Here is a 144,179-nt window from a genome sequence, read left to right on the forward strand (position 1 = left end):
CCTTCGGGGAAAGAGGAAACCAAAGGAGACCACCCTTTACTTTAGATTCTCACAGCAAAACCCCCTCCCTCCGTGCTTTCCATCACTCTCCTTCTCCACCTCCCCCAACTGGTGTGAAGTGTTCGTCCTCAACAATAAGATCACTACAGCGTGGCACAACAACAAATAGTGCGTCACTAACGAGTCACAGCAAACATTCCTGGCTGTCTGAGTTGGCCTGCCGTCCACTTGGGCCCGCCACTTTGTTCTGGACTTAAAATGTGCTTAGAAACACATATTATGTTATGGTAGGGGCTGTCTGTGTCTGTGTGTTTAGCACTGATTTGTTATCCAAACAGTGTGGAGAGTGTGCTGACTGCAAGTTATCAGAGGATTCCCCAGACTTTTTCCGCCGTTTGACTCTAAAAATGTAGGTTTAGCCACCTTTCTGTGCTATTACGATAAAACAATAAGTACATGTGTAGTTCAGTTGCATAATCCTCTGAAGTAACTGGTAAAACAGTTTGTTGGTCCTGAAGTGGTGGTTTTATAATAGTCACATATCATCCAAGTCTGGTGAAACGTAGCAGCCTTAATTCCAGTCAGGCTGTTAGGCCGTTCTGAGTTCATCCAACTTGATTTGACAGTGTTTCATTAGATTACAGGTGGCCTCGGTTCAGATATGAGACTTGAATCTTTTAGTTGGATTTAGACACTTTCACATAAATCTGTGCACAAAGTAGCTTAAGGTTTTCATATGACAACAACAATTTGTGACTAGGATCTGTGCCACCAACGGCTCCATAAACACCAGCACCAAAAGAGAAGAAAGTGTTGATTTTAGAGCGAATCACAACCTATCACGGTGGGGATTAATTTCTGTGGCTAAACTGAGAGTGAGAGAAAAGAACAGGGAAACAGAACAGAGAGGGTGGGAGCAGGAAAAAAAATAAACAAGTAATAACTAAATATACTTTCCACCAGGTATTTCAGAGGTGAGGCAGAGAAATTACATAAGAGCAGTATTTGTTCTAACCATTATAAAAGAATTGTATTTATATGGAAGCATTTTAACATCATAACTGTGAATTATTTTGCAATATCGCAAGTGTAGTTTGCATCTTCATTGAAGATTAGTTTAAAATAAAAGAAATGGAAGCTTTTTGAAGACTATGATGATGCAATTCCCAGCAGTGATTACTGAGTCACAGATCAGATGTTTCAGGTCTCAGATCCTACTGATAAAGCAACTTTTAGACAATTTTAGCTTACAGTTTTGGGCAGCCTCTCTCTGGTTGAGCCAAAATAGCTCTCACTAATTTCCCTGTATGAAAAAACTAAACACCATGAACAGACATGAGTGACATAAAAAAGTCAGTAGTCTAGCAAACCCAATAAACAACAGCAAAACACTCAAATTTGACAAACTACAGCTAAAATGTGTGTTTTGGTGACTTTGGAGATGAGAAAACATTGTACTAAAGCCATGCTTGTGTTCCACTATGTCTTTGTAATCTGTCACAGGTCTACAATAGTAATAGTACTGTAGTAGGTCCAAATAGTAACACTTTAACAGACCACTGGGCTCTAGCAACAAGTGCAGCGAGAAGTGCAGCAAGTTTCAAGCATGAGCATTGTTCCTGGGGTTAAGTTCATGTCCTGAATGATTTTCGTACTTGAGAGAATAATTATAAACTCCCAAACATTTGCAAACAATAGCCGATTCATACCTAACTTAATTGGGATGCAGTTTGATCTTCTGACCCCAATTTTTGCCTGCGACTCTCACTTGTGGCCTCCTAACTAGTTCATCTTCACAACCGGTTCTTTCACATACTGGTCAGACCCTGCCTGTCTCGTCAAGCTGTTGCTTTTTAAAAAGACAAGACAGTAAGGCGCTGTTGAACTCGTCGTGCTAGTACAACAGGACTAAGGAAGAATCTCTGAAATTCACATGTAAAACGTGTGAAGGGTGGAGTTCGTCTTAACACAAAAACAGATGGGACTGTTAGGACTCAATAGGTGTCACTTTTTAAACAGGATATCTTCGCATACTGGTTATTAACTGTGAAGTGGTGACCCGTAGTCAGTGATTACTTCAGTGTTTGGTTTAAACAGTATCACTGCATCCCAACATAATCTCCATTTAGTTTGTTTTCCAGCAACCCACAGTCTTTTAAATTCTGTTTCTAATTATTTCATTTCTGGATCATGGTCATATTTAGCATGCTGGGACACACCCCACAGAAATACCTCTTGCACTCAATCCTACTACCGTAAATAATCCACTTAAAATTACCGTATAAGATCACATGGGAAGCTTTGAGACCAGATATTAGCTTTGGTTACAACATTTGTCATCTAATGTAGTTCCTGTTTTGAAACTCACAAACAAGTCCTGTCTACTTTCTCACCTTCTGGAGAGAACACAGGGCTCAAAAGTCTGCCGCAAAATGGCAACAGCATTTTGTTGACTACTGCTCCACTGATCGCAACAACACTTTGTTCACATTAACTGCTGAAGTGACCCAAATCTGATGCTTTCGCTTCCAAGTGACTCATACAAGTTGTGAACAAACCAAATCAGATGTTTTGTGATTTGTGTGTGATTCATATCTAGTGTCTACATGACAATGTGACTGCTATTGGAACAGTCAGATCAGAATTTACATGTGACTTCAAGGTCACATAGAGTGTCCGCATCTCACAGTTTGTTAAAAATAAAAACATGAGCACAAGAACAGTGCCAGAAGTAAATATACAAATGAGAAATTTTCAGATCTGTTGGACATTTAGTAGCTTTTCAGTAGCTCTTCAAGCTGTCAAGATCAGTTTAGGATTGCTATGGTGTATGACTGGAATTGAGCACTAAGGACCAAGTCCAGCTTCATGTGAGTGACATGATAAAATTACTGTTATCTCTTTTTCATAGTTTGAGCTTGTGCTGTTGTGACTAAACTAGAGGCTCTGGACTCAGATAATGTCTGTAATGATGTTCGATAAGCTGCGGAGTCAGATGATTTGTCTGTGAGTCAGACCAGCAGCTGCAGGCGACCATTGTCTTTGGAGACTGACCTTTGTCACAATAATGGAGACGAACAGTTAAAATGAGAGCAAAACAATCTTCAGCTGAAAGCGTGATATTGTCTCAGGAGAGAAAGACGTGTGTGTGTGTGTGTGTGTGTGTGTGTGTGTGAGGGAGAGATAGGGCAAAATGGTACGTGCAACGTGTAAAGACTTCACGTTTGCATGTGTTTGAATGTGTGTCTAGGGCTTGGAAAATGTAAATCACTTCAAGAACGAGATGTGATTTCCTCGTGCAATTTTTTTTTTTTTTGGCAAAGAAAAGACTTCCTGGTTTCTTCCATTTCTTCAATTTTTCTTTTAGCATTTTGAAAAAAAAAAACCAAAACAATAATAAAGTTGTTTCCTCTCATCCCTTCCCATCCTTCCTTCTCTGCATTTTCCCTTCCCGTCACTCCTTATTGAGAGTGATTGCTGATGTTGCACTTTTGCTGTCTTTGTTTTTTCAGATGTGATGTTTTCTCAGGCATTTTATTGGTTTTTAAGGAGGAGGAAGAGCGTGAAGAGAGGAATATTATTGCAACCAAAAGAGGACAATGAGCCAATGGACCTAATATTGTGCAAGAGTGTCCATAAATACAATACACTAGAAAAACATATTTTACTGTGAAACACATTTTATTTTCATAAAGCTCTTCTTTTTGAAGTAGATATTAGATAGATTTAGCTAATAACGTTGTTGGGAGCGTTCCATTTAGTTTTAGCTGTTACTGTGTACTCACTAGGACACTTCAGTGGAACTGAGCCCCTGTTAATGTTACTACTTCCTTTTATGCCTTTTCTGCAACGACAAGTCAAAATGTTATTATGATCTGAATTTATTATGATATGAAGAAGAATGAAGCTTGAAAAGAATAAATTTTACATGACTAATCCAAAAAAAACTATATATAAAAATAAATAAAGCCATGCTTTGTGTTTACTTCTAATTGGCAAATAGCTAACATGCTACACTAATATGTTAAAACACGGTAAACTTTCTACCAAACGAGTGGGAATTAGTGCTTGTTGTCATGGTAACATTTGCATCTACCTTAAACCACCACCGTGCCTGAGAACAGACTCATGGAGCTCCTTGGCTCTGGAGTGTGGTTTTCCAAAGTGTGTGAAAGCCTGCACCACTTGAAAACAAGCGAAAACAAGATTGAATTTGAGTTTGGCATGCAGGAGAGGATCATGAGTGTCGCCCTCTGCAGCTTTTTCACAGCATTTGTCCATTGTTTGAAAAATACAGTAGCTTAATTATAAAGTTACATGTTACTTTAGATTTCTTGTGCTGTCTGTGTGATGATCACTTGTTCAGTTCACGTCTCCTTTTTCAACAAATGGGCTAATTATAAAGTAGCTATGAATCAAAGTGACTCACACCTCAGTCACTTTCCTGTTAATGTGGGCAGACGCATATGGGCACACACACACACACACACACACACACACACACACACACACACACACACACACACAAAGGCACTGAGGTGTCCCCCAGCAAAGGTAGCAGCTGTTCCCAGCATCACGTTGCATGTTTTAAGAGAGAAATATCAAATATCTGAAAATTTCCCCCGAAACATGTGAAGTGTCTCTGGAGATACATGCACACACACATGCGCGCGCACGCACGCACTCATGCACACACACACACACACACACACACACACACACACACACACACACACACACACAGAACAAAGTAGACCGACTGTGAATAGTATGGTGTTTCTTACGACTTAATGTGACTTGTAGTTGCCAGGGATGGAAATAGTACACCTAATGAATGATGACTGATCAAGCTCTGGCCTCCCACATACACTCACACACACACACACACATACACACACACACACACACACATGCACTCACTGAGTAGATAGGATCGAATGTCTTGCGCTGCTCTTTGTTGAGCTTCATTAAAAATGTCATGATATTTAAGTTAAATGCACAAAATGCCCAAAACAGATAAAACTAAAACAGTCGCTTCTTACTTATCCACACATTATTACAAAACAATTATGTTCTTTCTGATTGCACGTCCATCTATGCATCTCAGCCCGCTAAATCTCTCTCTGACAGCCTCTTTCTACACTTAGTTCTGCAGCTCTCTTCCCTCTGTCTGAAACTCTGGCCTTTCTCAACAGCCCCTTTTCTCTCCTTCTCTGTTCTTATGCAACCAGCTCATAAATAGAAAATGGATGTGTCACTCAATTACTGTATTTATACTGAAATGGACTAAAGGCTCGGGCCAAGGTTTATACCGGAGCCCACACAGGGTTTAAAACCTTCTTCCATTAACTTTATTTTTACTTTTGTATCAAATAACAGTGAGTGATTCATCTCAGCTGCACAGGTGGATTATGTGGTGGGTTTTTATGTTGTTTTGTGCAGCAAGTTAAAAATCCATAGATCTGCACAAACCCCTCATAAAAACTGGAACTGAGAAGTGTGCAAACATGAACGAATGTACCAAAACATGTAGGATCCAAAAATGAACAAAGAAGGATGCAAAGCAAATGTTTCTGTCTCGTTATTCATGTTCAACACACAGCAGTGTTGGTGACAGGGTACGAGCCAGGACCCACGAAGGCTTGCCCATCCAGCTGTGTGATGTGTTTTTGTTGTTTTAGCTGCTGCTGGAGTTAAATAAGTCCCAAACCTTGCATCTCTTCCTGGTGTACGCAGTTTGCCACATCCCCAGCCAGGTGGTTCCTGTCCTCTACATTGCATTAAGTCAGATTCATAGTTGTGAACATTGTACTCAGAAAGCCACTGGCAGATTTCAGGACCCATCAACTGTTTCCTTCCTAGTTTTTTGAATAGTCTGCCACCTGTTGTAACAGATTCAACAATTTCCCGATTTTTTTCTAAATGACAGTCTTGCAACTTATTTACATAGGTGATTTTTTAAATAGAAGTCCACAATTACATGCAGCTGTTCACACTAAAAATGTTTTTTAGGTTTGGCAATCATGCTGTCAGTTATAAGAACTAATTTGTCTTACTGAATTAAAGGAAAGCAAGAAAGAAATGAAGCAATTAGACAGTTTACAGTACCATAAATAGCCAGTGTTCCCACTGATGTAAACCCTTTATGTGCAAGTGAAAGCCAAAGCCTATTATATAATCACTGACTGCAAAATAAAACTGCATGCACACATGGAGTAACAACGCCAACCAAAAATACCTATGGAAGGCAAAAATCCATTATGCACTGGAGCAGGAGACTAGAGTTTTGAGTTGATGCAACACTGCAGCAAAAGCAAATAAAAAATCTGGAGTTTACAGGGTTGCTGGCAATAGCAAATAGTTCACAATCCTTTATGTACTAGAAGTAAATAAAGATAATAGTTTCCATTATCGAGTACCAAGTGGAACCTGTTAAAGACAAAAGATAAATAAGTGTGAAATGCATAAACTAGAATTTAATACAAACATTGTTTCATGCTGCAGGTTTAGCTTTAAAGACCTTTCCACACTAAAAGACAAGACGGTAATCCTCTCAGCGTGGGATCCAGGCTCATTAAAAACATACCACCACTCTCATCAAGAGAGGACCCTTCACTAGCTGAACTGTGACCTATTTTGGGTGTGACACCCCGAGTTTAAGAAACCAGGCTGCAGAGTCTATTATTCAACATCCTGGGAACTAAACCTCAGCACAGTAGTTTGAATCACTGGCTTGAACAAAAGCCCTCATGTGTTCTTTTATTTTAATGTACTAAACTCCCCCGGGCTGCAGTTAGCAGTGTGTGTGTGTGTGTGTGTGTGTGTGTGTAGAGGTGGTAGGTTGGAGGGTGGAGGGCTTCAGGATACAGCCTAGGGAATGTGTTCTGCAGTTTGAACAATCACACCCAAACTTCCACTTTACCTCAATCAGCCACCAGCTATTTCCCCCTTTTTAACCTGTCGTTCTTTTCTACTTCCTCTCTCTCTCTCCTCTCTGTTTTCCTTCTCTTTCTTCACAGGAATGTTTTCTTTTTCTGTTTTTCTTTCCCTCATCTCTGTGGGCACTTTACACTTTGCAGCAGTGGCAGAAAGTAATACTACAGTTTCTTTTGCAACCATTTTCATGTGCTTCTACGTTTTTTTGACCCAGTGTGTTTACAATTGAATGTTTCAGGCTTTGGAGTTTTCCAGTGTAGGTGCACAAAAATACACAGTGATGGGCAGCAGTGCTTATCAATGCACCCTGTGCAATTGCATTTCCACCAATCTATGAATCCATTATCTACAGTATATGGACCTATCCTTTTCAACAGTCACAGGGATTAGAGCTTTTTCTTCAGTTTGATCTTTAATTCGATTGATCTATGTTCTAGTCTAGTGGCCAGTTTTATTAAATATTGCCTGTAAAAACATCAAAACAAAGAAAGAACAGCTATGGGCCATAAACAGGAACCATAATAAAGTTAAAATGGGTAAAAAAAAAAAAAGGCTTCCCCTGCGTGTCCATGTGATGTGGTTGCGTTGTTATACCTTGAAATTGCAACATAGCTAGTTCAGTTCTGCCTGGAAAACTCATCCCATCTCATCACATCTCTGACATGTTTCCTGTCTCTCTTTTAGTGTGGGGAAAGGGCCATAAAGAAACACAAAAAATCTTGTTTGAAATGATCTTGGAATAAATAAGGGATGGGTCAAATTCAGAATACACTATCATACCTCTTTTTTTAAAAGTAAATCTCATGTCTATTTTCAATAGTGTATGAAAATCTGATTTTTAGTTGTTGTCATCAGAAACACACACACACACACACACACACACACACACACACACACACTCACTCACTTACTCTGGCACCTTTATCTTGCCCTTTATTTTTCTATGTGTGTTGCAACATCACCCTCTGGTGTCCACGTTCAGGACTGAGCACAGCAAAAGCTGAGGGGAGGATCAGGAGGTGGAGCTCCTCCTTACTGTTCTCAGCTCACAGGCACAGGTACCTTTTTTTTTTTTTTAAAGCTGTAATCCAAAGCAAAGCAAGCAGAGGTTGTCAGTAAATTCAGAATTGGTACTGTGTGATAAAGACTATGGACGGCAAAGTCAAACAACCAGATGTTTAATTTACCTGAATGCGAGTTAGAATATACAGCTCTAACTCACAATGGGAAGTTTTGTGACTGATCTGTTTCTGCTCCTGCTGATTTCCACAGGACACGTTTATGCAGGTAAGTTGCTTCTGAAGAGAAAACGTTGAGACTGTTATTGTTTAAGAAGTACTTGCTTTGCCATATTTTATATATATATATATATATATGTTAAAAAAACATTAGTGTACATTTATTAAAGTTAATATTTGGGTATATACACAAGTTGTGGTATTTCTAAATGTATGCCCATTTTACATAGATAATGGTAATGCACATGTAATAGCAATATACTTGTTTGTGCAAAGATGATGAAGTTAAAATGTGTCTGTGACAGCTCAGTGTTTAATCCAGTCTAATATTATCAGTAGACAAATGGCAGCATGGAATATTAACACTTCCAAGCATCTGTTAGCCATGCACGTGCATCAAAAGTTTTTATTTTGACATCAGTAATTCTTCAGATACTTGTTATTATACCGACTTTATACCTGTTTATAACAGCGCATTAAAGCACTGCTTTCACATTCGAGGTGTGTCTGATGATGCAGTGAGATTACTAATAATCCAGTGTTCACTTGTCTGACAAAGATAGATTAGAGATAGATGGGCAGTGAGCTTATAGGCTTTATGCACAGTTACATGCTGGGCCAGACTGCTGACCGAGTCTTATAACACATAATAACAGCCTTGATAACAAAGTTAAGTTTTTGCAGGGAGTGCGTTTTCTGACCAGATTTGATTATTTAAAGCCATTAAAATTCTCAACTAAATAAATAAAGAAATAAAATTAACAAGCAAACAAACAAACAAACAAACAAACAAGAAGCTTATTTGTTATATGATGTGGCAACATTTTAGTAAGTAATAATCAGTTAATGAAGTTTAGTTAATTAGTTTTCACTTCATAGTGCTGTACTTTCTGCACAAAACACAACTGCTGACCTGCATCCACTGTGTATGGTCTCCACAAATGGACACTGTCATTTTGACAGAGTGCTGCTTTGTAGGTCAAATCAATTTAAATAAAGGCAACTTTTATTTTTACTTAACCAATGTTAGTGGAGGACACACTGGCATCACAACTAAATACAAGTCTGCTGTAAATACATATAGACACAACACGGAGGTTTTGATATGTATAGATTGTAGAGACCTGGAAGTGAAAATATATCATGGATAAATAGAAATGGACTGCTAGAGTCTGATGTGCAGCCACTTAATGCACTGCATTCAGCCAGCCATTGAGAAAATGTTTGTACAATTAAATGCACAATTTGCGTCATCTGGGTCAACAGTGAAGTCTAATTAGTACCAGAACTGTTCAGAGTGACCCACTCCAGAATGCATTAGTTGTCATTAATTGACTTCAGATAGCAGGTATAACGAGCAGAGTAGACACCACATTGACAAGCTAATCAATACAGATTAGTGGAATAGAGAGTGTGCCGGGAAAAGACGTTTGTTCACTAAATGTTTGTTTCAATAGTCAGATTTAATTGAATATAACTGATATCTTTGCAGAAGGTAAATATGTGTTAGAAATGTTTAAGAAAGAATGTCACCATTGACCAAATTTTCAGCGGTATCTTTCCCTACTTGCCAACTGACATATTGTTATACTGGTACATATTTAAAGCTGAAAATGAAATACTAAATAGGAATATAATATGGTGTTCATCATCCACATCCACATTATATCTAGGTAAAACTTTGTGACAAACTTTATTTTATTTTATTTTTTAATTGTTGCAGTGTCTTTTTACGGTGATGGCCACATACACCTGCGAACAGTGGAGGCATCTATTCAGACATTGCTCCACATCCGATTTCGAACCTCCAGTCGGGCAGGCTTGTTATTTTTGGCAGCAGGACGCAGAGATTTTTTGGTGTTGGAGCTGATCTCTGGGCACCTGCAGGTAGGCTATAGCACATACAGTAGAAAATTGCTGAGATTGCTACAGGAATTTATTCATGGATAGAATAAAAACAGGAGCATAACTTGTAATTTGTTCTTTTCAAAGAATATGAAATTCTTGTGTGGTCAAGGGAACCAGCATGTGGATTTAGCTAATATGGCAGATTAGCCACAGTGAAACATGTCTAGAGGTTCTCACATAAATATTGCCTCACAACTTCAAAACAAAAAGAAAATATTTCCCTTTGGGCTATTTCAACTTATTTATAGGCATTTACTGTCCTGAGGAAAGCCAAAGAGAAGATTGAATGCTCACAGCTTGGTGTCAGATTGCTTGTAGAGGGAGAAAAATAAACCCTTTGGCACAGGCCTCATTTTTTAGAACAAGTTCATTCATGACCAAGGGTTAAGAGAGAATGCCATGATAGTTTAACAAAAACTCCCAAGTACATGGCAGATGAACTGCTCAGGAAAGAGGTTGCATTAATCTTTTTGGAATCTTTTCTCCTTTTTTCATGTATGTGGGGTTAACCTGCCTATTTTTGTTTTTCAAATGTCTCATCATGTCACATCACCTGCTTACTAATTAAAGGTTGTGTTTGGCAATAGAAACATAAAAGACATTGATTTCTTGTGTCAATACTTTTAATCCCTATATGTTATCTGTTACTTTCCTTCTTTTCACCTTTCACCCTGGCTTTCTTCTCTTGCCTCCACCCTCACCCCTCAGGTACGTCTGGATTTAGGCTCAGGTGAGCGTTCATTACTTTCAGAAAACGGTATTTATCTTAGTGACCTTGCATGGCACTCTATTGCGCTCACCCACAACCACGATAATGTCACCATGACTGTTGACCGAAACTCCTGCACTAGCATTCATGTACCTGGACCAGATCTGGAGCTCAGTGTTGAGGATGGGCTTTTTGTTGGTGGGGCAGCTGGGCTGAACCACCCCTACCTTTTCAACATCTCCACTGGGTTTAGAGGTTGTATAGATGAAGTTGTCTTCAATGAACATAATTTGTTGTCCAGCCTAAAGCCATATTCTGGATACAAGACTGTCCATGAGGTAGCTCTGGGCTGTAGTCCACAGTTTTCTGCAACAGAAGAAGATCCTGTTAGTTTTTTCAGTTCCAAAGCCTTCATTACACTGACACCATGGGAGGTACAACAGGAGGGGGTGTTTGAGTGTGAATTGCTCCCATCTGCAAAAGAAGACGGCATGGTGCTTTACAGCTCCAACTACCAGAGTGGGTTTGTTGCTTTGGAAATTAAAGCAGGTCACATAGTGGCTACTGTAGAAAGCGGAGAAGGGATTAAAACTGAACTGCATTCTATAACCAATGTTCAGAGCAGCCACATGTGGTACTCCATCCAGCTGCACTTGCTGCCTCGTAGTGTCCAGCTCAAGGTGGGCAAGGAGCTAATCAAGGCCAACCTGAGTCCAGAGCTCCAGGTCATCCAGCTCAAAGGGCCACTCTTCCTAGGAGGGCTGAATGAACAAACATGGGCACAGCTAAGGAGAGCTGGTTTACTCCCTACCTCATCAAAAGGGGGGAGCTCCTTCAAAGGCTGCCTCAGAGAAATAAGAGTGAACTCTCAAAGAATGGGCTTACCTCATGCCACCGTCACCAAGGACATCACTGTAGGCTGTAAGACAGAACGAGCTCCAGAGATGGTGACCACCACCAGCCCGACAGATCATTCTGCATTTGTTACAACTACACAAGCAATTAGCAACAGGAAAAAGAATCCTAACCTTTTGTTGCTAAGAAAGCTGGAGGTAGCAGAGGGAGGCCGGGCACCACTGGAGCCCAAACACATCAAGGTAGGACGGGTTGTCCCCTGCTTATCCTTTCTTAGTACCAAGTGTTTCTAATACATTATGTGTCAATAAAAATACTGTAGCTCATTTAGTTCTCCTACAATAGTACCCATAAACGTATGAGTCTGTTCTTGCTTGCACTCCTGGCCAGGTGAATCTTGATTTCCGGAAACTGGGCATCCATCCATCCCAGTTGATGTTCCACATAGAGGAGCAGCCTGTCCATGGCCAGCTCCGGCTGGATCTCAGTCCGAACCCTGATGGGATGCTAGCTGAGGGGCAGGAGAGGAGTATCACTATAGGGGCAGAGGAAAAAGATCGGACTTTCAGTATGCTCGACTTGTGGCACGGTCGAGTGATGTATGTTCACAGTGGGTCAGAGGACCAGAATGACTTCTTCATGTTTTCAGTCTTCACCAGTAATAAGAAGGAGCTTCCTTTGTCTCTGAAGGGCAACCGCCTGCACCGATTTGATATCAGCATCAGTCCTGTTAATGATGCACCTGTGCTTAGCCTTCCTGAGGGAAACCTTTTCACTCTTCTAGAGAAGTCCAAACGACAGGTAGGCAAAGCAGAATGTCATGTGATGTGATCTGTCAATAAGGCATACCAATACGGACTTAATACTGTATATACACTATGTTATATAAATCTTATTAATGTACCCTCAATGTCCACAGATGACAACAGATATGCTGAGAGTTTCAGACCCTGACAGCAGTCCTACAGAGCTGGTGTTCAGCTCCCTTGGAAACCCCAACAATGAGGCTGGACACCTTGAGCACCAGGATTACCCTGGCAGGTAGGTGCTGTGACTAGTGAGGTTTTAATGTGCTTCACAGTTCTTTTTTATTGAGGTCTTTATGTCCAAAAATGTTTTGACCGAGATTTAATAAAATTGACATTATTAAATGTTAGTGTCTTTATCAAGATGAAATGATTTATGATTTTCAACCAATATGGTTGCTGTTGTTTAAACTAGGTCAGGTATGATTATCACAACTTTTACATTTCGTGGCTGGGTTTTAGTAGATTATCAGTCTTAGTCTTTATACCATATCAAACTAAGCACAGTGGGAAAGAAAAAGGCAACAGGAATACATTTATCTTCCAGGGCCATTAACTTGTTCTCTCTACATGATCTGGAGGAGGGTAAGATCAGCTTTGTCCACAGTGGGGTCTTAACCTCCAGGCTGGCACTCAGAGTCAGCGATGGCCAAAAAGTAAGTGGAAAAAGTAGCTGGATAGATTGCAATGAAATTTGGCATTAGTGGTTCTCAGAGAATGAATCCTAAGAGCTTTGGGGATCCGCTGACTTTTAATAAAGTCAGTTAATGAATGCCAATAAAATAACTGACTATCTAATATAAGGATGACACTTGTACTTCAAACATATTTCATTTTTCTTATCTTCACCTCTGGTGTTTTCTTCCTACCTTGCACAGTTGAGCAACACAGTAGTTTTGAGGATTATGGCAGTGGCACTCGAACACAAACTGGCAAATAATACCGGATTGGAGGTGAATCAAGGCGAGGCTTCTGTCATCACCACGAATCATCTGGCTGTACAAGTTAATGTGCATAATCAGGCAGTGGAGATCCGCTACAACGTGACAGAGTTACCACGATATGGTGAGCTCCAACGGTTGCACTCAAGCGGTGAATGGAAAGCAACAAGTTTGTTCTCTCAGAAACTTCTGGAAAAAGAGAGGATCAGATATCTTAGCACTCACTATGGTCTTCAGACTCAGACCAATATCACTGATCAATTCCAATGTAAAATCAGCATCGGTTCTAGGGCCACGGAGGAGGTTATTTTTCCCATTGTGGTGCACTGGATCCACTTTAAGGTTGCACGCAGCAAGATGGACGTCAATGGTGTTCAGATGGCTGTTGTCACTGCAGAGGACCTCCGTGTGATTTCTAAAGGGGTTAAACTCAATGAGAGCCACATCTATGTGAGGCTCCTAACAGTACCGAAGAAAGGTCGGCTAATCCTCAACAACAGAGTTCTACAAATAAACTCAACGTTCAGCCAGAAGAATATAACAGATGGTTTAGTAAAGTACGAGCTGCTCAACAAGCTGAATGATGACACAAGAGACACCTTCAGCTTCCAGGTGTTTTCAACACATGCCAACTCATCAAGTTACGACTTCAGAATCAACATCAAAGCAGAGTCACCAGCCATCTCCATTGTGAGCAAAGGTCTTTCAGTCCCGGAAGGAGGGAGTAGAGTCATCAGCAAAGATGTTCTGTTCACTCACACAGCAAGCAACCGGGAGGTCCAGTACAGCATCACAGTGAGGCCCAGACACGGACAGATAAGAAGAATTAATCTGTCCAACTCAACTTCCATCAACGACAACATTGTAACCTTCACAAACCAGGATATCATAAAGGAGAGGATCATGTATGTTCATGATGACAGCGAGACCAAGCAAGACTATTTTAAATTTCAAATCACGGTTTATAAACTGCACAGACACAGCAACAAGAAGGAGGATAGCAACACAGCGGAGCACACCTTTAATATCTCTGTTCAGCTTGTAAATGACCAGAGACCTGTCAGGGTTGTTGATAAAGTCTTCCACGTGGCTCGCAGTGGCCAGAGGTTGATGACATTGAATGACCTTCGATATCGTGATGACGACTCTGACTTTGAGGACAACTGGTTGGTGTACACACGGAGAGGGATTCCCATGGGAGATTTGGTGCTGGCCAGTGATCCCACTCACAAGTTATATGAGTTCACCCAGCGGGATCTGGAGCAGGTTAGCACAATTTATTCCAGGTGGTAGAAGATTTACAAGAACTAAGTTAAAGGTATTTGGATTTAATGTTTCACTCTTCAGCTGTTCTGGGTGTGCAGTGTCTGACCAATCTGAAAATACGTTTGAAAGACCTCCCAGCAGAACTAGTGAATGCAGAACTGGGTTACAGTTTTAGCATTTAGTTTTCTGTATTTAAAAACCAAACAGTTTTTCCATTGTGACAAGAACTTTCTTTGTTGCCCTAAAATTTGATCAAAATAAAGAAAATGTTTGGGCAACATACAGTCAGGTACATAAATATTAGAATAATTCAATCCAATGAATTAAAAAAATTGTAATACATAAATAAAAATACAGGAATGTTTCTTATGTTGTAATCTCATCTTTTCTTCTCTCCTCTTAGAAAAAGGTGCTGTTTGTCCACAAAGGAGTCAGTTTTGGCCGTTTTGTGCTTTTTGTATCAGATGGGAAACATTACGTTTCAACACTGCTGGAGGTGATTACAATGCCTTCACACTCAATGTATTTTATTTTATTTATTGATTTATTTTATGTTCTTTGGTGAAAACCTAGTCACCCTCACTTTTAATTATTATTCTTATTAGCAGTTTAAATTGTGTTGGTGAGATTATTTGCTGTTAATTGAAAATGAAATTACCAGCAATGAAAATAAGTAAGCACATAATGACAATTCTCTGATTGTTCCTGTTGTTTAATTGGCTGATACAGGTGATAGCCCAGGATCCTTACCTCCAGGTGGAGAACAACACGGGCCTCATGGTCCAGCGAGGTGGGATTACAACATTGACCTCCACTAACCTCAGCGTCATCAGCAACCTTGACATCCGAGACCCACAGGAAGTGACTTTTGAGGTCTTCCTTTCCCCTAAACATGGCGTCCTCTGCTTTAATGATGGAGACCATGACAGTGTGACAAAAGCAGATGCAATCTTAATGTTTACCCAGCGGGATCTGGTTGCAGGACGCTTGGTTTATCACCATGATGGCAGCCATAAATTGTCTGATGGGTTTAATGTGACGGCAAGAGCGAGCGAGAAGAGCACAGAGAGTCGACTGGACAGAGGGAGAAGGGAGGTGCATCTGGACATCGGCGTGCCAATAAAAATCTACCTGGAGAGCCATCAGAGGCCACCGACGGTCATCAGCAACCAGCCAGTGGTAGTGGCGGAAGGACAGAATGTCTCCATAAGCAGGGGACATTTAGAGGTTAATCAATACCCATACCATAGCATAAGACTCTCTTATTGATTCATTTTTGTCCAGGCAATCTATCGTGTGATCGAAAACACATAATGTCACATTTGATACTGTTGTTATAGAGAATGGTAAACTATCTACTTTTGTTTTCTTTTCACCAGGTGGTCCACGAGGACAGCCAGCCTTCAGAGGTAGTTTTTTCTGTCCAAAGACCTCCCACCCTGGGCTTTCTTCAGAGGCACTTCCCCATCGGCAATCATAAGAACAACAATGCAGAGCAGCTCCTCCATCAGGTATCGCCAACTTTAAAACTAAGTGTGGATTTATCTGAGAGGTTTTGTTGCCAACATGCTGGAAGCAGATTAAAGAGCAGAAACTGTGGGTTCCAATACCGAAAAGATTAAGTACAGAACAAATGGTTGGGTGATAATTGTTGTATTTTTAACTACAAGTGATTCCGTCTATGATTAACTGTGAAATTTTAAAATAATTATAAATAAATGATTTGTGGACATTATATTAAATAAATTATAGTGTGACAAGTTTGAAGTGTGGGGGGTTTAAGGTACTGACCATGAAGATCCAGCCAGGAATATTTATGTTGTTAAGGTGTTTTTTTTTATTTTTTTTTATTATGACATAAATTAGTTCTTATTTTAAAAAAGAAAGCTTGACAATCACTATTGTTTAGTCTAATTCTTTATAATTTGTCTGTATTACTGCGCCAAAGAATTCACTGAAAAACAGCACTTGTTTGTCTGCTTTGTTCTTCCCTGAAGGGCATCAGAGAGGACCAGATAACCTCTTTCACTCAGGAAGAGCTCAATCAGGGATTGATTATTTACCGTCAACAGGCCACAGGAAGCACCAATGATTCTGTTCTGTTGGAGGCAACTAACGGCGTCACAAAGGTCGGCCCTATCAGACTGGACATTGACATCATTCCCATCCTGCTCCCTCTACAGGTACCCAGTGTGTGTCTAGATATTAGACGAGCCTCAAAATATGTTCCCTGTGTGAAAGTTTTACATAAGTTAGCAGTTAGTGAGTTTATCAAAGTATGAAACAAACCAGTAAATGAATTAGTCTGTTGGTTGTGTAGGTATCTGACTTGACTCTCGATGAGGGGTCATCCCTGCCACTGACCACTGACGTCATCAAGGTTGCTAATCATCACTTCTCAGACATGAACTTCCTGTACCAGGTCATCGTTCCACCACGACATGGACACTTGGAGCACAGTCGGATCCCAGGAATGCCCATCACTGCTTTCACACACACTGAGGTGTGATTGATCACACTCATACATACATGTAAACCACACACTGTTTATGCAAGTTCATTTTACAAGCAGTATTTTGGTTGACTGGTCCCTTTTGTGGCACAATGTACTGTATGTTATTACCAGTTTGTAGCATTTTCATGATGAAATGTTGTGGCATCATAGTTTAGATAATATCTGACTTTTTTAGTAAAATTAACTGGGGACATTCATCTCTATATGATGATATAAAGGGTCATAGTAGAAACAATCTATACTTGAGTCTTTTCCAACTAGCATTTTTTTGCAGGTGGAACGTAAGTACATATCATATATCCATGATGGCAGTGAGACACAGAGAGACAACTTCACCATCGTAGCCAATCAGACAGAAATCACAAAGCACAGCCTGCCATGCACGGTTAAAGTCAACATCACTCCAATCAATGACGAGACGCCTGTAGTTACAGCCAACCAGGGTTTGAAGGTAAGAAGTAATAATAAACCGTGCACCCAATTGATGCCGAAACATTATATACTGTACACATCTAATTGTGAAATATTGTAGTAATTATTTTGTATTATTATAGTAAACAAAGAAAAAAGTCAGTTACATAAATGTTAAAGATAAAAGTGTGTAAGTGGTGTCTTTGTCCTTTAATTTAAAGCCTTCCTATCATTTCTTTTCTTCTCCTTTCTCTCGTTTCCTCAGGTGTGGGTGGGTTCAGTGACAGAAATAACAGCAAGTGAGCTTAGTGCAGACGACTCTGACACTCCACCTGAGGGGCTGGAGTTCATTGTCACGCCGCCCAGCAATGGCCACCTGGCTCTAAAGACTGCCCCCTCCAGGCACATCCTAAACTTCACTCAGCATCACATACAAAGCGGACAACTAGTGTTTGTGCACAGTGGTGAGCAAAGGAGAAAGCTTATTTTTAATTGAGTAGTTCTGCTTATTAGCACCTTTGGACTCTAGGGTAAAAGGTGAGTCTGGAATGGATGAATGAAATAATGACTTGACCTTTGCTTTCTTCATGTGTAGGCGCGTTGTCTGGTGGTTTTCACTTTCAGGTGAATGATGGCATTAACTTTGCCCCTCGTCAAATCTTCAGTACAACTGCCCAGTCTCTGCTTCTCACCCTGCAAAGAAACCATCCCTTGGAGGTCTGCCCAGGTACAAGAACTCCATAAAACATTCAGAAATTTTATGACAAACTTTTGAGGATGAGGATTTTATGAGGATGTTGCTGAACTCCACTCCTCCTCATTATTTATCATATGGAGACTAAAAAAAGAAAAGCTTTCCAAATGTAGTGCAGTTACATAACAATGGCATTGGGTGGCATCACTAGTCTCAGCATCAGCTCACAGCATTATGTTTCCGCCTCCACACACTGATCACAGTTCCTCTGTGCCCAGTCGGTGCCAGGCTGATAGTGTCACGTTATACAACAGTAAAGTGCCTCCAACCTGTGAACACACAAACTTATCAGAGCCTTTTCTGATCAAGGTTAAGTAAGTGAGGGAGTTATTGTGCTAGATGTCCTCTGCTTGTGGTGATAGACGCAAACATCAAATGACCTTGTGACCTTGTGCTATACTTTACTAGTATAACAAAAGATAATTTGTTATATACATACAATGAAATGAATTCAGATAACCTGCATTCACTCTAGTTGATGGTGGAGATCAGGTGAGATCGGTATCTCATATGTCCTTAGAAAAGATAGATTTAGTTGACCTATTGCTTTTGAGAGTTATCTTATCATTAAGGATATTTATGGTAACAATGATATTTGTTCACAGCAGTTTAAACAAAGAGCACAGATGCAGCTCCATAAAAATTACACTAATCTTTTCCAACAGGGCTATAAAATGCACAATAACTTATTTAATTGCCAATATTTGCCTGGAAACCCGTTTGCCTCTCTGCTCTTTTGTTGCAGTTTTAAAACATACAGATAATCAGGCACATTCACTGCCTCCTCTGTATTATTGTATATAGCTTTTAGTGTCTCTCATTGACTCTTTGTTCCCTTTAAAGGTTCTGTAAAACCAATTTCTGAGCAGGAGCTTCAGGTTGTAGCCAATAATGTCAGCAATATCAGAAGAAACCACTCAGTGGTGTTTACAGTGACCGCTCCACCTAAACTTGGCCTCCTGGTCCAGCGTATGCCTGACAACACAACAAAAAATATTTCCACATTTACACAAAGCATGGTAAGAGACTTCTACTGTATAATGTGTGAATATGCAAGTTAGTGATGTTAGTGTGTCGTTCTGTCCACAATGGTAAACTGGTTCCTTTGCAAATAAATTGATCGTCTTTCCCTCCTCACTTTTTCATCTCACTTTCTCTCAGGTGAATCATGGAGTTATCCTGTATTATCAGAACAAGCCAGAGTCAGTAGGATGGTCGGCCTATGACTACTTCTCTTTTACCGTATCCTGTCCTCCTGCTGTCCTTCCTCCACACACTTTCTCAATCTTAATCTCCTGCCAGGCCCACAAACGTCCATACAACAGTCAACACAAGACCAGCCTACTGAACAATGCAGGTACTGGTCACTGCACTAAAGTACACAACAAAATCAGTCATATAATATTAATTAATATTTATTGCAGTTTTTTTCCTAATAGAGACATTCAATTTTCCAGGGATGAATAATATTATTAAAACTGCAACATTATTTTCACTGTTTGTTTCTACCGTTCAGGTGCTGTGGTGGCAGAAGGAGGCAGGGTGATGATTGACAGGTCTAAACTTGATGCGTCCAATCTCCTGGAGAAAGTTCCAGAGTCCCATCGGAAGGATCATCACATCCTCTACCGCATTATTTCTCTGCCACAACATGGGACTCTAACCATACAAGGACACAACCTCACCAGGTGCTAAGCTCCCTTCTTGGTGCATCATTGAGATGCACCACTAATATTAAAAACCAAATTCAAGGAACCAAACAAAAACAAACACACAATGTGATTTCCTTTTTACACAGTGGCATTGCTGTTTTCTTACCTTGAAAGCTGCGACACTGCTCACATGGACACATTTATCAAAAGGCTGTTGAACTGGAGAAATGATCAAATATTTGTTATTAATGGAAAACCTTGAAAAAAAAGCTCAAATACAAACTTACTTATCTTTTTTATGTTTATCTTCCATCAGAAACCAATCAGATTTCTCTCAGACCACGCTGAACAAATTTGGCATAACATACATCCATGATGACTCGGAGACGACAAGAGACAGCTTCACTTTCCGGGCTTGGGTGGCTCCTTTGGATCTCTCCTCCCCTTCCTCTCCATCTTCCTTATCTGCCTTCTCCTCTGAGTCTTCCTCCTCATTTTCTCCGCAATATTCGGTGTCATCATCCTCCTTTTCATTGTTAGATGTGGTTTCACATCACCACGTCAAAGACAACCTGGAGGTGACAGAGACGTTCAACATCACAGTGACACCCGTCAACGACCAACCACCACTGATCAGGAGCAGAGCCCAGAGTATGAAGGTCGTAGTCGGAGAGAGAGTCGTACTTGGATCAGACAATCTGCAGGTGAGCCAATGATAAATAATCAGGTATAGCTCTGTGAGTCACCCTCTGCTTCTCAGTATTGATGATTATTATAAATACTGTAAAAATGTTTAGTAATATATATCACACCAGATGAAGTTTATCTTAATTACACTGTTGCAGCCAAAATAAGGCTACTATTATCTTGTAATTAATTTCTAATAGGATCGATTGTTACTCACTACACTGTCTGACCAAACAGCTCTAATGATTTAAACAGCAACATCAATACTCCTCATACTCTACCCCTGTTACTCTACATGTGCAGGTTGAGGATCGTGACACGCCTCCAGAGGAGCTGCACTACCTTGTCATCAGTAAGCCCAGTAACGGCTACCTGACACTCGGGGAGAGACCAGAGCCGGTGACCTCCTTCACTCAGTACGACATCAACCATGGCCGGCTTAACTTTATACAAAAGGTGCAAGGAGTTACTGTGCATCCCACAGTCTTTGCAGTCCCATGTAACATCAGCTTTGTCTAATGGAAAGCATTTGTGCTTGTAGAAAACTGAGCACACATTGTCATCTGCTATATTGCTGCTGCTAGTGAATGACAGAAATGTTCAAATCTAATAGAAATGGGCTTTAAAGTGCACTTTGTGTTAATCTCCATCAGGGGGATCCCACAACAGGAGTTTTCTACTTCAATGTAACTGATGGTCATCACCGTCCACTCTACAAACTGTTTAGTTTGGAGGTGATTAAGCCCTCCGTGTCCATGGTGAACAACACTGGTCTGTCGTTGGTTCAAGGTAGGACTGCAGTGGTCCTGACAACCAATCAGTTGGCAGCACAAACCAACGGTCGCAGTCGGGCCGACATCACCTACACAGTCATCACGCCCCCTCACCACGGGCGCATTGCTATTAACGACCAGGAGGTCACTACCTTCTGCCACGTGGACCTGCAGTTTGGCCGGGTTGTCTACCACATGACCGATCTTAGCGAATCGGAGGACAGCTTCCAGATCTCAGTGTCAGCCTCCTCTCCAGGTGTTGACTATGGACATCTAACAACAGAGACAGTGAGGGTAACAGTGAGACCTCTAGTCTACCTGAGGGAGCCGGTCAGAGTACCCAGTGGTGTCGCTGTGAAACTGGGAAAAGCCATGATCGATGCCTCTGAGCTGGCGAGAATAAGCCGAACCGATCCAGTGTTTGAGGTTCTCTCTCCACCAAAACATGGAAAACTGGTCAAGGTAAAGCTGTTGATTGTACTTTTACGACATCATTTAAAGGGCCATGCAGGGTTAGGGTTAGAAGAAGTGTTTGAGGTCTCCACCTGCAGAACCATAAAACTGGTATTATCATCACATGTTCAAACACAGAAAGTTTTCAAATCTGCACATACTGTACATGTTTGTGGGAAACCCAAGCGCCTTACCCGACTGTTAAACACCTACGTCCACTACAATATGCTGTGGGAAATTAAAAAAATTGCTTGTCAAGCAGATTCCATTCAAATCCTGGATGTTGATCTTCCAACACTCAGCAGTATTACCACATGATTATATAAATACACTGGCAAAAAATAAAGCAGATACAGTAAAGCAGATACAGTATTCTATAATGTGAGTAATTACATGACATCAGACACACAACAAAACATCTGAAACGCATTTACCTTGAACACAGACATGTTAACAGAATCAGTAACCGAGGAAATAATTGTGACTCACTGGTCTCTAATTTCCTCTGTTTCCAAACTAACACAGGACCTGGAGGAAAATGTGAAATGTATTGTTTCTCTACGATAAGCTGTAGTATACTCATTTCAGTTCCATCTCTTCTGTGTGTCTGTGCCCGTGCGTGCACATATGCAGATGACCTACGACCCTAACCGAGCATCAGAGGTCCTCAAGTCCTTCACGTTCAGAGATGTGGTTCAAGGCCGAGTTGCCATTGAGGAGACTCTCAGCGACGGCGACAATCAGCTCCATGACAACAAATCAGCGCTCACAACAGCTCGAGGCCACGCCCCCGCCAGGCCGCTCAATGATTCTTTCATCTTCCTGCTGAAGGCTGGAAATGTGCAACCGGCGAAGGGTGAGCTTCACTTTACCATCTTACCCCATCACCAGATGCATCATGGCCCAGGCAGTGTGAACAAAGCAGACCGTCCAAATCGCGAGCACACTACGACTCGTCTGCCAACACATAACAGGACTACTACTGGAGGAGGGAGAGGAGGGGCACGAGGGGGATCCACAACATACAGTGGAGTAGGGGTGGGTTTGCACCCCCATATTTTGACACATAAGAACCACAACAGGACCCAGCACAAGCCGAGGCCTCACAACCGCTGGCTTAACCACACGCGCAGTGGGAGTCCTGGAGGAAGATCAGGGAGTAGTGCAGAGGGGGGGGGTCGCAGTCATGCCCCACAACCCCACACTCCATCTGCCCCAGATAAACCCAGCCCAGTGAACCCACCTGACATCTACCCGGTTCACGTGGAGGTCCTCCCTCGGCCCGCGTCTGACCCCCTCCTCATTATCCTTCCTCTGCTGGCCTGCTTGTTCCTCATCATTATTCTGGTGGTTTTGATTCTGGTTTTCCGCCACCGCAAGGAGAAACAGGCCCGGCTGCAGCTCATCCAGGAGCTCGCAGCAGTTCAGTTACCTGCTGAGGACAGCCCTTACCTGGGCCGGCCGGAGCGGAGCGTGGCTATGCCGTCTGTGGTGGTCACGCCAATGGGGCCTGCGAGTTGTCCCACCTCTCCCAGGGTACCCATAAGTCCCAGAAGGAGAAGTCTGGCCCCTGGGATGACCTTCTGGGGCCCATTTGAATCTGATGCGGCAGATGATGATGGTAATATTAGAGGTGCTAACAGTAATGAAAGACATAATGTAACTTGTAATTCACTACCCCGTGTAAACGCAGGATTCAAGACCTCTGTGACCTCTAGGTCCCCGACTCTTAAAGACAACCAGTACTGGGTCTGATGGATTTAACCTGAAGATAAACTGTGCCTTAGAAGTGTGTGTAAATGTTAAAGGAGGCATACGTCTACTCTCCAGGCACCGTCTATGGACGACTAAGGAACATCTGATCTGATCAGGGGACAAACTAAAAATAGTTCTATTTGTTGTGTACAGACCATTGTACTGGGATTTGACTGATCTGACTTGAACTGAGCCGATTGTTGTAGGAACAACAAAGTGAGTGAGTGAAAAAATATTATTTGCGTCCTATCCAGAAACAGTTGCGATAAATATAGTATTATATTTTTGGACCACGGACGTTTATGACATTTAACTTGCATGAGTTAGTGATGTTTGAAATAAACTTGACGTGTTGCTTCATCAAAACCTTGTCTGTCATCGGGTATATTATAGTGTTTGTACATGCAACTAAACATGCTGCACGCAGACTACTATTTAAAAAGGTTTACCCCTCAAGCACAGGGGCCGTTTAATGTCTTGCACTTTTTAGTTCCCTTTGTCTGATTTTGTTACAGCTTAACACTGTGAGCTACCATGTTTCTGTCCAGTATTAACAGTTGTGACATTTTGTCACATTTGAACCCTTTGTTCCAGTGCACTGTGAAAGATTTATTTTTAATAAAATATATTTCTTACATACTTCTGTGTGTCACTCTCAAACACATAAATGCAATATTAAGTGGAGGTAAATCAGATTTCATCTTTGACTCTTAGTTTCAGGTACACACACTCTTTGTTAAGTGAACTCAGCACTTTTACTCAGTACTTGACCAACATATGCACCTTGATACTTGCTTTACATAAATAAACTATTTGTTTTTTCTTAGGTTTAACATGTGATAATGGTAATAAATCAGTTTTTAATCAAATTGTTTATGTGTATGTAAGTGTTTCTTCTTACCCCATGGCGCATCTGACCAACTGTGTGGGCACTCCTGCTCTGATGCTTCAGTAAAATAATCATTGATGCATGTTAAAGACTAAAATAAACACTGGATGAAGAGGAGAATGAGGCACTTCTAAATAATAAAGGGCCTGCGTCTGCAGTAACCCGAGCAGCAGTCTGTGAACCCCGGTGTCAGGTTTCTGGGACTGGGCAGCTACTGCTGCCACAGGAAAAGCAAGTGATAACAGACTTTTGGGGAAACGTAGCACTGTTGGAACCAGAACACGTCACATTTCTAAAACGATTCTCTGTCGTTTATTTGAGAAAAGATCGAGCAATGGAAGTCCAGGTGTCTGACATCTTCATGTAAATAAATAATGTTACTCCTCATTACAGATTAATATGAAATAATGCTTTGACTTCCATTTTTTTCCCATATTTTAGCAAAAACATCAGGATAAAATTATGTAATTATTTATTATAACTGTATAAATATTTACTGAAAGGATTAAAAGCAGAGCCCTCAGCAGCTGGAAATTGCAGGAGTAGCAGTACTGGTGTTGTGTTGTTCTACGTTCAAACGTCCCCTCATATGTTGGTAATCAGTTTTGATTTGATCTTGAATACTGGCCAAATATTCATATCCAGCCAAATACTGACTAAAAGACATGGAACAGGTAAAGTGTAATCTATAAGTTAATATTTAACAAAAAAACAGCCAACAATACACATACATGACTGCAATAAATTCTACTTTGATGTATCTGCTGAATTCCTGCTGTGTCACATTCAAAGTGTTAAGAACATAAAGCTGCTCGCTCGCACTCTGTTCTGCTCATGAACTCTGAAAGAAGGGAGCTTCGTGATTTGGGGATTTGCTGCCTTTGGGGCTAAACAGTTATCATCAAGGGGAAAATTAATTCCCAAGTTTATCAGGATATCCTACTGGATATGCTGACAATGAACCTGGACATCAAAGTGAATCTACTATGAAATTGTAGCAAAAAAAAAAAAGAAAGAAAATGCAGAGTTTGAAGTGGCCTAGACAAAGTCCAGACCTCCACCCAGAGATTCTGTGAAATGACTTCAACAGAACAGTTCATACTGAGCTGAAGCAGGTCTGCAGCTATCACAAGTGCTGGTTTGAGGTTCCTACTGTCAAAGGAGGGTCTGACAAGTTATTAAGACCAAGGGTTTACTTACCTTACTTACTTTAATGAAGACATTAAATTAAAATTTTCAAGCACATTACATTTCCCTTTATGTGTAAGTGGATAACAGCTGTTTTTTCTTGCCACTGCATTGACCACACCATCTTCCTTAAGGGTGTGTGTGGAGTTGCTCAGTGTGTTGGGCTTATTACAGATGATTTTTCAATGCATTAAATGCATTTTCCAATACATTTCTACACATTTTGCAGATGTATTCATGCTCTGTTGTGCATATGATTGCACATATTCACATAAAAATGCTAATTGGGACACATAACACTGATCTATGATATCATTTTGTGGCAGCTAAGAAAAGGGTGCATGAGAGGCTGAATCCAGGACATGTTGTTCTTTGGGACAATGTTCACTGTTCTCTCCCTGTCACAGAGTGAGTTACTGTCCATCCCAGAATGGTTCTCACTTTTAATATCACATAATTCTCCATTGATTATCTCTGATCATTTCATAACAATACAAGTATGAAGTGTCTTTTGTTGCAACACATTATTAGCACAATGGGAGATTTCAGCATGACACTAAAACTATGGTAACTAACTATGAAACATGCATTGTATTGCCGTATACCCTGACCTTTGACCTCTCCAAATGGAAGGAAATTGGAAAGGCAGATGTCAACCTCAGGTTTTAATGTAATATACCAAAGACAAGAAAAACAGAGAGCTGCTTCTCAAGACAAACAGTGAAAACATACATAAATCTAAATAAGTCTGAATTTAGCCCAGTATTGTTGTAAATAAGGCACTTCATCAACTAAAATACAGGTTCTTCAAATAGTAACATAGTAAAGATGGGACAGCATAGGAGATGTGTGAGAGATGTTAGACATTAGAAGTAGGTCAAATTTGAAGCTGTAATAATAACCACATACTATAACCACTGTGCTTCATTCCAGCTTCACAAATAACCACATGTCCCATCAAAATAATACTGAGCAGGTAATTCAAGTAGAAAGATCAAAGATAAGATAGATTTAATTCATTTAGTATCAATCACTGAATCATCCAGTTTAGGTGATTTAGGGAGTTACATGTGTATTGTATGTTTGTTACAGGGTTCCTGAATGAAGTGCTGAGCCAGTGGAAGCATGGAGAGATCACATGATCTCGAAACCGTGAGTCGGGAGGCAACCCTGTCGTTAAGCAGCTGTTTTTAATATCTGTGCAGTCCCGCTGAGTTGAAACATGTGCCGTGAGCAGAAGCAAATCTGTGTTACTGGTACATTCATCAGAGCTGTCCAGATAATCAAAGAAGTTGTAATTCCACAGACCAGCAGCCTGGATTTTTCTACCGAGTAGAAAAATACATGACCGAGAATTCAAGTCAAGTCTTGGAGGATAAACCCTTCAATCATCCCTGTTTGTTTTCCTCTTGTTCTTCTGGTTGGTAATGTCCTCAAGGCCTTGGCAGTCCAACTTCTCTCCTCACTCCATCTTTTCCTAGTGGTCATCGTCGTATCTCTGCAGCGCGTCCTCCAGCTTGGCGGTGATCTTCTGGAAGAAGCCGATCTGCTGACGGAGGTGGTGCTGCATTTGCGAGCGGAAGTCCCGTACGCGTGTGCGGTGGAAGTGTTGGATCTCTGCCAGTGTGGCGCAGGAAATGATGTTGCAGCGCTCGTGGAGCTCACTCTCCTGCTTCGAGCAGTCTTTGACCTTCGTCAGTGCACCTGAACGGGGAAAAAGGGAGAGGGAAAGATAGTGTAAAGATATGGCAATATGGATTAATATGGATTTGTAGGTAGTGAGGCCAAGTTAGTCAAGATAATCAAGACAGTATATAGAAGATGTTGAGCTTGGAACAAAACATTTAGCCTTTTACTTATAACGTAAGTTAAAAAACAGCTGGATTTTCCAGATTTCCTACACGGTGAGAGAAGCTCTGTGGGATTTACCTGTGGATGGAAACTGCAAAATCAAAACCAGATTGGATCCACCCTCCCTTAGACGACTTATAAGAAGACAAGAATTCAGAATAGGAATTGAAACGTGTAAATGACTCCATTAAAGAGTTTGGGTTTAGTGAGATTCCACCCGCAAACGTAATTTGAAAGCACCTTGATGCCTGTGATAAGCGAAATAACTTCCCTTCAGGAAGGATTCTTATGGAAGTTTACTTCTATAGATTTCATGTGAATGCAACTGGTGCATAGGCTTCTTTGTCCTTTCTGCTCTGTGCAGGTGCTGTGTTTAAACTAGATGCATGTAATTTTTATTTAAAATTAATAATCTAATGCAAGTCACTGACAGACAACAGGCAATATGAGTAATTTAGTACTGCTAAACCACATTATTAGCTATTATTAAGCATAGAACTTAGTAATAACAAAAGAAAAAGTGGTGAAAAAAAAGAAGTCGTCCCTTTGAACACACAGCTCAGCGCTGGCTAGAAATTACAGTTCTTTCCATGCTTACAATTATGTTGTTTAAGTTTAAACAACAATTAAAATTGTTTATCTTGCAGTAAACTGCAGGAACATGGTTGCTTCTGCTGAGAGATTGTCTGCATTGCATTCAGTTACAGCGGCTCGAAGCAAGTGACGCCCAGCGAACTCGTAGGAAATTTAAATAGAAAGAGGAAATGAAAACGGCAAAAGGCAGAATTATTTTAAAAGTTTAAATAGTAAGCTACTAAGACCATGCACACCTCTGTCATCTACCCAAATTCTTCTAGCTGACCTCAAGTCTGATCACAACATCAATGGTTTTTCATACTAGGGGTACATTAGTTGATTGTTGCAGACTGTACTGTACTTTTTCCACCTTTTCTTCAAAATGTCTAGTTTATTGTGACTAAACTTTTAGAGGGAAGTAAAACAGTTTGAATAGACAAAGACGATGAAAAACAGATGAAGGGGAAGGGGAACAAAGCAGCATGTGGAGGCAATGACAACCTACTTGGCAGCCTGGTGCGAGTCTCCTTCCTGACCTTGTTGACCTGGCCTCTACTTATAGATATCTCACATCATGCATCAAAAACACACACCATGCCTGCACGTGTACACTAACAAAGTGAAATTAACCTGGACTGTGCTCTCTTCGGTGCCAAGGCGATTACATGGCTGTAATCTGAACTCATGTACTGTTTGCTGGTGGGAAACTGGCTGCTCTGAACTCTCTCTCTCTCTCTCTCTCGCACACACACACACACACACACACACACACACACACACCTCCCCGCCTCTTCTTCCTTCAAGCACCAGGAGGAAGAAGGAAAAGTGGGAGAAGAAAAGAGAAGGAGGGGAAACTAATCCTGAGACCGCTCCATTTTGCATTCCTGCAGTCCCGGGGCAACACAGGACAAGAGGCCCAGGAATCTCTGCTTATTTAAATCAGATGTAGCCTTTGGACCTCACAGACAGAACTTGCACAGTCAGACAATACTGTACAGAGACTTCTACGTAAATATAGCTGCCTGCTATGTGCTGCAATGTTGCCATGTTTTTGTCATTTGGATGTTAATGGAAAGATTGTTCAGCACTAAGCAACATAGATTTGTGGAATGTAGAGCTGCGGAGAGGTTGACATCTTTAAAAAAGTAAAACCCCTGCAGTTGTCTTAATTCTGTTCAGTCTAAGAGCATAATCCAAATGCTTATTTAGTTAGAAAAAAGGGAATAAACATCTATGGACCTTTCACCAAATCAGTTGTTATCGGATGTCTTTTGTTAGGTTTTGTAGTTATTTCACAACTACATTTCAGTCTGGAGTGAATACATTATCTGTGGGCTAAACGTCATGAAACATGAGCTGTTTTTTGATGAGTGGAATGAATGAAATATGAGGTTTCCTGAAATGATGACAAATGATGATGCTTTGTGCAAAAATCCTGTGTAAGCAGTCCTGAGAGATGCTGTCATTTCCTGTGACATTACTGAGATTTCCCTTGAAATGTGCTTTGTTACGTTTAGGCTCAGTTCTAAGGGTTGAAATACATAAAATCTTTTTTTTTTTTTTTTATAAGATGGTGATAAGTTGGTTTGGTAAAGGTTTGTGCCAAGTTTTACATGATGTAAAATGATTTATTATTTATTACAGTAAGTACCCTGTGTCTTTATGTTCCATTACTTTGTGCATGTTGACCTAGTTGATTCAATTAGCACACATTTTAAATCTCATGCTTCATAGAGATACACATTTGACCACCAGTTAAACCAATTATCTATTGCTCCACATTTGAAAAACTGGAGTAGTATTTTCCAGTGTAACAGAAGTAAAAGAAATATTCATGCTGTGAAAGGTTTGAGGGACAGAACACAGTCACAAAGTAGATGAAGTCCTGTCCATCACATAGAGCATTGGGATTCAGGCTGTGTTTCCATAGTTTGGAGCTGTGTGTCTGGAGAACAGAGCTCAGCGGACTATAGAAACAGTGCCTCTAGGTTTGGCTAACGTCAGGCCTTTGCATGCCAGGAGCAACTCCCTCCTCCCAACCTGCAGGGAACTAACAAGCTAACTCCTCTGCAAGTCTTTTGTACATGTCTGTGTGAGTGTGTGTTTTCCAATGAGCGAGTACAGGCTCTCACAGTACCCCGAGTGTCACAATGGACCGGCCATGGGTTTCAGTTTTCAACCCAAACCCAGATTGACACTGCAATTCAGTAAATGAAAACAGATGTTGCCTTTGGTTAGGAAACAGTCACAATCGGGGGCTTTGTATAGTGTCTGCCTTTATAATGACATGATTAATAGATATGGAGGATAAATAGGGCTGGGGGATTTTAGAGACATTAATCATTATTTTTAATGCAAGTTTAAATAAATAAGTCTGTGGATCTCTTGTTCCAAAGGAGATTACAGTCTGCTGCATGTAAACTGCAGGATCAGTCAAACACGTCATGCCTGCAACCCTCCGCCCAGCAGAGGCATCTATGATCAACAGCCCCAATCACTCACTTCCAGCAGCTCCACTTGAAACTAGCCTGCTGACCTCTGAGCTCTCTGTGAATGAGAACCTGCATCTGTTTTATTTCTTACAAGCGTGTTGGAATTTTTGGCTTTTTTTCTTTCTGTAACTCCTTTTGCATACTTCTGTTATTGTATCCCCTCCCTCTGCCCCAGGTGTAAACATGCAAGAGGTCAGGCAGGAAGGTCAGTAGTCTATCCCTGCTATGCTATGTAGCCAACACTTTGTCATTCAAATTTGCACCCTACATGAACACACACACATTCTTTCCCACCTTTCTGTACATGGATGATGTCAGGGAAATTGGACAGATGTCCTCTGTAGAGGTCCAGCAGGTCAGAAATGGGATCTAGGTCATGGCGTGGCTGCTCAGCAAAATACTCCCCTATCGCCTCATAGGCTTCGCCCGTGTATGCGATCGCCTTGTTCAGGCCCACTGAATAAGCCTGCTGGTCCAGCTCAAAAGCCTGAGCCAGGAGTTTGAAGGACTGTCCGACTTTCTGATACTCCTTCTTGAACCCAGCGATCTGCTTGCGAGCAAACTCGTTGATGGTGGTGTTGACGACCACAGTGTTCTCGTCCATCCTTTTGGTGAAGGTCTTGAAACCCTCGATCTTGCTTTCGACTTCCTGCAGGTCGAGCGGAACAGCAGGCGTGCTGTGTTAAAGTGTTAGAGACAATCGTTTTAGATCTTGTGGTTTTATTATGAAAGTCCCTGGTGATTTTTTATTTTAATTCACACATTCTCATCATCTTTATGACACAAATACAAGCAAAGTCCTATACTGAAAACCTGATCTAAGATGTAGCAGCATTGCATCCTGGTCTGTTCCATAGTGGGGAACAGTGCTAGTAGGGCAAATGTTGACATCTGTGCATTTTTAGATTAGAGACTGTAAACCTGGTGTTTTAAATTAATAAAACTTCCTGCAACTCACCTGATGGAAATATTCAAAAGTGCTTTATAAGCATGTAGTACATCCAAGATTCAAGCTTACAACCTCTGCAGTACGTAACCCAGTCCCCTACCTGATCGTGAGGAAGAAATTAGCCCCGACCAGCTCGTCTCTCTCTGCCTTCCTCTTGCCCTGTTTCCAGGCCTTCTCATCTGCCCCACACGTTAGGAAATGCTGGAAAACGTCACAGCGTGCCAGGACAGGGTGGCTGGTCATGTGGTTCATCCACCAGATTAGACCCTTCCTCCGCTTCGAGATGAAGTCCTCCTCGAAGCGTCCCGTGGCCTGCTTTTCTGGAAGGTGAGGCACTGAAATGACTGGGAAGCGCTCCACGAGACGAGCATAGAGCCAGTCAAAGTGTTTATACCTGCAGGGATAAAGGGAGAGTGGGTTAAGTGGAAGGAGGGGGTTAGAAAAAGTACTGGAAAGGGAAAAAAAAGACAAACGTATGAATCTTTTCCAAGCTAGACCCAGTGGAAACTGAAATGTAAGGGAGTGTGTGTTGGTTTGAAATGACAGATGTACTGACAAGGAAACAATGTGAAAGGTGCAGAGGGAATCTCAGAAACGAAAGAGGAGATTCCTGAGGACTCCAGAGAGCAAAAGGCCACAGTCAGCTATGTTTTTGCCATTTTGTGGGAACAACTGTGGCCGTGGGATAAACCACAGGAATATTTATTGTATATACAGAGGACCCAGGGGATCTGGTGCAGGAAGAAGCCCCAGAGAAGGAAGAGGAGGAGAAGGAGAGAGAAGTAGGAGCCGAAGCTGTACCTGCGGTTCACTTGAACGTTGGTGTGAGTCGGGGTCAGGCCATAAGACATATAGCTCTTCATGCCTTTGAATTTGGTTTGTTTGGTGGGGTCATCAATGGTGCACGTGAATGGGTAGGGATCCTCCTGCCACTCCGGCCCGTGTTTCCCCATCACCACGCAGATCCTGTCTCCATCTTTCACGAAAGCAGAGGCCTCCCCTAGCAGGAAGGCCTCTCCTCCAGACTTGACAAATGTGGAGAACCTGTTGAGGTTCCTCCCCACTGTGGCTGAGCTCTTGGCCTGCTGCTGATACTGCTGGGCACTCCCGCGCCTCCCAGGCAAGGAGGTGGTTACCGGGTACAAAGGCGGTGTGCTACCAAGACCCTGAGGTGCACCAGTCGCAGGAGAGCTGTCGTCCCAGTCGTCGTCCCAGTCTTCGTCGCTACCCTGACTGGTGTTGAAGCTGCTACCACCACTACTGGCCCCGAGTCCTCTCTGAGACTGGGTGGGGCTTAGGGCTTTGGTTTTGGGTGAGGAGCAGCCGTTGTTGTTGGTGTTGGTGGTGATGTGGTCCCTGATGATCTCCACATAGGAGGCAGGGAAGAGGCCAGCCTCCCCCCTGCTGTTCTCCCCCTCCAGCCAGCCCTCCAGCTCCTCCTCACTGAACAGAGTCACCAGCTCATTCTCTGTTATGGAGATCTCTCCTTGGTTTTCAGAGTGGAAGTCATACAGGACTCTGGCCTTCAGCGCCATAGTTTCAACAGGATCTGTGTCTTTCTGCTGTTTTCTTAATCTGATTTTCAGTGGCCACAGACAATTTGCGTTTCTTTTCGGATTAAAGCCTCAAAATCAACTGGAATGAGATGAGAAATGAGATCACGCAGCGGCACAAGAAGCGATTTTTAAGGTTTTGGGTCAAAGACAGATTTCTAACTTTTAGCCGAGCTCCATGCGTAAAAGAACATGAGGAGAAACGCAGCCTTGTATCCGACACCCACCTCCTCTGTCCGGGTTCAAATATCATTTGTTTCCATGCAGAACTTAATCCAAGTCGGAGAATGCACAGGAGGAAACCTGTGTTTGCAGAAGACTCTTTCTCTAAAGTTGAATGTGATAGTTGACAAACTTGCGAAGAGATAGTCCAGCTGCTTCACTCCTCCAGACAAGAACCGGGGGGAAGTGTCTGTCTCTTATTTTTTTTCCTGCTCTCCCCGGGATGCTTGTAACTTAAAGGCACCAGAGCGAACACGTAGTGGCCCAGACTGGCTGACTAACGGAGGGTGGAGCCAGCTGCAAGTTCAGTCAAGTCAGGCACTTCATGCATGGAAAAACCCACATTAAAAGGCTTTTAAATCCCCATCCTCACTTAGTCATGTAGCAGGGCACCAACGGACACGTCATCAACACGTCATCGCAGCAGTCATTTAATATTTGTAGTCATATAATCTGGGTTTATTTTTATTTTTGTTGTTTATTTTGTCTGCCCACAGTTTCTACTGAATACTCTTATTTAATTGGCAGGATGAACTAAACTGAGCCCGAATGAGCAACTTAAACACCCAGTGCCATCCATAATGCATGGAGCCAAGACCTGCATCTCATCTATTTTCCATTTTCTACATGTTGGTTTCACCATGTAGAAATGACAGCAGTGTTTATAAATGGCCAATGTTGTGTAAATGTGTTTGCCCATGTTTAGTACTTGAGGCATATCCTGCGGAAGTCAGTGATTCATAGACATTCATGACCAGTTTCTCAATACCTTCTCCAAGCCTTCATATGTGAGGTTTTTTTTTTTTATGAAATCTCACATTATGGAATCAGAAACAGATGATTGATGTAAATACATAGAAGTGGTATTAGAATTCCCCTTTTTTTGTTGGTTCCCATTTCATTACCAGTACTGCTGGTTTATTACATATTAAGGGGCTAAAATAGAGTTATATTATAGCATAGACAGTACATGTATAATATAATATAATATAATATAATATAATATAATATAATATAATATAATATAATATAATATAATATAATATAATATAATATAATATAATATAATATAATATAATATAATATAATATAATATGATATGATATGATGTGTTTCTCCTATCCGGCCGTTAGAGGTCAGTGTTACACCGCATGGTGAGAGGAGACTGTTTCTCCTCCTGTCCAGCTGCAGGCAGTAAAGTGACCTTCACTTGAATTCTGTTGATGTTCAAGTAAGCTTGAGTATGACACTATGAAAAAGAAGAGAAATTACCAAACAGTGAAGAAAACAAATAAACCTCACAGAAACAGGTGAAGTGTAATAAGAAAAACAGTTAGTTATGGCAGCAGCACTGAGAGAGACTGAGAGACACCAAAGGACAGAGAGTGACAGTAGTCAAGTTTGGCATAATTTCCAGATGACGGAGATGATCTAGAGCCTGAAGCAGAACAAAGAGCTGCTGCAACATGAACTCACTTTAGTGACTAAACAAAGTGGAAAAATCAAGTCTATACTGTAGTTATCATTGGGTAAAGCACTTTAGTGTCAGCTGAGATCAAATCAAATCTATTTTCATGTATATTTCTATTTACTTTTTATTGATAGCAACAATAGTAGAAAAGTAAGTAAAATAAATCGTTATATTCAGTAAGTCGTAAATCAGTACAAAGACTAAACCTTTACATTAAACATATGGATCTCATATTTTATGATTTCCATGAAGACCTCTTCTGATGATGTGGGAGGGATTTGATCCACCGACACTGTTTGACTCGACTTGAAAAATGTCTAGAAGCTGTCCAACCACTATTTCCTCAAGCAGCCACAGCTAAGCTTTAGCCTGGCTGCTCCAGAGGTGTTTCATGGACTTGCACCATAGGATGAGAAAGAAGAGATGCTGGCACACTATGCACACTGATGCTGACAGGGAATAGATGATGCCATCAAGGCCAATATCAAGATGATGAAGGCAAAGGCAAATGAAGGAGAACTGCTCGTATCAAAGTAACACAACACAGCACAATAAATGTGACAAACCAGTGGCCTTTTCTGACTGATTGAGAGCCCTACAGTACTTTACTATCAGGAATCATATAAGTTGTTATACCAACATTTAACCGTCTTATGTACTTCTTATCACATCATGTGGCTGTGATGCCAAATTTCTACTTCAGTGGGCGTAGAAATATGTCTTTCTGCCTTCTGTCCGATGGATTTCTTCTTGTCTAGTTGTGAAACGCTGGTTTAAAACTTGCCCAGTGGCTCTGGAAAGAATTATCTCTTGTTCTTTAATCCTCTGGGACTGTCTCCAGAACTATTATTTTATACTGTAATCACGACCACACAGAATTATTTATAACAACGCTCCAACTGAGTTAATTTCCATAGTGGTTTCACAAAGCAATCTGCTCAAATCACTTTATAATTAAGAAGACCTTTGATGTACTAGTAAATAGTTTGGTCAAGGAGGGATTAGTCAATATTCAAGTTTTAATTATTTAAAATATTTTCATGTAATGGTAATATGCAGTATTATGATATTGTTCTACATTGTTTTGTGCTGATTACGGTAAAACACTGTAAACGGAGCAATGTGAAGTTTTGAAGAGTCTTCATCCTTAGGTTTAGGTTAAAAATCAACTTTCAGCCCAGGTTGAGTTGATGGTCTTTATATGGGCTAATACATTATGAAAAACCATCAGTGTATTTGCACACTTTCCTTATGTCAGGTGACACCCTATGCATGGACAAAACATGTTTTTATCATTCCCTTTCTCCTTCTAAGAATACCAGTGAGTGTAGGAGACAACAAAAGTCGTGTTTTATATTTACGCTCATTGATTTGTAGGATGGGAGGAAGACGGAGTAAGCAGAGAAAACCCATACACAAAACAGATAGAACAAGTAAACTGAACACAGAAAGGCACCCGACCCATGGATTCAAAACCCTCTACAGCACTGTGTGTTCAAAAATAAAACTAATACCTAATCATCTGAATCCAACAACTTTATTATCAAATATCAATTCAAATCAATGACTAATGTTAAAATCCTGATGTGCCTCTTCATTTTGATGGAAAACGGTGCCATGATAGGCAACAGTAGAAGATATCGTTTACAGTGTTTCTGTTACAGGATGTTTCACGGCTATCTGGAATTAGTCCATCTTTAGACTGTTTAGAAAGCTTTCCTAAAATCAGCCAGCATGATCGTCTGGGAAATGTAAAACTGATGCACTCACTTTCCCCTGAGACTGTTTACAATATGACAAACAACTATCCATTAATCAAAGGCTTACAAGAGGAAATGGCTCTGATGTGCCGTGTGTTGTTTCAAAGCTTTATTGCAGGCAGCATGAACAGGGGCCAGCAATAAGGGGGTCACGACTCGGGCTCCAGGCGGGGAACGACGGGGAGGATGAGGTTCCCGAACGAAGAGTCCTGAGTGATGAAGAAGCCGGATGAGTGTGCGTGTGCATGCTGCAAAACAAGACACAGCTACCGTTATTACCACATTCACTGTTTAATATATGGATTGAACAAGCAAGATAAAACATTTTGATCATGTCTGTTCATGCTGGCGATGGAGCTGTGCTCGTGTCTCTGTGTCTCACCTGCAGAGCGGCTTTCTGCTGAGCAGCGATGTGCTGCTGCTCTGTGCTGTCCCTGAACTCCTTCAGACTGGGTCTAGACAGTGAGATGCTACAGGACGAGAGGAAGGAGACGGCAAGAGAGACCTAGATGAGAACATAGCATGTACCTGGAAAGGTCTTGACAACACCCTTACATCTTATGAGTCAAATTTATAGTTGGAGTCAGAGTCTTGAATCCTATTTTTCATCATTTGACTGATTATTTGACAGATCTTTTGTTCATTTCCTCCCATTAAACGGTTTCTGGGTTGGTTTCCATTAGATAGAACTACTTTTATCCTCCTATGGGTGGACACTGCCCCTACCTGGCTCCAGGAGTGTTCATGGAGTGATTCTGCATCAAACGCCTCCTCTCTTTCTCCAGTTCGGCCAAAATGGCAACTCGAGTTTTGTTTGGGAAGGCTGCAAGAAAAAAAATGAAATAAAGGAAACACAGAAGCAACATGGTGGGAAAAAAAAACAAGAGAAGGTCACAACACAGGATTTGTAGTTCCGCCCCTGCAGCGAGGAGCGGATACAGATTCATCAGTCAAGAGAAAAGACAACTACAATTTCTACTGTCCCTAAACCAGACATTTACCTTGTCCTGGAGGATTTGTAGCCATGTCCGCACAGGTAGTAAGAGGCGACAGAGGGTTTTAAACTAGAGAACAGATAATATTAATGGTTTAATTCACTTTCATTTCTTTGTCTCCTTCTGCGCAGCTAAACTTCCACATGCGGATAACAGACAAATACAAAGGCCTTCTTAGATTATGAAGATAAGCTAAGCTTGAGCTGGATAAGTTGTACAGTGTGTGTTGATAAATATATCTCTGTATCCACAGTTAATAGTTTTGTACTGTTGATAAAACTCCTGATCTTATTCGGATGGTCAGTCGCATTTTACCTCTTGTGCTCGTGTACCGGTTTTTTAATAATCTAAGATAGGACTAAAAGAGAGGTCTCACTCTGCTTCTATTTGCCTTTACCAACAATCGACACACTTGTATTATACTTACTTACACGTTTTATACACAGTCGCATAGTTTACAAATTAAACAATTACACTTGTATTTGTTTCTTGTGTGGAACTGAAAAGTTGATAAAAGAGGCAGCGTTAGTAGTTTGTCACTGATTCTGATCGCTACAATAGACGATCTCTGCTGGTTCGTTGTTGTCACGTGATAGAAATGTTTACATCCGGGTTCTTGCAGTTCTGATGTCCGGAGCTGCGCAGTGGGAGTCAGCTGACAGTTGTGACCAACCAGCGGGTGTAACATCTGAAGTGAAGCGAGCAGAGACCTGAACGGAGAAGCAGCCTCCCTCTGTCCCCAAGACCTGCACCAGCTGCGGAGGAGCGGACGGCCGTCACCCCCCCCCCGACACCCAGCCACGTCTCCCCGCCTCCCGCAGGATGAGTGCCGGCGCGGCGAGAGGCCTGGCAAGCTCGGGGCAGAAGCCCATCACGGAGATCCTTCACCCGCTGTCCGCCGCCGAGGAGCCGCTCTCCCCGGGGCCAGATGTCAGCGTCAGCGTCGGAGCAGATAAGGTAGAGTCCACCAGAGGAGGACGGTCAGCCCAGCCAAACTCTGTCCAGCTGGGTTTAGACCTGAACATGTCCAGTGAGGAGCAAACCGGTGGAAGTTTAATGGAAGAATACGCGGATTTCCTGCGTAGTGTTTATTGTTTCTGTTTGTATGTAGTGACCATAGCTGGAGGTTAGATTAGAGCCAGAGCCGTGTGCGAGTCACTAACAGCATCAACAAACAGCATGCTAGCTAGCTGACTAGTCAGTGTCTTCTATTTATTATAAAGTCACAACATATGGCACACCTACAAGATGTGGAAATGTAGAAGTTAACTTGTTAGTGCAGTTATTTATCCTAAGTTAGGCTTTAAATCGCATTGAACTGCTGCTTGTTTTTGCTCTTTATTGAATTCAGTCTTTGCTGCATGCTGTGTTTTAAGCTGGACTTGTTCTCAACATCAGCCTGTGATGATGGAGCTGGGACCAGGCACACAAATCAAAAGGCCTTTATTCCCTCTGCTGCTGTTTTTTTTTTTTTTTTTTTTTACCTAGGAGCAACAACCCTAGCAACCACATTGGTATTTTGGTTAATTATTGCCAATAAGAGAGGGTATAATCCTCCACCATTCTTCCAACAAGGTTACTTTGCAAGGGGGAGCATATGGCATTTGTTTGGATGTTTGTCAGAGATCAAATCCCAGTGAGAGTCAGAGTAATCACCACATTTCAGTAAAATGTCAAAAGATGGGCCAGGCAACAGGTGAATATAAGATAGGATGGATTGTCTGCATTAGTGGATATGTGTTTACTAACTAAATAACTTTAAAATGCACTGCTCATACACATGCTTTCATTCTGTAGATCCTCATACTGACAGCTATACCCCAACTGTGACTACACTTGCATTACTGTAGTGAACCCAGCACACGCAGACAAATCCTGTCACAGATTTAAAAGTAATGGTTCATTCTTAGTTTCTTAACCTGAGAAAGCAAACAGCAGTTTGCGTTTGCACTTTCATCACTGAGAATGACATTTACGACACAGTCACATAGCATCAATATGTAGTCATTTTATGGGTGTCAGTATTAGTGTTTGCATGCACTATTTAATCACTGAAAGTAAAACAGCCTTTCACAACATCATGCATAACATTCCTGCTCATACTCTGCCCGAGTGTAGCTGTGTTGTGGTGGCCTGTCTGTTCACAGTGTTTCATGGTGATGTAGTGATGCAACGCAATGCAATTATCTGAACTGTGATTATCAGTGCAGTGTAAAGAAGAGCACTTACAGTGTCAGCAACACCTCTCCGTCTGTGTGCGTGCGTGTGTGTGCGATTCTGCGTACAGATGGCGAGAGAAGAGAGACAAGGAGAGTGGTGCGGTGTGGTCAGCGTGTGCACTCGCAAAATGCGCGTGTGATGGAGTGAGACGGGAGAGACAGGGAGGTGTAGCACTTTTCGTGGCACTGATTAAATTGGAAAGTTGCACACGTGAACATTTCAGGCGACTTAAAAAAAAAAAAGGTGTGTGTCTGTGTGGCAGGAAAAGTGATTAAGGTTGAACATTAGCTCCTCTGCTTTCCTACACGCACCTTAAAGTGGAAACTAGCTCCTTAGTCTCACAAGGCAAGATGTGGCCTGCGTCTGTGTTTAGACTACCCTCCATTTACAGTGTTTACATCTTGGTCACTATTTACATTGAACATTCTGTTGGCTGCAGTTTTGAGATCTTCAGAGCTCCTTCTGAGTGTGCAGTAAAACACTGATCCATCATAAAATAATTATGGTTTTACACTTACTGTTGTGCCTACAGTACTTACTGTTGAAGTGTGTTTTAAAAAACCCTCAGAAGAATAAACAGCTTCTAGAAGTAGATGCACTAATGGTAACGTGTCCAAAACCACAGGTTGTCTCTTCATTTAAATAGGACGCTTTCCACAGCTTCCCGCTTCTGTCCTGTTATTTACCATTCATAGCTTTCTCTGAGCACCTTTGTTCGGTTTTGGATGGCGACTGTGAGAGGAAATATGTTGATTATTATCTACTTGTTGCAAAAATAAAAAAAGAACCACTGAAAAAGCGCTACCACAGGTCTAACAGAAAGTATTACCATTGCTCTGCCTGTGGGAGGGTGTCATCTTCAAATAGCCTATAAATACTGTAGCTTAAGAAATGACATGGGCATAATGATTGTGTTGTTTAATGTGCAAAGGACAGACCGGAGGTAACACTTAACAAGGAAACTTATTTGTGTTCAGGAAATAAAAGTTCATCATTTGCTAATGGATTCTCTCAAAAATAGCTTATATAACAAAATGAAATGGAATTTGTTGCATGGAGCAGGTTTAACTAGCCATCATTTTCCGACAACTTTTTTTGTATTGACACTTTGTAAAAGCATCCTCCATTCCACAAATGCTTCTTTCCACTCCTCTCGTCCATCATTCAATTAGAAAGACAGGGGCAGTGTCAGATGATGCAGGATGTGTACGCTGCAGCAGTTTCAACAACAGCCCCATTGACAGCGTGAGACAACTGCATCAGCATCAATCTATCAGCTCTTTGTTTGCAGCTTTTCCTGTTGCAGCATCCAAAGGTAATGTTGCCACGTTGTCATATTTGTCAACGCAGGAAGCGGGGTTGACTAACGGCACTCCAGTGGAGACGTCGAGCCCCGCCTCTGCGTCCTCCTTGTTCAACAGGCTGCAGCTGGATGACGAACTGGAAGCAGATGCTCGCGACCCCTATGCCTCCACTGAAACCCGTGACCTTTTTGTCACGGTTGATGACCCAAAGAAGCACGTCTCCACAATGGAGACCTACATTACCTACAGAGTTTCCACTAAGGTCTGCTATTTTAACCCATTTTCCCATAATATTACATAATGTTACTGCTCAGCCTTTTTTAAGTGCACAGGTAGTAGTAGAAAGTCATAGTGAACATTTAGTGCTTTTATTATTTGGCATATTTTGTGTCATTTGATTGTTGTGTTTTTTTTAAATGCCAATTTTAACTGGCTGACAAACAGCATTGTTTGCAAGAAACATACATACATAATTTGGCTGTACTAACTTACACAATATAGTACATTTTGATTAGAAGCGCTGAATGTAAACGTAATATGCCTCAAAACAAAACATAACTCTTTGACTACTGTAAAGATTCTTTTGTAAAGTTAGACTTAAAAAACAGAGGGCAGTGCCCAGAAATATTCTCTTCTACAGAGTTTTGATCGAGGCTTGCCCTTATAAACAAATGATTTCTGCTTGAACTGTAAGTTTTGCAGCCTCTTATTTACTGTAATTTGATAATGGCTAACACCTGAAATGCCGTGTGTTAGTAGCAGGTAGAAGAGGATGGAGAAGGGAGAGGGAGGTCTGGGCAAAGCAAAGTAGTTTGATTTTAAGTCTCATGCCACTGCTACCTTAAGTTACTTAGCTTTTCCAATGTAGACATTAAATAAAACTTTCTTCAAGGTAGCACCACAAATGTGTGTTTGTATTTGTTTCTCTTAAGACATCACGGATAGAGTTCGACCTGCCGGAGTACTGCGTGCGACGGCGCTACCAGGACTTTGACTGGCTGAGGATCAAGTTGGAGGATAGCCAGCCAACCCACCTCATCCCCGTAGGTCAAATGAGCCACGACGCATCCTTCTGTCCTGCACTTCCAAAGAGAAACGCTTCATTTACATTTCTCTGCTCTGCTTGTCCTCTGTCCTCCTACATTTCACTTCACATCTTCAGCCGCTGCCAGAGAAGTTTGTGATGAAAGGCGTGGTTGATCGCTTCTCGGAAGAGTTTGTGGAGACGAGAATGAAAGCTCTGGACAAGTTCCTGAAGCGAGTTGCAGACCATCCCGTCCTCTCCTTCAACCCGCATCTAAATGCCTTCTTGTCTGCCAAGGTGAGACGGCACAGTCGTGCCATATTCACTTTTCCTTTTTAGTGTAAATTGTAATTGTTGTATATGTATAAGCATAATTTGCTGCATGGTTTAAAGATTAGTTGTTGTCACCCAGAACTCACTATAAACAATTAGCTGCGTGAACACAAGGAGCTTCTTCTGTCACAGGCTTGTATTCACTTTATTTATTGCACCCTGTAATATTGCACGCTTATCAGCAGTGATCTTACAATCTTAGATCAAAGATCTTGATCTTTATTGATCCCTGATGAGAAATTAGGTTGTCACAGCAGTAAAATAAATTGGAACAAAAGCACCCAGAACAGTATAAAAAAAATCAACAGCGTGAACACTGATGATGAACAACTAAATGTGATGAAACAGAAGCAGCTTTTGGGGATTACTGCATGTGTAGGTGACTGTTTTTGTCGCCGTGTGTCTGCAGGACCTGAACAAGCGTCAGGGTCTGGCCCTGCTGACCAAAGTGGGAGAGTCAGTGAAGCACGTGACCGGAGGCTACAAGCTGCGGATACGACCGGCTGAGTTTTGTGCCATGGGAGAATACCTGGACACATTCAGCCAGAAACTGGGGACCATCGACCGCATTGCTCAGAGGATCCTCAAGGAGCAGTCAGGTATCGGACAATAAAGACCGATGGAATTAAATAATGTGTGTGTTTTGATGGTGGGTGAGGACTTTGAGCTTAACAGTCTTTGGCCAGAGTGAGATTTAATTTCTGTATTGATTTTATGAATAGAAAACCTATTGCATATTGCAAATGACTGTTAGTAATTGTTGTTGTGCCATTTGTTGATACAGGAAGCATTCATTCATTCGTCTTTAGCCATGTACCTAACAATAGCTTGTATGAGTTCACTGACAGTACTGACTTGGCAGTACTGTGTTTGAATAAAGGAACACAGACCTTTGGGCCCTGATGGTTGGTATGTTTCATAACTGCCGGCCTCACTCATGCATGACAAGTGCTTCTGTAAATACCTGACACGTGCCCTGTGAAATGCTCGTTGTCACCATCTGTTCAGGTTTTAGATGTGCACAAATACACTATTGCAGCATAGCGTTTGGCTGTCGGCCTCTCTTATGTGTAATTTATAAATCTAGATGTTGTACTGATCATACAGATCCCTCCCTACCTCTGCTCTGTGTTGTCTCACAGTCCAGCCTTGTGTGGTTACTTGAAATCCTGTCGTAGCCTGTCCACAGGTCATTCAGCAGATATTCAATGGAATAAGGAACATACTCAGATTCTTTTTTTTCTTCTTCTTCTTCTTCCCCTCTCGCTCACACTAGAATACCTAACGGAGCTGCGCGAGTACGGCACAGTCTACTCCAGCTGGGCAGCGTCAGAGGAGGAGCTTCAGCGCCCCCTGGAGGGCGTAGCCAGCTGCGTGACAACGTGCTGCGGGGCACTGGAAGGGCTGAGTGACAACATGAGCCAAGACTTTTTGCCTGTACTCAGAGAGTACTTACTCTACATTGAGTCCATGAAGGTGAGATTTATTTTGTAAAAGTGATATTTTAAGAAATATTTAAAAAAACGAGAACATGTAAATAAATGTTGTCCTTAAGCCACACGCTGTCAACACATTCCTCTACGCTTACACTCGTTTATGGCGTTAAAAAAAGGGAGTGTAGAAACTTGAATATGTATATTTCTGCACTCATTTAGTTTAAAGGTTCACTGTGGATGACTCTAATTAGTACCTTTTATTTTTATAGTAGGGAACACAGGGAAAACACAAGAGCACAAAAGTTGATCATTTATCCTCTCACACACAGAAATGCAGACTTGTTTCTTTTAGCTGACTCACCTTTGACCCTGGACAGAGGAAGTGGTATTTGACGCTTTGCACGTGTCATGTCCTGCCCTCACCAGGCTGCTGATTCAGCACATCTTTCTATGTTAATACTATTTTGTCTCTTTATCGTCTTTGTCAGAAATATTACATTATAGGTTTACATCACACTGACAGCGGAAAATAAAATGGTTGATAATTTCTGTTTTCATTACAGAATGTTTTGAGAAAGCGAGACCAGAGTCAGGCCGAGTACGAGGGACGACTAGAAGCAGCCATATTGCGCAAACAGGAGGACAGAACGCCTGTAAGCATCCGGCTTCCTCAGAAGCTCCTTTCACACACACACAAGCCTTAAAAACTGCTGTGCTTGCTGTTTGCATTAAAATAACTCCATCCCTAAAATCTCTCTTGTGAAAGCGCATGTTGTGACATTTAACGCTTTTAAACTCAGTATTTACCACCATCGTGCCCAAGTGCAGCTGCTGTTGCGCTTTGGATAACATCTTCTGAAATGCACCTGTTTAACTTCCAGATGAACTTACATCAGTGAAACAGTGTCCTCTACATTATCACACTGCCAACTCAGTTGATTCATCAGTACACTCTGGTGTTGTCTCACGTCATGTCAAGGCCCTTGTAGCTGTAGTTTTTCTCTGTTCTGCTGCAGATGCCGGTGGAAGTAGAGAAATGCCAGGACAAGGTGGAATGTTTCAACGCTGATCTAAAGGCGGACTGGGAGCGCTGGCAGAGCAACAAGAGGCAAGACTTCAAACTGCTTCTCACGGGCGTGGCCGACAAAAACATCAACCACTATGAAAAGGTACACAGGCTAGCACAAACACCTCTTACACCCGTGCTCCTGCGGAGCTTCAAATCTCACATGGTCACTGATCAGAGCCCCCCCACCCTGCAACAAACACAATGTGGCAAAAGAGATGCCAGTTTCCCACAATATTACTAAAAATAGCCGAATATCATTTAAGAAATGTTGATAATGATTCCACACAATAACATTTTGGCCAATGTGGGGATTGAACCGGTGACCTTAAAACTCTTCAGCTGGACTGAATATTGAGTATACATCTGAAGCTGAACATGAGCATACATGAAAGCCAAAGACCATCACTTATATCACTGCGTCTCCCTCCATCTCTCCCTGTCCTCTTTTCTCTTTCACCTATTTTTTTCCCCCCTCTGTTGACTTTGCTCATCCATCTCCACCCTCTGCAGTGCCAGGCAGCGTGGGAGTCTCTCATAACTCTCCTCCAGGACAAACAGACTGAGGACAAAACAAGCGAGACGAACTGAAACATCTCCACATGTCTCTGTCCTCTATCTCTCCCTCTCCATATCACATGCTGTCTCATGCCAAGGAAAAAAAAACAGAAGAAAAAAGGACCAACAGAGCAGCAAATTTGAACTGCTGGACTTTGCTCCTGTTGTCCTGCGAGGTGATTGCACAGAGGAGGGGGAGTCGTCTCTCTTGGAGATCCAACCTGCACACGAGGTATGGAATGGTGCATTCAAGAACACTGGGGAAAGAGGAGAGACCTGCTATGTACAGGCCTTTTGTTGTACTTTTTTTTGTTGTTGTTGTTCTTATTGACTTTTTCTACCACATATTTCCAATTAACAGTTGGCTGCCAGTGCTACTTGTGTTTATTTAACTGTGGTCTCACAGAGATGTGCTTACTTTCTGTTCTCTCCATTTTCACACTGAGCCAAATGTGAAAGACTGCCTTCACCCTTTAAAAAAAATAATGTAGACATCCCCGATACTTTTTTTTTTTGTAAAATCAAACCCACCAATAAAGTTCTCCACCATTTCGACTGTAAGTGAGAAACTAAAATCTTAAGCGTGATTTAAACACTGTTCACATTATATTTGCATGCATCAGACCATAAATGCTTTTACCATTACTGTTGATTATTTCCCAAGCGTAACTATGGTCGGTATAAAATCAACTTGCAAACACTTTCACCATGCTTTGGCATCAGGGCTTCATAACATGGCCTGTGTTCAACCAGAAGGTCCAGAGAAAAAGCAGGTGTTGAGTTAGAAAACTAAACTAAATCTCAGTAAAAGCTTGTGTTAGGTCTGCAAAGGGAAACTTCAGGATGTCTTTGCTATGTTCGGCTCACACACTTTCAGATAAATGGAGGCCAAACTGCATTTAACAGTGACGGCACAGGTTTGGGTGTCTGAGTTAAATGTTACACATAGGCGCACAGCTGCACCACCTAGTGGTCAAATGGCTAACAGTGGATTCTAGTTGACTAAACAGTGTGCTACTGTACCTTCTTGTTATTACAATTATTTTTTTCACCAATAGCTACCTGAGCTTTTTTCTGAAAGTAAAGATTCGTAGATTAACCAGTGAAAGGCACACAGACGGAACTGATGAATACTCCATTGGTACAAACTGTAATTTATTCTCTTTAAATAAATGAAAACAATCAGACGAAGAACATTTTAAAGTCAAAGGTTATTTTCTTGCTGCGACTCAGTGATGAACATTTCTAAAACCATGTGCAAACCCATGGCATTATCAAACCCCAGTAACAGAAAAAAGGTTTGAGCTGTTCGGTGAGAACATGTCTACTATGGAATTCATGAATTTCCTAAAAGATCTTTATGCTGTTGGCTTAATAATCAGAGTATCAGTGCTCTCCACATCAAAGTCACGTATTTCAAAAACTATATTATATCCCTTTAACTATATACCTTTACAATATTGCTTGTTTTGAGAAAACTGTTTCCTTATCCTACTGCACGACTCAGTAAATGACTCAGTAAAGTGGAAATTGCAGTTTGGTTGAAGCCTCTGATGGGTGAGATATGAGTAATGGGAAACATCCGTGGCAGTTGCAATGCAGCACATCTGATCAGCACCATTTTTACGTCACACTTGTTTCCTCTTTTTTTTTTTTTTTTTTAATCTCGAAATGGCTTTTAGATATAGGATAGTGCAGCAGGTTAGCAGTAACTGAAGCAGTGATATCGACAACATATCAACAAGAGCAACATAGTGTCAAATAATTTTATTTTAATAATTAAATTCAGCATAAAGTAGCTCAAACGTGATCAGTGGTGACTGAACAGACTAGTCCTGTCATGTGACCTCTTCCCAGGATGCACTGTAGCACAATCTTTTTAGACGCCTGTAGTGGGAATTTGGTCAAAATGGTTCTTCAGCTTGGTTTTATTTATTTATTGCCCAGATTTAGAGAAATAAAGAGTTGATTTGACTTTTGAGACATCAAGAGGCTTTGTTAAAACACACAGAATTGAGTTTTACTTCCTTTTTTTTTTTTTTCTCTCTGTTTTCTGAGGCTGCTTGCTGTGTAGCCAAATGTGAGTGACCGCGATGAGGTGAAGTGACTGTGTCTAGTCTAGTTGCGAGCTGGTTGTAGTACTTAGTCATTTCTCTTTTTTACGTCCTTCATTCAAAGCTTGATGCAGCTATGGCTTCCTCTTCAGTAGCGAGGTGACACGTGAAGAATATAGTTTTTTGTTGTTGTTGTTGTTGTTGTTGTTGTTTTTGGGACTAAAGCCAGTTTGATGAGAGAGAGAAGAGAACTTCTGGTCCAGTGTCGAGGCAGCTACAGGAGACAGTACTACAGATGCACAGATGACTGATTTGTTAACAGAATCATATTGGTACTTAAAAAACACAGAGGCCTCTGTAGACTTCCCTGATATCTGGTTTACATGAATTGACCTGAGTGGGCACTTGGTTTGAGTTCATTCAGACCTGATTGACGTTTCTCTTTTGCTCTAATGAAGTATTGTAAATTCGGTATATCCCAGCTAAATTCTATGAGGTACAGCTGAGTCTATTTTTGTATGATTAAATCATTTTGGTTCCAACAAACATGAAGATGAATAATTTAGAAGGGGTTGGGAGATTTGCACTAGCTATGGATATCTGGCACAACCAACATGCTTAATGCCCATTTGAACCCTGGCGAGAGTTTTCCATTTAATGTACTTCTTTGTAACCGTAGCCATTCTAACAGTGCCGCCCTGCTGATTTACTTTAGCACTAGAAAGGATGCAGCTCCACCTGGTGGCAGAAATGTCAGCTGAAAATAGAAAAAGAATCAGATTTAATAAGATTTTTTTTCAGTTGCCAAAAAAGATAAAGAAGAAAAAAAAGCAGTCTGGCTGCTTGAGTAATATTTTTTTTTTTATTCTTTTCATCTGATCCTTCTGTAATGTAAAGAGCGGTATCATCTGCAAAGCTGATTCAGGTTTGTTTGTTTTTCCTCAACGCACAAATCAAATGTTTCTAAGCCAAATGCCCCCCGTCTTTTCCACCCCTCCTCATCACGTAGATTTACACATGAAGAGAAAATCTGATTTGCAGCACAGGGAAAACATCATCCCATCATCTTCTTAACGCAGGCTTCAAATTCAAATGACGTGAATTAATCTTCAGCCTGTTTTATTTCTCTTCATCCCCAGTGTGTACTGTTTACGTTCAGAGTCCTTATTGTACATTTGGATGTGAATAACATCTTGTTGTAATTACAAATAAGCTTGTATATTGATGTTGTTTTTGATGCAATTTATCTTTACCTCAATATTTTTGGACATATTGGACCAATATTAAAAAGAATGAATGCCTTTAATATTTTTCTGCTCTGGTTTGATTTGTTGCTTGTCTTCTGTGACATTTATAGCATTGCTAATTAACTATTATGTTACACGTATGAAGATGCAACACAAGCAAGAATTCAAGCTGGGTCTTAAAGTGCAACATAATAATTTTAAAAATGACAAAAATTTGTAGAATTAACAAACTAATTAAGTACATTGCATAATTTTTTTTACATCACAATTCTCATAAAAAATACAAACTTCAAAACAGCAAAGGAGTTTACATTTCCTATGTCCTAACAAAATAAATATCATACACTACTATCTATAATCTATACACTATATCTAGAATTATATACTAATTATATATACATATCATATATATATATCCTATAACATAATATTCAATATCTATAAATATATCATATAATATCTATTATTATACTACTATATATCATATATATATATCGATAATAGATAGATAGATATAGATATATAGATAGATATAGATATAGATATATTTTTTTGTTTTCATTCTGGAAGATCTTAAACCTTCAGGCAATATAAATAAACTGAACAGAACCGAATCTCCAATAAAATGTGTAAGTGACTGACAGAAAAGTAACAGCAACAAAAATAAAATAACAGAAAGCCAAGTGAGTAAACTACAAAAAGAAAACAGTTAAAAAATATAAAAACACCAATGTCACTAAGTATTTACATCTGTTTTTCTTTGACTCTGTCCCCATGTCCTGACCTGCAGAGTTTGGGGGTCATTATATTTTCTTTTCATAAAGTGCAATTATTTTTATTAATAAAGAAAATGAAAAACAAACTTCAATAATAATGTGAACTACATACGTTTTGTGTGTCCTCTATTCTAAGCCGTGCTGATGAGCGACTTTTTAGGTCTGACACATTCACAGAGGAGAGTACATAATGTTGAAATCACTGTGGTTTTGTTGTTGTGGACATGACTTCAATCCTTTAAAGGCAGTTTGGGCAATTTTCACAGGATGAAGTAATCCACCTGCCCTAGTGTAAGTCATAAACTCTTCATTTTAAACTTTACCTCATAGCTGCCAGGAAGGTCTTATTACAAAATACCACGAGTCAGTTTCTGTTTTTCAAGACACAAAAATGTGTCACGGCTGAAAGTTAGGAGCTCCTTTCCCAGCTGTACATTCATGTTACATAGGGCGACACTCTTCTCCTTGTTCTCATTACAAATCTCACTTCCTGTCTGCCTCATACCGAGGTTCGCCTGCTGCTGCTGCTGCTGCTGCTGCTGCTGCTGCTGCTGATGCCTGTTCTTCAGTCCCCCTGAATCTGTTCGTATTGTCGCCTCCGTGCTGATCTGCAGCCAACAAAGCTGCAGGGACAAGAGGGGAAAAAATATATATATAATGCATGTTTCATGTTAAATATTCAGCAGTGTATCCTAGACTGACTCCAGGTAAACATTCTAACTAGCATAGTTAGACTGAATATGCTGAATAGATTACCTGACTGGTATCATTGCCAGTACAGTAAATATGCTGGAGAGTGTGAAGACAAAGCCTGGGAACCAGTCCAGAGTTCTCTGATAGATCTTGGTAAAGGCAGGGATGTAGGCCAGACCGGCAAACTTCAGAGCCAACTGCAGGGCGGTGAGAGTGGTGCCTGATGGGAAAGAATGAGGCCAGACGGGTTAAAGGAGTGTGAAGTAAAGAAAAGGCAGAGGTTCAGAGACAGAGAGACAGAGAGGCAGGAGTAGGAACAGCCCAAACACTGATTTGAATTGAAGAAATAGAAATTACTCACAGCATTACGTCATCAGCACCTAAAACCTTTGCACAATGCTCTATTATTTTTTTTATTTCCTCGTATATGTGTATGTGGACAGGGAAATGGTCGGTGTTCCTTGTGTGTGTGTGTGTGTGTGTGTGTGTGTGTGTGTGTGTGTGTGTGTGTGTGTGTGTGTGTGTGTGTTTGTGTGAGTGTGAGAGAGAAAGAATGACACTGACACTCTACTTGTGGTAGAGCAGGCTCTTCTTATAGAGGTATGAACCAGTCTGACTGGCCTCACATGTAGATTTCAAGTATATTTAACTCCTCAGTGTGTGTTTACTGTAAAACTATTTCTTTAACAGCTTCTGTCACACACCAACTCCTCTCATACAGATTGATGATAATCAATGAAAATATGTCTGTTGATGTCATTTCCTCCAACTTATCCTTTATTATTCTAGAAAGTGCTAAAAGTGACTTTCAATAGCAGCTGCGTTAAAGCCTCTTTGCATGATACAGCTGTTTATTTCGTAGGTTTAACTGTTTTCATTACTCATCTGTAGTGCTTTCACAAACCCCCGCACACACACACACAGGTTGCACACTCACCACATAAGGACGCTGGAACCTGCTGTGAAACCAGAGATCTGATCGTGGGCATCGGGATAAGAGCAAACAGGTTGAGCGAGCGAGCTGCAGAGAAATAAAACAATGATTGTCATGTTTGTCCATCTCGTTTCCTCTCCCTCCACGTTGTCCTGGTGTTCACCTGACCACTAGCTGCGGGGTGTGGTGTCGAGCCTCTAATGGAGCGACAGCCAGTTTAGCATTATCCCACCCACACCATCTAAACAATTAGTTTTTTGTGCTAAAGTAATACGGTAAGCGTTTCAGAAAATATGTCCATTTAGTTCTTATCTAATACTTCCTGCTGCTGGTTGAGCATTAGATCCATTTCATCAAGGCTTTCTGTGTGAAATAAAACCTCAGTAGTTAGTTTAAACAGCTTCTTTCAATAATTTGCATTATTTTATCATCATGAAATCACTGGGGAGCATTGTACCTCCAGATAATCTGTTAATGCAGTAAATATAACACATAACATGCAGATGCTAGTTCCTATGTATTGTATGCACTGCAACCAGATGCACAATGTTACCACAATGTGCTACACAACACAGGGAACCACTGTGTTTTTGTAGTGCTGGATGGTAAATTGCAGCTTCCAGACATTCTCACTTCCTTGTTTTGGTTCCTGCATTTTTACAATTTCTGCTGCTAACCTAGATCTCTAACATGGAGGGGAATCTGCCAGAGCCGTGTCAGTGGATCAGCTGAGTAAAGAATCTGGACAAAAGTAAATTGATTCCCCTGTTATTTCCTCTCAGTGGGCCTTAAAGGGTGATTCTCTACATTTTAATCGTTGTAAACTAACACATCGGTGAGTCACACTGCTGCACTGGCTCCTTCCTCGTGAAAAGTGTGACTTCAATATTTGTTTAGAAAAAAAGCTCTAAAGGCAGAGAATGAAAATCACCTCTTGACCATTTCAGACACTGTTAAAAAGTGATGAGCTGGCTGTTTTTTGGGCGAAGGTCACATTTTTTAAGGAAGAAACATGACGCCCAGTGCATCAGCGTGACTCACTGATGTGTTTTTATAGACTTGTGGACGTCTGTGGCACAGATGAATCAGATAAAATCCAGTTCTGGATTCACAGACGTTACAGTGAGCACACACCATTTAATTCAAGCCCAATCCCTTAAATAAAAAGGGAAATATTTATATTTATATACTATAATATTTTGCCTGCATGGCGTGAAGTCGTCCTGATCCATCAGTCTTACCAATGTAGAACATGTAGGTTGCTGTGACGAAGGACATGACGTAGATTCCCGAGGCGAACGACAGCATCCCAATCAGGATGAGAGAGACATCGCTGAAACAGCGACGAAACACCATCACTCCCAGGAAACTGGTGAGGAAAATAGCGCTGCCTGCTGCATTTCCATAACCCACCTGCAGCGGGAAGAGAGAAGGAAAAAAGAAATCACCGAACAGGGAGGCGAGCAAAAGTTAAACTGAGACATTGAGGCTTTTATAGATATGTTACCTGAGCAGGGGTCCAACTCAGTGGTGGTTTCAGCACAAAGGGGCCCAGTATCTCCACAGCACCACCCACTGCAAAATCATACAGGATGGCAGCCACGAACAGCAGAACCACGTTCAGCATGTTTTTCCCGGCAGGAGCCTTGAATGCAGATGTGTGAGAAAGGAGGTGGTGGTTTTCTTCTACCTCTGGGTTGGAAACTTTCACCTTTAATGAAAATGGACACGTGATGAGCATCAGCTGTGCACTGCTCCCTGAAACATGAGTTTCCTGTTACAGCACGGTTAATTTTTATTAATAATATCTCAATTTAGTGAGATAAACAATGAAAACAATGAGTCAAGCTGGATGTTTTGTGACTGTTTGGAAAGGGTGGATTATCTTTGGTAGCTGACGTCACCAGACACATAAAATGCAGCTGTTTGCAGGTCCAAATGTACAGTATGTGCCATAATTAAACTCGAACTAAGAACTAGTGTTGCACATAAATACATGTCCATAAATTAATACAGGATACTGTCTGTACACACACACACACACACACACACACTGACCTGGAGCAGGAATATGGCGTGCAAGAGGCAGAGCAGGTGCAACAGAGTGCTGACAAAGAGCAGGATGATCCCGTGTCCCAGACTGGAGCTGTACAGCTGGAACAGATGACCGGACACCAAGCTGCCCACCACACCTGCTGCCCCGTACAGAAGCTCCACTCTCATCATCACCTGGACACACACACACACACACACACACACACACACACACACACACACACACACACTCCTGTTATAAGTTCACTGTTCTTACTGAGGATCTGCTTCTCTCTTATTTATGTTCAGAATAAATGCAGATAGAGGAGCTCAATAGTCACCACGGACCATGGACCGCTCGGCGGTCGTGGAGCCGAGCGACGCCAGCGTCATGACGCCGGACCAGTAGGCGCAGAAGCCGCCGGACAGCCCGAAGAGCACCGCCGCTCCGAACATCACCTGCAGCGGGAGGCGCAGCCAGACCACCAGGAGCAGGCTGAGCCGGGACAGCAGGTACCCGGCCAGAGGCACCACGATGGGGACTTTCCTCCTGCCTTTGTCGCTTAGCCTGGCCAAGATCACCGCGGGGAAGATCGGAACCAGCTGGATGATCAGGTTGTAGGTCATGAAGAAGTCGGTCATGGCTTTCTGCCGGCTGTCCTCGTCCGAGACTCCGGGGTAGGAGGCGTTGGTGGACCGGTCCCTGACCACCAGCTGCAGGGCGGTGTCGAACAGGGTGCTGCCCAGCTGCTCCAGCACAATGACCGGCTCGATCTGACGGAGGACAGTGAACGCAGCATGACACAAGTTCTGCATGATCGCGTTGAACCGAGTTCACAGAAGAAATGAGACCTGGTGTGGCTCAAACAGCAGCAAAACAAAAGCTGTCACACACCCAGTTCCTCCTCCTCCTCATGTGATAAAAGAGGCGTGAACTGACATTCAGGGATTCAGGAAAACTTCTCTTTCCTCCTGTGAACATTTGTGACTACAGATTTAGATTTGACCCTTAATATAAAAGTGAAAGTAAAAGTTAAACTCAGCACAGTTCTTAGATATCTGTGGTATGAGATTCAAAAAAACAAACAACAAAAACAGTTCTTTTGGACCAATTTACCCTCTACATATCGTAGATTATTGGTTTTAATCAGTGCCAGAACACAATTAATCATCTTATTGCAGCTATGAACTCTGAAGCAGATGTACTTTCACTTTCAATTACTTTTTTCTTTATCAACTAATGTGACCTTTGTGAAATGAGGAAATGTGGTGAACACATGTGTTTTGTCAGGACTAAACATTTTAATGATGATCTGACAGGTGCTGAAGTGGACTGTGATGTGTAACAATGCATATGAATGAACCACACAGACGTCCCACGTGTACAGGTTTTGTTTTTAATGAGAAAATATCCATAATATGTATAATACGTTTACAACTACAAGCCTTAAATGTGCTATAAAATAAGTGGAGTATGAGCATACAAGTGGTTAACATAGGAACAGAGGCTATATGCTGTAGTAATAAGATTGCTTCGTCACACACAGTGTCCCCACACTGAAGCTCCGGCGCTTCTGCTGAGAGCAAACAAGCTACCAGCCTTTAAAATGATAAATAAAATCATCTGTGCACCAGGAATTCAAACAACAAATGCATAATAATAATAATAATAATAATAATGATAATAAGAATAAATCACATAATTATAGCCTAATTCGTCGGCATGTGCATGATTTATGTTGCCATTTCAAACAGTGAATCTAATCAGAACGCTAATCAGCCTTGGGGTTCGGTTGTGCCCATTGAAGCAGAGATGAGGAGGGAGCGTGAGTGGGTTCGTGTGAAATAACAGTTTCACAATGTGCTGCTCCAGCTACAGTAAACTGGGGGAAAATGCTCATTTGCTTTTGCTGCTTAAAACTCAATCATGCTGTGAATGAAGCTTAGATACCGTCGATGCTCAGCCGGCATCCATCCAAACGACGTGTTCCTGTTTTTCATCCGGAATAAAAAAAGGTTCTGTTTAAGCTGGCTAAATCTAATCCTACAGTGAAGTCATACATACGTGTAACATATGCTTTAAAGAGTGCGGCAGCTCAGTTCACGTGTCTGATGTTTTTGTCTCCCTGTCACTGTTTGTAAGCCCTTGTCCATTAACGTAAGGCAAAAATTAATCTCATATCAGCGTCAGCAACACTACACCTCGGTTACTAGTGCAGTACGGGCACCACTAAAAAAGAAAACTAGCTTTTGTTTCAGGAGGAAACAAGATACGTCAGAGTGGCACGAATTCTCAACTTTCACTTCTGGTTGGTGGAGTTTCAGTCACTCCATTTTCCTCAGAGAGTTGCACTGCAACACGGCCAAGTCACACCATTTGCCAATAGAACCTCGTCCTGTAATCGCGTTGGAGCTGTCTCAGTAAATACCATAAACAACCATTACTGTCAAGGGGTAGTATGCAGTTCCTGAACAGTTCCTCATACATTATCAGTGTACATTTATATTTCAAAACAGTGACCTTTGGTTTACAGATAAAAACAAAACAAAACAAAAACAAAACTTTCTCATCTTCATCCTTCAGACATGTCTAAAAATGTCAAAGGCTTCAAAAATAAAGACAGACATGTAGAATTTGGCTACTTTTCACTTAAGGTGGTTGAGAAATAGTGTATCTACAGCCACTTTGATGCAATTTTCCCTTTAATTCTGATTTAGAAACAGTCCTGTGGTCGGATTGTGGTTTGCAGTGTGTTTGTAGTTAATGATCTGAAGCTGGGCTTTGATTTCCACACCTCGACGGTTCCACGGTGTCTTCGCACTCATATCCATTTACCAAAACAGAAAATCAAACCTTCCTGCAAAATCAAACCTCATCAATTATTCAGTAATAAAAAAAAAGAACTCCGACTTACAGTATGTGAGTAGTGACATCGAAAGGCTGTTGTTTCTGATGGTCTGTTGCCATCTTTGCACGGCTTGTCGTGTGCTTGTTTCAGGTAAAGGAGAAGAGGGTAAGTCCATGCACACAATCAGTACTTCTTAAATAGACTTAAGTGCTTAGACTGACAGTTTGTCTCTAATTCATTTCCTGTTTTTTACAGTTTTTTTTTTTAAATAAAAAGTTTTTTCAGTTCAACATACATGCTCATACTGTATATCAAATACACAGCCCTCCCTCAGTATAACACATAAAACAACTGCTTACATCAGAAAGCACAGGTCAACAAAGCAACATAGCCAGCAAAGGTAAAAGAAGTGATTTAGAATAGAATAGAAAACCCCAGTCCAGCCCTTTAATCAGTACTTATACTGACACAAACATGACCCACTGTCAGCTTCCCTCTTCTCCATTTGTCACTTCCTGCTTGAACTTTATAGATGTGAAGTGAGTGAAGAGAAGTGCTTACAGATGGGCTTTCCATCTAATGTGGTTACTTATTTTGTGAACATGTAGCAATAATTAATGAGAGAGGATAAAACACATCATGGATCACCTTTCTTTGCTAACGTGTATCAATGCAAGGAGACGGCGCCTCAGGTCGGCACTTAAGATTTCATGAAGTTGCTTGAAAGGAATGTGAAAGCTCCCACCAGCATGCTGTATGTGTGTTATAATTAGTACTATGGCCCTGCAGAATGCAGAAAATAACATTTTACAAGTTCTGAAAAGTGATATCCTGTAAAACATCACCTCCTTCCTGCAGCATCTTGGAATCCAGGTACATATAATTCAGAAACTGTTGAAAGTGTGTGAAGAGGCTTCACTTCTTCTCCGTTCTTGCACGACTTTAAGTTGGGAGTTTTTTTGATAGTCACTCTGCATGCACCTGCTTGTCTTATGCATCTTTTTTTTGGTAATCAAAACCTTCTCACACACGTTGAAGGTGACTGGGGTTATTAACAAGCAATCCACCTTTACAAATCTCAGGCAACCTATCAAAATAAAACCTTTAGATCTTAGCCACTCACAATTCAATAATAAAATCGCAGATAAGTGAAAAATCCTATGAATATTTAAATCATTCAGCGTCTACCAACTAGAAAAAACTTTTCCCAAATAAGCATAAGAATGCTCTTAAACCCTTTCAGAGTGTCTCTTGTATTGCTGATCTTTACTTTCTCAAACACCTTCTCCAACAAATGTCTTTCACATGCTCTGTCATTTATTGTGTGATTCCACCTTCACTCATCAGGCCCAAAAACACGCTGCATCTCCTCGATGAGCCCCGCTGGTCAAGCCAGTGGGTCATGTAACCATCTCAATATTATTAGTAAAATAAATAGTTTCCTTCCCCTGTCCTTTTTCCTTCACCGTCTCCTCCTGTTTGCATCCTTCAGTTCTTCATTCTACTTTTCCACCTCCTTCCTCCTTTTAACTGTCTCTGAAAGGAGCTCTTTACTCCTCCTCTTCCTCTTCTTCCTCCTCTTCCTCTTCTTCCCCCTCCGCCCCTTCCTCGTTGGCATAGATACCTGCTTCCCACCTCAGCGCCATGTCGCTTTTCCTCCTTGTGACACGAGTAGCCTCCAGAACCTGTTGGTTACAAAACAACCAGTCAAATGCAAGTGATGCAGTAGTTCACACTAACCAACAGTTTTATGGTAAAGCCCATGCTTTTCTTCAGCTCAAGGGATGTAATGGCACCACAATCACAGAAACAGTGACTTTAATAGGGCATGCATCGTCTGTCAAAAACTGTGGGGGTGCTTAGTTAAATCCTTGCTGGGTAAATAAAACTGAGCTAGATTTCTGCAAATAACTACCAAAATAAAGGCACCTCCAGTAATTGCCAATAAAAATAAATGTATTTTTTGCCCTTTTCAGGAAAAGATTCATGCTTGAACACCCATAATTGTTACATAATTTATGTTGCCTACCACAGTCCTCCTCGCACACTCATGCTGAGACACAAATATACACACTTAGAAACTCATTAACATGTCTAACAAGATGTAGGAAGGGTTTCTCTGTGAGAGGGAATCCAGGGTGTACATGGAGAGGGTGAAGTGGATTGTTGATTTATTGAGTTTGTTGTCACACATAATGGCTGTGAGGATTGGTACAATCCAGCTGTACTGTCAGAAATTAATTTAGTATACAGTACATTGTAACATTTTGTACTACTGTTTAAGAGTGAATATTTTAAATACCTATATCAGCTTTGTAGGTTTATCATGCATGCATACTTAAAGGTAAAGTGTATTTTAAGTGTTATTTTAAAGAGCTGATGTCATTTTCTACAGCATCAAGTTATTTGTAACATTTTGAAATAGAACATTTATTTTAATTGGAATGAAGTTGTTGGCATACAGTTCACGGTTATATAGAAAACATATGTGCGTGGTGGTCAAAGGTCACACCAAATCCATGGACAAGCACATGCAGCACTATGGAGGAGAAGTCCTATGTAGGAATATAAAGCTGTGAGACCACAATCAGACCTGGGACCAGATATAGATATATATATATATATATATATTTTTTTTTTTTGGTTTTCAAAAACAAACGTCTGTCTAGAAGACATGAAAGTGAAACTAAATTACTAAAAGTAAGTTTCCTACTGCTGACTCGTCTACAATGTGGTGCACTTTTTATGACAAATGAGAGTGAAAGTCATTCTTGTGGCTTGTCTTTATCGTATATGGAAGCTTAGTCTTCTGTCTTACTTAAACTGAAATAACCTCATAAATCCTGTTTTGAAGCCATTTTCATTTTACCGTGAATAAACAGTTAATGATATATAACAAATCTGAAAAAACACTATGGGATTCAAGACTTTCTTTAAACTGTGCAGAAACAGTCCAGGTTCACAGAGGACATGTTATTTTTTAAAAGGTTTTCACTCTGACCCAGGTCTGTCAGTAAATGTGGTTAACGGGGTGAACGGGTTGGGGGGCAACAGGTACCTCAGTGGTTACTTCGTTCGCCAGCAACAAACGTGTGTACTGAGCGACCAGCAGGAGAAAAGCAACAGTACAGAGTTAACACATGTGATATCATCATGGAGAAACAGTAGCAACATGAAAAAAACACCCTGCTGTGAAATGATCGTTTCATACATTCATACTTTCTATTGAATAGCTTGAGAATGAATGAATGCTATGACACAAATGTTTGTTTGTTACTGAGCAGGTTAAATATGAAGAAGTGAAGTTCTTCTTCTTTTCTTCCTTTCTTGAGCCATTTTGTGACACAATCATTTTTAACAGTGTAGTCTGCTAAATGGACAATAACGAAAAAAACGATATAACGATAGAGACAGGACAGAAATCCCCCTGCATCTAGGGCACTTTCATTTCCTGCTTCATGCAGGGAAAGTCCCTCTGGTGCTGTACAGTTTGCTCATGTTAAGAGGCCATGGATGGAAGCATTTACCCAATGACATTCTCAAATCCTAGGGAATCACATAACAGATATATATCACTGAGAAACCTTTTGGTATTTTTGTTGCATGTTTTCTGCACGTTTAGCAAGAATTTCTGTTTGTGAATAAATAGGACAGGTTCAGTTGAAGTTGATTTATTTAGAATAGCTGTTGGTGGTGGAGCTTATCCTCACTAATCCTAACTGCTGGCCAGTAAAAGTAAAAAATGTGTGTGTGTTGTGTTTGGCTTGATACACAGATCTTCTGTATAAAGAATATAACTAGTCTTCTTCTGCATGCCAATATAGTTTCACCACGTCTGAATACTTACACTGTTGTCCTCCATTTTCTCTCTCCTCTTCACCTTGTGCGATTCATAGTCCTCCATAAGAGTCTGCATGAAGTTTTTAGGTCGTGATCCTACAGAGTCCTCGCTGCCGGCATCAGATAGTGTTCCCTCTGAGGGTGAGGGAGAGACAGGAGGTGCAGGTCGAATCTTCTCGATCTTTCCTGCATGCACAAAAGCACAAACAGTTAAAGATGACATGATCTATGTCATCAAGTAAAAGTAGTTTATTAAAGCAATTAATTCCTTTATTATGTACCCATTGCTCACAATGGTAATTTTTACATGTTTATATTTAATAGGTGTAGTCTTCATGTTCAGCATCACAAACCAAATTCTGACATGATGATGGGGCTAGAGGACAGGTCAGTCTCTCTTGTGAAGTGTTGCAGTATTTAATAACCTGGTGTTGTCCTTGCTGTCAGTGTGAGTCTAGCTGGCAGGCTGTTGCTCTTCATCTTATCCACTGGGGAAATGGCAGCTTGCCGCATACTGGTCCTCGCAGGTCCATGACTGCTGCTGGAGCGGACAGTCACAACAGGCTGAGCTTCCCTCTGTTTCTTCAGCTCTTCCTCCCTCTGCTGAGCTGCCCGGATCTCCTCCTCGATCATGGACAAAGTTCGCTGTTTCTTGGAGCGCAGACGGAATGGGCCGCTAGCTGCCTCCACCTCGGGGCCTCGAGCTGCAACTGCTGTGCTACGCAGTTCAGCTGCTTCTGAGTATTTCTTGAAGTAGCCGAACTCTGGTTTCTCTGGGCTTGGAGGAGAAGGGGGACGGTAGACTGGGGTTGGCCTTGTAACCGGAGCTGCTGAAGCAGGAGCAGACGCTGGAGCCAGAGCTGAGGAAGCAAGTGCTCTGGCATAAGAGGACTGGATTTTGATTCTAGGGCCTCCATCTTTGGATCTCTGTGGTGGTGAGTTGGGTTGAGAAGGAGGTGAAGAAGGCGTGTGGACTTGTGGCTGCTGTGCTAGACTGGAGGACTGTTGCTGCTGCAGGGCCTGTTGTGATTCCAAGGGCTTCTCTTGGGAAATGACTCTTACCTCGGACTGCCTGTCAGGCTGAGGGGATGGGTTGGATGGAGCAGGACTGGAAGGCCCAGGCGATTGAAAGCTGGGAGCTCCACCAGAGGACACAGGGGAGGAAGACACTGGCACTGGGCTACTTGTAGAAGCTGATGATGGAGACACAGGGGTGCTCAGCTGTGAAGAATTTAATTCAGATGGCTGCCAGTCCTCCCCATTCTGAGCTGCCAAGGCATTTTGGATGGCATTCTGGACAAGCACCCCAGCATGGTACTCCAGCTCATCTTCTGTTGGACTGCTGGTGGTCTGACCGTTGACAGGAGTGGTGGGCTGTGGAGTAAGTGGCAGTGGGGTAGGGGGTAGCGAAGCCCCACTGTCAGAAACATTATCCAAGCTAAACACGGTAGTGTCCTGAGAGCGGACAGATAACTCGTCCAGTCCTGAGTCAGATTCCTCTGGGTGAAAGGCTGTGTGGAAATTACTCTTCCCTTCGTCCTCCTCACGCAGGATTGTCATTACAGCTCGCTCACAAGTAAATTCTCCTGCAATTCCTTCATAAGACCAGGTCACGTGACTCTCTCCCGTTTCTACACCAATGTCGCTGTTCCCTTGGTTGCCCTTCTTTGAGAAGGGTTTAGCAGAGTATATTTGAGGAGTGACGTCCTTCTTGGTGGCCTCCCCTTGCAGAAACTGCTTCCTGGCCGATGAGAAGTCAATCTGCTCCTCCACAATGTCCTCCTTTCTCATTATTTCTGGGTCAAAAGTCACCATTGTGGGAGGGCCTGACACCTGAGGCTGCCAAGAGGTGAGAGGATAGGAAACGTTAAGAAAAGCAAGAAGAGAGGGGAACAGTGAAATGTAACAACAAAAATCATGCTCAAATGAAATATAAAAGTTCAATAAAGAGCTAATACTAGTGCAAAACACAAACCAAATAACACTGTATGCTGCATTTGGTCTATCTAATACTATGTGTGGTACCTGTGTGTAAGCATAGGTATGATTCTGTCGCTGCTGTTTCCTCTGCTCGTATTTCCTGAGAGACTCAAGCTGCTCTGCATCCAGCTGCTCTTCCAAAGGAACCTTGAAAGAATGAATGAATCAGTGAAAGATTGTAGCAACCAGTTGGTTGTTTCATTGTGAGGTGAGTTGAAACTGAAAACCAAGACTGAATGGGAGGCTACCTCTTGAGGAGGGTTCCACCAGCGCTGAGCGATTCCAGGGTTTTTCTTCACTGCCTGGCCTCTGATCAGCTCCAGACGCTCACGTTCCAGCTCCTGAACCTGACAAGGTATAAAGAAAAGGATGATTATGCCCAAAGTACATCTCCACTAGCCTTCCATTAGCATTAGTTTTTCATTATACGTTAGAAAATATGCTTTTATTATGTGCATATTTATACTTTCATGAGACCACTACTGACCTTTGGCCACTGACACTCAAGATTACCACACAGTTTCAATTTCAAAATTAAATTTCAAATTTCAAAAATGTAATTTCTTTATTTTCATTTGATTTATTTATACATTTTAGTAGCAACCTTTTAAAACAACTTATTGTTCACATTTCTCTCATTACTCTAGCATTAACATTGGTTCACATATTTTTTTATAAATGTTGATAATTAATTGAGCAGAATAGAAATGCTGAGACTGGATTCTTAAACCCACATTACATCTTTTAAAGGAGAGTCTTCTTTTATACACTGCGTCTGAATATTGTTAACGCCTGATATCTTAGCTGACAGTTTACCTCCTCTGAGGGTCGTCTCCTTGTCACTCTGACCTGCTGCTCCTCTCCAGGGGTGAAAAGTTTTGCTGGACGTCTCTCCTCCTGAAACGCTCTCAGCTCAAACTTTGCCCTGTTGCGCCCCGACTCATCCATCTGCACATGCCCGTTGGTTCTCAGGGCAGAGTCCTCCTGGTGGAGGAATGTGGTCTGTCTCTGGCCCTCCACCATGATTGACTGGTGATTAGCAGGAGAGGAGGCTGACACACACACCGAAGGAGAGGTTCCGTCAATGCTGATGGGTTTGGTGTGTTCTGATGGGGATGAGTTTCCATTGGTAGATGTTTCTGAGGCTGCGTCTAACACTTGGTCTAGGTAACGGATCTCCTGGGGACACAAAAGTACATCATCAAATTAATACAATGTCTAATAGCTAAAAATGTCGGTCTACAGACGTGGAAAAAAATGTTGGTTGTTATTGCTAATTACAGGAAACACATGGTCAAATTATTTTGAATCTTTTCTAGCGGTACCATCTGTCCAGTCCAGTTTTATTAAACAAAACAGTTAAACCTCAACTCAAAAGCAATGTCTAGGTTTCATGAGGTAATTTTGATTAAAGTTTTATTTATTATTACTTTTGTAAGTTTCAAGTTATTTCAGTGAGCATTGTGCGTTTTTTTCTTTCTTTAATGGAAGGATACCAACAATTTTTTCCACATCTGTAAGTAGTCTTATATTATATTATATATATATATAAATATTGCTTATTGAAATATTGTCTTAATAGTTATGGATATTATATCATGTATTAATATATTATATTTGTTCCCTGGCACTGAGACATGTTCATTTATACAAACATACTGTAAATTGAAGTAACATACACCAGTTCATCTTTTTAGAGAAATTAGAATTATCCTACCTGCACAATCTCACTGTCAGGAGTCTCTGCTTTTGCAACTGCATTGTGAGGTTGGTTACTGGGACTGCTGAGGCAGCCATGTTGAATCTGCTGGCTCTCTAGTTCCATGGCTGCAGGCCTGTCAGTGATCACGTCGACCAATTCCTGGAAACTGACGCTCTTCAGGGATCGCTCTTTTGGTATTGTCTCACTAACATCCTCGGCTGGCTGCCACAATTTCTGTGTCAACAAACAGACAAAGGACAAGTGGTTCACAGATCAATTAAATTTAAATAATTTTCAAACATCAGAAATTATCAACGACCTGTTTAATTCTTTAGAAATGTCTGAGTTTTTTAAAACTCTGTAAGAAAACACACTCGCCTCATTCGCATCACACACATAAATCTGTCTGCATTGCAGTAGTATAGTGTATTAACTGCAGTTGTCTACAGTGTGTTCTGACTGGTTTCTACCACTAAGGGGCGCCAACTCCTGTGCAGCAGCAGCAGCTTCTTGTCAGGCAGCAAACACAGCAACCTTCTAAAGCACTTAATACTATTTCATCTTTGTACTAAGACTATCAAAGTCATGCAGATGCCATCTTGCACTCTGTGCTGTACTGTAGGTTTCTGTAGCTTAACTGTGAGAACTTCACATTGGTCTGTTACACACATTTCGTCTTGGTATCTTGCCAGGATGTGCTTTTCATAAAGAAGAGTCATTGATTAGGTTTTGGATCAAGTGCCAATAGTTGTTATAAGAGGAAGGAAAATGTCTAAACTTCTAAAACTCAAATTTCCCTAAAGATCTGTTGCAACTAATTGTATAACTGCCAGACAAAGTAATAAATTGACAAAATGTAATAAATTTCCTTTTGAAAAACTCCCAGTTGGATTTGTGTTTGTAGTCTGAGACGCTGCATAGATCATTATCAGACATGTGACTTTAGCTAATAAAATGTGGGAGTTTTAGCTTATGATAGAATTAATATGTTGATGAACAACTGTTACTCAGTAAATCATTACAGAAAACTATAATACGCACTTGTTAAGCAATAATCACCAGCTAATTAAATATTGTGATGTTACATTAATCATTTTAATACATCAATCATCAGATTTTATAAATTATTTTTATTTTCTAAAATGTTTTTCCCTATTTGTAAGTTGACAATCTGACTTGTCTATCAATAAATTCACAAACAGGAGATGAGTATCATGTTAGAGGACATTGGCGTGCAAGGATCAAACCTGTGACCTTTCATTTTAACCATGAAGCTGACACATTCCAGACCCACTATTATCGAGCAGCTACATTCACACACGCACTTTCTTTATTGACATTTCCGTTTCTGTAGGAGCCACTAACAAATACTCTATTGACTTACTTACACCTCTACTCTAAGGATGTGTTTACTACCATGAGGAGCTATTTGCCTTGTAACCTGTGATTCTGTGTGTAGGTGTGTGAGTGTGCGTGTGTGTGTGGTGGGATATAATGAGGATCAATGAAATAGTCAATTGTTCAGTTAAAACACACACAGCTATACCCAGGAAGTCTTAGCTTTTTACTACCTCTAGACTGACTGCCAGACTTCTATTTAACTATATTTATATGGATATTTACATACATGAGGTGTTTCTGTTTCTGTTTTAACTAAACAGAGTATCAGCATGAAAGAGGTGACATCTTTATCTTCTCTCTCTCTCTTTTTTTTTTTAATCTCTTCTTTCCATCTTTACTCAACTTTCTGCATGCTTTCCTTCCTCTCTTGCTTCCCATGTCCTCTCTGGGACTGTTTAAGTGAAAGAACAGTGGTCAGTGAAGTCACATGGTGGATTATAAGATACTGTCTCTCCTCAAAAAGCCTTCACTTCTCTCTAATACTGCCCCACACTCCTGTCTTCTCCAGCCATCTTGCCTCACCCTCCTTTCTCTGTTTACCAAGGTAAAAAGTACTCTCTGAGGCCATTGATCTGACCTTTCTTGTTCAGTCACATGCAAATTCCTCCCTTTAAGTTCTTACAAACTCAAATGTCATATAAGAATAAACAGATCTTTTTTCAAAGTAATACCACACAAATTTCGAACTCAAGCTGGAAAATCTGTGAATTAGAACAAAATACAAAGCACAGCTCAGGCTGACAATCTCACATGTGATCAGTCCACAATCTCTCATTGCTGGTCAATCGATAGATCACCTCATTTTATGTCGTCCTACTCCTACATGCAAACTTTACTTGATAATATCAAAGAGCATAAATAATGTGGATCCATGAAATTAAATGGGAATTATTAGACCATAAAATGACAAGGAAATAATCAGAAAAGCCCATTAGAATTTCCCACAGACTAAGTTATGTCTTGAAATCTCTTGTGTTGTTTGACTAACAGTCCAAACAAATGTGCGCTCTACCAAATAGTTGCTGAAATACTGCAGTGTAGACAAACATGGTGGATCAAACAATCTGATTTTACAACTGCTCACGATGCTTATTGAAACAGAATTTCTTAGCATTTTGTTAAGTTCAAGCTATTTTATCAACTTTTAATGTCAGAAGAATCCTTTGTTACTGACACAGAACATTCCAGAAATATTTTAACTACTGTAGTTTTATCCTTTTTTCTTTCATCTCCACTTAGTTTTCTTTGTATTTCTCATGCTTCCCATCAACAAGTCAGATGACGTCTCACCCACTGCATGTCACTAGCATCCACCATGTGAGGACCAGATAGCACTTCTATTTACACCCTCACACAGATGAGGTCTTCTGTTTTGTTATATCTGACCCACTGTCTATACTGTGTGTGTGTGTGTGTATGTGTGTGTAGGAATGTCTGGATGTGGGAGTGTGTGTCCAACAGGACAGTACAGAGGGGGAGGATATCCTGTTACTGCCTCAGGAAAACAGTACTACAGTACAGGAATGTCTCATATGCAGTGCTGCTCTGCTACACACACGAGTGTGTGATTGTAGTTGTGCAGTGGTGCATGCACGTGTAAGTGTGTGTCTTTATAAAGTGTGTGTGTGTGTGTGTTTCTGACTCTCACTGAGGTGAGCTGACATTCCAGGCATAACTAGCTGTCCTCAAGGTTTGGACTCTAACGCTTGTGATGAGGGACACTGTACACTCTGCCTGGCCACTTGAAAAGCAAACAGGATGCATGTGTAAAGGGGCATTTGTAAATGTGTGGAAAGAAACCATGTGACTACATTACATACATGTAATTCTGAATGAACGCCCATCTTAAAAAAAAAAAAACACCTGAATGTTGTATTACCTTTGGACCAGAGGTTAAGTCCACATTTACATGTAAAAATACATAAATGTTTGTGTAACATTTAAATGAATGTGAAATATGGTGTTAACAGTCCCACACCCTCACCACAATGATGTGTTAGCTGTGTGTGTATTTTGGATTTTTCCAAGAAAGGAAAGAAAATAACCCATAGCAAACACATTTATCCTAATTTGCACAACTGTGCTGCTGGGGTTAGATCTCAGCAGTGGAGATTACAACCAGTACAAGGCTGGTAGGAGTTTGGTTGACAATGTTCAGATGATCAGTGAACATTAGGTTGGCGTGGTTCAGTTTAGAGTTTGGGTGTGGATGTAAAATTGATGTTTAGGTGATGATTAACTGATTATACAGTTAGGATTAGGATTATGTTTAAAGCTGGGTTATTTGTTATTTGTTGTTATTGTACCAGTTGTTAGTTTTCTCTTTTAGATTCATAACTTTAGGAAACAAATGAAGATTGTGCCAAGTACCGTTTAAGGTTAAGGGTATAACTGTTGTTAAGTGTTATGGTTAGTATTATCATCAATTCAATAGAAAGTCATAACTACCGTAATATAATACAATATAAGTCGATCTCAGTTAGCTACAGCCTTCTGTATAACTGCTGTCTCATTCTCTGCCTGTTGCCATTCCAATCACATCTGGAAATGATTATGCTGACTGTGACGCACACACACAAATAACAAACACACATATGCACACACACACACACACACACACACACACACACACACACACACACACACACACACACACACACACACACACACACACACAAACGCAAACACAAACACAAACACACACACACACACACACACACACACACAAAAACAAACACAAACACACATGCCTGAAACTCAGGGGGGCTTTGTAAGCTAGAATTTACCAGAATGAGAATACACCCCGACTGGAAGTTACCACTATCTCCCATCTCACTGACTTTTGGTTTCTCTCTGTCTCACATACAAATTAATTTTCCCTGCCCCCAATTCTACAAGTTAAACATAAAAGCCTGATAATGTATGTATGCACATACACACACATGTATCTGTGTAACCCAGTGTAGTCACTGTTCCCGGCTCTGTTTCCTCATTAAATCTGATCCTGTATAGTAACTGGAGACTGCTGCAGGTTTAGCCTGGCCTTTTAATATCTAGATAGCCTAACTTGTGAACACACAGGTCAAACAGTATTAAGACATTTTAGAGATGCTGAATAACAGAAATGGTACAGCACTGACAAACTAACTGGTTGGCAGTGCTAGCAGACAGACAGGTGGGCTGACACAGGGAGCTAACAGCTGTGATAAACACGTCAGAACAGAGGAATCAGTTGAGTCTACAGGCCAAAGTGAAGGCTAAGTGCGCACATTCTGTGGTCACAACATTATGTTGCAACATCTGGATAACCTTGCTACAGTGCCAGAATCTCAGATTTCAGATCAATACAACATAAAAAATTGGACTCTAAAGTCACATGTGGGTGTTGCTGTTTGGACTGGTTTGAGTTGGTTACAGCAACACTTCTTTCTCTTCATATTGCTGTATTACAGTTCACACTTCCCTATATAGTCAACGTTTCAGTGAATTTAACCTTGGAGAACACATTTGTGGTTAGAAATTGTAAAATAGTTAGAACCGTTCAATTTACTCATATTCACCATATATAATCATCTATTTTTCCTGTCTTCTTTTCCCCAATCGAATTAAGATAGTGTATAATCTAAAAAAAACAGACATGCCCCAATACCTTTAATGGTAAAACACAACGTCATACATGTCCACAAATTTAAATGGGGTTAGTACTCACCGGCTCCTCTGCTTCTCAGCAATAGATTAGTCTATTTCAGTGATGTCAGTACATCCATTGTTTAATTTCCAAAAGGAAGTTTCTTTCAGTTCTGTAATATTATTTCTAAGTCTTAAGTACTTCTACCATGCATGTGCGTCTTCCTATCTTACGCTCTGTTCACTTCAGCCCAGCTTTGGTCTGTCCTGTTCCAGATAGTGGGAGTGCCGGACTTTTCCGTGGCCAAGCCTTTTCCTCCTCTTCTTCTCCTCCTTTTCCTTCCCTCTCGTCTCTTTCCTCTCCTCCACAAAGCTCCTTTCTCACTAACATTCCTGCCAACTGCCCTGCAAGCTGTGATGTCATAGGCTAAGTGTATGAATGTGTACGTGTGCGCATTTCTCCAGATGCCCTCATGCACAAAGACCTCTACTGTGCAGGCCCTCGTGCATACAGACACACACACACGAAAAACATCCACTTTGTGGCTCCCTGCTCCTCCCTTCCTGTGTAAGACCACTCATCGAACTTCTCTTTAACCTACAACTCTTGAAAAAACTGAAGAGAGAAAAGGGCGATGATGAAGAAATGATGACTGAGGAGACACAAGGAGATGATAAGAGGGGAATGCTATTTTTGTCTGTCATCATCGCTATGGGACTGTTGACTCAGTCTCATGCGGATTGTAGTAATATATCAGCTGTATTCACCTTTTATTAAAAATTTAATGAAGCCTGTTGCCTCATCCTCCTTTAAAGTTACACACCTCAATATGTTTCATTATGTGCTTTTATGGGAAAATTCTTTTTTTTGTATTTAATTTAAATGTGGGAGTTGTGTGAAGATGTGTCTGTGTTGTGGGGGCATGTACATGTTGGGACACAAGATCACACTAGTGGAAACAAGAGCTAACATGAGTCATGGTTTACTTTCTCTGCTTGCAAGCACTACATTGAAACACATTGGAACTGGAAACACTTTCCCTGAATTTACAAGAGCAATTAGTGATAATGATGTTAAATGATAGAGGACAGTGCTACAAGCAAGGTGCAGATGACAGAATGCATTGCAGCAATTAGGACTATAAAACTTTCTTTCCTGTAGCTAAGTAAGCAAAAAAAAAAAAGCAACACAGTTAGAAGATTTGTTACTGTATTAGTATGAATATTATTTTTGCTCTATCATGACTCTTTTCACATCTCTACAGTAAAAACCTAACATTTTGTTGAGGACAATAAACTGGAACAGCTCTTGTACACATTAAGGGGCTGTGTCAGACACTGCCCCCAATATTTCTTCTCTTTCAAAGTTGTTCACACAGGAGCCCCCTAGTAGCCGAATGATTACTACACATGCCACGTAACTGCATCACCCCCAATTCTACTCCACCGGGGCACCTTTGAAGCATATCATACCCCGTCTCTTCTCCCATGTATCATGTCTGCATCCTTACCAATATTATCAAATACCCATAACATAACTAGGCCAAAAAATGTACAAAGAAACAGAAGTAGAACTTACCAGCACTCTTCTAACTTCAGGACAAATGGCTAATTAGCATGTTTTGGCATTTTGGTGGAGAGGAGCATGGTGGTCCAGAGGTCAGAGAGGTTATCCTACTCTAAAGCCACAATGAATGCTGAAGCTGTGTGTCCTGTCAAAATGACAGATGAAATAGCATCCCTCCACATCGAAATGTGGATTTCACTGACTTCAATCCAAGAAATGCTCCATGTGTTCAAGCTATATCGTTATACCCATCCTTTTAAATTGTCCTTTTCGATTGTTCTTGTTTAAAGTGACAAATAACAAGTATCTAGTGAGTTTCCAGGCTAGAAATAACACTGAGCCATATGACGAAGGGAAATCGGTCACAGAAAATTGGGACAGTAACCCAATTATTGCATATCCACTGGGGAGTTTAATTCCTGGATGGGTTGTAACACACAAATGGTCATTATGTCTGTGCTTGCGATTTATAGAGGGAAGAATTAACAACTATAAAGTCCAGTAGAAAGCTGTGTGGCAAGAATAAGAGATTTTGGTAGAGAAAGACAATCACATACTGAGGAAAACAGGAGCTATGCGTGAATACAGTATGTGTATCTGGGTCAACACTATTAGGTCAATAAAAAGCAGCGCCCAGAGCAGACTTATGCCATAAAAGTAGATCATGATTGATCAGGAACACAGTGAATAGCACACTTAAACACTGCACACAAGGGCATAGCTACACATATTATACAGTATAAATGTAAACATACAACAAGTATACAAAATTTTTATCAAATCACATTTGAGTTTTCTTCGTATCTAAATAATCTTTCAGTAATTAGATCATGTCCTGAGTCGGTAGGTTTTGGGTTTGGGGATTCATAAATATGCAGGACCATAAAAGAGCAAGCTATAAAGTTTTCAAAGTCACCTTTTGACCATTTAAGAACTAAAAGTGAATTTATCTGTGAACATTCAAAGTCCTGTTTCCATGCTATAAAAAAAAAAGAAGTAATCTGCTTTGCTTACGTCCAGCAGAGCCTGCTCTCTTAACACTACCAATCTAAAATACATGTATTACTAAAAACACTCAAGTCTTGCTGGATGAAGCTAGTGATAATGCACCATAAGATGGAACACTTTTTAAGAAACTGAAACAAAAGATTGTGCAAAGTAAAGGAAGAGACTGATAAATAAAAACTTTTCACAGCTCAGAGGTTATCTAAACAGGAAACCAGGAAGCTGAGCTAACTTGTATCCAAGGAAATGGCCATCAGCACAGGACGTACACCAAAAACTACACCAAACCACCTGCGCTAGAAAACACACAAATACAAACTACAAGCAGCATGCTCTAAAGGTCAATTTGGTTGACATTAGGTTAAATTCAAAAACTAGATGAGCCATGTCAATATAAAAAAAAAAAAACTATGAAAATAAAGCAGCAGGACATTGGATTAGTATACAGTTTATTACATTTTATATTAAAACAATTGAGATCATGTTAAATCTAAAGGGTTAGAAAGATGGCCACAAACCCACTCAACAGTTCACATCCAAGCAGAATCAATTAAGTTAATTTCCATGCCAGTTTATGAAGCACTAGCATAATAATGTCAGTGTATCTGCTACATACACAGACACACCATCAGAATGGCAGTATATTCCAATACTGCAAAAGAAGAATAATGAAGGTCATTTTCACCTACCCATTGCCACAGAACTTGAAACAACAACCAGACAGAAATCATGTTAAGATGTCTTTTTAAGGTTTCAGTTTTAAGGAGGTACGCACTTGGTGTCTGGACTCATGGCAGCTATTTGTGTCCCTGTCGAAGCCTCTCATGACACCAGTCACATACAACCCCCCACCCCTCCATGGAACAGGAACAAAGGGGGCCGACAGACGCTTCAGTGAGACTATCCAGGCTGAATACTAATGGTGCACGTCTCAGACACACACACACACACACACACACACACACACACACACACACACACACACACACACACACGCGCGCTCAGAGATGGAGGGTTCTTCTTAAGCAGAAAGGTCTGTAGTCAGAGAGTGTGACCACTTGTGTACATAAGTTCTCCAAGCTCAGGACAGAGAGCCAAATTAACACTCCTAGCACAAGATCAGGACTAACTGGGACAAAACAAAGTCAAGCAGTAACAGTGAACAACAATCCATTATTCTCCATGCCGTTTCTTTCTTTCTGATCTGTATGTACAATAATATTTCACACTGTGAAACTAAAACAAAAAGTACTTTGCTGGGCTGTTTGCCCAGTGAAATTGTGCACTTTGTGTATATTATGTTACGGTTAATGCACTGCAAGGTAGTCAATGTTGCAATAGAAACTCTTTTTAAGGCCTTTATATATACAACAATAATTACAATTTGCCATCTATAATACTGCTTTTACACAGCTACTGCATGTAGCCAAGACATGACTCATAAGACATTATGACTGTATTAGTACTATTATTGATCAACCTAAGTAACTTAAGGAGAGGCACACACATACTAAAAAGCTAAAAAGTGTAAAACATTACATTAATGAGCATCAAGTCAACAAAACTGACTGGAGATCTTTAATCAGATAATTATGGTAAGATATTACAGATGTCTGAGGACGCAGTGCTGTGACTAATAAACACAGCCACATATGTGTAATCAGACAACATATGCACCATATATTGTGAAAACTGTCATTGGGGTGAATCTATATGTGGTTATTTAGAGAGCCAATTCTCTTTCCTTCCTCCCCTGGTTATGTTATCAGACCAGCTCTAGCAGGACACAGCACAGCCAGCCATTATTCCTTTTGTTTCATATCAGACCACACACACAAACACACAGTCAAAGCAACTCGATGACCACAACCATTTCAATGCACCCTGTAGTATGCCAAGTATACTGCAAAATGTTCCCAGTCACACAAACAAGCAAAAATTAACCAAGAAACTACTTACCCAGTTTAAGTACTTATTCAGTTCATTAACTGCTAAAGCTAATTAAGGATAACTTGCAAAGAAGTCTATTACTAACTTAAGTTACCTCAACAGACAATTATGAGCATCTGTATAATCAGACAGATAATCAGGATCAGAAATAATGTTAGGGATGCTGCTTCTTTTACTATCTACAGTACTCCCTAATTTCTGTCACATTTAATGTTACAGGTAGCAAACAGTTAATTAATTATTAGATAATTTGTTAACATGACACACAAGACAAAACACATCCTGGCAAGCCTCATTAGGTAATTAGTTAGCTGGGCACCTCTACATGTTGCATAATGAATAATAATTTGTCAAATGTAGCATGTTTAGATTGCATGCCAGAACTAACACAATCTGTAATATTAGGTCTTAATGAAATGTTGAGTTAATATCAAGGATAGCTAATCTTAATAAGCAAACTATGCAAATTAAAACTATACAACACTGCTACTATGGTGAACTTGTGTCTCAGTTTATTATCCCAGCATGCTCTTCTTTGGCATTGAATTAAATTGATTGATCATGTAACAGATTTTTTGCTGTTTCTAAAAATAGCACTTCATCTGTACATTTTAATGTTGCTCGGCTAAAGCTGAACCAGTCTCAGCAGAGTAAAAAAGAGACATGTCATGGCTGCAGTTTTTTTGCAGCCATCAGGCAGAGCATATTAACACTGTTGTGCTAGCAGAGTGAACCTCTTCCCAGTGTTATAGTATTAACTATCTCTGCTCTGCCTCACACTGAGAAAAGCAGTGTCTTAATCACCTGTCTATTTCCAGAAGCTAGCTCATTAGCCAGCAGTATTTAGACACAGGAAGAAAACAGCCTGTGGCAGCATAATGTCTGACACTAACAATTGCAGTATTTTCTATTCATGTACTATTTACATGTATTTTTTTTATTCAGTGCCACATTATTTTCAGTGGTTTCATGGGAATAACATGCATTCAAGTGCCCATTTGTCTGTCATATCATTATGAATGAGGAATTATATTTATCATTATGAACAAACATGCAACCAGAGAATTAGGATTACATGATCTGCTATGAGAACTGCTGATTAGCTTTAAGCTGAATTCATTCATTCCCATCTGTGGAAGTGTACATGTTAGTGCTGCATGAACCAATTGCCTCAAGTGGTTCACTCCTCTAGTGCATATCTAAAAAATATACATAGATGAAATGAACATAAAGGTTTTCATCCTGTTCCTGAGAAGATTTATTTATTTATTAACTTAGTTCAGCTCTAACAGTTATCCTTCATTACTTCACCACTGCACATCTTATGAAGCTTTTAACCGAAGCTTTTACTGAAGCGTTATAATTTATTGATTCCCCAAACAATCTTTTAGCAATCTGTAAGCACATTATCAAGCTGAGACAGTTACTGCCACAAACATACAGTAAAATCCTAACCTTAAAACAGACCCATGCTGAAGTGACAGTTGGCCAAAATGACATTGCCACCTAAAAATGCACCAACTCTGATGGTCCGCAGCTCGGCTGGTTTCTTGCAAGTATAAGAAACACAACACCCATGAAGAGGACAGCGCCCCAAGCCCCCCTCACACATTCTGTAACACCTAAAACCCAAATGGTATGCTGACATTCCAGTCTAACGCTGGAATGTGATAAAGAGACCGCTGGTGCTTTTCACCACTGTGTTATGAGATGAAGCCCTAACATTAAAGGTCAACTTCTCTGCTGATTTCCAGCAACTACAGATACAGAATCTGCTTTACTTTTTAATCTTGTTTATTGCACATACTTAAGATAAAAATGAAGGTAATTCATCTTTCTCTGCTCCTGTCAGAAAAGTATAAGCCAATTCTGGTGTGTCTTGTTCTAAGGTAGTTTGCTTATCGTCTATTTTGTGTACTTTTGCACTACATTTCCACTGTTTATGTGGGTATTTGTTGTAAACACATTTATACTAGCAGGTGCTTTGTGCTTTGCTTTGTGTTAAATGAATGACTTCTGTTGCACAGTACAACAATGGTTGGTGGATGTTGTGGACAATAGTGGGTGGTGGGGGTTGTGTAATGGTGGCCATCACATGGCTGGGTTGTATTGTTGCATTTCCTGCATCTCTCCAGACCCCTTCCTCTCTGGAATACAAATACCAAAACATGGGACAAAATACCTTTCTAACATGGAATGTGACAAGAAATGACTCTTTGACCCTGTAAAGTACTTCATTCAAATATTTTTCTTTCATTGTCTTTTTGAAGGCAACGACCTCAACATGATCTGGCAGTAAAGGCCCTGGATCCTTTACATTATGACAAATTAATTAGAGAAAAAGGTCAGTTGAAGACCTCATAACTACTCCAAATCTAGCCTGGTTTAACACCCATGTATCAACACCCACATCTCAGATCTGATTGGATATTCAAATGGTTTAGTTTGGTGACCCAGTTGGAAAAACAAGTGTGCCAATCAAGGCTTTGTAGGTAGGATTAAGAATGAGCACGTCATCTTCCTGTGCCAGCGTCAGAATCCATTGCAATCAAAGTTTGACTTGGATGAGACTGACATCACCAACTCCAGTTAACTATATTTAACAAATTACTTACTACTCACAAAACAAAACAATAAACATAATATTAGGCTGAATAATGAAGTAAAAACAAAATGAGAAGTCTTTAGTCCAAAGCTAATTCAAAACCATTTCAACCAAAGCCAAACACAAGGGACTCAGCTATAGTACATTTCCTTTTCTGGTTACATGACAATTGAGACTTTTGGATTTTTATGACTAGAAAACGAAACGACAACAAAATGACAAAAGCATTTAGGCACTGAAAGTGCCTTCATTCCTTCAAATCTGCTCTTCTAATACTGTGTCAAGGTGACTTCCTATTGCTGCATTACCACTGAAGAAGAAATGAGACGATAGCATTAGACACACACAGACGCCGCTGTGTCCCTTCATAACTTTAGTTGTCATCTACTCACATGGGTGAAACAAAAATAGCCACAAAGTGTCATTCACACTCTAAAGAGCCACTTAAAAGTCCAGTGCTCTAAAAAATGCACAAACATGAAAAGGCTTTGTTTAGATGCCGGGAAAATTATTTTCAAGGCTCAATTTAATAGTTGTCCTGAGGGGCAATCACATGATTTCCACCAAGACCCAAGCCACATGTTTTCTTTCCTATTCATGTTATCGACTCATTGTCAGCTGATAAAGCACACACATTACATATGTGAACTGAAATGTGACAAAATATTGTTAATCATCCGCAGTGAGATACAACTCAAAGGACAAACACAATTGTCTAACAGTGTCATTACTTTCTGTCTGACAACCACTTCATCCAATAAAACAAGGCAGAGTATCACTCTCTTCCTGGAACACAGCCAGTGGAGGCCCATCAACAGATCGGCCATTGAAAGGCCATCGGCCAGTTAATGTCAACAATAGTTCGAGCCGTGTGAGGCTGAACAGACTTCCTACTAGCTTTCACCTCACTCCCACCCATTTTCTCCACATGCTGCTCCAACTACTTCCAACAAACAAGAACCTCTGCACCACCCTTTATCTCTCCTTGCACCCTATTGTCTCTAGTTATCATGCTGGTGTCTCTCCTTTCATGTCACCTTCATTACCTCATTGCCATTTCCAGCAGCTGTGCAGTCTTGGTTTGGCAAGATTTAGCAGCATCATCAAGCACACAGTTTTTATGTAACCTATCTGTGATAGTGTCTGCGAGTGCTTTCTGGGAAGAGGGAGAGGTTTACAGGAAGAAGACATCATTGATAACTTTGTTGTTCCTGCTGGTGTTCTCACACACTCCACAGTGCTGAGAGGGAAGGGAAGAGACAGAAAATGTTATTCCCACAAAGCACACACGTATCATACAAACACAAGAAACCTTGAGCTACACTAACAGGCACCCACTGCCTCAATAGGGGATTCAATATATGGCAGGTACCTCTTGTTATTGACTATTTCAGTTGGAGAGCAGGCTGTGATGTTTCTGTCCCCGGGCTTAGCAGAGGTTATTGGCAACACTCTGTCTGAATTGGCAGTTTGCTGCTTCGCTTCATTATTTCCAGAATTGCTAGAAATTTCAAATGGTGACCAAACAAAACAGTGAGCCTAGATGTTGAGCCTTTCTAAAAAGAGAGTGCGCAATAAAAACTGACTTACACGTCAAACGCGATATTGTCTACCTGTCTATTGTCTATTCTGAATCATTCTAATCGAACCTAAGCAGATTTTCATCAGTTGATTATTTCAGCCTTAAAGTTTACTACATCACGTGGATGCTCCAAAAAAAGATGAAACGAGTGAAGTTCTGTGTTTTTCATCTTAATGTTTGTTGCGTCATCTTGCCAGGTGGCTATGTTTGCCTGTGTTATGAGAAAATGCAGTGTAAACTTGGTGCAAAATAAATAAAAGCTGTCAACTCCAAGACTGACTAGAAATGAAATGCAAGAAATACACTCCAAAGAGACTTGCTTCATTTCTGAGGTTGCAAACACTGCGTCGGTCTAGTACTGGTCAGCTGCACCCAGGCAAAAGTCTGTAAGTCCACAGTGAGGTAAAATCAATCCCCAAGATTGAAAGCAAGAAGGAAACATGCCCAAGAAAAGTGACAGTTACTTTGATTCAGGTTATTTTGACAACAGCTACTATACAAGATTGACATTTGGTAAATACAACAGATGGATATTTTACTGTAACATCATTGCACCAACAGAACTTATAGGTTGTTTGAATGGCTTGAGATTCCAACTTTAACTCTGATTAAGATATTTTTCCAAACTAAAAATGCCTCTGATTTGTTTACCCAGCATCAAGAGGGAAGAAAAACCCAGAGGCCAACGCCATTTAGCATGGTAATGTCCATCCCCCATTGACAAGAACATGAACATGGTTAAAGTCTGAAATCAAAGAAGTACAAGTTGCTTGGCAACAGCTACAAGCAAAGAAAAGGACTGAAAAGTGGGCAAAAGAAAATCTGGTGCAAAGAAACAAAGTCTGGCTTCAGGTGCCTTTTCACTGAACGTGTGCCAGCTGTCTCTTTGTTTTGATGGGCTCCTTCTCCGTGACTCGCCAGATCACTGACTTCCTCCACTTTTCAGCCAAGGGTGGAGTTGAAAGTGCAAGCACTGCCAGTTGACCGTGACCTGAGGCTTTCTCAAGGGCTTCTACAAGAGCGGGAGCATGTCCGCTGTATGTTCGCCTGTGTTAGTCCATACTAACGCAGCTTACTGGTAATGTGAAATGATAAAGATAGATAGATAGATAAAGATCCATTATGAGTGGTTAAGCTTAAAGATATAATCACAATCGAGTGTGATTATACTGCGTATGACAGAAAACAACAAGACTATCAATCTGGAAAGCAGGTTTTAGTCATTCCTGGCCGAGCTACAGTGATGCAGAGGAGAAAGAGGAGCAAAGGAGACACACAGAGAGAGAGAGAGACTGCAGCAGGCAGTCTGGTCCAGTGACCTCCTCTGGATGTCCCTCTCTCTCAGGAGAGGAGGGTGCAGTATCCAGTGTCCTCTTTACTTTCAAACCAATCAGTGTAATTACAGACTCTGTTTCTATGAACTAGCACATCCAGACATGCAGAGTAACTACGAATAAAGTCCAATGCACCCCTCAACACACACACACACACACACACCCTCCATCTAGGTACACTTTCAGTGGATGTCGCTCTTTTGAATCATGCTCAGTTCAGAAACATGAATGATGTGTTTTAAGCAGCAGCTTAGTTTTAATTCCTCTCTCTGTACCTGTGTGGTGAAGCGCTGATCTCCAGGAGCTCCTTACGACCGACTCATCACCGGCTAATAACCGGGATTAGTTTTTAACGGCGGAGGCGTACCCGACCTGCCCACAGATACTTCTAGTTTCTCCTTCGTCTTCTTCAACGTTGATGTCGGGGAAAGAAAAAGAAAACTGCTGCACCACCGGACGGCGGGACGTTAAATGAGGGAACGGGACGAGGGAAGTCACGGGACGGAAGCCTGTGAGCCCGCGGTGGTCCTAACGGTAACGGCTGCCGCTCAGCGGGATGACTCCGACTGCGAGTCCGACTCTCTGTCTCTCTGCTGCTGCTGCTCTTCTTCCTCTCTCTCTCTCTCCCCCTCCCTCCTCTTCCTCCTCTCTCTCTCCGGGCACACGTTGAATAATGCAGGGCAGTGTTTTCTGTGTCGTTCCAGAGACGACCAGGGAGCGAGCCGCCACAATGAGGCCGAGCAGCGCGGATCACGTTACCGCCTTTCATTCACGTATCGAGCTGCGAGGCGCTGGGACCGACCGCAGCCAGCACCCAGCACCCAGCACCCAGCAGCCAGCACCCAGCACCCAGCAGCCAGCACCCAGCAGCCTGCAGCCTGCCCTGACTGTCCTGACTGCTCGTCTCCCCCTCTCTAATGAGCCCAGGTGGCGTTTTTCAGAGAAACAACGACAAACAGAACCGTCCAGACCAGGATCACAGGCGGAGACTCCGTTTACAAGGAGCCCTTAAGACACATCCTGCTCTTGAACAGGAGCCTCTTTAGATTTAGTCACATCATAACATCATAACATCAGCCGGCCCGCTAGGTTAACAGGGGACAAGTTGAGGAGACTCGTTTTATTAAGTTATTAAGTCATAGTTTAAGAAACATAAAGAAAAGAAAACTGATGATCTGGTAAAGTACTATTGCTGGTGCAACCCTACTTCCTATAGTGTTAAACTGGCTTGATTCCCTCAGACAAGGCCTTAACAGGATATTATTACCTTTTCCCTTACACCTTACTTGTATATCTTTTGTCTAAATGTATGAATTTTGCTTTTGAGATGTCTTTTTCTCATGTACACAAGACCTCGTTGCAAAAGAGAGACTTCTTTTTAAAGTCTTAAGGATAAATTCAACAGGTCTGCTCATTTAATTTCTTGACTTGCCCGCTCTACAGTGCCTACAGACAGTACATATACACATATCTCACATACTCGGGCTGTACTCAGCTGAAATGTCAACAACAGTGGCAAAATGATTGTGTGTGTGTGTGTGTGTGACACCTGTGCCACGGTTTTAAGCAGTTGTAAACAACTTACAGCTTGTCCTTGTCTCCTCTCTTTGTGTGCTGCGATTGCCTTGTCCTTCCAGTGATGTGTGCTTCACATATTTATAATGATACTTTTCCAATTGAGTTAGTTTTTTCAGAACACACACTATTATAGTAGTGGTCCAAAAGTAGTAGCCCCCAAAAAATGGATGGTGGAAAATAAAAAAGTGATCAACTTGTCCCCTATCTATAACCACCTCATGAAAGGTTTCCTGGCAGATACACTGATGTAGTCATTCACTCTGGCAACAATGTGCGAGCGCATTTTGTGAAAATATCTTGACCTGTTCTTAAACATGTTAGATTTGTGTGATTTTGCCCTTAGATACAATCACCCGAGTGACTCAGAAACACTACTTACCATGGCAGTGTGAGGATGTCTGGATGGAATAGGAGCTTGATACCCATTTTCCGCTGTTACGGCAACACCTGGTGTTTGGCCAAAACCTAAGATAAAACAAGATTTGACATATCGTTTGTTAATCCTTATCTTCTTTTATATTCATGTCCTGTACCTGTAGGTGTATGTTACAGGTTCTAGTGAGCCTTTGTTTGTTTTTTTCATAGAACAAGTTACTCTATGTACTTTTATAAGCTACAAAAAAACTGCCTCCTTGGGCATGTAATCTGGTTATGGAAGGAGTTTCATAAGCACCAACAGGATGGGCTGTGGCAAAGCAAACATAAAACATTCCATCTGTGTTACATGTGCAAAGTTGACACTGAAAAGTAGACGATGCATTCAGGCATCGGACATCTAAATATGATGGTATCAACAGCCAGTGATCCATATTGGCAAAACCTGGATGTATGTGTTTGTGGTGGACTGAACTCTGTTATGGTGTGAATCAGTGCCTATGATAGTGAGACCAGGTGTCCCACTTCTATTTCTATGCAGCAGGTACTTCATCTGTCATTCACAGTCACTTCAACTGAAGTAACAACACTGCTGTCAGAGTAGAAAACATAAACAACACTTCTTTTACTACCCCCCCTTACATCCACTGATAATATTCCTTAATACCTCCGCTACTACTCCTACTATGTGTGTGTGCTACCTACTGTGACTGCTATAACTGCAGTAGATATATTAGTAGAGACAGAGACAGTGATTACAGTTGTAGTAATGACATCTGTATTGGCAGTAGTAGTAGGGAAGTAGTAATAGTAATAACAGTAGTAGAACTAGCAGAAGAGGAAGAAGCAAAAGCAGCAGAAACTGTAGTAGCCACAGTTGAGTTATACAAATATTGTAACTAAAATGACAGTATGTTAAGGTTGGCTGCTTGTGAAAACCAAATATTTACTCCATTATACTCAACATATAGTTACCAGTGATACTATAGGTGAGATAATCCAACATTAAGTGGCACAATATTACAGTATAATATCTCCTACTAACCTTTAATTTCTTTACATACACAAATATCCATGCTCAGGTATGAAGATGAACATTTGGTCCAGGAGGAACACTGAGATTTAGCTTTATTCATATTAATGTATTATCTTGAAAACATATATACTGTTCTACTAAGTTTGACTTATTCCAAATATTACTTTTGTTGAACTGCATAACTGCAGATGGAATTGTGTCCATGTGACCTGGTCTAGAACAATCCAAATCACAATCCTATGATGCATGCTTTTAGTGAAGCAAATTTTCCACGATTGACACACATCATCCCGTCATTTGTGTGTGTGCATACCTAATAATTATATGAAGTCATGGTCCCTGTGAAAGTCTAGAGATAAATCTAATTGTGCTATCACGGAAAACACAGTAATCTTAAGTGCTGGGAAAGAAAGAGAGACAGGCCTAAATACTAGTCCTGGTTTCAGAAGCTTCTCGTTATTATATCTCTGACACAATCATTTATCCCTTAGTAATACGTGTTCTGTGGAAATGTGTGTCACGGTTGTTTGGGGGCCCACCCCAGAAGAACAACACCCACTGTGCCAAGATAGACACAGACTATCAAAAGAAAAAAATAGCTCCTTTTATCAAAATATTTAGTTTGCTTGTGTACTGCTACACAGTGTACTGTATGCACTTTACTAATTATACTAATCTGTCTTGTGTGCATTGTTTTTCTATACTTCAACCAGTATTTAGGTCTTACTAAGTGCAGTCAAGTGGTATCAGTAAAATTAGTCAAGGGAGCATGATATGCTGATACGTGGTTTCTTGCAGTGTCTACAACTGAGACCACGGGGGCGCCTGTGGGCTTCTGCATAACTAGAGCATGAGAGTATCTAGACTGAAACCACTTTCTATTAATCTACTGGAGCTATTTGTTTACCTTTCTTCATTCCTCCCTTACATCAGCACCAGCTACTTGCCCATTCCTCCATTCTTCAAGTACTTACACTCTCTACCTTGATCATAGCCATTCAATATTTTTTTTGCAGCATGCAAACTCATCAGATGCCGCAGACACAATATGAGTCGCTACAACAATGCTGCAGTAATAACCTATCTGCGTACAGTGATCCTGTGTTCCTCTCCGACCTCGGTGTAAATTAACCTTTTTGAGATTTAACATACATTATCAATGTAGACTATAGAAATAAAGAATGTTTCTATCAGCTGTTGTATCATGCAATATTTATGTCTAGTAAATATGAAACTAATACTGTCTAGATATTCTGAGATAAAACACTGACTGTGTAAACCTGGATCTAATCTCTAACTCAGAGTGTCAGGGTTTTAGTCTTGCTCTAGTTTGTTACATATACATTCCTAAAACTCTCATTTTGTCTTATGTGACAGTTGAAAACACCTAAATTTAAAATGTTTGTGTGTGCGTATGTGTGTGTGTGTGTTAGTTCAACAGATACGAGTACAGTAAGGATAGCTTGTGATATGTTTGTCAGCAGCCAATGAAAAGTGAATGTTAGAGACAGATGGAAAGAACAAGCAAGAGACGGCAGGGGGGCACTGGAGAAACTCAGCTTTATTGACCAAAGATAGAGAGAGGATACAGACATCAGAGAGAGAAAGAGAGGAGGCAAAGGAGAATGTGACAGAGTGAGTGGCCGTAGCCACAGAAAGAAGAGAAAGAGAGAAACGTGTGAACAATAGAAAATGGCTCCTTTTTGTTGTAACAGTCCATACTACTGTGAGGGCAGGCAAAGAGAAAAAGAGACACCCCTGCAGAGTCAGAGGAGTACTGCAGATGTGGCAGTAGGGCTGGTAAGTCTTGTTCTCGTACAGCTCCTTGCATCACATTAAACTCACACTCACACGCATACACACACACAAACACACACGCAAACAGGCAAACTGGATTGATCTGTCTCCTTTAACTTGACCTCAGCCATAGCGCTGTCGGATTTATTATTAATATTGTTATTATTATATATTATTTTAGGTTTTTTGGTGACAGCGCTTCCTTTTGCAGATACAACCTGGGACATTGAACAATACCATGTAAGTAATTGTCCATGACCTCACATAATCCTAAATATCGCTTTGAGGCAAACAAATTTTATACTTGGTGTGTTCTAATATCAGCGACCAAGGTGTAGAAACAATAACCAAACACTGACTTTGTAAAAGGACAATTCAAAGTAGGTGGAGTGGAGTTATTAAAAAATAAATACAATTTTTGCAGGTGATTTTAACCATAACATGTTCATGTTTATGGCAAATTCACTGCCAGCAGCTGTCTGGGGTATGCTATAGGAAAACAGCAGAAATATAAAATAAACATAATTTGTAGTTGACAGGCTACCAAACAAGTCAATTGAAATGGTTAAATTGAGATGCTAGCTTGCATGATGTTTTTAGATCAAGGCCAATCCTGACTAGGGAATGGGAGTTGCCACCAAGAGATCAGATAAGTTGGGGAAGGTCACAAGAGGGGAAAAGGTTGGGGGGATGGAGAGGTGGTTAATAGAGAGGGACAACAAAGCAATGAGGTTAGAGAACCTGAAACTATACAAAGCTTGCATATGTGCACTCATACATCATCGTCATTATATGGCATCATAGAACATTAGAATAGTGTCTAGTTCCCAGAATAATTAGAATTATTTCAAGATCTCTATATAGATGTGGAAAATAAAAAGCATCACTAAATAGAATATAGCGCATATTTACATTCCTTATCTACACATAAATCACACAGCCAGCTGGACTGACTGACAGTAGCAGCGGCTAGTCACACTAAAGCATATTATGTTTGAAGGCTAACCTTCAGTTCTGCACCAACAGGACAGTTTGAATGTGGACCGTGGAGCTGTGCACAGAGCCATGTAAGGAAAGAACTGAGTGAGAGGGGCCTGTCAACGCTGGATATGCTGCACACTACTGGTTGTAAAAAATAATGCTTTTTCATTGTTTTCATGTTAGTACACAGTGTCAGTATGTTAATGAATCATGTTGAGACCCAGGTTTGGTTGAATCCAAGAATGTGGAGACCTGAGCCACAAACACAACCTTGAATCACATCCTTTGGATCTAATGTGTAAATGTGCCGTCATCGTCTATAACCACATATTTGGCCCATATATATTTATTGATCTCACTCGAACATCAGGTATTTCTCTGTAACTTACAATGGCAAAGTGTAGTCACTGACACTCCGAAAATCAATTCACCAGATGCGTACTGAGCATCACTGTCCTCTCTAGATCATCAAAGACACTCAAAATTAAGCAAAATCTTCCCAGAGCATCCATTATCATTGAAGCAGAATGACGATGATTAGTGCTTTTTAAATCTTCTCTGAAAACCAGCCTAGAAAAGGACTTACAGAGTATATGGTGTTATAATGACACCGAGGCCACATTATTTGTAGCACCCTTGTAAAAGAAGACCTGGCTGGTGACTATAGCAAGAGCTGGCAGTGTTTTATAATGGATCTCTGGTGTGCTTCTGCTATGATTAAATGAAATGAACGAATTACACATAATGCTCGTCTAAAAGCTCATTTAAGCACAGCTTTCATAGTTGTAATTTAGTAATCTGGTAGTGCTTGGTAATATAAATTGATTGCATCTTTGTGTGTGGCTGTTGTGGTAACCCGTGTTTGTTTTCATAGCTGAAAATACACACTCCTTTGCTGACAGAGTGTACCCATTAAGCTGCCGTTAGCTTCCTGTGTTCTATAGCCTTTAGACACACTGGAAAAGTTGACTGTATAGATTCAATTGGTTGCCAGAAGGTGTCCCATGGCTTCTTATTGGCTGCTGAGATAGGAAGTACTAAAATAAAAGGAAATGAACTCAGCAGTGAAATAGCTGGAATTAATGGAGAAAACACCGGAGTGAGTGTGAGAGAGAGATAGAGAGAGAGAGAGAGAGAGAGAGAGAGAGAGAGAACGAGAAAGACAGAGAGAGAGAGAGTCCTGTTACTATTGACTACATTGTCAAAAACCTCAGTTTCCCATGGAAACAGGCGTGCCAACAATTCAATGGCCTTAAAATTTCAAAACAAAAGAAATAAAATGTTCAGATAATAACAGCAAACTGAAATAAAATTCTAATAGGAACTTTCAGTCATCTCCACTTTTTGTTAATAATTTCAATGTGAAAGAATGAAGAGGCACATAAAGAAACCAAGGCAACAAGTACACTCCTCTCTGCCCTGTTCAGAGCAAGTCTATACAAACAACGGGAGTGTGGGTTGTTCGAGTTCGCAGGTTGGGTGTGTGGTGTGCATGTGTTTATGCTTGGAGACAACAGGAGAGAATCTGTTAAGCTGAAGGTTGAGGAAAAAAAGGAGGTGAGACGTGACTGTGAAGCAAATTAATAAAAAGACATAACTCATACTGTGTCTGTCTTTTTGAATATATTACTGGCTTATTTAAGGTGATGATCTGGTTGATTGTCCTTGGAGCCAGGCATACTGTTTGATAAGACAGTGTGGCAATGTGGCTGATTGTCCATGAAGTCTTATTGATCACTGAGAGTAATTTTATATAACCTGATTTAAGGTGTTTGTCGGCAATCATCAATTTTCTCCATCTGTCTAATTTGATCATAAATATAGCAGCATGACAACAGCTTACTGTACCTGCATACTGGTTATGGTTTCAATTTATAAAAAGGAGGTGCGAAGCCAGGGCCTCCATGTTGAAAGAGAGAGTAACAAAAGAGCAGAGATGCATCAGTGATAATGTAGCTGAGTAAATAGTCGGAGGTCAGACAAGAGCATGTGTGCGTGCATGTGTGTGCCAGCTGATCAAGTCCAGAGGAGGAGGAAGGCTGAACTTCTGTTAGTAACCATCCAGAGACAGAGGAGAAGAGAGGGGTGTTGTGGGTAGTAATAAAAGGGTAGGAGAAGGAGAAGATTCAGTCACATGAGGATGCAGCACTCGCACCGTTTCCTCTTGTCTGTACCTGTGGCAGGGGTGAGACCAGGTGGGGGAGCCACGTTGGAGTCGGGATTTGCTGGGGGTGACGAGGCGCTGTCAGGCTCACGGCCATCAGATGACAGTTCTGTGCTGGCCGCCTCTGACGTGGCCGGCCTGCCTGACACGAGGTCAGCCGCTGTGCCGTCGATGACAGACAGGTCAGTGACTGTCTTCTCCCTCAGCGACTTCTCGTCATCTTCATCGATCAGAACAACCTCAGCTTTCACAGCGCCGTCAAAGCCCAGCAGTTGCCTGCTCTCGCTCATGTCCTCAACATCCTGGTAGCCGAGGAACACCATGGTGATTGGGTGCTCTGTGCTGGCTTGGGGCAGGGAGGTGGGCTCGTTGCCTGGGTTTGCTGATGAGCTGGGCTGGGTCGTTATGGGAGCAGAGGGGGGCATCATGCCTAGCCGAGTCTCCCTTTGGAGGGTGACCTGAGCAGGTGGGCTGGAAGGGATGGATGGCGGGGCACAGGATGGTGGCGATAAATCATCAACATCTGCTGGGGAAATGTATGCCTGTGGAGCAGCTGGGGTCACTTTCACCTCACCCCTGCCACCTTCTCCTCCTTGTACAACAGGTCTGGCAGCGCGCTGGACAAGCTGGTCAACCTGCGCGGAACTCCAGCCGTTCTCCACAGTGGTGGTGGACACGCCCCCTGAGGAACTGACCTCGTAGACCACTTTTCTGCCATCATCGTAGACTTTGACTCCACGTGATGCCGCATCTAATGGGTTCACGCGGCTTGCTGACAGGATGCGCTGCTCGCCAGTGTGCGGGTCATGTTGCACGTTGATCTCCATGGCAAACATTGCTGTTAGGAGGGAAGGGAGGGGTGGAGGAGTGAATGGGTAGAGAGACAGGGAGGAGAGAGGGGTTGATGCACAATGGGAATGGGATTTGAAGGAAAGGTGAAAGGATGGGGGAGGGTCCAGTGGAGGAGGTTGGGAGTGTTGGGAGAAAAAGGAAGAAGGAGTGAAGCGTGAGGAAGGGGACACAATGCTTTTTGAAAAACTGATTCACAAAAACTGCTGTTAATCCAATTAGTGTAACATAACATGCTACGTTAACTTTACTCTTTAGAAATACAAACCACAGTACCAGTTGAGTAAACTAGACTAAATATTATCTCTAACTTACCCTTACCTGGTGCCTGAACTGGGACAAGTTTTACTATTGTGTGGTATGCTGGATGTTCAGGTAATGGTTAGACCAACACCTGAGGTGGAGTTTCTTCCATGTGCCTTCTTATGTAAAATCATTAGCACAAAAATCTTAAACTTTCAGAACCTTCTTACAAATACTAAGAGCAGCTGTTCAGATGTTTGCATTACTAAGCATAAAGAATAAAACTAATGTAAATATCTAGATAAAAACTATTGCTTAATTTAAACTCAATGATGCCAACACTAGGTAATTATAACTAACTAAATGTAATACACCATAGTAGTACTGGTACAGTAAAACTGATAAAGGTAAAAGTAAAACAAAAACACCAGCCCTGCTACTGTGACCACAACAATATGAATTCTAATACCTAAGACTCTTTCAAAACTAAGTACAAAACAAATATACTAGGAAATCTACACAATTTGGTAATAAAAATAATGAATGATCATTGTCTTGTTATAACTAAGATGAACTTTGGGACATTCACTGAAATCAGTACATGTATTGATTCTGTGTCTGATGAACATGTGTTTTCAGTATATGTGGACACACACTGCTAAAATATGTGTTTTGCAGTGTTTACAACTATGTGTGTTTTTCTCTGCACAAGAAACTTTTAAGACCCATTTGAGTTTTTACTAAATTTGCTTAAATGTGCGTGTCCGTGTCTGTTCCCTCTCCACGTGCGCTTGCGTTTATCCTGGTTATAATCCAACTTGGCTGCAGCCCAAAACCTTCCCATCCTCCCTCCCTCTCTCTTCTCTCCCCTCCCTCAGCATCCTCTCTTCCCCCTGTCTTACCAGGTCTTGGTATGGCGTGCTCTCCAGAGGCAGGTGGGCCAATCCGGGGCTGCGAGACCAGGATGAGGTGGTCAGGATCAGGTTCTGTGCAGTTAGAGAGAGGGGCGGACATGCAGCCGGTGGCATCTAGTGAGCAGGAGCACAGGGGGGAAATGACACATGGTCAGAGGGATGTTAGAGACTGAAAGGGAGAGGCACGCACTCACGTACACACACACACACACACACACTCACACTCTAACATCGGCCACATGCCATTACATACGCATACACGCTAAGTACACACACATATGCACACCTCAGTGATGACAAACACACACACACATACAGTCCAGCCCCCAAACAGAGAAACTAACCACACCCCTGCGTGACCCTGCCCATCCCTGTTCCACATACACACACACACACACACACACACACCGTCTAACTCTCCTCGTCTCTATATGTGTGTCCATGGCAACTCTAGTACCCCTGAGGTTCAGTGCTTAGGCAGCAGAAGTGTGTGTGTGTGTGTGTTTGTGTATTTTTAACTGCTTTGTGTGTGTGTTTCAGTGTGTCTACATGTGTGATGTCAGGAACAAAGCTTTAGGGGCTTACAGGGCTTGCTGGTGAATAGGGCAGGATAAAGCCAGTAACCGCAGGCTGCAGAGTCATGGTCTTGTGTGTGTATGAACTTCAATAGCCTCGCTGAGCTGGGTCCTGTGCGTGTTGGTGCATGCGTGTGTTAGTGTGTGCGCATAATGTGTGTGTTAGGGGGTACAGGAGTGTGCTCTGGCCTGCATCTCTCCTGCCTCAGCGAGACTATTATCCTTACACACACACCCACACACACCCACACACAACAGGAATAGAGAGACCCCACTGCTATGAGGCAATATTAACTCAGGGGCGAAAACCATACCACTGAGTTGTGTTAGTGTACTTTTGTGTTTGTATCATTGCTCCTACCTCCATCCTGGGTCATCAGACTCTGAAAGAGAGAAAAAAATCAGTCACTGAACCAAAGTTACATAGATTGAAAAACTTTTATAAGGGGTGTACTGGTTACCACACAACAGTAATATCAACAGAATCGTATGATCTTATACCTTCTGCAGGTCTTCTATTGAGCGTTCTGTCTCTTTCAGACGTTCCCGAAGAACCTGCTCTTTGGCAGAGATCTGAGACTCTTCACTCTCAAGTGCACAGATTTCAGACTCCAGGCTGTACCCACCAATACACACAAAACAAGAAAACAGATTCTGTCAGGACACTGGAAAAAGTTACATATGCCAAAACCAATGCATTTGGAAACCGTACTAACTAACTTATAATCATACTAAAACAAGTTCAATGAGAAACAAAAGTAGGATTTTGTGAAGGAACAGGCAAAGTAACAGTAACAAAAACAATGCATTAGCAATATGTACCTTAAATTTACTGTACAGTGTAACATCTAGTCAGAATGAGCCTTAGATAACCTAGTTTTAGGTTCAGATTCATTGTGTTCTCTTGAGATTATTTACTCTTGAAATTTATAATTTGAATCTGGACATAATCCAGATGCTCAAAACACATGAAATGATAGGATCACAAACTTGTGAAGAAAACCTACTACATCTTGGAATCTCTAATCATGTCTGCAAAAGGTGTGGCTATCTGCACGTAATCAGAATTGTAGTAAGCGTCTAAATCCTGAATGTAATTGCAAGTAGTCTGTCAGACCTTGTATGTGAATGCGGGAAACAATAAGTCCTCCTCTTTGTTAGTTTTTACAGGTTTGTGACGGTAAGATTATTTCATGCTGTTTCTGCCCATTGGGGCTTTAACACCAATTCTGTCAACTACCTGAATTCCACCAGAAATAGGTTCATGTACACAAGCGCACACAGATGCGCACACACGTGGACACACGCATGGACACTGAAGAGATGAATGTACTGTAACAACAATACTAGGAAGCAGTCAGGGAGGAGGACCAGGGTTGCTTCCTCACTGACTGCCAGCACTTACAACACTTCAGAACACACTCCACTGGGATGCAAGGAATGTGTGCACTAGTGAGGGTGAGTATGTAGTTTAGGAGAGCGATATTGAGGTTCTCAGCCGCACCACAAACAGTCTTCCCACGGAGGTCCAGCATCAGTGGCCATGACCCGCTTTAGCACTCACTATTCTGACTGTACTGTTTAATATTTGGGAGACATATATTTGAAGGACATCTGAGAAATGTGAAAGCAAAAGGTTTAAAGCATGAGCAGAATACCAATTGTGATCCTGTGGGATATTTTTGGATTTGTTTGAAGCTAACAAAAAAAAAAAAAAAGAAATCAGAAAAGTGGCTGCTTTGTTGATGATCATTGAATTTGAAGGAGCTTAACTAAACAAACGCACACAGCCCACTGTTGTCACTTCACCATCTGCCAGTGTTTCTACTAAAATTCATCTTCAGTGATGAGATGTCTTGAGATGTTTCACAGCTGGCACTAGAAATAGTTGTTTTCAAAGCTTTGACAACTGTCAAATCGTATTCAGGTCCCAGTGTGCAGTTTATTCTATATATGCAGTAAGCACACATGTTTTGGGTTTGAGCAGCTGTAGGGTAATTCTCAACATGCACAATCCTGTTTACATATGAAAATTGAACAAGTCCAGTTTCTCATCATATCGTCTTAGGCAACTTTACCCTTGAGCTATTGTGTGGATCAAAATAATCACCAAGCTTTGTGGTTGTTCAATGTTATTTTAAATTCAAGGGTATTCAAAATAATAAGATAAAATAGAGTCAGTGATAATGTCTATAATCCGACTGCAAATATAACAAAGAAAACCTGCTAAATTTAACCTTCTAGCCTTGTTGGTATGAGGGACAATAGTACAGCCTTGGTTTGAGCTGCAAGGACTGCACTACAATATGCAATTTGTTTATGTAAGCATGGCTACTTGACATTTATTTGGGTACAAACCTAGATATTAATTTCTTACAGAGATGGCATTAACTGTAGAACAAAAGTAGACATCATACAGTCCACAGTGTTTCTGGTTATATGTGAAATATGTACGAATCAAAATACATCTAAATACAATTTATTTATCATAAACTATGCAACAAAAGATAAATTGTTGGCAGACAGTTAAGAAATACAATCTTACATCTTTATAAAAATACAAATGAATGAACTGAGTTAGTTGCATACAGTTAGAGTACAGTTGCATACAATAACTGTTGGTTCAGTAGCTCAGAGCAAAGGTGAGACCAGTTTATTTAAGTCAGTTAATCCCTTTTAACCCTCTTGCTTATAATATTTACGACAAAGAGTTAAGTGTCTAAGGGGCTGCTGAACAAAGATTCTTCAGTTGCATCTCGTTTTACCTTCACGTACACCCTTGATTCCTGTGGCTACTCCTCCCTGCTCCTCCCCTTCTAATTTCCTTTTTCCCTTTCTGGCAGGAAATGGATTTTACTTCTGCTTCCTGTGAGCTGCATGGGGTCTTGCCAAAATGGGCGGGAGAGGAGGTTGCAGGTTCTGATACCACTAATACTTCAGGTGCTGTATTATAAACTGCATACTACAAGATAAATGTTAGATAAATACCATGTTGGTATTTGTTGTTAGGAAATTGCAGCAAATTGCACACTTACACTCACATACTCACACAAATATGTAATCCTTGATCGAAAAACAACCCATTCTACATTAGAAACGTCAGCATGTCTCCGATGGTGGGAACCCTGACATGGTCTTGAAGATAGACTAACACACTGGGTCTTGCTTGTGTCTAGCACCCTCTAGTGATCAGACCTCACAAATAACCAGAGAAAGGGGGAAATGTAGTAACAGGATTGTAAATGTCACTTCCTGTGGTAAATACACTGAAAAGTTAGAGGTTTAAGCATTTATATACATATATATATATATGTACATATATATTACATATTAATTTCCTTATTGCAGAACGGAATATGTGACTTTTGCATACGTGAAGGTGGAGCCATGACCTTACCATGTCCCTCTTCTACTATTTCTTCATCCTCTCTTTATGGATCTGCATTTAGCTTTGTTACTATCTCTGTGGCAGTCCTGAAAGAGACCAGTGATGTCACTATCCCGCCCTGTCAACCAAATGCAGGCCAGTTGCCATGGATACGTCTGGGTGGGCAGCAACTGCTTTCCACATCATACAGGAGGAGAAGCAGACATCTGGTTTTCTGTGTGGTGGATGTGTGAGGGATGTGTTTGTATATGTGAACATGTGTCCATGTACACAGAGACCGTCACAGATATAGACACAGAGAAAAGAAATGACAGACTGGAGGTTTAAAGGAGGAAGAAGATCTAACCACACTGTGAAGAAGACTGTGTATTTATACATTTCACTACATGTGTGCTGCGTGTGGTTGCAGCTAAGTTGCTTTCTAGGGACAGTTCTTCTGCTGATGTTTTCTTTTCTGGTGCGTGTATCAGATGCAGATCTGCTGGAAGGATGAAATGATCTTACAGGTAGGGGTAAGCGTGCCATAATGTTTTCAAGCATGGTGGTATAAATTTTAATTTCTGCATGGCAGTTAAATTTTTCCACACTCTCCTCCGCTGTGCTTATTTTTGCTATCAACCCTTTATTTTCTGCAAAAAAGTTACTATGATGGCTATTTATAATTCATCTGTTATTTAGCATTTATAAGCACTATATATACTGTTAATAAATAGTGGATTTATTGTTTAGAGCAAGGAGTTATCTTGACATTTCCAGATCACAAACATGCCTGTAGTGGGGAAACCTTACATTCTTCTGTATAAACAAATTTTGCTTGAAAGTATTTGCTTTGACATCAGGACAGATATGGTAGATATGTTTTCCATTTTTGGAGAGGTTGAACAAGTGTTTTTTTTGTATTACTCCAAGTTTATTGTAAACAGAGCTCTTTGGTTTACGACCCAAAAGAAACACGGAGCTGTGCTGAATCAGATCATTTAATAAACAGTAAAAGTCCATAAATCCTAGTTGTTAAGAACATACTTGCACCGTGTCTTGAACTATCTGAACTATGTCACATACTGTAGTGACTGAACTGTGCTGAGTCCAGGGACGCACTGCAGTTGTGCTTTCCTTGCAGTTGCATTGTGCTCGAGCTAAAATGGTCTCTGAAACTGTTAATTAGTTCACGTATACAAGGACAGGTGGACCCTACAAACTACACAGCTGAAATTCATTCAGTACAATGATCTAAACAGAATTGCGTCCCATTTTTTGGGTCTGTTGAGAACTATGTGCTCTCATACTGCCACTGTGAGGCAGAAGACAAATATTCTTAGAACGTTATGTAACATGAAACAGGGCACTTCAATGGACTTGTTGCAGTAAGTATAGTTTGTTGTAGCCAGACTGCCTACTGGACTCCATTTGTCTGCAGCATAATATATAACCAAGAGCTTTTCTGACCCGGTTCATTTCTTGATTGATATTTAGAGCCAATATGATGAAATGTTATTGATTCCCTGTGGAGAAATATGGTCACTGCAGTAGGAGGACTCAGCTAGGAATATTAAAAATACCAGTTTTGCACACATAAACAAACAGGAAAAACAAAGTTTCAGAGGAGTAGTTAAAGACATAAGAAGATCAGTAGTCAACAGTAATGTCTGTCCAGTAAATATGAAACTACTTAAAGCTGTCAGCTATTAGTTTAGCATATTATAAAAACTAAAAACAAGAGGAAAGAGTTAACATATAGCTAGGTAGGTGAATTTTGTCATTTTACATTTGGATGGAGCCAGCCTAGGTATTTCCTCCAGTGCAGTCTTTGTGCTAAGATAACTTAAATTAATGCACAGATTTGCAGTAATAAATAAAATACATGATACTAAATGCATAATACATGTAGTCTGACTATATGTTAAATATAGGATAATAAAGAAAGAGGTGATCTAAACAGTATTGAAAATGTACAGCCTCATCTTGCTGCAAAATTAAATTGAACTCAATCAAATGCAATCAAGTTCAACCAATCTATGGTCCAAAAGCAGCCCATTGTGGGTACAGGTTGGGTCAGTACGACACTGTGCTGTGTAACTGTCTTTCTGTTTACTTTGTCTGTCTATGTAATGACAGGGGCATATGTAAAACTACCACTGCTGCTGCCACAATCTCTCATTCTGTCTCTTCACGTCTGTCCGTTCTCCAGGCTCTGCAAAGTTAGCGTCTCCTCTTTCACACAGTGGCTGCTATTTCTTCATCGCTCTGTCACCCTGTGTGTTTTAAGAATTGCCACATAAACTGCCTTCCCCTATGTCCCCTGTCTTTTTCCCCAGCTGTGCTCTCCAGGCTCTGTGACCTTAAGTATGTGTACTAAAAAGACTAGACAAAGATTGCACCGTTGCCCTCACTTTATGTGATTTCCAGTTTAAGGTCAACAGCATACAGCACTTACAACACCACACAAAGACACTGCTGGTGCTTTTCTGTTTATTTTACAATGTGTTTCCCAATAGCTCTGCATAATTGTACATATAATATAAAGGGACTATGGTGCCTTCTTGCTTCTTTCTTTTCTTCATATTTTTAAGCTCTGTACAGTTGTACATGCTGTTCCTTCTATTCCACTCACTCCTGTTTATGTGTTCTCCAGAGCGTGACACAATCCATAAAATAGCTACTGCTTTGTCTTTGTCGCTTTCTGTGTCCACTACTTTGTTATTAGTTTAACAGTCATAAAAGTGGGACGGGAACAATGTCTGGGCTGTTTTTTTTAAGTTATACAACAGTGAAGTCTATTTCAGAAATGTTTATAGGTGGAGGCAGGTGTAGGTTTCATTGATATGTAGATTTATACGTGATTACAGTTTTACACACACACACACACACTCACACTCATATTGTAGTGTCTATATTTGTCCTGACTATTCACCTCTGTCCCTATCAGTAGTGGAAAGACTCTGGTTGCCTGGGTAACAGGATATTTTGGGATGGTATCCCACAGAGAATAAATATAGATGCCACACCCTCTGCCTGAAATGCACACACGCACACACGCGCACACACACACACACACACACACACACACACACACACACACACACACACACACACACACACACACACACACACACACACACACACACAGTGTCCTGTCCAGAATATCTAAATAGAGCAACCCCTCACCTACAGTGCACACACACCACATCCTAAGGCATGACAATGTTCCCTTCCTAAGGTCAAACTTTTTAAAAATGCAATGAAATAGTTTGGTTACAGAGGTTTTCAAGTTGAAGACCTTTTTTTGTGACTCAAGGCGCCTCTTAGACTCCCACACATGTGCTGCGTCTTTATTTTACCCACCGGAGAAGATTGTTCCCTAAAAGCCCTAAGAATTTAATCTCAGACAGCTGAGCTCCTCTTAAAGCAAATTTCAGCACACATCTGAGTCCCTAGTTCACAACATTAAGTGCTTGAAAAACATTGCTGACATATTCTTATGTATCCAAAATGCAAGAAAACCTTTGGACTATTAGTTGAGATCATGCCTAAAACAAAACATGGAAATAGCTGCTACTTACAAAATGTTTAGTTTGAAAAGTTTTTGTCCTGCAATCAAAATCCTACATAAATAAAAGAACCAAGGTATTACTGTCAAGTACTTGAATATTACACAGTAAACTGTTCCATGTGATGCAGCTTATGACATTGTCAGATTGTCATTATCAAGTGTCCATGTTAGTATCAATATTGGCAGCATTCTCCTTTGTGGCTGATGCAGGTACGGCTGAATTCAGATAGGTAGTTTAGATCAGTGGTATCCAGCCTATGGATTGACCTCTTCTGAACATCACAAGACAAATCTCAGGAGCCGTGAGATGATTAATGATGTAGGAAAGACAAGTGCTATTACACAAGGTTAGCCATTCATTATTGTCATTTTTCTTTGTAAAATACTTGACGATTTTTTACATGGCCCTAACATTTTAAATAAACAATATCACCTACTAAGATGTAGAGGATTAGAAGTGGAAACGAGCACAAAAAAGAAACACTGAAGTGAAGTACAGGTATCTCAAAATTGAAGGAATCGTTCTGTACTTGTCAGAGAACTTCCTGTAGTCTGGGAAAATGAAGCATTCAGGATATTTCTGGCCTACTGTGGGTGGTTTTGTAACTAACTGTGGTTGTGCAAAGTGATCCGTTAAGGATGGGTACTGAGTTTTTAAAATACAGAATGAATTCTGGTCTTTGTTGTCATTCAGTTTAGTGAACTCAGAAATCTGTCTATATATATTGCAGCATGACTTTGACTGCTTTGGTTTGCTTGTTCCTGTCTGTTGGCGCACCGAGGAACTAAATAAAGCAGCTTTTGGCTAGACTCTAAAGCCTACAATGAAATAACAGTGAAACCAGACTGTAAACACATAGCAACGTGGCTCTGTTAAGAGTTATCTTTGTGGTTTTAATAACTTTTTAAAAAGTAAATAAAACCACAAACGGCACTGTCTCCTCTTTGAAACCAACAAGAAGTCTACTCAATGACGCCTGAATGAGGTGATTCACACTCCGTGGCTCCACAATCACAACTGTACTCTGGTCTACAATGCTCTCTCTTTGACCATTCACTGACTCTGTTATGTTTATACCAGAGTCAATGTTGCCCTGGGTTCGTGTCCACTTAATGTTGATGTTATTTCAGTGTTGGTGATAAGCTACAGTACAGTGGCTGCTGGCTAACAAACCGTCTTTCATGCAGAAACTTGATAGACGAGCGGTGGAGTGTGAGCCTGATTCGCTGATGCCAAATTGACACAGAGCCTCTTCGCATGTATAATTTTCAGAGAGTGCTCGCTTTCACATCGCTCGAGTACACAAAATATGAAGTGATGATTTGTGCACTGCATGTTGGTTGATTAGTTATTACTATGTCTGATGAAGACACAGACAGTGATAAAAGACCTGTCAGCATCTTTCCAGGTCCTGCTGAATATATTCACTGTAATACTATACATGTTATAAACAAACTGCTGATTTAGGTCTACGTGTGTGTAGAAAGATGTGCTCACCATTACCTCCCAGTCCACCTAAGGCACAGGAAATTTACATTTCTACACATCGTCCATTCATTAATTTTCCCTTTCAGGAGACATCAGATACATTTTCTCTGAACTGCCTTCACTTCACTCCTGGACAAAAACAGAAAGCTGCACGGCAGCCCAATTCTCACGCCCTACTGATGGAAACACTCATGGCACACGGTACTGAAGCATCACCAAGGGCATTATACATAGCACAAATGATCTCATCGTGTCCCAACTTCATTGGGGAATAAGTGACTCCAGCAGTGCTTGACGGGAATCAGGAAGCTCTTCCCAGAGACACAAACGCAGGAAGTGCACACAAATCACATCACTCTCTCTTGTTTCTGCCTTTTTCAACCTTCCCAGTATCTCACTCTCTTCTTCCAGCAATTACACCCTGCTTTCACTTGCCTCTCTTGTATTTTGTAACGGCGTTTCAGCTTTATGAGTTTTCCCTGTTCCCTCCCTCCAGCCTTCATTTCTCTAATGCCTCCTTCATCATCTATCCAGCTTTAGCAATATTTCTCTATATTCTTTCTTCGCAGCTTCCGTCCTGTCAAATCTAATTTTAGAGGAGTTTTGTTTGTTTTCACATTAGTACACAAGACAAATGTCAATGTTGCTCTAAGGTTACAGGACTGCTTCTGTAGATTCCAGAGGACTTCTCCAGTTACATGTGCATGTGTGTGTGTGTGTGTGTGTGTGTGTTCATTTTAACCACTATTCAGCAGGAGTGATTTGTGTTGAGTGGCATGTATTTTAATAAAATTACAGCTCTGTGCTGGAACTGGTTTGATGCTTCAGATGTGGCTAGTTTAATTAAAGTACAATTCTTTATAGTACTGTTTTATACAGCTATACACTATTCACTCTATTACATTTGTGACATAAGCAGAAATGCCAAAATGAGCATGAACACTAACCACAGTCCAAACTCTGTTAATGTATGTTAAGTACCTTTGTATCTTGTCCTCCAGCTTCTTGCCTTGTTCTTCATCCTGTTCCAGCTGTTTCCGCCGTGCCTCCTCTTCCTCCACACCCATTCCTTGGAGGAGCCATCGCTCTCGCATTGCTTTGGACTGAGGAGGAAAAAAAAGACATGTTAGATTTTCACAGAAGGATTCAAGATGATAAACAGAATATAACAGCACTTGACATTTTGGAAATATATATACATATTTACATATTTCTGACCGTAGGATTAAAGGATAGGTATCACTCTAGCTTTGCTCAGCACAAACGTGCAATGGGAAACAGCTAGTTTGTTCTTATCACTGGACAGAGCCAAACTTTCCAACTGAATAAATTGTGTTTCCCAAAATGTGTGTTTTGTTAAAAACAATCTGGCAGCCAAATGAGAAGTCCTCATATTTGACTTAACAGTGAGTTTGAAAATATTCCTTTTAAATATGTATATCACTTTATCAAACAGGTTAATGACACTGTCTTTGCGAAACACAAACAGCAATTCAGCTATCAGCAAGTTTGTTGATGTTAACTGCAGTGATTCTCGAGAATCACAGTAACTCAAATGCAGTTTCAAATAGCTCCTCAGTCTAATTGTGATACAGTATTTTTTTTTTTTACAGCCAGAGGACCTCTTTTATGGAGAATAATTTCTTAGAAATTTGTGAGTCGATTGCCAAGCACTGCTACAAGAAATAAACAAACACTTTGGCCCACACATGCACACAGTTTTTACACAACACAGATAAACTCTAAACTCAGCTGTTACTCACAGGAAAACACTCTCTGCTGATGGTAGACCATGCTACAGAAACGAGCTCTTGTGTAAATAAGAAAATGATTTTGTTACCTACATGCCTGCAACGCTCTAGAACATCCTGTGTTGAAGATTGAAGATGCAAGATTAAAAAAATTGTCATGTAGAAAGTTTGTTTCCTGTTTTAACGAACTTGTCTGATGTTAATAAAGCAGACAAACTGTGGCTGTTTGACACTGTCCACTGAAGAACTAATGAGATTCTTTCTTTATGTTACTTCTGTGTGCACAAATAAATATCCCATGCGCTGAATATGGTCACTTTAGAACAGTGTTTATGTAAATAAGATGTAAAGGCTTGATTAGGCCTCACATCGCATACACAGAGAGAACACGGGTGAAAGTACAGTACCAAATGTCTCATCGCCCAAGGGTTACTGCTTTGCTTTAATGTTTTCATGATTAATGTCAGAGCTGTGTGTTTATGTTCCTAATGTGTCTGTCTCTGTCTGGAGCTCTGTTTTGTTACCACAACAGAGTTTAGCGGCAATGCTTAGCTTCACCTTTGGCTATTTACTGTCAAACTGAGCTGACAATTAACAGTGAGCACTTACACTCACACACACACACAAATACACACACAGAAATTATTCCAAAGCATTTTACCACCTGCTGTCAGAATGTGGCAGCGGTGCTATTTGTTTGTTTGTGTCTGCATGTGTGGCTACTGCACTCTTGCACACACACACACACACACACACACACACACACACACACACACACACACACACGCACACAGTGAGCCAGACATTTTCTGGTAAAACGTGACATGCACAACAAAACAACCACTGCATTAAAGTCACAAAAACATATTAGTGTAGTAGTTTAGCTTACTTAGGTAAATACAGGCAATTACAGTAGAGTAAAACAAATCTGATATCAGGGGTTGAACTTTCAAGTCAAACTAAGCTAACTATGTCGTGCTGTGTCTGGGAGGTGCAGTTATCAGGCCTTATGCAGCTATTTTTGAGCATCTCTGTTGTTGGATTTCCTGTTTTGCAGTCAACCCATATTCTGTATCACCGGACGGATCAAGTTCATAGCAACATGTTATACAGCTGAGGTTAAGAAACCACTATTAAACCAGAGGAGGTACTGGCCTGTGGCTGACCCTTACCTCTAAACTCTGGAATTATATCAATAAAGTGCTCCCACAAGTATTATCACATTAAATAAATCAAGTCTTCTGGGCCATTTTAGTAGTCAAGGAAGATATGATGAATAAAGTTCTGTAGGGTAATTGACCAGTTGTTTCCTCTGAGAATCACCCTGCTCTCTGCTCTCTCTCTCGCTCTGTTTAACAGACTTTCCATTTCCTGTTGAGCTGTAACACACAATTGCCCCGAGCAATACTCTCAAAAAGATGGTGTAGGGCTGTTTAGAAAATCTACACTATTCATCAGAAACTGAAATAACCAGCCTAGATGATCAATCAACGTGCCAGAAGGAAAATCAGCTAAATACTGATGAGATCAGTGGGTAAGGTTAACTTTGCTCTGAAACATCACACTGTTTACATGTCCCCAGTCTCAGATAAACTGCGAGAAGGCTTGAATCATACAGGCCAAAGACCTTATCAAATCTCTGGGCTCCAGTCTCCATTTCCTCTCCCAGGCCACTACATCTCTGGAGATCAGACTACAAAGCCCGCTTCATGCTGCCTGACTGTGTGGCACTCAGAGGTAATGGCCATTAAATGGGACTGTGTGACCAGATGCTGATTACATCTGGAGTTTCAGCCTGATGGTGTTATATACAAGAGATCCAAAGAGAGCAGTACACTGGCTCTGGAGATCAGCCGAGACTTGATTCCCCAGATGGAGCAAAGCATGAGCATGATTAGGTTATTGTGTATGTTCACATTGGGTCTTGGGCCCTTTTTTGTTTTTCACTGAGGAGAACGGACAGATTCAAAAAGAAGACCCCACTGAGTTTGAGATACATGTTTTGTTTACCTATAGGGGCTTGTTTATAAAGGTGGTAATGAAGGTTGTATCATTTCCTGAACACCACAAAGAAATTACCAGTCAAGTGGGGCACCTGGGCAAAGGCCCAATTCATAATATTAAACTGACACTACAACAACCACAACTACACATTTTCTATTTTCCGGGTTCAAATTTAGGCAGTGTTGCGTCCACTGCACCAAACTGACCTGTAAGACTTAGACTTAGTTTAAATGAATGTCGTGCAGCCGTTCCCAAGCTCTGGAAATCAGACTGCAACAGCTGCGTGTTAACATTTATTAACACAGAACAACAGGGAACAGAACGCAGTGGTTTAATGGCCAAACACACAGTGCACATGGGTCTAATTAATGTTTCTCTTCTGTCTGTTTTCCATAAGTGGGTGTTAAATGCTAGAAAACTCTGGCATGTGTAGGAATCTAACTTATTTAATAAAAGACAAATTTATGCCAAGTGCATTTATTGAGTCCAATTAGGAAACAGCATGCATTTTTATTGCAAATATTAAAACTGGCTACCATAGATATTTGTATAATGAATACCCACAGCCATTTCCCAGTCCACTGTGCAGCTGCAGGACTTTGCATAACTATATCTTTTAAACAAATTCAGACAACCAAACAAAAACCTGAAGGCTGTTCAGTTTGAGTCCCTATTTAGGCAGAATTTATCATTTGAATATCAAGTCTATGGTTACCTAAAACAAAATCCTGGCTTTCCGGTAGCGTCTGGCAGTAGTTATCATGGGATGTGTTTATGTGTGTTTGGATTTGTGTTTGGAAGAAAACAACAACAAGGCCTGTCCCACCCAGCCAAAGGGAAACTCTGCTTTAACACGCCTGCACACCAGGAGCACTCGAACGTGGGTGTTTCGATGGAATGGACTGCTTACCTATGTGCCAGCAACTTACTAACACATTCATCCGTGCATTCAAGTAATTAAATCACACATAAATGTACGTGTCAAAACAGCACGCGGGAAAAGAACAAAACAATAAATGAGGCCACCGTTTTTATTCCTGAGCGCACACTCTTACTCTCTGTTTATCTCTATGTGACACTCAGGGTCAAGGCAAGAAGGACAGTTAGGAAAAAAAGAATTTGGATTGAGTCGATAAAGAGAGATAAATCGGTGTCACTCACACACACACACACACACACACACACACACACACACAGACACACACACACACACACACACACACACACACACACACACACACACACACACACACACACACACACACACACACACACACACACACACTTGTAAAGCCTTTTTGTGAGCATCATTGTCACCTCCATTCATCCCTACCTAACCTGAACTGGAACTCATGTTACCTTCACCTCTCACCCATAATTCATTCATGTGACCTTAAACCAACCGTTACCTCATGTCTTAAACAATGCTTCATCTCTTATCTCCCGCACACAGTAGTCCACATTCTTTTAGCAAGGTTTAACCTTGTTGCAGACCAAATATAAATAAGTTGTCACCGTGTATACACTGTGGATAAATATATCATTTACTTCCCTAAAATGTTTGCACTGGCACTGCATTTGCACCTCACTCAAAACAGTAAACAAGAAACAATAAATAAACACCTATGTGCATTGATTAAGCTCACACACACACACACACACACCAACCTTGAGATGTTGTAGCTGCAGCACCAGGTCATCGAGCTGGCTTCTTTTGTCTTCAATCTCAGTTTGCCGTTTTCGCTTCTCCTGAGACACAGAAAATATGGGATGAAAATGAATTATCCAAGTAGATTACATTATTCAAGATGTTTACTATTTAAGCTGGAGTTTCACTGTTGTAGACTGATAAGTAGTTTAATTTGGATATTTTAAGTGGAGAACAGTGAATAGTGTTGGATAGTATGTCATAATGTCCAGCTAATTTTATACTACTTTATAAGAGTCTACTGGTTGGGTCAAATTACAAAAGCTGAGATGATGAGATTTCCTAACAATACAGCAAAAATAATTAGGGGAATCCAGGGTAAAAAAGGCTAAATCTAAATGTAACTAAAATATTTCACAATTGGCCTCTTTTATTAGAACAACAAATTGACAACAAAGAGACAATGAGAAAAATGCCCCCCAAGCATAGACAGGAAGGAAATGAAGTATTAGAGGGGCTGGAGGTCAGGGCTTATCGAGAGTTGAGTGGGATTTGGGTCTGCAGGATATCTACAGCCAGCAGTTAGGCCTTGAAGTCCCTAATTGGCGCTGAGGTTGAACATGAGGTGAGGACAACAATCTTTAACTTCATGTGGGGATAAATGTGGCTGACGTTTGGAGGCCACAGCTGGCGAATCGTAGATTATGAGGTTTGAAACTCAAACAAATGATAAACAGACTGAGGCGGTGTAGAGTCATTGTCTTTGAATTTACTTTGACGAAAATCCATGGGAATATAAACAGAGCAGATCTGCAGAACTGAGCAAAACCCAGCTTGGGGGTGAAGGGCATGAGATACTGTACAGTAGACGTGTGTGTGTGTGGTTTGATCTCCGTCTCTCTGTCTCTCATTTTGTATCTCAGTGGGAGCAGAATGTTGATTTGTGGGACATTTCCTGTTGGCTAAATATAACCATTAGGAAAAACCCCAAAATGCAAATATATTTTAGACCTCCTCTTAAGAGCAGTACTGAATGACAAATTAAAAAGAAGTAGCCCCACGTAAAAGAACAAGGCTGAATCTAATGGCATGTGCAATCATGAAAACAGGACTGATACTGTCCCAGTATCACAAAATGTAAATACTGAGTAAAGCATTAATACACAACAAAAAAAAATATGAACTTTTAGATGTAGATTGGAGCTTAACTAAGTCTTGACTTAACGTCTTGACGGAAAACACACACATCCTGCAAAATCTGCACCAAACCTGAGGTCATTGCTCCGTCTCTTTCTCTACGTCACACGCACACACGCACACAATACAGCAGCAGCATACACAGCAGCAGTTCCCATGGTTGGTGAAGTAAAGTAGAGTCAGAGAATCCGGACAGAGGTATGGCCGCCAGATGTCAGCCAGTATTGAGCACATGTGGTAGAGGAATGGGCAAAACACACAAACACATATACACACACGCACTAGTGCGTGGACAAGCAAATCCACAGAAACACAACAGCACATATAAGCACCCATAAAGTAGACACATTCAAGATACTCTAGAATACAAATTTAACCTTTTATATAACAAGTATCAAGATGGAGAAAGTAATTATTAGTGCTTGGAAAACTTTCTACAGAACTGTAGACTCAACTCCTATGAGGTGCTATGAATTAAGTTTTAACAGTAACAACAGCCATACACAAAAGCAACCACTTCATTGCTGTCACACTGAACACTGTCGAACTCATCCAGACCAAAATATTTACTCGGGAGCTTCTAGAAATATTAGTATGAAAAACGACAGGTTAGAACGTGCTGACGAAGGTTAGGTCACGGCTGTCTCGCAAAATACTGCTGCTTGTTAAAGCTTTGTGAAAATCACTTCACAATTCTGAATATAAGACGGGCAATGACAGCAAGGGGGTTAAATGAAACGCAGCAAGCTCAGTGATTCAGTACTTCTGGTAATTGTCTTAGATGTGTAGTTAAGTTTAAAATGCTCCTCCCTCACCAGCTTTTTAAGTTTTGTATTAGCACTGCCGACTGCTGGGTTGAATACAGGAGTTTTACTGCAACTCCCAATGGCCATAGTGTACCTCTTAAAAAGTGTTGAGTCTTAAATCAATTAAAAAGATTAAAAATGTTTTATGGCAGAAACTGATACTGTAAGTTGAAGAGTCCTGATAGCAGAAAGACCCTGGTCCCTACTCCATTCACTGGATTTTCCCCCTTAGAACAGATCCTCCTCCTCAGGAAAATATGTTGACATTCTTGGTGTCACACTCATGACTTCCCACACTCTGACTCACTGAGTGTTTGGCCCCACTTGGCTTTCTGTTCAATTCTTATACAGAAGGCACCTCTTTTCCCACTTCTGTTGACACAGCCCAAGAAACTGGACACCAACACAGAATCCTGTGTAAAATGTGTGGAGTTGTTAAGCTCCTGGGGAGAGTCTTACTCGTTTGGCTTGTAATTTTGTGGAGAAAGGGTCAAAATGTAAAGTCCTACAATGGCTTTAACTTAAGTTCAGTTAATTTTCCCTCTTCTGTGGTGGTCATACAAGTCCATATCAGCAAATTTAAGATGTACCTTTTAACCTTAAGCACCAAGGTTTTTGACTGGTTTCCTTTAAGAGATTTGTACTTTATATTAAAATAATGAAGACGTGACTTAATTATTCATCTTCAGCTTGATGTCTGTTTTCTGATCTTTAACAAAAAGCATAAAGCCATGCACAAACCTTAATATGAGCACACACCCACTGTAGCACTAAAAAACCTAAGCTCACACAGACATGGCTTATAAATCAGCAAAGAAGGGATGTAACTCAACATTTAGCATTCTGCTGATGTTGGGTTACAGATTATATTGGTCACTTTCTGCACATGCTAACACGCCCAGCTGAGATATCTAACAGTGAAGATCATCTTCCATTCAATGGCCAGCCCTACAGGAATGCTTAGAGAAAAGAGGCTCAAATGGACCTCTGGTTTAAATGTCATGGGTTTGACTCTTTGGATAGTAGTGTGGTTCACTCATTCATGTTTCTGGGTTTTTGGTTATTAACTGGATAACAAGCAAGGTTAAATTTGACTAAATAGGCAATATAACTGATAATAAAAGCATCGTTAACTGTGGTAAATACCTGCAGTTCACCGTTTACCGTATGCGATGTTTTCCTCAGACAGTGCTCATTTGTTAGTGCTACGGAGAACAGAGATGAATGGATGCTAATCTGATAACTCCTTACCTAATCAGCAAAGGAAGATTTTGCACAGTGCTGAAATGTCTCACATGTCGTTGTCATGAGTTGGAAGCAGGTGGTGACTGCAGTCATCACATTCATCTTCAAGAGAGAGAGACAAGTATGCATATGTGTGTGTGCTTATGAAGAAGTAAATAAAACATGATCCAATTTTTGACTTCTCTAGTCCTTTGGATCTCTAATCAAGAATTCCACTGAAAACCAGTGTGTATCTGATATTTGGCGAGTAATGACACTGAATGAACAATGGCGAGTAAAGACAGAGCTGTAGCTGCTGAAATGACTCCTTCTCTGACATAATATCTTATGTAAAATGTCTCCGTCCTGTCAATCTGAATTGTCTTGAAACTCAGATATCACACAAACACATTTAAAACTAGTAGTGACCGTCAGAGCTGCATTCTAACCTCTCCTGTGAACCTCAGCCACATTTTTATATTCAAGCATGTACACAGAGAATGTCCACCAGGTCCAAGACAGCTGCTGCTAATTTTAGACAGCATACAATCCCTGGTATGCCCCGGACTCCCTACTTACCAACAAACCACACACCCCTTCCCCCCTCAAAATGACTTTGCCCCAGGCACGCTCCCCACCCCCATAAACTACTGTCTGTAACTAAGTCCATTAACCAAACCTCCCTTAGACACCTATGTGTTCTTGCCCTGAACACCATTACATGGGTGTGTCTGATTTACTTAAATGTGTCTGATTGTGAGCCTGCTGTGACTAATATAAATTGCTGTAAATAAAAGCAGATTACAAAAGCAGCAAACGTTAAAGCCTAATTTGCAACAAACTGTTCTCTGGGAAACTAGCAGTTTTTTTAAGGCATGCAGAGCCTTTCAATAGTTTTATAATTAAATAATGTGCACAAGCACTGTAACAGTTGAGGTATGTTTGACTTGGACAAGGCGTAGCCATTAAACCTGAGCTGCATAATTTGGATGTGATAGCTGAAGTGCAGTGAGAAAAATAGAAACTGAGAAATGTGTGCGTGCAAAACATGTGGCTACAGGTTAAAAGTATTATAGCCCTAACACCTGACTGGATTTTGACTACCTCAGTCAATCATTTCCAAATTGTTACCAAAGATCCAGTGCTGCTATTAATGTGAATCTCCCCATGAGAAAACTGCACAAACTAAAAGTGCACATGCCTACAAGCAGCCTTGCCCCGCACTCTGTTTACCCCCCTTTACTCCCCTGCATGCCACAGTCACAAATTTCAGTACATGCCAAAGTCTAGCAACTTCACCCTGCCCCACTCCACCCCCCTGTGTTAGAGCTCACTAAGTGGATCCAGAACACTGACAACTTTCCACAACGACCCTGAATTACTTCACAGAGCTCATCCAAAAGGGATCAATCTGGAGCCGAATCCAGGAAATAAAATAATTCATAACTGCACTTTGGTCTTGCAGGATTGTTCATAATTCCGTTAAGGCAGCAAGGTAGACAGCAAGCACAGAGATTTTGATTTTAAGATGAAGCTTTGCTTAATTTCACAATGAAATAGCTTTCCCACAGACCCACACTCACACCACAATCATCAATCCTCATGCACCACTTCCTAATTCCCCTTAGACTGAAGCCTTGTGTGTGACTGACTCAGAGTCCAAAGGGCTGAGGTCATCTGTGTAAACATATCACAGACACTACAGAGAAGCCAGCGAATGAGTACATGCAAACACACACACGCACTCATACTGCTGTGTCTGTATTTTGCGGTGCCACTTGTGGCGAGCAGGCCACACGGGCAACAGCTAATTAGAAAGAAGAAGCCCTCACCATTCACTGGCTGATCTTAAAACCACACACACAGGGCTTCGGGGAACATACACACATTTACCCAAACAGACATGCACACACACACACACCCACATACATATCCGCACACATACTTGTTTTTTGGAGAACCCTGACCAGGCTGTGCTCCATCCAGCTGCTATAATTACACGTTAATAATACACCAATTACTGGGTCTGGATTTAACAACATGACATCACAACTGTACCCTAATCTGACCAATTAGTTACCATAGAAACCGGCACCATTGGCAGCTGACAGGCTGTAATCACTATGAGACTGTGTGTCTGCTGGTATGTGTGGCTGACAAATGAGCCAAATGACTAATCAGCTCTTAGTTTACACACTGGTAAATTTTGCATCCTTTATTACACCAAATGATCAATGTTGATAAAAAAACAAAGCAAAACTCTCTGTAATAGCGTGGAAGGCACCGCCTCGGACAAAAATGAAAAGAGAACCTCCTCAGTTAGTGTTAAAATTGGTTTAGTTTTAGAAACATTTTGAATTAAACACACTGACATTGTATGCCGCTGGTAAAGTTAGTGATTAAAACTGAAGACTTACTGTAAATTATACATTTTGTAATTTCTCACTACACTCTCACTCCAGTGACTGTGACTGAACACACAGGTATCTTTTCTTTTTTGCTGGGCTCAGCAGCAGTCCTGGTGATTCACAGCCATCAGTGCATGCTTTATTCATGAGCCACACAGACCTTTATCTGTGGTAAATGGACATTATAATGACAGCTGTCTGCCACCAGACAGTGATTTTTTTTTTTATCAATTAGTAACAAGCAATATGTGGCAAGGAAATCACCTGGTAGGTCGATATCACAGTAAATGTTAAAGTCTGACTGATGAGTGGTGTGTTCATACGGATCAGGTAAAGTGATGACTGGTGCTGATTTTAGAGGAAGCTTTCAATTTGGCTCGAGATCTGCTAAAGTATTGATGAAGTCAGACACTAGTGGTGATGGCAATGAAAACTCAGAGTATCAATTATTGATGAAATCATTAGCATGTCAGCTGCAGACTGGAGACAATGTACACTGTGCACTCTCTACAGTAGTTCACCACAATGCAGACACATGTCACCTGTCTCCATCTTGGTTGAATACAGTGTTGAAGGATTTTTGTTCTGGTGCTTCTTGTGCTGCTGTTACTGCCATCACATTAGGAAGTGCTTGACAGACCCTGTGCTCTGGGAAATGTTGTCCAACTTCTATATTTGCACTGGACCTGCTTGGCAGAGCCTCTGCCAAGCAGTGCTTAGCTGAGTTATTAATGTAACACTAACTGTTCTCTTTACAAGTTCCTGCTTGGGCTCAACAGTTATTAGTGCTGTTATTGTCTTTGATATAGTGTACACACACTCAGCTGAGACGAGACAGATGGAGGAGACAGAGTGACTCCAATGATTTACTTAGGTATTCACAACCTGACCTTACTGTATGGCAGAGCTCTTGGTGCTTACAGGAGTGACTCCGATCAGAATAGTTTCTAATAAAGATAGATTTAAACTAGATAAAGCATTCAACAGCTGCTACCTGAATATATAGTTTGATTTAAATGACGTCATAATCAGTGTTATTAGTTTAACATTAGCTTAGTAGAGTTTTACCAAATGAACATGTAAAGATGATGCAGCAAACAGTAATTTGTGTAACTCCGTGCTCAAACTGTGAGAACTTTCCACTCTTTTCTTTACTTAAGTGCCTGACTGGTTTAACTACATGCAGCCCGGCTTTGCTGCCATGTTTCAACGTGGCCAAAATAGTTTCTCCATCTGCTGCTGCTGCTGCTGCTGCTGCTGCCCCCCCCTTCACTTGTGTATGAATGTGTGTGTGATTCTGACTCTGTGCATTTCGAGCGTGTGTGGTATGCTGTGGTTCCTCTCTGGTGCCAAATTTAGTCCTAGGCAGTGAACCCCGATGTAACAGTTGCTGCAAGGTCCTGCGAGCGTTGAGCCAAACACTTCCACAGATGCCTCACTGATCATGAAACATAATGGAGAGCATCGAAACATATTTTAGACCACCTCGCAGCTGGAATTGTTCCACTTTGGAAAGCAGATACACCTAAAAACCTAAAAACCTCAGACATGTGGCCAAAAAGAAAAAAGAAAAAAAAAAAAAAACTCAAATGATTTTCCACCAGCTTTCCTCTGAGTTGGTTTCCCCATAAAAAAAAAGACATGGGAGAAGATGAAAGCTGGCACAAGCAAGACAAACGCAGCAGCAATTCCAGTAAGAAAACTACTGAGGGAGTAAAGTACAAGTCAAGTTTATTTTAAATTTCGTAGCCTCACACCACAGCAGCTGGAGTGGATGACTAGTAGCTAACCTAGTAAACAGGAAAAGTATAAATGTACACTGAACACTGGATATCAGTGATGGTAATGGGTCATATTCTGTCAAGGCTCACATGCCATAGTGTAGAGTTATTTGGCCCTAAAAATAATACAGACTATCACTTTCACATTTAAATTTCAGCCCGTGGTCACAGTGACATTTAGCACCTCATCTGGTGTGTTTACATCACACACGTTCATTTGTTAAACTTTAACATACTTGAACTTTGGTTTGGAGCATAGAGGTAAAAAACAACAATAGCATCAAAAATAACACAAAAAAACACATGTGGATGCTTTATCCCGCCCTGTGCATGTGTTTGAATTGATGGGAATGGAACATGAATGAATAACATGAGTGTGCGAGACAGGCTAGATGTGGTATCGTGAATGACAGAAAGTGATGTCATGAAGGTGAGACAAGGTGGCCTGAGCCGTTCAAAAGCAGATAGTTAGAACACTCTTTGACTTACCGCCAAGGCCTGCAGCCTCTCTTTGTGGAGCTGAGCCTCCTCACACGACATCCTGAGGGGGAAGCAGGGGAGAGGGGGGGAGGGATGAAAGGAGAACGAGAGGTGAGATCTGGGAAGACGGAGAGCCTGGGTCCCTCAGCGAGAGATAAGAAAGGGGAGGGAAGTGAAGGACAGAGGGAAGAGAAGAAGAAGAGGAGTATCCAGACAAGATTCTTCCTGAGCAGTAATCCAACCAAGGCGATGAGACAGTGGGAGAAGGAGCGCTCTTATTCACTGACCATGTGCCTCACACTCAGCCAGCTGCTCACATTTTCTCTCTCTCTTTCTGTCTCTATCACCCACTCTTTCTTTTGCACTCCCTGTCTCTCCTCCCATTTGTCCCTCCCTCGCTCTCTTTTTTAGGCATGAGCCATGTGTGATTAAACAGCTGGGAGGAGCAGCTGAGAGAGAAAGAGAGAGATGAGGAATAAAGGAGCAGTGTGAGGGGAAGGAAAGAAAGAGGAAGGACAAAACAGAATTGCAAGAGTAAGGATAAAGGAAGCAGTGGAGTAATTAGTCATATTTGAAAGCAGAGTTCCTGAAAAAGGTTGAAACAATTAAAAATGAAACATGTCTCAGTAGTAAATGATTTTTCTTTTTTGTCCAATAACTTTACTTTTTTTGTTATCTGTGACTTATTATCCACCTTACTGACACATTCAATAATAAGCACTTCATTGCAAACTGTGAATTTAGAGCCACAGTTTGGCTAATGCAGTACCTCGTTTTACAAGAAATACAATATGCACCAACTTTATTAGAATAATAGTTTTATGAATATGTGTGGAAGTTGATGAAAATGTACTTTTCTCACATTAGTAATATGAGAGTTCAACAGATTCCCGCAATACTGTACATCATTTGTGGCTGTCAGGGAGCTGCTATTCTATGTAAGAGGCTCCTTGAAAAGGGGTGGGATGTAGGCGGCAACAGGCTGGCAGTGGGTTAGGGGTGGATTCTTGTCTATTTGAAATGTCATTATCACCAGTATAGTACACAAGTCAATCGATTAAGTTTTCATTGGCTCATAACTAAAGAGCACGTTAACAAAGACAAAATACACTTGTGGACACTAATGGTGTAAAAATTCCTCAGCCTCAACTTCAGACAATAGTAGAACATGACAACTTAACAGTGAAAAAGAGATAATAATAAGTAACTGTGGCTTGCCTTGTAGAGTACTGTGCAACAGAACTACTGGATGAAACACATTATATTGCCGCTGCCAACAGCCTACACACTGACCGGTGCATACCACTGCATAATGACATGGCCCACCTCCCAGAGTTCAGAGCTTTGTTCGTCCTTATAAAGCTAATGATACAAGTTTGTGTCATTTTTGCTGCAGTCACACATGGTGCTCATGCAATATATTTCTGTAAACTCTGTTTAAAAGACGCAAACTGCACAATGTGTGTTACTTTTTCTAAAAATCTATCAGGCTACAGTCAGAGATGCTGCCCACACACAAACAATCCCACAAGCTGACTCTTCAAATTCTACTACTGATCACTCCTGTCATACATTTATCGCAGCGCCTTTTAAAGCAACATCAATGGAAACGAACGGCTTTATGCACATCAGCGTCTTTATTGTGTGCGATTTGGAAATACAAACTGTAGAAGAGCATCTTAAATAGACACACACACCTTTCTACATCCAGTCTGCAGAGTTTGTGTAAATGGGTCACTGTTACCTGTGTCCTAAATTTCTCCATATTTTAACTCCGTAGGTTTCATCCATCGTTTCCTTTCCTTCCTTTTCCCCTGGATACAGTATGCTTTACTTTGCTCTTACCTTCCTCCTTTTCCCCCCTTCTCTCATTTTTTGTATATGTTCCATTCTTCTGCTTTTTTCTCCACTAATTTCTGAATCCCTTACTTTTTATGTTTTCTCTTCTTACAACCATCACTCCTCCTCAACTTTGTCTAACTTTTCATCCCTCCTCCGCATCCAAACGGCCTTTCTTCCTACTATTCCTACGAATCCATATCTTTTCCTATCTCTCCCCACCATCCTTTCCTTTCCCAACTCACTTCTCTCTCACACCTGTCTTTCCATCCATCCATCTCTTCATCCCACTTTCTCTCAATTGCTCCCGTCCTCCACTCTTCATCTCTCTTTCCACAAGCAGACATCCTTATAAGGAGAAACAGCAGCAGCAGTCCTGGCCGACTCTTCAGGGAATACAGAAGCATGTTACACACGCACGCACATTCTCACACAAACACACACTGACACAACAGCCACCATCTTACTCCAAAAGAAGAAAAAAAACAAATGACAAATAACTGCAGCTGGAGAGTATCTGCTCTGCGAAGCCACTGGGCAGCTGCAAGACTTGAATAAATCAAAAAGGAGTTGTTTCAGTGCTCACCTATGGAGCCAGTTGCTGCGTGTAAACTTGCAGAAACTGGTTCGTGTTTAGAGACATTAGGGAGCTGTTAAAAATCATGAAAAATATTGTTTTCAAGCTAAAGCAACGACACACGGCTTTTACAGATTCGCCCATTTCAGAGTGTTGACGTTTTTATTTGCTGAAGTTCTCTAGAGTTTTGTCATCTTTTGTAAAAATGTTAGCGTTTATTATATATGTAATATTGAACGTGGTGGAGCATTTAGCAGCTAAACCTGTAACATTTATCAGTTTATAAGATGACAATGTGTTAATGTTGTGTTTACAACTTGGTACATTGTCCCAAAGCTAAAATATACAACTTAAGCTGGAGCTAGTATGAGACTGGAAATCAATCCACTCTGCTCCACACAGCATTCCCTTTCCCTGCTCTTCTACCACCTGCTACACTCTGCCACACTTTGCACATCCCTTTAGGTACTATTCATTATCAAATGAGAGTAAATAAAAAGCTGCAAAACTTATCAACCAAGCAGAAATTCCTTAAAATCTAAATAATAGTTACAGCCGGTTTGGTCTATAGATAATGTAGCAGGCTGTGTTAGAGCTAACATTTGTAGTGCTGGTATGTACCATTGACCAATGATTTGATTGACAATTAGGTTTTGTACATAATTTTTTTAAACTACAGTACAATCGTATTTGTGGTTCAAATCGTACTGTCTTACCCCCTCACCCCCACCCATCATTACAAACACATATTCAGTGTGTGCGCATGCAGGTTTGGAGTCTTAGTAAGTACGTAGATGTGGATGACAGTCTCTCCTCAGCCCTGCAGCTGTCTGTGTGTGCAGCCAGTGAAAGAATTCAATCTGGCCTCTCCGAGAGTCTCTGTTTGACCTGGATTAACACCAATCACATCATTATGTTGGCAACTCACACTGTCATTACAACTCATACGTCCTTACTTTAATGTTATTCTACTCCTTTGTAACATTTTTAATTTGTTGCCTTTCTACCCCACTCTTCTCCCACCCTCTACCTAGACCCCTTTCAGCCCCTCACTTCTGGCGTCAGCTACATTGGTTAGTTGTCGTTGGAGACAACAGCATCATTGTTCCTCTGCATTGCCATGATGACGCGATGACTTCACAGTAAAGCCAGCCCAGTCCCGCCTCTCTATATCCCAGCCCAGAGGTAATGGCCTCCAGATGTGGAACCAGAGGCAGGAAAACACACACACACACACACACACACACACACACACACACACACACACACACACACACACACAACACACACACAGAAATATAACAACATACAAAGAGTGAGTAGGTGGCAGTGAGAATGAGCAAATATGGACAAAGAAAGTAATTCAGAGAAACTGTATGTGTGTTTGTGTGCAATATGTTCATGCAGCCATCGCTTTTACTTCCACAATTCATTTTTCTGACTGAAACACATACGGTACATAAAGCCACACATCTGGTAGAGACTGGCTTCTGATACAGACTGAGTTAGTGTGTGTGTGTGTGTGTGTGTGTGTGTGTGAGAGAGAGAGAGACAGCCAGGAAGAAAGAAGGGGGAGAGAAAAGCAACCCAAACAGACACATTTCTGGCTACAGGACTGCCAGACCTTGATCTCATTCATATTTTATACATCACTAATGGAGGTCGAGCTGTCTGTCTGTCTGTCTGTCTGTCTGTCTGTCTGTCTGTCTATCTGTCTGTCTGTCTGTCTGGACACACAGTTTAACTAAGCACTAATTTAGTATCCAATTATAAATTAGCTGCTAAATTTGCCTGTTTGTTTTTTTTTTTAATTCCAAAATTGGTGTTAAATGCAACAGCAAATATAAAGGTTGGTGATGACTAAACCTTTGGAAGTCACCACATGTCAGCAGCTTATCTGATTACAATAGCAATAAATACACATAGTGGTTAAAATATATTAATTACTTGTTGGATTATAAACGCTATCCCATTTGTCCAATAACACTGACTATTGATCCATCAGCTAAGCATCTCTGCTTCTTGCCTCGCTACACCTTTTCTGCCTGTCCCATGGGTGTGGCTCTGACACGGGACACAAAAATCACTCGGGCCTGTCAATCAAACTTACTGTCAACAGCCGATTAGGACTATCAGCTCAAAAGTAAGCCACAATATACCACATTGGACATCACTCAAACCAGCTAAGCACTCAGCAATCTCTGTCCGCTACATCTACAGGGATTTGGGATTTGTAGAACCACAAATGAATTTAAAACTGAAAATGCACAGGCTGTGCGATAACGCATGCAGTATATTCCCTGCACAGAGACGGAAACACACTACACAAGATGCATAATGGGATAGCATTAATACATGGTCCTCTGCAAAATATTAAGAGTGCACAAGCCTCCAAATGCACCACTGTTTAGTATAAATCCAGTTACATAGGATTGAGATAAATCAATTTTTGGTGTGCATCCTGGATAAACTACAGTTCCTTTACATTGTTAACATTTTGATTCTAATTTGAAATCCACGGGCAACTCAACACTATTTAATTTGTTACTTATTGTGCTTGAAATCGGAGCTCTTGAGTTGTACTGTAGCCATATGGATTTGTACAGTGGATTGAAAATATAATACAGTACACCTACATAGCTGTGAATGTGAAGGAACAACTCCCACTCTCTTGTTCTTACTACAGTATCAGTGTCAGTCCTTTTTTCACACTAGTTCATATACTATCTGCTGAATGCAGTAAGTACGGTAAGAGTCATTAGTCCCCATTTGAAAAGCTTCTCTTTTACTTAAATGAGATTTAGGATTAATCAGCGGATTCAGCCGTTGAAAGAGGTTTACACAAGATGCATTAAAGTTAAGGTCCTCTTAGTCTAGCCCCATTAACATTTATATATATATTTATCAAATTAAAGCAGGAATCTCACCTTTAGTGTGTTTGTTCTTCATTGGTTGTATCAGTGAAGTTTGCATCTTCTTTATATATAATATATAAAGTTATATTTTCTGTGACTGTTCTGCAGACAGTGCCATCTCTTCTATGATGGGGACACCTGGCTCTGTCCATATTTCTAACTAGGCCACTCTCTTTTAGGTGCAGTCTTTCAGATCACACTCCTCTGTAGCAGCAAACTGTGCACCATGAGCAGAAAACTGGTTAACTAGAAACTTAACTAACTTAACTCAAACAATGCAGGTGTGCAGGGAAAACTTGCTAGCTTAGCAGTAAGACTACAAATAACCCACAATGCATCTCTCTCTCTTAAAGCAACAGAACAACTCCAAAATAAAAATTAAACAAAACTCAATCATAATTTTCCATCACAGGTTTAAAAACAAGTGTATTATTTATATATATATATATACACACACACACACATATATATATATATATATATATATATATATATATATATATATATATATATATATATATATATATATATATATATATATATATATATATATATATATACATGCACTGTACTGTTCTTTGCCTAAGCAAAACAGCTGAAGCATCAGATTGATTTGAAATGTTTGCTGATGGTACATTTCTATTTCTTGTGGGCAGCCACATCAAAAACTTGACAGCATCTGATCAGCAACATTTTTCAATACAAAGAGCTTCACAAAGCTAAGTTACACAATTCCCAACAGAGTGACTGTTTTTTTGTATTTGGATTTCATTTAATTATTTATTATTTTTATTTATTATCATTCTGTGCTGATGAAATGACTTTTGTTTGTTTGTTCTTTTTCATTATCATCTTCCTGTCTTTATTTTTCATGTTTAGGAAAAAATATGAATATATATATACATATACACACACACACACACACACACACACACACACACATACACAGGTCTGCAGTATGGCGGACTGTGCTAACACACAGAGGCTGGACCAAGCCTGCAGCCTTCACACTTACTATGGTAAAGCATGCACCATTGCACACACACAGTGGCACTCAGCATATGAGTTGAGAATAAAATTTTAAATTAGACAATAGGTAGTAGGACTCATGTTTGGAATAAGACAAGAAGTTACAGAATGTGCAGTCAGGCGAGAGGTTTGCACAGGGAGTGTGAAAGAGAATCAAGAAAAGACGAGAGAAGAGAAGAGAGGAGAGGGAGGAGTGTACACGGTGTACCGCGTGTCTCCTCTCCAGTCATGACTGAGCAGCAGCCGCACCATGACAGAGCTCCCGTTCCCATGACAACCCAGCCTGTCAGATGGAGAGGATAGAGGTGGAGGGATGCAGCCAAGAAGAGGAGAGATGGAGGGAAAGAGGAAGAGAGACATAAAGATAAAGAACAGCTACAGTACTTACGGTGCTGTTGCAGTGCCGTTCCTCTGCAAAGGTGTGTCTGACATGGCTGCAACACCCGTGTCCTCTTCTCTCCTTCCCTTCTCCTCTTCTTGTCCTCCTCTGGTTTTCCTGTCCTCTGGTGTCCTTTTGACAGTCTTGTGTCCTGCTCTTGTCTTTCTTCCTCCTCTCCTCCTCCTCCCTCCCCTCCTCCTTATCTTCTCCTCCTCCTTCTTCTTTCCTCCTGCCTTTTCTGCCTGTGTTCGTCACGCCAGGAGGTGTCAGAGCAGCTGCTGCTGCCGATCCTGCATCTCCCTGCTCAGCCAGCAGGAGAGGATGGGTGGAAGCATGTTTGTGTGTGTATGTGTGTGTGTGGGGACACAGCAACGCACAGACACGCAGCAAGAGAGAGAATGATGGTAAAAAGAGGGGTCACTTGTGTGTTAAAGGTGCAGATTTGCTGTCACTGAGAAAGAAGGAAATGAGGGATTTCTAGTGTAGTGTAGTGAGAATGCCATAGAGGAGAATGAGATACAAAATATGAGTGAGGAATGAGGGAGAATAAGAGATAAGAGAGCAGGGAAGAAAGCAGAAGGTGGCAAAGAGGCAACAGAGGGATGGCCAAAAAGAAAGTGAGCCTTAGGGGAGTCACAGTATAATGAAAGGAGTGGCCAACCTGCCTCACTCAGGCTGCTGCGCTGAGAACAACCTTTCCCCTCAGGGACCAAAGAGGGATTCATTTAAAGGGACAGATATGAAGCTCAAAAAATTGTTCAAAGACACACACGCACACACCTGCGTGTCCTGAAAAGTCCTGGAGAGAAATGCTCCAGGTTCCTGCAACATTAATCCTTGTGTGGTGTATTTATTCGTAGTTCAGTCACCGCTCATGTAGTCTGGTGGACCCGCTGCATTTTGGGGTTTTTTAATTCAACACAATCAAACAGTTTTATGGTAAAAAACTCAACAGATGTTTACACACACAGACACACACACATATACTAACAGCAGGCCCAGGAAGGAGGGGGTTAAAGTAAAATACACAGGACCTAAAAATTCCACACTCTTATTAGCCCCATTGGACCAGAACAGCTTATTAATAACCAATATTTGAAAGATTATCATCGGGTGTGTGATGATGACAACTCCTTTTAGAGTCTGGTAGGATTTTAGAAGACAGTTATTTGCTCACTGCATCACCGAGCAACGATAATTCATCAAAGGGCCACCAGTGAAACGTCAAAAAATATTTTACGTGTCAAGAGGAGCAGTCTTAAATATCAAGAAAGTACAAACGCAGACAAAGAGAAACAGCAGATGTGACTCGAATCTAAGCAACACACAGATCTTATGGACATTTACTGAGTTGGCTTTGGCATGTCATTTTTTTAAAGAGAATTTCTTTCTGACAGTGTTCCTTGCTAGACAGGTCAAAAATCCAGTTGCTACTGGAAGGTAGTACTGTTTAGTCTACAGGGACTTTCTCCAAACAAGAACCTCAGTGGTGTTTTATTGGGTCTATAACCTGTTAGCTATGTACTTACCATCAGTGACTGATGGTAATGTCTTCACATCTTTATTTGTGTCTTCCTTTTAAGTTGTTCTAACTGTGCTGTTGCGTTATTTTTCTAATGTCCTTGATTCCCTTGTCTTTCCTTCCTTGTTACCTCTTTCCTTTCTACTCCTTTCTATCTTCCTTTTTGCTCCGTTTGCTCACTTCCTAATTGTTTTCATTCAAGCTTCTCTTTGTGCTGAACCTCCAACCTGCATGGCAGTGAACTAGTTTAATGACAACGTGCTCTTTACATACATAGCACAAGTGCAGCATTAAGTGTACCTTTAAGTACTGTATGTGCTAAGGAAGAGGCTCTGGTGGCTTAAGCCTCAGCTCTTTCTCTGAATATTCAAAGGTTACCCCCAACATGAACTAACCTGCTGGTCCTATTACGCTCCAAATGTCAACATATAAAATGTTTAATAAATCAAAAGTAAAGTCAAAAGACAAGGTGAAACTCATTATTCATTATGAACAATGGGTTAAAATAGTAAAGGAAACCAAAATATAACAAACAGTATAATGTGATAGACCACTAATGACAGGAAATGTAGTTGGGTTTCTCAGTATTTACGGCGTTGTACCAGCGGTGGGGTAGGCAGAATTTGCCAGGCTCCAAAGACAAAGTGAAGGTCACATCTGTGAAAAGTGTCAAGTCGTTTTCCATTCCTGGCTGTCACACATTTCGATGTTTACACTTGCAGAGACAGTTTCTTCTTAACTTATCTGCCTCCTGTCTCCTCCTTACTCCTCTCTCTCTCTTTTTCCTTTCCTGATAGTCCGTGTCATGCCCGTGGTTATCATATTGCGAGGTATGCCAGTTATTCCAAGCCTGCTCTTCAGGTTTAGGTAGTGACCTTAAATGGTCATCTCACACGCAGCTGGTACCCTGCATACTCTCTCAGTTACTCTTTTCTCCCGCCCTGCAGTATTGCTGTGAGTAGTCAGATCATTCAAGTCAAAGTGCATATTGATCATTAAAGATTGGTTGAATTAGTGCGGGGAAAAAACTTTCAAATGAAGAAGCACCTCAGTCCAATTGGATTTAAAAAAAAACCCAAAGGCATCCCACTGGGTGTTGAAATATTAATGACAATCACCTAATCATCAGTACCACCTGTACTTCCCATTGGTCTGCTGTCTAAATCTTCTCAATATGGCACTATAGTGTGATGCAAGTGACTCAGTCTAAAGTTATTAGTATGCTTCTCATATCAAGAGCAGTAAATCCAGATTTATCAGAATCAGGGTCTTGAAAACATACTAATAGCACTTTTACTTTCTTAAATCTGAATTATCTGGAATCTGAATTTCCAGCTGTTGCATTGTTTTCCTCAGATACAGTATGTGAATCCACACTGGCCCTTGAGCATGTAGACCACCTCACCTTTAGTTGAAATATCTGTCCTGAATGGGGGTGCCTGAATTTTTTAGTTCAGCTTTTGACAAATGAAACTTTGAGCTTTTCATTCAACATGATGCCTGAGTAAAGAAGAAACTAAATCAGTCTGTGTGTGTGTGGTCCTCCTTTAATAAAGGTATTCGGCTCCGGAGGACCACACGCAATCTACGGTGTGTTGTGTACAAGAGCACTTACTCCATGTGTAATCCCAGACAGTGAAAGTGTGGAGTGTACTGCCATCCTGTGGATTAACATATCGTTTTAAAAACGTCAGACTTTGACGACTCAAGACCAAACATAGAACATAGAACATATCCAACACATGTATTCTCCTATGTGAAGCGAGTGAATGTAGTGATGCAGGTCATATTTCACCAATGTATCACATCATAAGCAGGCAATAAAACACTGACTGTCCCTGTAGTTGTACTGCCAGAGGACATCCAGTAGAGGGCACTGCTGGTCAGAGTCTGCAGAAGAAGGACCATGTTAATTGTGGGGTTTACAGTTTTAATGCAATTAAAAGATCACTGCAACTCTTCAAAGCACCTTTTTACTTATTTTTTCTATATTGTTTGATACATATCATCTGTAATGTTATGTTTCCCATCACTGTTATGAATATAACCAGGACAAAATACAGCTAAATAGATATACATATACATACCAGAATCCAAGCTCCCTGTAATGATGGTTACAACTCTTCATTTAAGTTCTTCAGGTCATCTAAATATAAATGCACAGGTTCTATATCTAAACACATGATGTTTAGTCCACTGTGTTATTTATTATATATCCTGCAAGGCAAGCTTTTGTTTCATTAATGTCAGCAGACCTACAGTTTTGCAGGCTGGCAGGTCACGTTCCTGCACATTTAGACAGACACACACACACACACACACACACACACCTACATGTAACAAAGTAGACAGAGAGCAAGAGGGTGATGCTTTCTGCTCCACTGGGTTTTGGTTGTTGATCCAGAAAGTCTGTCAGCTTAGATAAGCCAGCAATACCACAGGAACCACGACTGGGATTTGCTCTGACCCACTTCAGAAGTGCTCCAAATTGTTTTACTACAGCACACAAATGACTTCATGTTATGTGGAGGACAAAATAAATTCACACAGTTTTCCTATGTTTTAATGACTTTTAACAAAAAATGCAAAACGGCACAACATTACACAGTTTTCAGTCAATTACACAGTTCAGAATGACTTACTTTTACTTTTGCGATTGCACTGCACTCTACAGCAGTATATTAATACTCAGTCGGTTAATAAAGAATATGCACCGAACCCAATTCATGTCTAGTGAGAGAGAGAGTTATTATTATATTTACAGTCATTAAAGAAAAGCAAGTCAATCAATAATGTATTTTATTTAAAGTACTGAACGCACACGTGGGATTTTGAGCTAAACAGACACCAAACCTTTGATACCACCAGAAAGGAGTGCAGCTGTTTGACCCACTTCAGTTGTGCAAATATGTGTGTGTGTGTGTGTGATAAACAATTCATCAACATCCTAGGCAAGATTTGAGTGACATCCTTTCTGTCAGGGCAAAGTTATTAAAACAAGTAAAAAATTAAACAGAGACGTTCCAATTTCCAGCTGGAGCATCAGGTAATTCTGTGGTGTTCTGTTCACAACTCTATCATCAAGTCTGGTGAAAAGCTTCGATGAAAGTGAAATAAATGGAAAAGGGCGAACAGCAGCTGATAAAATGACAGAATGTGACATGAAGTGATGGGATTTGTCAAAGTTTTCTTAGCTGTCTAGGTGTAATGTTTGAATTCCGATCTAAATTCAAGGTTCACTTAACAGTGTTTTCCATAACTTTTGACTAAACGTTTTCTGGTCATTCATAAATATATTCTATATTCCATGGATTGTCACCTTTGTTTGAGACTAAGACTTATCTTCAGTGTCTGAAGTGGCTGGTTTCCTTGATTTCTGTCCAGAAAGAACCTCCATACTCAAATCAATGAAACAAAAGTAATGCACAATATAAGCATTACGCAGTCCTGTTATCTGTAACTGTAAATTTGGTCACTTGTGTATTCCAACATAATCTGCACCAGGACAGACACACGAGAATGACAATATACAGAGTTGAATGAATATATACACTCTAAATGCATACATTGCATATATTGTGTGTTCGTATTGTATATAAACACATACATCATTAAAGTGCTCACCTTAGGCAAGATTTGCTCTGTTAAACCTCACGTCAATCCGAGAAACTTACACATTGATACATATCAGATATAAAAACCTTACGGCTGCAAATTTTTTGCCTTGTCACAATATGACTGACAAGCGAGACAACTAATGAACACAAGCCTAGCCTGTTTGGGTGAAAGCAGGAACCAGAAAACGGGCCTGTCACTGGTTTCTGCTTCTACTTTTTACACAATCTGCCGTAGCAGCTGCTCAGAAAACAACAAATTTCTCCTACATTTCTCTGGTTTCTGACATTACAGAGGAAAGAGTTCATTTTTTTTCTCACTCCACACACTGCCCAGCAAGCCTCAGCAGAAACACACACACAAAACCTTATAGTTCAGTTTAAATCACTGCTGATTGTGTGCGGACGTTAGTGTGTGTGTGTGTGTGTGTGTGTGTGTGTGTGTGTGTGTGTTACAGATCTTACAAAGCTTTCTGTAAAGGGGAGGGACAGTGGGTAAAAGCATTTTAGGATTTAACTGGGAAATCCCAAGCACTGGTTTGGAGGAGGGGGAGGCATGTGGGAATAATTTGAGGGGGGAACCCTGTACTAGGAGGGTTGGGTAGCAGTGCTGTATACACCCATGCAGTGTGTGTTTATTGTGTGTGTGTGTGTGTGTGTGCATTGAGGAGTAAATAATTGTTTTAGGCTTAATGTATTTATAATTTCAGAAGGACTGTTTGTGTGTGTGTGTGTGTGTGTGTGTGTATTCCAGCATGTCTGCAAGTGTGTGTGTGTGTGTGTGGATGTGCATGCGTGTGCGCAGCTGTGGCACGCAAAAGAAGGCCAAGGCCCCCGAGACAAACGTGGCCGCTTACCCGCTCGGTTGCCATGGCGATGAGAAGATGGGAAAGGCTCTGTCGGAATTGCCATTAAAATGGAGAGAAGCACAGCCCCTGCATGCCGGCGTGCACACACACACACACACACACATGCAGAGTAATCACATGAAGACAAAGCAAGCATACAAACACACACACACACACACACACACACACAAATAGTGTTCATCATGTGAGAGATGTGATTGGTTAGTGGAAATGTGTGACCCAGCCACAACTGTGACATCAATATCAAAATGAATGGCTTGTAATTGTGGTGTATGTATGTGTGTGTGTGTGTGTGTGTGTGTGTGTGTGTGTGTGTGTGTGTGTGTGTGTGTGTGATAACAGAACAATCTTAAAATAGTGCTGTGGAAGCAAATATAGCTGGACCCAGCCGGCAGTTTAAAGACACAGAAAGCTTGTGAATGCTTTTACTGACGCAGACCTTAAGGTGAGTTTGACTGTGGGAAATGACTGGCTCAATCCAGAGCCGGCTCTAGCCATGGTGGTGCCCTAGGCCTTTACATCCTGCTCTGTAGCTGCTCAGCGGCGACTTTGCATACACGCGATGCCTTTGCAGCGTGGACACAGAGTGGTGTGGGTCTCCTCTCTCCTCTGGCTGCAGCCGGTGTTAATGCGCGAGGCTACTGCGAGTCTGACCGGAGCTAGTAGGATAACTTCAATTCAAACCTTGTGAAGCCTGACATCCAGTGGTTAAGATCTATGTAGTATTTACAGCCAAACCCTGTGCTGTGTGGTGCATCTTGATGTGTGAAAAAACGTCTAGGTACATCATATCATGACACAAGTGACTTCTTCTGTCAACAGACATGTACAAGTCTAATAAATTAGCAGCTGATGATGAATGTACAACAAGAAAATTAATAGAATTAGATATAAATAGAAAACAACTTATTTTTCTTCTTTATATTACAGTGACATGCTTTCCACTCAGCAGCACAGTGATTATTGTTACTATTAGATAAAAAAGACAGTCAGACAACTTTTGATATTATGTTAGAACAGACAAGCACAGTGCCCCAACCTTTCTTTTCACTTTGCTGTTTGCTGTCGTGCAGATCCTGCTCTTTAGCAGTAACCTGAAAAACAGTGGAGGTGGGTATTATCGTGGGACAATTTGTATTTTTTACATTTTGAATCCGTTTCTGGGAATGACAGACGAGAACCACAAGCCACATGTAACTGTAAAAGCCCCAAACAGGGGGGTATTTGCATGAAATATTCATGGGTATCAGTGTATTTGACAATTGCTTTTTACAGTTAATTAACAACAATAGAAATGTTGTAATAATGCTTTTGCAATTAGCTTCCTTACTGAAATGCATTTGCAGCTGCAGGGCAGTTAGTGCAGAAACATATTTTTTAGATGATACAGTTGAGTGTTAGGATGACAATCAGAAAACACCAAAACATAGAGTTAGAGCAGGTTGTCCACTAGCAGCAGGGCGGAAATTTCGATCCTCGGCTTCTCCAATCGATATGTCGAAGTGTCCTTGTTGAAGTCACAAAACCCCAAGTTACTCCTGGTGTGTTTAAGTGGAACTTATAAGTCTCTTTGCATAAAGGTTTCTGCCTGGTGACTAAATATTTATCTACCATGTGTTACGGGTCCCAGGAATGGTACCACAGCAACAATAGTTGAGACACAATCTGGAAAACACAGGTAAGTTGCAGCAGCAATGAAGCACGGAGCGCTCAGTTCATCCTCCAGACTGCATCTTTATCAAATAATTATAACCGTTACATTCTCCACAGTACATACAACATTTGTGTCTTTTTCAATCTTTATAACTGACATTTGTGCTCACACTGTCCATAACCTCAATTCTTGACATTTTCCATACATCACATTCACATTTTCTTGTATAACACTATTGTATTGTAAGAAATACTCTTCTTCAGTAAAACAAAAGTGCACACCATCACTAGTACTTAATGGTTGAGGACATACTATCATCACATAGTATAATTCACAGTGTTACTCAACTGTACTTAAGCATACTACCTACACATGCTTGACTTTACTGGACTAAAGCACTTATTTTTGGACACATGTATCACTGATGGAAATGTAAAACCTCTCTTAACATTCACAGAAACTAAACTCTTAATTGCAATAAACTATACATTTATATACTTAAATACATTCTCAAAAAGTGGAACAGAGTAAGTTTATAAGACTTTTCCCATGTCAGTCAGTCAACAGGAGCTGAATCATTACACAGTGCAAGATTAACCTGCCTGCAAGACAACGCTCAGGTACGCATTACACTGTAGTGCCACACCTGTCGGCAATTACCGTCGTCGAGTTCGCGCCGACTTTCCAAACTCTAAAACTTGGCATAACTCTCCAAAAGTAACCTTAAACAAATGTAATTACACTTGACTCACAAAATAAAGGCTTGAGAGGTAGTTTCTGGCTGTTTTCAACCGAATACTAACCTGGAAAACACAGGTAAGTTGCAGCAGCAATGAAGCACGGAGCGCTCAGTTCATCCTCCAGACTGCATCTGAGGGTGGGCGGAGGAGTCCCCCAAAACAACCGAGGTGCAACTGCTCCGGTTTACAAAGGTTCCTACCTAAAGTGCTGCTCATGCTTATTGTTTTAATAGACAATAAATATGAAAACCCTGTGTGACATAATCATCACTACTCTTTTTAAGTAGTTAAGTCATTTAGCTTAAATAAATTAAATTACCACAAAAGTGGACACACAATTTTGGGTGTATCACATGCTCCCCAACAAAAAAAAATGGCTCCTGACACATAAACTTAAACTACCAACATTTTGTTCAATATCTTAACTTACACACAATAACAGGTGCCTGAACAGTCAGAATCACAATAACAACAGTCTATATACATTTCACAAAGTATTGTTTAGCCCCTTCCTTATCAGCTATTCAACAACAGTGCATGGGGTAAATGCCTGGTAAGTATGTAGATGGGATGATATGAGGTGTAGGTTGGAATGAATGGACAAGGGACCATGGATGCTGGTAAGTGAGGAATGTGGGTTGAGTGTCTACTGCACCAACTACGAGTCGTGGTTGATATGTAGGTTGACCAAGTGAGGTGTATGTGAGCATTTGGCCAGGTCGTCTCTCTCTGGCTGATCTCCTCAGTGTAGGCTGAGTCTCAGTCTGAGGTCTTTGAACATCCTGTAATAACTCATCTGGTTCTGGCAAGTCTTGCTCCACTGAAGAGTGCAGGTCATTAATCAGCACCTCATCCTCCAGCTGTTCCCCTTGCTCCTCTTCAACTACTTCTCCTTCCACTACAGGGTCATCAAGTGAGGTCTCCCCCATGCAACTTGCATCCTGTCTAGTATTGCTTTGTGGTACAGTGAGTACATCATTCTGAGGTTTGTTAGAGTCCACTATCGGCGCCTCCCTTGGTATCCGGAACCAGTAGTGTGGGACATCCTCATCCTCTTCTGACTCACTTGTATCTTGATGATGCATCTGTTCCGCAGAACTTCGTGATTTCCTTGACCTGATTTCTTTCTTTTGTGCTTTGACGGGACTGTTTGTGACCAGTGGCTCGACAGGCAAGTCATTCACTTGTAACAACAAGTTCCTGTGGAGAGTCCGGATGGCACGACCTCCAGTCTCTGGACTGACTTTGTATACTGGGTTATCACCAAGCTGCTCCTTGACAATATAGATTGTCTTCTCCCAGTAGGGTTTCAGCTTACCTGGACCTCCTCTTTCCGAGAGGTTACGGACCAGAACCCTGTCTCCTGGTTGCAGTATCACTCCTTTGCTGCGTTTGTCATAGTAATGTTTACCCTTTGCGCTTGACTGTTGGCTGTTGGCACTTGCTATCTTGTATGCTTCAATCATTCTCTCCCCCCATTTTTCTGCATATCCTCTGGGTGTGACTTTCTCTTCCTCAGTTATCAACCCGAACAGCAAATCAACAGGAAGATGAGGATGACGACCATACAACAAATAGTAGGGGGAGTAACCTGTGGACTCATGTTTGGTGCAATTGTAAGCATGAATGACATGAGGCAGGTGATCCTTCCAGTTCTCTCTCTCTTTATCACCCAGAGTCCGAAGCATCTGCAGCAGGGTACGATTAAATCTCTCCGCTGGATTGCCCTGAGGATGGTAAGGTGATGTTCTGGAATGGTTTACCCCAGCCAACTGTCTGAGAGCTTTGAACAGTTCGTTTTCAAACTCCCGGCCCTGATCATGATGGAGCTTGGCAGGGTATCCAAACCGGGGAATGAAATCATTGAAGATTCGATCAGCTGCAGTCTTGCCAGCTTTGTTCCTGGTTGGGTACGCCTGTGCAAACCTAGTGAAATGGTCGACTACCACCAGGATGTACTCGTAGCCACCTCGACTGGTTTCAAGATGGAGAAAGTCAATGCAGACGAGCTCCAGGGGTGAGCTCGATGTAAGGCTTCCCATGGGTGCTCTGTCGTGCAATGTTGGTTTTTTCTGTTTTATACAACGACACTTCCGGGTGACATATTCCTCAATGTCCCTTTTCATAAAAGGCCAATAGAATCGTTCCCTTGCCAGGCTCAGTACTCTTTCCACACCAACATGTCCCATGTTATCATGCAGGTGGGTGAGGACGGTCTGTTTGAAGGTAGCTGGAAGGACTAACTGTCTTCGGAGAGCGGTTTTCCGGTACAGAAGACCATTTTCCACATGCAGTTTACTCCATTCCCTTGACAGTTTCTTTGTAAGGCCGTCCAATGTCCTCCGTCTGTCCTCAGTTAACTCTGTCTGGCTTTCCTTCAATTCCAAGATCTTTCTAATGACAGGGTCTTGATGCTGTTTATCTGCTATGTCCTTATGGTTGATAACTGGGAAAGTTTCTGTTTGAGCCTGTGGCTGTGATGTTATGTTGAGAGCTGCTATCCATGCCACATCTCCTTTCTGGGCAACTGTACTTCCTTCCCATGTTGCGTTCACTGCCTCCTCTGAAAGCATCTCTGTGCACTGACCCATGTAAGTGTTAATATCAAGGGGACATCGTGAGAGGGTGTCTGCGTCAATGTTCAGTTTGCCGGACCGGTACCTTATCTCAAAATGAAAGTCTGCCAGCTGCCCCACCCAACGATGACCCACTGCATTAAGCTTGGCGGTGCTCATGACGTACGTCAAGGGGTTGTTGTCAGTATAGACAATAAAAGAGGGAGCATAAAACAAATAATCCCTAAATTTGTCACATACTGCCCACTTTAAGGCCAAGAACTCTAACTTTCCACTGTGCAGGTGGTAGTTTTGCTCTGCTCGTGTTAGCGTGCGTGACCCATAGCCAATCACTCTCATTTTCCCACTCTGATTTTGGTAGAGAACCGCCCCAAGACCTTGTTGTGAGGCATCGGTATGGAGTACAAAGGGGTGGTCAAAGTCTGGGTATGCTAATACCGGTGGACTTGTTAGGATATCTAACAAGCGTTCAAGAGTTTGTTGATGCCCACTGTTCCATAATACTGGAGTTCGTGAGGAGAGTTGCGGGCCTTTTGCCTCTGCCCTGGAAGATTTCGTCTGTGGTGGACTTGTTTTCACCTGAAGTAGCTCATACAATGGTCTGGCTATACGTGAAAAATCCTGTACGTAAGATCGGAAGTAGCTAAGGAAGCCTAGTAGTCTCCTGACACCACCTACTGTTTGTGGAGCCTTCTCTTTCAATGCTTGAACTGCCTGTATATCTTTTGGGTCCACCCTCACTCCTTCGGCAGATACTAGCCGGCCCACATACCTGACTTCTTTGCGGAATAACTCACACTTTTCTGGCCTCAACTTTACTCCATGACGCTGCAAGGCTTGGAGAACACGTCGCAGCACTTCAACATGCTCTTCAAAAGACCTGGAGAAGCAGAGGACGTCATCAAGATAAGGGATGCAACACTCATCCCTGAGTGTCTCAAGCATCTCCTCCATGCTTCTTTGGAAGGCTGCTGGAGCATTTGAAAGACCGAAGGGTATCCTGACCCATTCATATAAACCCCATGGTGTTGTGAAGGCAGTCATGTGTCTGGATCCCTCAGCAATGAAGCCTTGGTGGTAAGCCTTTCCCTGGTCCAAGATGGTAAACCAGCTGTATCCACCAAGCGAGTCAATCAAGTCCTGTATGCGGGGGAGGGGGTGTCGGTCAGGTACAGTCTTCCTGTTGAGGAGCCGATAATCAATGCACAGGCGCAATGATCCATCTTTTTTCCTCACACAAACAATGGGTGCAGCGTATGGTGACTGAGACTTGACGATCCATCCTTTCACTAGCAGGTCCTGGATGTATTCTTTGACCTCCCTGTACAGTGGCTTTGGCACTGAAGCGTATGTCTTTTGAACAGGGGTGTCGTCCTTGAGTCTGATTGACATCTGCAGTGAAGGAATACATCCAATGTCATTGCTATTTTGAGCAAATGCTGCAGACTCCTCATACAGCATCTTCTCAATGAGTTGTTGTTGTTCTGGGTTGAGGTGGCTGAGGTCAACAGATGGTTGCCAAAGCTCAGGGGCAGAGACAGTAGTCGCATTATTAACTTCAGCCCTTACTGTCACTGTCTGGGGTCTCTGTTGTTCCTCGGTTCTTCCAAGTTCAAGGACTTTTGTTATGTGTTGAATGGAGCCTAAGGAAGTTCTCTTTGGCAGGGTGACTTCATGCTTGGTGTGGTTTGAAACGGGTATACTGACATAGGGAGACCTTGTAGTGTTAACTTCTAGCAGACCCTCTCCAACACTAAGCTGTGCTAAAGTTGTGTTCTCATCTTGTGGTTCATATAGAACAAGGGGATTGGATATGTTAAAGGTGGGTGGTACTCTGCACCGTACATACGTGGTCTTTCCAGCTGGGATGTTGACATCTTCTCTACCCACCCTCACTGTCGCTGTGCTATAAATAGGCATCTTCTGGGCCTCAATGAAGTTGACCATGGCCCTGGCCTGTTCTTCTTCCACACCAAGGGCTCTTCGAAGGAGACTAGTCACCATGGCTTGTGCGTCTGCAACAGAGTTTTGTCTGTTTATCATTTCTTGGAGCACATTAGCCCCTAGTAGTGGCTGAGGAAGGGGAAGCTGACTAACCAGAAAAGGGACTTGAATGGCCAGATTGGGATCGTCATTTCCCTCCAGGTTGATTGTTAGCTCCACCCAACCATCATATGGGATGGGTTGTCCATTTGCTGCGCAAAGGTCAAGACTTTCACCTGGGTCTAACAGCTCTTGCAGTGATTTCACTGTGTGGTTGGGGATAAAAGTCTCTCTCCACGACCTGTCAATGATGCTTACTTGTGAGCCTGTATCGAATAAGACTTTTACAGCATAGCCATTGATGAAGCATTTAAGTAGACTCTTCCTACCGATCAGCGGTACTGAGCGTGGGGAGTTATCTTGATTCACCTTTATCTCTTTTGGGCGTGGAACTACTGCTCCCCTACCATGTCTCTTCTGTTTATGATGTTTCTGTTTACGTGTAGGAGTTACTGAGTGGGACTGAAACTGCTGAACGGCCTCTGGTTGTCCCTCGGCAGGGGCCGGTTCTCGTTTCCCGACTGTCTTGTTCTCTCTAAACAGCCTACTGCTCGATGCCCTGTGTTCCCACACACAAAACAGTGATTACAGTTCCCAGAACCTCGCTGTGCACAGGCAGAACAACTAGACATTTTACCTTTCCTTGTGACGAGGTGTTGGTTAGGTGGGAGTGGAGTAGGGAGTTGGCATGCATCACGAGGATGGCTTTGTGGCTGAGCATGCAAAGTCCTTGAATGAGTTGTTGGTATGGCCGCTGCCTGTTGATCCATTAAAGTTGCAACCATGTTTGTCAAGGCCTCTACTTGGGCACTGAGCTGCTGGATTGTTTGGCTCTCTTTCTTGCCAGCAGCCTGCTCCTCAGCATCCACCTGGACGTAATGTGTATGTGTAGCTTTCAGTTTGGGAACATGGCCTAGCCTACGCTGGTGTTCATTCTCATCACTAATTATTTTCATGACCCGGCTGATGATTTCCTCATCTGTGACTTGGTTGTTTGAGAGTAGTGGCCTCAACTGCTGTCTAATGTCTGTGTGTTTTGACCCTAGGCCCTGGTAGATGGTGTGAAGGAACACCTCCTGGATAGTCTTGGGATCATAACAAACATCCGCATTGACCTGCTTCGACTGGAAGAGAACTTTTTGTTTAAGTCCAATCATGCGATACAGGAACTGCTGAGGGGGTTCATGTTCATTTTGCTTTGCACACATGAGTTCCTGGAACAGTTCTGTAGTGCCCTTTTCCCCAAGGTGGGATCTGAGGAAGCCCTTAATCTCGCTGACGGATAGTTCATCTTTATTGATGAGCATGTCCTTGAATGTGCCAGGCTTTACAATCTTCAGCACACCGCGGATCACTTCTGTCTCTGTAAACCCTTCTCTGACTCCCTCATCTATCTGTTTACAGATGCTGCTATATGTAATATCAGAACTTTGGTCCCCAATCTGCCCCCCATGTATCTTGAATTCTCTCCTCTGAAGATATGAAAGGTCCTTTAAAGAGACCATCTTTTCTGCAGCTACATGTGTGGCACTGTGTGGTGATGGTAAGGATTGGGTTGGCCCATGCATGTTGTGACGACCCCTCGATTCTGTATCAGCTATATCCTTAAAGTGTTGTGTCTTCTTACTTGGCTGATCATGTGTTATGGTCACCTGGTCTGCACGTTGGGTGCCAATGTTGGTATCTGTAGTAGAAAGTGTTACTAGTGTGTGTGGGTTTGGGGATGATTGTGCAGTGTGATATGGTGCCTTAACTGGTGGAGTAAAAGCAAGGGTGTCATGCACTGGTGTTACCCCCCCTGTGACCACATCTGTACTTTGATTTTCAATTACATTAAGAACCAGGTCGTTTAATGCTAATAACTGACTCATACCTTCATCTTCAGTTTTCAGTAAAGTATCGGACTGCATGTAACTGAGGATATAGTCCACACAAGTTTCCTCGTCAGTGGGGTCCAAGTCGCCTGCCCCCTGACAGCCAGTAGCAATGTCTTTTGCAAGCTGGTAAGCTTCGTTACCTGAAAGTTTGTACAAGTTCTTTTTGATGCACCAAACGAGTTCTTTCCGTGGCGTGGACATGACTCACTTTTATGAGACAGCGGTGCAGTTCCCCTGGCGGAATGAAGAGCCGTGTAGACCTCTTATCTCCCCTGGTGGAAACCCACAGCTGTGACCTCTGTCGCAGTCACGTCCCCTCCTCGTTGGTCTTGTGGTTCTGGTATAACTGGATCTGCTCCTCTCGACGGTTCTGGAAGAAGCAGATCCCGGACGAGCCCCCACAAATTGTTACGGGTCCCAGGAATGGTACCACAGCAACAATAGTTGAGACACAATCTGGAAAACACAGGTAAGTTGCAGCAGCAATGAAGCACGGAGCGCTCAGTTCATCCTCCAGACTGCATCTTTATCAAATAATTATAACCGTTACATTCTCCACAGTACATACAACATTTGTGTCTTTTTCAATCTTTATAACTGACATTTGTGCTCACACTGTCCATAACCTCAATTCTTGACATTTTCCATACATCACATTCACATTTTCTTGTATAACACTATTGTATTGTAAGAAATACTCTTCTTCAGTAAAACAAAAGTGCACACCATCACTAGTACTTAATGGTTGAGGACATACTATCATCACATAGTATAATTCACAGTGTTACTCAACTGTACTTAAGCATACTACCTACACATGCTTGACTTTACTGGACTAAAGCATTTATTTTTGGACACATGTATCACTGATGGAAATGTAAAACCTCTCTTAACATTCACAGAAACTAAACTCTTAATTGCAATAAACTATACATTTATATACTTAAATACATTCTCAAAAAGTGGAACAGAGTAAGTTTATAAGACTTTTCCCATGTCAGTAAGTCCACAGGAGCTGAATCATTACACAGTGCAAGATTAACCTGCCTGCAAGACAACGCTCAGGTACGCATTACACTGTAGTGCCACACCTGTCGGCAATTACCGTCGTCGAGTTCGCGCCGACTTTCCAAACTCTGAAACTTGGCATAACTCTCCAAAAGTAACCTTAAACAAATGTAATTACGCTTGACTCACAAAATAAAGGCTTGAGAGGTAGTTTCTGGCTGTTTTCAACCGAATACTAACCTGGAAAACACAGGTAAGTTGCAGCAGCAATGAAGCACGGAGCGCTCAGTTCATCCTCCAGACTGCATCTGAGGGTGGGCGGAGGAGTCCCCCAAAACAACCGAGGTGCAACTGCTCCGGTTTACAAAGGTTCCTACCTAAAGTGCTGCTCATGCTTATTGTTTTAATAGACAATAAATATGAAAACCCTGTGTGACATAATCATCACTACTCTTTTTAAGTAGTTAAGTCATTTAGCTTAAATAAATTAAATTACCACAAAAGTGGACACACAATTTTGGGTGTATCACACATGCTCCAAATGCTGCAACTCACAGTGAACTTGATACCGACAACATATGATATAGTCTATGGTAACATGAAATGCTATGAAAACATATGATATATCCCCCTACGTGTTATTCCACCACTGCATGAATTATGGTTGTTAATACACATTATTTCTCTGTCACATCACCTTGGGACAAACCCATTAAAAAAGAGGAATGCAGTATTGTGCTGTCATGCGTGCCATCCATACTGCACGGAAGTGAAAACTGCCAACACTGAGTTTTGGAGCACTTTATCTTGCTGATTTACACTGATGGTTTTCTGTGTACAACTGAATTGTGTTTACAGGCCCACAAAGGGTAATCAGTCCGCACACCTCGATTAAACTAACCTCAGGGGTAAACGCTGGATTCCCATTTGAGGTTCATGTTTGTTCTCTTAAAAACAATGAAAAGCTGTTTGAAGAAAGTGATTTGCATGTTTATAAAAAAAAAAAAACACAGGAGAACGACTGCAGCTGTAATGAGAGTGGTGGTAATACTGTATATTTTATAGAGACTGCACTAATTAATAATTATGCACATATACTGTGAGTTTCTCCCATTGTCTCTGTGTTCTTCAGACGGCCAGACTTTTGCATTCCTCGTAATAGATCCACATTGATGCCCAGGGATATGGCTTCAAAAATCCGGTTTTGTAATACTGTCTGCATGTTCCTGTCTGTATAATCCTATTTTTCAGGCTCTGGGTCTCCCTGCTTTCATATCAGGTTTTTCTATTTTTCATGTTCTTTCTTTCAAGCCTCACATCTTAATTTAGGCTGCACCTCCTACTCCTTCTTTTAAGCTGTCATCGTTTCTCATAGACATGTAAAAAGTCATTCTTTTCCTGCCTCCCTTAGCTTCCATTGTCCTTTTCTAAGCACATTATTTTAAGCTGAAATAGTTAATATCCATTGTTAGTCAGTTATAAAGGCAATATTATACGTATACTTAACATGTTTTGAAGGAAATATAATTGCGACCTGTTTACATTTTCTTTTAACATAATGAGGCAGTGTTTGAATTTGAGTGTTTGGGAAGTTGCAAATATGTTGATATTGAACATGTTCACAAAGATGTCACGAGCTGATCCCCAGGCCAAACATTTACTATTTTTCCTGTAATGTTAAAACAATTTCTTAAGCCACTTTCAAGAAAATTGCCTTTAGTTGCTTTGAGGACATGTAGTGGTAAACAACAAGGCCTTGGAGTAATTAACACCCTACACCAGCCTTGTGTTGCAGGGTTTATCTTCAAAGGATTACAAAGAAATTACAGATAAAGCTTCACAGAACATTAATGTGACTGCAGGTTTTCCACTTTTTTTTTTTTTTTTAATTTACGCTGTGACATTCGCGTTACTGTGATTTATCACTATCTATCCACAAATCAAAGTTTTAAAAGAGATCTATATCAAAGCGCACCGCTAAAATGAAGACGGATCAAGCTTGACAGTAAGTCACGGTGATGTCTCCCTGTCGCTGGTGGAATCGTCCCACAGTACATGACAGAGGCTGTAAGCATGTTGAAAAGAATGGAGATAAAGCGGATGTGGCAGTGTGATGTCATCATTTTCTTGAAGCACAATGACATCACATTCCAGCAAGGCCGCGTGTATGTCACCACCTTAGGTCATCATTTCATCAGCTAGTTAACTATCAGTTGCAGCGGCAGACATATTGCACGCTGACAATCAAAATGACTGCATCGAAGCAAATAAAATTCTAATTAGATGAGTCGCATCTGTACACTTTGTGGGTACATTCATCATAATAGCAGTGAAAACAAGGCGTCCGTTTATCTGCTGAAATTAACTTCAGGATAATTGTGAATACTGTAAGACATGCAGCTCCTAAATTGTGTACGGTAATTTTCATCTTAAATGCATTGTTTAAGATGTATACATATATATATATATATATATATATATACATATACATACATATACATATATATGCGTGTGTGTGTGTTTCTAGTGTTTCAGATGGACAATCCAGACTTACTATACATTTTCTAGAGAAAAATTAGCTTAAAGGATGTAATTGAAATCTTACAAAGCTAAAGCATACAAAGCTTAACATCTTCAGTTATGTACTGTACAAGCATCCCTGGTGCCCTTTTGGCTGGCTCAGGTCTTACCTTGTCTGGGCGAAACTTCAAGGTATCTTGGCAGGGGCAAGTGTCCAGCTCGACTGGGCACTCGACTTTTGTGCCACAGGGCTCTGGTCTTGACCATCTTCTCATCTCCAGCTGTACCAGATCCTTTGTTCTACCATCTGAATGTATCGCGAAACATGTCGTCTCATGGCACTCAGACACTTCCCAGTGTTTTCTTATTTGTTTTTGTTCACGCTAGCTCGAATAAATGGTAATTGTGTTTCCATGGATTCTATAGTTGTACTTTATGATAGGATTCAAACTGCAGACCAGTTTTAACCATTTTCTGGTTCTTCTCCAGTAGATGCTTATACCTTATGGGGGATTGACAAAGAAAAAAGCACGTGGAATTTGAGCTAGAGTTTACCAGAAGGCATAAAGGAGACTCAGAAGTCAACTAATAGAAGGTTTTGTGGTCTGATAATACCGGGATTGAACTTTTGGCCATCAGACTAGACTGTATGGTGTGGGAAGAACTTACAGTAGCTGACAGTTGCAATATGCATAGTCTTCCGCCTTTTCAGTGTGGAAGTTTGAAACACCTTCAGAGATATCTTCTGGCACAGTTACTCCATTTTTTAGGATGGCCTGCTGTAGGCAGATTTATGCATGTGCCATATTCCTTCCATTTCTTACTAACTGGTTTAACTGTACTCCACCTGATATGATTTATTTGCTTTTCATTAAATTGCATGGAGTGGTTTTTCTCATCCAGGATACTGCTACACAGGTAACTGAACCTGCACATACAGATGTACATTTACTACAATCCTTAAAACAAACACAAGAAAAACAAAAGGAATAAAAGACATTGTCCATGTTAGTCCCCTGCATATCCTGGTGGTGCAGTTACCTTTATGCTGTTTATAATGTCAGCTACATGGTCTCAATGTGTATATAAATGGAAACACATCATTTACTGCTGCAATCAAACATTATGTTTATATCTGTTCACTGCATCTGTGGTGGCGAGGTGGTTTTGATGAGACCACAGTGACCTTTGAAGAATGAATTAGCATCATGGTTGATGAGACCATAAGCTGAAAAGACACGGTAGTTTCCTGTAAAGGGTTGTGGGGGTGCTGGCCACTGGGCGAGAGGCAGGTTGCCATCCTATCACAGGGCTGAGAGCCCTCAGTATATTATATCACAGTATATTCTTTTGTATTCTGATCTACAGTTGACACTTGACATTTATGTACAGTTTAAAATACTGTACATTTATGCACAGATGGGTGGCTGTTAGATTTGCATCACATTTGTTTTTGTGCTGTGTTCACTGACCTGTGAGATTCTGTGAGGGGGAGAGAGGTGACAAAACATGAGAGGAGAGGAAGGGAAGAAAAGGTTGTGTATGATTTAAGATGTAGGAGAGGAGGAAACAAAAGATTGTGTGTTGTATTATTTATCTCCTGCAGATGTAAGTCTACATTATTTATCCTCATGGGCAGCGTGTTTCTGCTCCAGCCGGCAACAAATTCCATTCTTGTAGTTCTGCATGAGACTTTTAATACTGAAATTCATTTTTAAAGGTATTCAAAAAGTATTTGAGAATTCACATACATTCACGTTTCACGTATATTTCTCTTTTGGACACTTCAGTCCCCTGAGCTAACTCCATTACTAATGTCTTTGCTTCTCTGTTCTCCCAGTGTATGTGTGTGTGTGTATGTGTGTGTGTGTGTGTTGAGACACAGTGCTTGTATGAGCTTTCAGCTCTGAGTCTCTAATGGAGATGAATACCACCTCCTCCACCTTACAACGCTGATTTAATCACACAAATAGGCAGCCCAACTCACCTCTGCGTCTCTTTACCATGCTTAAGTGTGTTTGTGTATGTGCGTAACATTGGTACAGAGTTTCGAAAAGAGATTTCCCTGAGGCTTGTGTCTGAAATTGCACTCAAGTGTGTGACAATGTGTGTATTTATGCATATTTTAAGTTTGTGTATGTCAGATTGTGTCATACTTAATAAGACAATGTCCTCTCAAGACTGGAAAACCTAAAGTGTTTGAGTTTTGAGGACATTCTGCCGCTCCTCACATTTTTAAGGGGCTTATATTTAGGTCAGACTCTGGGTTTGCGGATGAGATTAGAATTATGATTAATTTGCCTGCGGTTAGGTTAAGTATATGATGTGAGTTTAGTAAGATGAAAAAGTTCACTGCAGATTTAGGATTTGGGTTTTAAGTCAAAATATAAATAATATAAAGATTAAATTTCAGCCTGAAGTGACGCCCAGGTTAGAAAAAAAGAAAACGTTTCAGTATGTGTATCAGCGTGTGTCATCTTTATGGCTTGAAGTGTATAGCTTCATTGGTGTTGCCACGGTAACAATTTGAAGCCATCATCTGGTGATGTCATAACCTCATTCATGCATCCCAGGCTTCTCAGGGAACATCTGTTCCTATTCAGTTCACTTGGAGAGGAGACATCTGATCATTTTCAGTGCTCTGAGAACTGCAGCAGGAAAAAACAGGGTTGAGTGGGCAACTTTGTTTTTCTATTTCTACCTTTTTTAACTCGTAGTGACTTGCTTTTAAAGTGCATAGTGGTCTGATGAGGAAAGTATCAGGTTCATAAATTGCACTGGCATTTAGAAATTGTCATACAAATGGAAACTGGGCCACTTTATTTTGTCAAACTGTTCAGTTTAATACCTCTTTTTCCTTTTGACTGAAAATTTATGAAACACAGAAACAAAACGTGACACCAGCACTTTTAAAACATCAGACGTACTACTAAGTTTTGATGGAAGTAAGGTCTGCCCCCTGTTGAGCACTCAACACAACAAATTCTGTAGTAAAGAAAGCTATACTGTAATCTAAACACCACACTCTCCCATGTTTTTGGATGTTGTTCAATTACAGCCACTAGAGGACACTTTATAAGTGACATTTGAAATGTCAGATTTAATAGCTTGTCCTACCTAATGGTTCTGTCTCCATCCGTCCATTCTGTAGCATCACATTTAAACAAACATACCATAGCACCGTTCTGAAGCTACTTTTTAACTTTGTATCTTTGGATCTCGGCTCTGGACGATTTCGTTCTTCATAGGGATTTCTCTGCTGAATCTCCCTTCGCCGTCTTTACATGGATGTGCGCAGAAAGAGAGCAGAGAAGCTGAGAAACACAGAAGAAGCGGCATAAATGGACAGAAATTGAAGAGATGCGCGATGCAAACAACAACAGAGTGGATTTCCGGGTTGTGTTTTATGATCGGATGGATAAAGACAGAATGAAGCAGCACAGAAAAATGCCACCGAATGGTTGAGATGATTTATGGCTGATATAGATGAAACACTTCAGCTCTCTCTGCAGCACCAGGCTTTTGTCTTTCCTCGTTAATCCTCCTTGCATCCCCTTCTCTCTCTTCCTTAAGCCCACATCTTCCCTGAACATCCCCAGCCTTTGCTTTCCCATCATCCCTCACACTCTCCTTACACATCTCCCTGCATATTCTTCCCTTCAAATGCACTTCCACTGCCCCATGATTCTGCTGTTCACTCTCCTTTGACCCCTCCTCTCGTATTTTTTCCCACTCGCTTAAACACATCCTTCTCCCCTATTGCCCCCGTTTCACACATCAATCCTGCCCTCTGCACTGTTACGATTCTCAGCCGTGACCCACCGCCATGTGATCCCCGTAAAAGCTTCATGTCAGCACTAGTGTATGCTCACACAGTGCAGCAGCGCATAGCAAGTCAGACACCCATTGTATGAGTCTGGGGGTTGGAGGCAGACAGAGTCGAGGTCAGCCCCAGCATCTGTCCGGTATGGTGGGGGAGTTTTTTCGGTAATACAGCACAATGGCTGTTCTTAGTGCGAGCAGAGCAAGCATTGTGTTTTTTTACACAAATTTAAAAAGCAAGGATATCTGTGGATAGTTTCTGGGCAGCTCGAACATTGCACCCACATGCAGCTGCTGAACACCTCATTCCAAAACATTATGCTTCTCCTATCCAGACTTCAAGTAGTTTGAGACTTAGCTGCAGGGATAAGCTCTACTTTAACCAAAACAGCATTAGTAAGTGGATCACTGCAATTAATGAAGCTCTCTGCATGGGAGCCCTCACAGAACTAGCCCCAGAGTTTGACCTGTACTGTGTCATTGCAAGGCCAAAATACTGGACTGAAATAGCTTTTTTCTGTGCATTACATAGCCTCCAGCCGTACACATTGCTGTATGAAAGCTGCTGTGGTTATGGGAACAACACCCTGAGTGTTCGGTAGCCCATATTCCCAACTTGTGGACCACACTTCATGACCTCCTCGAGTACCGACTGGGCCAGGCGTTATCATTTGCATACTTGTGTGAACATTCTCTGGGGCCTAATGCCGCGGCATTAAGTTTTCCCTTTGAAATACTCGCTTGAATATGTTTATTTGCTTTCTTGCAAAGAGTTAGAAGAGGAGAGGACTGTTTCTTTACCCATAGCAGTGGCTTCCCGAAGTCTTGGCATAACCATCAAACGCCATACAGGGCAGTCTCTGTATGGCGTAGAAGTAAACATAAGACCCTGTTTATCTTTCTTTTTGCTGTACTTCCGTTATCTCCCACTCATCTGTACTCTTTCTTCCTTTATGCTTCCTTTTATTCAACTTTATTTATTCAGGCCCCATCTTCCCCTCTGCTGTCTTCTCCACATTCTTGTTCTCCGTCCTCCTTCTTCTCTCACTTCTTTTGCTGACTCTTTCGTTTCTTGGGTTTACATTTCATCACAACTCTTTATTTCCCTCCAACTTCCTTCCTCTCTTATTCATCCACTCCAATCCTTTCTCTTTCCTCAGTCTGATCATTTACATGTATTTTCCATCTCATTATTGCCTCTTCTACATTGCTCTTTTCCAACTCTAGAGATCGGTTTCTCCTTTCTGACCGCCCTTTGTCGACCCTGTCCCACCCCGCTCCTTCCCGTCTTTGCTTTTTTCTCAGCTTCTCCTGCCATTGAAAGCGATTCTCTTCAAGGAGCTGAGCGTTCCCACCCTGGCATCAGTTTGTTGGTTACCACGACAACCTCATGAGCCAAGTTATTTATAGCTGAAGATCAGCATGACTCCCACACAATACAAGCTGTGTGTGGACACATTTTTGTTGTTTTTCTATATATTTGTGCCTTTGTGTGAACTTTCAGATATACAGTTATTAAGCAGCTAAGCAATATGTATTCAGTGTGTCTGAATGCATTTCCATTTCAGACCATTTTATAAAGCTAGCTCTATAGTTTAATACAAGGTTAAGGGGTTAAAAGTGCATTAAAATCAAAATGTATACATCAACAATAAAGAAATTTTGAGACTAGTCACTGGTAGTGACCTGGCTTTATGGTTCTCTTCCCTTGTGGTGTTTTCCTTAGGAACTGGTGGAGAGTAAAACCACAGCTAATCTAAGAGTGAATTTCAGACTTACATTAGTCTGACTAAACACGTTCTGCTCACAGATATTTTTCAATGTGTTCATGTGTTTACAGTCTGTTTCCGCTGGCCCCGTGCAGCCAAAAATCTGTTAATGTGGTCTGGATTATGCTGAATATTTTGGCTACATTTAGTAGAAGTTTAATCCACACACACTACAGTAAAATCATTTTGAATCATACTTGCTGCTGCACTCTTAGGGTATCTGTCAATAAAACCAGATTAGTGTGACAGGAACAGGAAGGCCTAGAGGTGACAGAGCTTTTGCACTTAGAGCCCCCAATCTCTGGAAAAACGTACCCGAGGAAATAAGATCAGATGACTGTAACATCTCTGCTTAAAACATACCTCTACTAACAAGCCTTTCCTTATCTCCTTTAAACAGGAACAACTCCTTATTTAGGATGACTTCCTATTAACTTTGATGAATTTGATTGAGTTTCCTCCATCTATCCTTTGGAACTAGTTTTCTAAAGGACTGATGTTGTAGTTGTTCTAAGATTTGTTTGTATTATTGTTTATTGTTTCCCATACCCCAACCAGTTGAGGCAGATGGCCGACTAACTTAAGCCTGGTTCTGTTGGAGCTTTCTTCCTCTAGGGGGAGTTTTTCCTCTCCACTGTTTGTCTAGTGCTTTGTCAACTTGTCTTATTGGGCTACATGTCTTGTTTCTTATGTGAAGAACTTTGTAACATATGTTTAGAAAAGTGCTCTATAAATGAATGTGTTATTTATTATTGTTATTGAATAAATAGTAGTAAGAAGGATTTGTCACAGCTTCTATTTCAGTCATAAATGACTTTGCATAGCTTACTGTTTACATATTTTACTACGCAGAGAGATTTTTCTTCCTTCAGTTGTAGAAGTGCACATTTACTCCCACAACATCAGCAAGTCACGACCTCAGACTGATCTATCTTGTATTAAAGCAAATGAAAGCTGAATGATAACTTTAACTAGTTTTGTCAAGAAACCTCCTCAGACTGAGATTCAAATCTATTTAGTTTGTTCACACTGTTCACAAACCGGCCATCTTACTTGTGTGGACATGCTAATGTCAGGTTTATCTCTGTCTTATGTCATGTTATGACTCGTTATTTTTATTTTAAAATCATCAACTCCAGTACGGGACAGGTAAATAACAGAAGGTCTCTTGAGTGTTGTCGCATTGCTCGTTATGTTTTGTTTTTCCTTTTATGTTTATTCATGACGCATACTTTAAAAATCATTACTGCTACTAGCACTACATCAGAAATAGTACATGAGTCCCAGTAGGATAAAAATGGAAGATACTATGTTTACAGTGCAGTACTCTGTCAAGGTAATAGCCTAAACCATTTAATAAAATGGAGTGTGGTCACTGTAAAGTGATACTCTGTTTTCTAAATGTATGTTACTTCCACTGTTAATGAAAGAGGGAATCTTTGGGTGTCACTGGAAACAGACAGTAGTACATTTAAAACCTCTCCATTGTCTGCTCTTTATGCTGTGTGTACATCTGTGTGTGCATGTATTTGTGTGAATGGCCGTGTGCAAGTCCCTCCAGCAACACTGATCACAGCCAAGGCCGGTGCTTCGCGGCCAGTCTGTTAAGTTTCCATGGAAACGAGCCCACCGCTTAAGAGCCGCCGAGAAACCAAACACCCTCCGATCAATAAGCTTCTTGAATAATGGGGCTGTAGACACGCACGTAACGTAGACGCACTCACACAGGAGTCTCAGTTCGACTCTGAAGCTCCATCAATAAGTAGATAGTAGCACAAATTCAGCCACTTATTCAGATAAGAGTACAGTGAGGAGAAAGAGTGAGAAAGAGTCTTTTGAAACCCACTGAGGCCCTTAACTGAGTGCCGCAGAGAGGAGTCATGACAGTTGGCAAACCGCTGTAGAGGGAGATCTAAAGTGTGACTATCATCAGCCTCTCAGAATGTAGTGAAGTGTGAGACTCTTATACTGCAAAGATTACTTTCTTTTGCCATAAATAGAATTATGTGGCAGTAATATGAAAAGGGAAACTTTTTATTCAGATTACAACTTGAAAACTGAGCAAACTGCCACTGAATTTGAAGGCAGGCAGCACATAGAGTAGTATATTATTTGAATTTTCACTTGTTTTGATATACTGCAGGTTGGATGGGCTAACCCATTCCCATCAAACTCTTTCCATTGTTTTTCATCGCTGTTGTTTTCCAGTGCACGTAATTACACCTTGTTCTCAGTAATTGTTTCTCATTGTTTGATGATGACCTGCCTGTATTTATTTCAACTGTAATATTTCATCCTTTTCATTGTTGTCCTCTCCTAATTGTGAAGCAGTGTTTTCTTATTTATCATGCATGCAAAATACTAATTATATTTTGGGGCTGTTGTGTTGTGCTGATTTCACATAATGTTGGCAGCCTGGGCAGGTTATTAACAGCTCAGCAATAGGTAAAAAGAACTGGATA

At 41.1% G+C, this 144,179-nt stretch overlaps 6 protein-coding genes across 8 annotated transcripts; 2 read left to right on the plus strand and 4 right to left on the minus strand.

Annotated features, from left to right (window-relative positions):
- The first annotated feature begins 8,035 nt into the window (after nt 1–8,035).
- LOC113148638 (chondroitin sulfate proteoglycan 4-like) lies at nt 8,036–24,448 on the plus strand. Its single transcript, XM_026340396.1, has 22 exons — nt 8,036–8,223; nt 9,898–10,061; nt 10,791–11,888; nt 12,037–12,447; nt 12,566–12,687; nt 13,000–13,108; nt 13,331–14,659; nt 15,063–15,155; nt 15,389–15,886; nt 16,039–16,170; nt 16,657–16,842; nt 16,980–17,162; nt 17,449–17,625; nt 17,851–18,049; nt 18,181–18,312; nt 19,183–19,358; nt 19,501–19,696; nt 19,856–20,027; nt 20,308–20,695; nt 20,982–21,134; nt 21,332–21,913; nt 22,538–24,448. Exons 1-22 carry the CDS (start codon nt 8,160–8,162, stop codon nt 23,657–23,659), a joined length of 7,686 nt encoding a protein of 2,561 aa, XP_026196181.1. The 5' UTR covers nt 8,036–8,159; the 3' UTR covers nt 23,660–24,448.
- Nucleotides 24,449–25,809: 1,361 nt separating this feature from the next.
- On the minus strand, nt 25,810–33,617 carry LOC113147724 (sorting nexin-18-like). Its single transcript, XM_026338901.1, has 4 exons — nt 32,406–33,617; nt 31,705–31,998; nt 30,950–31,332; nt 25,810–27,440 (listed from the first exon to the last, which is right to left on the minus strand). Exons 1-4 carry the CDS (start codon nt 33,137–33,139, stop codon nt 27,214–27,216), a joined length of 1,638 nt encoding a protein of 545 aa, XP_026194686.1. The 5' UTR covers nt 33,140–33,617; the 3' UTR covers nt 25,810–27,213.
- Nucleotides 33,618–36,371: 2,754 nt separating this feature from the next.
- LOC113148168 (SOSS complex subunit C) lies at nt 36,372–38,195 on the minus strand. Of its 2 annotated transcripts, none has more exons than XM_026339719.1 (5): nt 38,037–38,195; nt 37,612–37,674; nt 37,337–37,433; nt 36,993–37,080; nt 36,372–36,858 (listed from the first exon to the last, which is right to left on the minus strand). In XM_026339719.1, the coding sequence occupies exons 2-5, from the start codon at nt 37,634–37,636 to the stop codon at nt 36,760–36,762; spliced, it is 309 nt and encodes a 102-aa protein (XP_026195504.1). In that variant the 5' UTR covers nt 37,637–37,674; nt 38,037–38,195; the 3' UTR covers nt 36,372–36,759. The 2 variants fall into 2 exon arrangements, with proteins under 2 accessions (XP_026195504.1, XP_026195503.1); XM_026339718.1 differs by lacking the exon at nt 38,037–38,195 and adding an exon at nt 37,921–37,963.
- On the plus strand, nt 37,560–48,906 carry snx30 (sorting nexin family member 30). Its single transcript, XM_026339717.1, has 10 exons — nt 37,560–37,646; nt 38,228–38,562; nt 41,176–41,391; nt 42,062–42,172; nt 42,292–42,450; nt 42,896–43,085; nt 43,763–43,962; nt 44,486–44,575; nt 44,939–45,091; nt 45,502–48,906. The coding sequence occupies exons 2-10, from the start codon at nt 38,428–38,430 to the stop codon at nt 45,577–45,579; spliced, it is 1,332 nt and encodes a 443-aa protein (XP_026195502.1). The 5' UTR covers nt 37,560–37,646; nt 38,228–38,427; the 3' UTR covers nt 45,580–48,906.
- A 478-nt stretch (nt 48,907–49,384) lies between these two features.
- LOC113147803 (thymic stromal cotransporter homolog) lies at nt 49,385–54,401 on the minus strand. Its single transcript, XM_026339037.1, has 7 exons — nt 53,633–54,401; nt 53,309–53,479; nt 52,758–52,961; nt 52,492–52,663; nt 51,254–51,337; nt 50,380–50,536; nt 49,385–50,246 (listed from the first exon to the last, which is right to left on the minus strand). Exons 1-7 carry the CDS (start codon nt 54,098–54,100, stop codon nt 50,189–50,191), a joined length of 1,314 nt encoding a protein of 437 aa, XP_026194822.1. The 5' UTR covers nt 54,101–54,401; the 3' UTR covers nt 49,385–50,188.
- A 264-nt stretch (nt 54,402–54,665) lies between these two features.
- LOC113147802 (A-kinase anchor protein 2) lies at nt 54,666–117,846 on the minus strand. Of its 2 annotated transcripts, XM_026339035.1 has the most exons (16): nt 117,713–117,846; nt 110,974–111,025; nt 103,089–103,169; nt 98,647–98,768; nt 89,740–89,854; nt 89,600–89,621; nt 88,652–88,777; nt 86,668–87,495; nt 80,684–80,769; nt 63,671–63,889; nt 62,770–63,132; nt 62,202–62,300; nt 61,999–62,100; nt 60,399–61,812; nt 59,981–60,159; nt 54,666–57,818 (listed from the first exon to the last, which is right to left on the minus strand). In XM_026339035.1, exons 1-16 carry the CDS (start codon nt 117,754–117,756, stop codon nt 57,684–57,686), a joined length of 3,987 nt encoding a protein of 1,328 aa, XP_026194820.1. In that variant the 5' UTR covers nt 117,757–117,846; the 3' UTR covers nt 54,666–57,683. The 2 variants fall into 2 exon arrangements, with proteins under 2 accessions (XP_026194820.1, XP_026194821.1); XM_026339036.1 differs by lacking the exon at nt 86,668–87,495 and having other exon boundaries at nt 117,713–117,840.
- Between the last annotated feature and the right edge of the window lie 26,333 nt (nt 117,847–144,179).

This window comes from Anabas testudineus, chromosome 22 (assembly GCF_900324465.2).
Source record: "Anabas testudineus chromosome 22, fAnaTes1.2, whole genome shotgun sequence".
NCBI lineage: Eukaryota > Metazoa > Chordata > Actinopteri > Anabantiformes > Anabantidae > Anabas > Anabas testudineus.

Bases quoted from the DNA above. Each gene is read 5' to 3' on its own strand.
- LOC113148168 (XM_026339719.1), bottom strand. From the start codon at position 37,636: ATGGCTACAAATCCTCCAGGACAAG. The intron at 37,434-37,611 runs GTAAATGTCTGG...TTTTTCTTGCAG, and splicing joins TACAAATCCTCCAGGACAAG to CCTTCCCAAACAAAACTCGA. The intron at 37,081-37,336 runs GTAGGGGCAGTG...CTCGTCCTGTAG, and splicing joins ATGAACACTCCTGGAGCCAG to CATCTCACTGTCTAGACCCA.
- LOC113147802 (XM_026339035.1), bottom strand. From the start codon at position 117,756: ATGTCAGACACACCTTTGCAGAGGAACGGCACTGCAACAGCACC. The intron at 89,622-89,739 runs GTATAAGATCAT...TCTCTCTTTCAG, and splicing joins CAATAGAAGACCTGCAGAAG to AGTCTGATGACCCAGGATGG. The intron at 62,101-62,201 runs GTAGCCTCCCAT...CATTCTTTCAAG, and splicing joins GGTGGAACCCTCCTCAAGAG to GTTCCTTTGGAAGAGCAGCT.
- LOC113147803 (XM_026339037.1), bottom strand. From the start codon at position 54,100: ATGCAGAACTTGTGTCATGCTGCGTTCACTGTCCTCCGTCAGATCGAG. The intron at 50,537-51,253 runs GTGAGTGTGCAA...CTTTCCCATCAG, and splicing joins GGTTCCAGCGTCCTTATGTG to GCACCACTCTCACCGCCCTG. The intron at 50,247-50,379 runs GTAATCTATTCA...TTGTCCCTGCAG, and splicing joins CTGGCAATGATACCAGTCAG to CTTTGTTGGCTGCAGATCAG.
- LOC113148638 (XM_026340396.1), top strand. From the start codon at position 8,160: ATGGGAAGTTTTGTGACTGATCTGTTTCTGCTCCTGCTGATTTCCACA. The intron at 10,062-10,790 runs GTAGGCTATAGC...CTCACCCCTCAG, and splicing joins TGATCTCTGGGCACCTGCAG to GTACGTCTGGATTTAGGCTC. The intron at 11,889-12,036 runs GTAGGACGGGTT...ACTCCTGGCCAG, and splicing joins TGGAGCCCAAACACATCAAG to GTGAATCTTGATTTCCGGAA.
- snx30 (XM_026339717.1), top strand. From the start codon at position 38,428: ATGAGTGCCGGCGCGGCGAGAGGCCTGGCAAGCTCGGGGCAGAAGCCC. The intron at 42,173-42,291 runs GTAGGTCAAATG...TCACATCTTCAG, and splicing joins AGCCAACCCACCTCATCCCC to CCGCTGCCAGAGAAGTTTGT. The intron at 42,451-42,895 runs GTGAGACGGCAC...GTGTGTCTGCAG, and splicing joins ATGCCTTCTTGTCTGCCAAG to GACCTGAACAAGCGTCAGGG.
- LOC113147724 (XM_026338901.1), bottom strand. From the start codon at position 33,139: ATGGCGCTGAAGGCCAGAGTCCTGTATGACTTCCACTCTGAAAACCAA. The intron at 31,333-31,704 runs GTAGGGGACTGG...ACTTTAACACAG, and splicing joins AATTTCTTCCTCACGATCAG to CACGCCTGCTGTTCCGCTCG. The intron at 27,441-30,949 runs GTGGGAAAGAAT...TTCCCCGTTCAG, and splicing joins CATCATCCATGTACAGAAAG to GTGCACTGACGAAGGTCAAA.